This window comes from Calliphora vicina, chromosome 1 (assembly GCF_958450345.1).
Source record: "Calliphora vicina chromosome 1, idCalVici1.1, whole genome shotgun sequence".
NCBI lineage: Eukaryota > Metazoa > Arthropoda > Insecta > Diptera > Calliphoridae > Calliphora > Calliphora vicina.
In genome coordinates, this window is record NC_088780.1 from 134,150,969 (window position 1) to 134,295,147 (window position 144,179).

The window sequence follows — 144,179 nt, forward strand, 5'->3', positions numbered from 1 at the left end:
TTTTTGTTAACTTTCGGGAATTTTCGGGAATTTCTTCATAAAATTTCTTCTAAAAGTTACAATTTTCAGATTCGTTTCGATGGCCAAATTTGTTGCTAATTTAATCATTCTATTATATCCATAGATTTTTTCGGTTCTAGCAACAGATAGTCAGTTGGCAAAGAAGTATTACGGTTGAAATAACCGAATTTTTTTCACTCAACTCAAGCCACAGCAGAAAAATTTGGTTATTAAGAATGAATCTAATTTAAAGTTTATGCTCTTAAAGGAATTATTAAGATGCCTAACATTACAACTTTTAGGGATATTCAATGAATATTATTCATATTTAGAGAAAATAATAACAATAATAGTATTTCAAATTTGTTTATCTACATTCAGATATGAAAAAAATGTTCTGGTTTAATTTAGTGTTAAAAAATTCCCGGGAATTTCCGGGAATGAAACGATTTTTTAATTTCCTCCCGGGAATGAAAAAAGTCCGGGAAATTAGGAACCCTAGTCGCATTGTTAAAATTTGCCAAGTTTGTACTATATAAATGTCGAAGGATGGCAACGGTATTCTTTACATTTCATCATTTGACAGCCAATATAGTTTATAGCCACCCTTTATCTCATATTAGAAAATGATGATAAATTTTATTTGACCACGATTGCGATAATTCGGATTCGGTGATTGGTTCCTCGGCGTTAGGGATCGTTGTTAGAAACATATAACTTGGTGTTGACCTAGGAGTGGCTAAATAGTCATCCTTTGACTCTAGGGACATAAATAAACCAAACGTATTTATTGAGTTTCAACACTGAGCTTAAAATAATTCTTAAAAGTGACTTTAAGTGAAGTGATAGTATGTTCAGTAATACATTAAACTGTATTAACTATTTGTATACATTAATATGTTTATGTAAATGACATTAAAGAACTTCCCACCGTTATAAAATATTATCATTATACAAATCATAAAAACGTGCTAGTCATATAATTTAACACATGTCCCGGATATGATTTTAACAGTTCCAAATTTACGCATTTCTCTTTTCTTTCAAGAAAATTAAAAAAAAAACTAAAAAAAACTCCATAATTAATATGTATTATTGTCAGGTATTTTGTATAATGTTGTTTTTCATGTTGATTATAAAATTTACATGAGCAGCTTTCTGTAGAGAGTGAAAATATGAAAGAGTAACAAAACTTAATGAAATCCGTTATACAAATAAATAAAACGGAAACGTTAAGCTAAATAATAGAAATTCCTTTTTCGTTTACATTTCTTGGCTATTTTTAAATTGTTTTTGTTTCGTCGTTTGTTAACAGCAACCTGTTCTTTATAATCACGTTCTATTGGTATATGTATGTGACACAACCTTAAAAGCGACAGCAATACAAAACAGCGGGAAAAAATTATAGGTCTTCACTTTGTAGGCCTTATACAGACCTAATTACAGATTCTAGACCATCCAAGGGTCCTTCCAAAATAACGTTGTATCAGTCATAAATTCTTAAATAATGCAGCGATCTTATTTAAATTTTGCATATGTTAGTTCCAGATATCATACTACAAAGTATGAAGAAAATCGGTCCAAATTTGAACCTAGTCCACATATAGCTCCCTTTCTGAAAATAGTTTTATCGTTCAAAGCACATAAAAATAATAGTATCGTGATGAAATTCGACATAAACAATATTTATATAAACCCAAATCTATCTGTTAAGTTTCATAAGGCAATTATGCTCCTATCCTCCACTTAAAAAGTAAAAGCCTAAAATTAAATATGCATTGCAATTTATTGTAAACTAGTTGAACGCCCCGCCCCGGCTTCGCCCTGTAGCTATTTACTAATTTTAGTTCATCAAGTTTCTCCAACCCACATACACCTGCCTGTTCTTATTTATTTGCAAATAAAATATACACATCTGCTCAAAATAATAGATACACCTAATTGGAAAAAATTTAAATGGCGGTAACATTGAAAATTTCCTCGCAAGCGTTAAGAATACATCATATTATTAAAATTTCTATCTGGCAATGTCATGTCAGTCAAAAATCTGGCAACTATTTGCTTTCATGTTGATTTTTAAAAACGAATTTATTTGAATTACAAAAAATTATTTGCTCATAAAAATAAATACACATCAGTAATTTGTAATTTGTTTATATACAATTTTTTTTTGTGCAATTTTTTGTTCCTATTTACGTGAAACAGTAAGTATAATTTAAATTTTAGCAACAATTTTATAAAAAATAGGACTCTTTTGAAGAAAATGGGACGAAATCATCATTGTACCGAAGATGAGAAAAAAATTTTTCAAACGATGAGAAATCAAGGAAAATCATTACGGGAAATAGCAAAGAGCATAGGAAGATCTTTACATTTTATCCAAAATGCTTTATCTAAAAAACAAAAAAGAGAAACTCGCGGTAGACCAAAGAAAACCAGTCCAGAAACAGATAGGCGGATCGTCCTTATGGTTAAAAAAGACCCTTTCATATCATCGAAAGCTATTTCTGCGGAGCTATGTAACGAAATCAGTCCACAAACAGTTCGTCGTCGTCTTTTACAAGCTAAATTGCCGGGAAGAATTGCCAGAAAAGTGCCACTAATGCGCCAAAAAAATATCAAGACAAGATTAGAATTTGCTAAAGAGCACTTACAATGGTCCGGGTGTGAAGGCGAAAAAAAATGGAGAAATATTTTATGGAGCGACGAAACAAAAATAAATTTGTTTGGAAACGACTGCCAAAGAAATGTACGCCGACCAAAAGGAAAAGAATTCCACGTTAAATTTACAAAAAAGACGGTAAAACATGGCGGGGGAAACATAATGGTTTGGGGTTGCTTTTCATGGAATGGTGTTGGTCCGATATTCCGAATAGAAGATACCATGAATGCTAGTGGGTATAGAGACATATTGGAAAACGTAATGCTTCCATATGCATCGGAAAATATGCCATTAATATGGACATTCCAGCAGGACAACGACCCAAAACATAGTTCGAGATTAGTTAAAAACTGGTTCTGGCTGGCCCAGCCAAACCCCTGATTTAAACCCAATAGAAAACTTGTGGAGTGAATTAAAGATAAGGCTTTCGAAGGAAGTTTTCAAAAATAAAGACGATTTATGGGAGAAAACGCAAAAAATATGGTACGAGATTCCATTGGAGAAGTGTCAGAACTTGATATCCAGTATGCCCAGAAGAGTGGAGAAAGTTTTACAAAACAAAGGTGGATATACTGGATACTAGCTTTACTTTAATAATAAACTAATTTTTTTAAGATAAAATTTATTAGCTTTTGTTTAATAAGAATTTTTAAAAATGTATCTATTATTATGAGCACCAAATTTTTCGAAATTTAATTTACTTTATAATATTTATTATTAATTATGAAATATTTTGTTTTTGTTTTTACTCTCCTTTTAACTATAAATAAAAATCGGCTGAATTTTTTTTATAATTTTACAATATACCATTATTTTTTTTCGTTTTTAAAAAATAAATTTTGGTGTATCTATTATTTTGAGCAGATGTGTATAAATTTGTACAGCATACTGTAGGCTGCTTTTTTCAATTAAAGTTGACTGGACTCACAAAAAAAAATTTCCGAGTTTTAGCCGGAATTTTTTAATTTTTTTTTCTTTACAAACCATCTCCTGAAAATTTCGAATCGAATAAAAAAAATCAGTCAAATCGCTCCAGCCGTTCTCACGTTATGCCATTACATACATGGACCATTTCATTTTTATATATGGGGGATTTCATGTCAAGTGAACCAACTTTTGAAATCGATGTCTTCCGATCGGGATGAAATTTGCACCAAGGTTAGCTCTATTGGATAGTAACTCAGACACAATTTTTCAACAACATCGGGTTTTTTCTTATCCATGTAACTTATTACCTATTGTTCTTAGCAAAATGTGTTCCAAATAGTATAGATAGCTATTTCTTCGATCTTTCGAAAAAAAATATTTAAAAAAAAAAATAAAAAATTTTTAATATTTTTTTTCCGAAATCAAAAACTTTTTTGACTTTTTTTTAAAATACGCTATTTTTTTTTATTTTTTTTTTTTCTTAAAATAAAGTTTAGATATTTTCCTTGAACACCTACTTGGTCGCTTAGTGGGATGCGAGTGGGATATCTATCAAAATAAATATTTTGTAACTCAAAACATAAAATTTTTGACTTTTTTTGCAAAATCAAAAACTTTGTTGACTTTTTTTTTCAAAATGGACCCTTTTTTAATCTTTTTTTTTAGGTCAAACAAAAGCTTAGATATTATCCTTGAAGACCCTTTTGGTCGCTTAGTGGGATGCGAGTGGGATATCTATCAAAATAAATATTTTTTAACTCAAGACTTACAATTTTTGACTTTTTTTTTTGCAAATACGATTTTTTTTTCCAAATGGGCCCTTTTTTTAAAATTTTTTTTGTAGTCAAAAGAAAGCTTAGGTCCATTCCTTTAAGATATTTTTAGTCCCTTAGTGGGATGCGAGTAGGATATCTATCAAAATAAATATTTTGTAACGCAAGACATACAATTTTTTAATTTTTTTTTGCAAAATCAAAATTTTTTTCCAATATGGGCCCTTTTTAATTTTTTTTTTTTTGCTCAAAAGAAAGCCTAGGTCCATTCCTTTAAGATATTTTTAGTCCCTTAGTGGGATGCGAGTGGGATATCTATCAAAATAAATATTTTGTAACGCAAGACATACAATTTTTTAATTTTTTTTTTGCAAAATCGAAATTTTTTTCCAATATGGGACTTTTTTTTAAAAAATTTTTTTGCTCAAAAGAAAGCTTAGGTCTTTTCCTTTAAGACCTATTTTGTCACTTAGGAAGATGTGAGTAGGATATCTATTAAAATAAAAATGTTGTAACTCAAGACATTCAATTATTGACTTTTTTTTGCAAATTCGAATTTTTTTTCAAAATGGGCCCTTTTTTAAAAATTTTTTTTTAGTCAAAAGAAAGCTTAGGTCCATTCCTTTAAGATATTTTAGGTCCCTTAGTGGGATACGAGTGGGATATCTATCAAAATAAATATTTTGTAACTCAAGATATACAATTTTTGATTTTTTGGCAAAATCAAAAACTTTTTTGACTTTTTTTTAAAATGGGCCCTTTTTGTAATTTTTTTTTTTGCTATAAAGAAAGCTTAGGCCTATTCCTTTAAGATGGTTTTGATCGCTTAGTGGGATGCGAGTGGGATATATATCAAAATAAATGTTTTGTAACTCAAGACATACAATTTTTGTGTTAAAACATTTATTTTGATAGATATCCCACTCGCATCCCACTAAGGGACTAAAAATATCTTAAAGGAATGGACCTAGGCTTTCTTTTGAGCAAAAAAAAAAATTAAAAAAGGGCCCATATTGGAAAAAAATTTTGATTTTGCAAAAAAAAATTAAAAAATTGTATGTCTTGCGTTACAAAATATTTATTTTGATAGATATCCTACTCGCATCCCACTAAGGGACTAAAAATATCTTAAAGGAATGGACCTAAGCTTTCTTTTGACTACAAAAAAAATTTTAAAAAAAGGGCCCATTTGGAAAAAAAAATCGTATTTGCAAAAAAAAAAGTCAAAAATTGTAAGTCTTGTGTTAAAAAATATTTATTTTGATAGATATCCCACTCGCATCCCACTAAGCGACCAAAAGGGTCTTCAAGGATAATATCTAAGCTTTTGTTTGACCTAAAAAAAAAGATTAAAAAAGAGTCCATTTTGAAAAAAAAAGTCAACAAAGTTTTTGATTTTGCAAAAAAAGTCAAAAATTTTATGTTTTGAGTTACAAAATATTTATTTTGATAGATATCCCACTCGCATCCCACTAAGCGACCAAGTAGGTGTTCAAGGAAAATATCTAAACTTTATTTTAAGAAAAAAAAAAAAATAAAAAAAAATAGCGTATTTTAAAAAAAAGTCAAAAAAGTTTTTGATTTCGGAAAAAAAATATTAAAAATTTTTTATTTTTTTTTTTAAATATTTTTTTTCGAAATATCGAAGAAATAGCTATCTATACTATTTGGAACACATTTTGCTAAGAACAATAGGTAATAAGTTACATGGATAAGAAAAAACCCCTGTTTGACCAAATTGTCAAAATTTTACCCCCTATAACTCAGAGAGTTCTCGACCGATGTTGTTGAAAAATTGTGTCTGAGTTACTATCCAATAGAGCTAACCTTGGTGCAAATTTCATCCCGATCGGAAGACATCGATTTCAAAAGTTGGTTCACTTGACATGAAATCCCCCATATATAGATTAAGATGGCCCTAACTAAAGTTTTATATTTATATTTTAAGATAAAATTTCCAAATAGGTTTGTCCTATGAAGGCCCTCACTGAGCTGCCCTTAGCATATAGTTTGTTCATTCATATTTTTTTGGTCCGTCTAAAATACAAACAATATTATGGGGTTATGTAGTCTTAACACACATTCTAATTTAGTTTATTGTTCAGTTTTTTAGTTGTGGCTTAGTCGTATACTGCAAATAAAGAGTTAAAAACAAATAACAACTAAAACCTCCCAGCAGTTTTACTAGTAGTCAATGTATCCATTATAAACAGTAATTTTCACTAATGTCTGATCACTTGCCTGACTCCAATGTACATATATATTTTTGCAGAGAGAAGTCAATTACTTACTTAATATATACCAGGTAAAATAGCGTGATGTCAATTGTCACTTTAATGTCTCTAGGTAATCTAGAGTGTAGTCAGTACACTATAGATTACTTAACGTTTATTTTTTACTCCACTTTAGCAAGTAGTTTTTTTACCCACCAGAAGTATTCTACTGGAGAGAAGTCGGAGGATGGTTTTTTTACAAGCAATCGGTTATTGGACTGTCTATGAGATGAGTTTTTAACTCACTATTTGAGGTCAATTAGCTTCCGTACATATTAAAATAACTAGTTATGTAGGTAATCAAGTAACTCGCTAGTAAGTTAACTGACTATATGTAAACGGTTTGTGAATCCAATGCGTTTACTACTTATATCTATATAGTGTAAATTGACCCCCACATGCTAACATATCTGTCACTTGTTCGGGACAGTCACCCAGAACTGCTGGACCATTACACATCCAATACATGCACGCACACAAACATAAAAGTAAATAACGTACATATGTGAACAGCTACATGGATTTAAAAATCCTTGGCCTAAGATGGCAAACGTCTGGAGAAATGTAAGACTTGCCTAATGCTCCGATGCCCGATTTGGCATCCTCATTCGTGTAAAACTTCACTCAGTGGATTCAAGAATTTACGATCCAGAAAAATTGGAACGATGCCTTATTATAATTACAAATCGATAAATATAAAATGTCCAAGCGCTTATTTAAAACTTTTGAAATCGATGTCTTCCGGGCACCAAGGTTAGTTCTATTGGATAGTAATTCAGACACAATTTTTCAACAAGATTGGTCAAGAACTCTCTGAGTTAGATGGGGTTGACATTTTGGTCAAGCAAGTGTTTTTTCTCATCCATGTAACTTATTACCTATTGTTCTTAGCAAAATGTGTCCCAAATAGTTTCTGATAGTTATTTCTTCAATCTTTCGAGAAAAAATTTTTTTTAAAAAAAATGCAAAACTTTTGAAATTTTTTTTCAGAAATCAAAAACTTTAAGAGATTTTTGGTCGCTTAGTGGGATATATGTATGTATTAGGGTGATCAGTTTTTAATAAACGGTTATAACCGGTCGGTTTCGGTTTTTTTTGTTGACATTTGAAATTAAATTAAATTCATAAAATATCAACCACTCATTTTTAGAGAAAAATGCAATTTTAATTTTAAAGACCTTATGAAGGATAAGAACATTAGTAAGTATGATGAAAAGAGACAGATAGCTCTGAAAAAATGTAACTTAATTGTGCGTAACAAAATACCTTAAGTCCAAACAAGTTTATAGATAGATATTTTTTTGCCAATTTGTTTTTCTAAAAACCTAACGTAGTTGTTGACTTTTGAAATTAAATAAAATTCATTAAATATCAAAAATATCAACCACTCACTTTTAGAAAAAATTAAATATTAATTTGAAAATGGTTAAAATTTGACCTGAAGACCTTGTGAAGGATAAAATAAGTAATCAAAATTGTTTTAATCACTATTATTTTAATAAATAAAACATGTTTTCTTCTTATTTCTAGGCGTTTTAATATTTTTCCAAAAAACCGGTTAACCGGTTATTATAAAAAAACCGAAACCGGTTTATATTAAATTGCAATTTTTCGAAGAAACCGAAAACCGGTTTCTAAAAAATGTCGAAAAATCTATCATCCTAGTATGTACAGCGAGTGTCACTCAAAATCGTACAACATATTTTTTTTTTAAATATTATGAAATTATACAGGCAATAATAGGTGATTATATAAAAAATTAAAAGTCATTTTATTAATTGGAACAAAAAATATGTATTTCAACAAAAAAGTTAACAAAACCTCAATTCGTTAAAAAAATATTGATGCAAATTAAAGAACATCACAAAATTCATATTTCACTTAAATTCGTACAATTATATTAAATTATAATTAAAACTTTAAAAATTAAAAAAAATGTTAATATTAAATAATCCTAATACTTTGTAGGGTATCATTTGCTATTTTTTAGTGCCTTTACGATTTTAAATGAAGCGTTGATATTCTGGGCACTGACAGTCTTAACCAATTTTTTTATTTGTGGATAAGTGCAATTAAAATTATACCCAATTTTCTGATAGGTAATAGCACACACAATATAAAAATAGCATTTTAAAATATTTCCAAAACATCAACTTTCTAAAACTAATGAATAAAATTTGACTACGATGGTGTACAATTTTGTAACTCAAGACATAAAATTGTTGTGTTAAATCATTTATTTTAGATAGATATCCCACTAAGCGACCAAAAACCTCTAAATGGAATGCACCTAAGCTTTACTTTGAGCAAAAAAATTATAAAAAGGTCCCATTTTGGAAAAAAGTTAGATTTTGCAAAAAAAAAATCAAAAATTGTATATCTTGAGTTACAAAATATTTATTTTGATAGATATGTAAACTAAACGACCAAAAAGGTATTCAAGGAAAAGACCTAAGCTTTCTTTTGAGAACAAAAAAATATTAAACAAAGTTTTTGGAAAAAGCTTTGTTTTCATAAAGGGCCCATTTTGAAAAAAAAGTCCAAAAAATTTTTGATTTCGGAAAAAAAAAATTCATTTATTTTTTTAATTTTTTTATTTTTTCAAAAGAGAAAGACTAATTATCTAAGTTGCTTATAACAATAGGTAATAAGTTACATGGATGAGAAAAAACACCTGCTTGGCCAAATTTCAAATTTTTAACCCCTTTAACTCACCGAGTTCTCAACCGGTCTTGTTGAAAAATTGTGCCTGAATTACTATCCAACTAACCTTGCGATCGGAAGATATCGATTTCAAAAGTTAGTTCACTTGACATGAAATCCCCCATTTATTAATATTTTGATATCCTAGAAGTTCTCCATCTTTGATAGTAGTGTCATCAATTCAAAGGTCCATTACATATTCCTTTCAAATATCATGTTTATTTAAAATAGAAGAATTTTTATGTTGCAAGTAGAGTGTCCAAAAAACCGGTTTCCGGTTTAACCGAAAAAGTGTGTTTTTGAAAAAACCGGTTTCGATTTTTGTCTTTTATAAAAACCGGTTAAGCGGTTTCGGCTTTTGTCTTCAAAAAACCCAGTCAACCGGTTTATATTAAATTTTTATTTAATGGAAATTTAGCTTTTTTGAATTCTTTATGCAATTATTTTATATCTTTTACGAAATGTTGTCAAATGCTACAATTTTCTATAAAATAAATCAATATTTTTAAAAATGGTATCAAAGTTTTTCATAAATATGTTTGAATGAGCTTTAGAAAATATATTTCATTAAAACCGGTTAACCGTCAAACAAAAACCGGTTTGTCAAAAAACCGCAACCGGTGGAGTTTACAAAGAAGAAAAAACCGGTTGACCGGTTTTCGGTTTTGGATACTCTAGTTGCAAGGTCATGAAATGTTTATTCGAGACTATTATTAGTGCCCAAAGACTTTTCAAAGCATGTTAGTTTTTACCATACACATAATATGCTAGTATGTATGTATAACAGTACAGGTAGTAGATCTTATGATTTGTTGTTTGGGAAAAGAAAAAAATAAAAACACAACAAATAAAAAAGTATCATACACGTGTGGGTACGTGACAAATGTCTCAAACTTGTTGTTGCTGTTGGCAGTTGTTCGTTCGCTCGTACACAACCCCACTTAAAAATCACGTTTCATTTCTGTTTGCCTTGCCCCACTTCAAACAAAGTTTTTATAGTTTGTTTTTTCTTTTTTGTTTTATATTTTCTGTTTCTTCTTTGAAAATGTTTTTGTTGGTTTTTAATAGAATAATAACACAACCAACCATAAACATCATCGACATCGTCACAGTCAAAAAAAGCAATATGACCAACTTCATATAGTCGGTCAGGTCACATTTCGATTCTGTATGTATCAGCTCTCATAAATACCAGCATGGCTATATATTATCAGGCCTGTCACAGAATTCCATCCCGATCGAAAGTGGAATTAATTCCGTATTTTGCTTCTTAAGAAAAAGTAAAACGCAAAATTACTTTCGGAATGAAACCACTTTCAGTTTTCAAAGTGGAATAGATATTTGATTGTAATTATTTGGTTTTCTAAAATATTTTTTATCAATTTCTGTACCAAAACCTTCACATTTGTTTTAATATGAAATACGCTGTTAAATTAAAATCAGAAATACAGAATTATGAAATATTTTTGGAATTAATGAATCGAATCGAAATCGATCGGAATAAAAACTACGGAATTGAAAACATTCCGGACAAAATGTGTGACAGGTAGAGATGCCAAACAGGGAATCCCGTTCCCGAAAATCCTGGGGTTTTCGCGATTTCTTAAACCCCGAAGCTCGGGTTTTTTTATTTTAAATCACGGGATTTTTGGGATTTTCCAAATCCCGTTATTTATAAATAAATAAGGGAAATTGTCATTTTTGTGTGCCTTTTTTATGCATTTTCTACATGCCCGAATATCGCAAAGTGATGTTCAGCAAAGTGGTTAAGCTCAACTCCTGCTACAACATATTTAATAAAGGAAAGCGGTATTTTTGGATTTCCTAGAGTGGGGCTCTGGAAAATCAATTCTTCACATTTTTTTGTAAGTTATCTAACAAAACTCAATTTAAATCCTCTTCAAACGAAATTGATTTTATCTCAGATGAGGAGCTCAAACAAAATGAAAATATTTCGATTGCTCAAAGGCTAAAAGATATCTATATATATAAAAATTAAATGGTCCATGTATGTAATGTCATCACGTGAGAACGGCTGGAGCGATTTGGCTGATTTTTTTTTATTCGATTCGAAATTTTCAGGAGATTGTTTGTAAAGAAAAAAAAATTCAAAAATTCCGGGTAAAACTCGGAAATTCTTTTTTTTTTTGAGTCCAGTCAACTGTAATAAAAAAGCTCCCTAAAGTATGCAGTACAAATTTAGATATTTTATTTGCAAATAAATAAGAACAGGCTGGTGTGCGTGGTTTGGAGAAACTTGAAGAACTAACATTAGTAAATGCTACCGGGCGAAGCCGGGGCGAAACCAAGTTATAATGTAGATTTGCAATTTGTAAAAGAAAAAGATCACTTTATTTCTGAAGGAACAAGAGGAAAATACTTGCAGATTTGTTATAAGTATTTGCAAACGGTTTTGCCAATATGAAAGATGTTTTTCGGCAGCAGCATATTTCGTTCCAGAATGGCAGACGAAACCAAGTTATAATGTAGATTTGCAATTTGTAAAAGAAAAAGATCACTTTATTTCAGAAGGAACAAGAGGAAAATACTTGCAGATTTGTTATAAGTATTTGCAAACGGTTTTGCCAATATGAAAGATGTTTTTCGGCAGCAGCATATTTCGTTCCAGAATGGCAGACGAAACCATAGATGCAAGAGTATGCTTTTCAGTGTCTAATAAAAATTAATTGCTAAATAAAAAATTTACTTTCAATTGTAAAGACATAATTATGTACGTTTCTTTCTTATAATTTTCGGGATTTTAGATTTCCCGAAAATCCCGAAACCCCGGGTCGGGATTTCTTTATCATTCTTTATCAAATCCCGATCCCCGGGATTTCCAAAAATCAGTCCCGATTAGCATCTCTAGTGACAGGCCTGTATGGTGATTGTCATATAGACAATATTTGATAGAATCAAATTTTTGTTCATTAAAATAAAAAATTATTCGATCAATAATTGTCGATTAATCGAATACTCGAGTAAATAAACAAAAATATTTCGAAGAAACAAAACCAATAGTTTATAATGTTATTCCAAGTTGGTTGTATTGGAAATTTTATTCGAAACGACCAAGATCAGAACATTATGAAACTTAACTTAAAAACGAAAACTGCAGAATTACACCTTCACTCGGAGGCCTATGGGATCCATTGTGATACCTTTAAGACATAGATAAGGTTTAACCCTTAAATGCATGATTTTTACTTTAATTTTTCTATAAAATATCAAATATTTAGTTGATTTTTATTTATTATATTTCCTTTAGCTTTAGTTTGATTTAGAATTTATTTAGCTGAAACATTTCGTACTCAATTTGATTTTACTGAAGGAGAATCTTAATTAGTATCAAGCTTCTGTTCGTCTAAAATTAAGTGGAACTGGAATGTAGACAATTGACAACAGTATGCATTAAAGGGTTAATTATCTGCTATAGAGTTATAACGATGTTCTAATATCGAGGAACTAAATTCAGAAATCTCTATCTTAGAAAACACAAGTTGACAGGAGAGCAAAAAAAAACTGTTTATTTCGAATATAATTTTTTTTTAAAATTTAGCATTATTGACAATAGTATTAAAGATAGAGGGTTTTTTTTACACAAAAGTACATTTTAAATAAATAAAATTTTAAGAAATATATTTCTAGAATTATCGTGTAATTCCAAAATATTCGAACTTTTATAAATTTCTAGTTTTTCCCTGATTTTGCCACGGAAGACAAAAATCGCCCAGACCAGACAAAAACTATTTTAAGGCCAAGAATTGGAGGCATTGCTTCATGAAGATTGTAAAACTGATCAAGAGCTTGCAAAATCATTGGGAGCTACTCAAGCAGCAATTATATCAAAAAGCTCACAAATTGTTTACCATTCGAATTAAAGGCGAGAGCCCTTGAAAGACGATTTTGCATGTCCGAAACTAGGTTTAAAAAAACCCGCATTTTTAAGTCATACACCCAAGAATTAATTAAAATATTTAGTTTAAATTAGAACTAATTATTTTAATATAAACGCAACGAAACGGGTTGTTCCGTTTTTCGAAATTCAATATTTTTCAAAGCATATCGAAATATTGATTGTAGAACCAAAAACCTTATATGTTCTGGGTCCTTATAAAATCTTAAGACGATCTACTTATGTCCGTCCTACTGTTGCCCGTCTGTCTGTTGTTTTATTTTGAGCACAAACAAAAAATAAACAAAAAGGGTAAAATACCTTGGTCCGCTTTTTTAAAAATATGGGGCGTTCTTTTGGACCGAATTGACTCGAATTTATTTTGTTAGTTAGATAACTAAATTGTCAATAATATATAAAAGATTTCAGGTCTATATCAATTATGGTTCCAAAAATAAACGAATTTAAGTATAAAAATTTAAAAAAATAGTAGATGCTGTTTTTATGCCGACTTATCTCTTTTTTTTTATTGAAAAACAACTTTCTTTAAGAACATATGTATAAAAATTTTATGGTTTTCTGTGAGGTATCTTTACGGGTTGTAAAGTATGTAGCTAATTGTAATATATGTAGCCAATAACAAATTATATTACAAGTATTCTTATTATCTACTAATTGATCGCCCCGGCTTCGCCCGGTAGCATTTACTAATGTTAGTTCTTCAAGTTTCTCCAACCCACGCACACCAGCCTGTTCTTATTTATTTGCATATAAAATATCTAAATTTGTACTGCATACTTTAGGGAGATTTTTTATTACAGTTGACTGACTCACAAAAAAAGAATTTCCGAGTTTTACCCGGAATTTTTTTTCTTTACAAACCATCTTCTGAAAATTTCGAATCGAATAAAAAACAAGTAAGAGTGCTATAATCGGCTGTGCCGAATCTTATATACCCTTCACCAAATTATACTTCAAAATTTTAAATATTTTTAAGTAAACAAAATTTAATTTTTTTTCCAGTTGTTTTTTTAATTTTTTGGAAAAAAAATTTTTTCGATTGTTATTTAAATTTTTTTTTTTTTTTTGTGAAAAAAAAATTCGGGTTAAAATATTTTTTTTCCGATTTTCGTCTGTGCCGAATCTTATTTTAAATATTTTTATGTAAACAAAATTTATTTTTTTTCCAAAGTTTTTAATTTAATTTTTTGGAAAAAAAAAATTTCGAATTAATTTAAATTTTTTAAATTTTAAAATCATTTTTTTTGTTTTTTAAATTTTTTTTGGTGAAAAAAAAAAATCGGGTTAAAAAATATTTTTTTCCGATTTTGACCCATTGTTGGTCCAACTTACTATGGTCTTATATACGTCGTTGCAAAGGTCTTTGAAATATCTATCATTAGATATCCATATTGTCTATATTAATGACTTAGTAATCCAGATATAGATCAAAAATAGGTAAAAAATCGAGGTTGTCTTGGTTTTTTCCTCATATCTCAGCCATTTGTGGACCGATTTTGCTGATTTTAAATAGCAAAATTCTCGAAAGCATGTCTGACAGAATTATTGAAGATTTGGATCCCGAAGATATCTGGGGTCTTCAGAAAATTGATTTCAACAGACAGACAGACGGACATGGCTTAATCGACTCCGCTATCTATAAGGATCCAGAATATATATACTTTATAGGGTCGGAAATGAAAAATGTAGAAATTACAAACGGAATGACAAACTTATATATACCCTTCTCACGATGGTGAAGGGTATAAAAATCAGCCAAATCGCTCCAGCCGTTCTCACGTGATGACATTACATACATGGACCATTTCATTTTTATATACAGTTTGTCAAAAAATTCTTTGCCCATAGAGAAAAAATAATAAAATTTCAAAGAAAACATTGATTACTAATATAAACAATCAACTTCTTTATTATTTTCAACACACTTTTTATAAACATATGTTTATTAATATAATATATAACAAAAAAAATCAATTTCAATAAAACCATTCATATTTATAATAAAAAAGGACAAAAAAATAAATTTTTATACTGTCAAATAAATGTTTGCACATTCGATAAAATATTAAGTTTGTGATACATTTCCAGGGTTTTAGCTGCTAATATATTGTGTGTCCAACTTGAGCATCAATTACGGCTGCCCATTGAGTTAATTAGCTTAGGGATATCATATTCCAAGGGTATTTTGTCCCACTCTTCTTTAATTTATTCGTTTTGATTCTTTGGCGATATTTTTCCCACTTTTTTCTTTAAATGTACCCACAAATTTTCGATATGGTTAATATCAGGACTTCGTGCAGGGGTATCAATAACTTTTGTACAGTTATATAGTAACCACGACCAAATAAATAAGAGTTATGTTTGGGATCATTGTCTAGTAATATTTGTATTAAAACTTGTTTGAATTTACCGGGTCAACAAAACCGAATTTCAGAATGATAGCGGTTAAATCAGTTTTTAAAACATCAAGATAAACTTATTTCGTCAATATTTTATCCAAAATCCTGATTACCCCTACTCCCTTACTGGATATACAACCCCATACCATACCTGAAAGCTTTCCAAACTTAACTGTAGGAATTAAATTTTTGTTTTCTAGAGCTGTCAGAGGTTTTCGCCAAACTTTTTGGATTCCATCATGACAGTACAACATTATTTTTGTCTCATCAGAAAAAATTTAGTCGTCCCAGCATTCTGGAGGGAGTGAAATGTGCTCTATAGAAAATCTTCATCGTTTCTCAATATTTTTGATTTAGAGCAGGGGTTTTTTCCTAGCCATTCCTGAAGAATATTTGTGTTTTAGTAGCACATTTCGGAGTGTTTCATGTGATACTATTAGCCCATAATCATTTTCCACTTGCAGATTTTCCTTTATAATAATTAAACAAGTAAGAAAGTATGGTCGGTCAAGCCCGACCATATAATACCCTACACTAAGTAAAAGAGCAAAAAAAATTTGTCTTTTAAAATTTCAATAATTTATATTTTTGAGTGATTTTCGGAAGTGGGGTTATATGGGGGCTATGACCAATTATGGACCGATCACCATGAAATTAGGTCGTGTGATTTATGTCTATATTAAAGTTAACTATGTTGAATTTTGTGTGTTTACCAACATTTTTAAGCGATTTATGCACGTTAAAGTGATTTTCGGAAGCGGGTCTATATGGGAGCTATGACTAATTATGGACCGATCGTAACAAAATTTGGTGACATGAGTTTTGTGTATATAAAACTTATTTGGAGCGGAATTTGTGGAGATACATATATAAATTAAACATTTATGACCGATAAAGTCCAATTTCGGGAGGACATTTGTATGGGGGCTAGGTGAAATAGTGGACCGATTTCAGCCAGTTTCAATAGGCTTGGTCCTTGGGCCGAAGAAATAATATGTACCAAATTTGATCGAAATATCTTCAAAATTGCGACCTGTACTCTGCGCACAAGGTTTACATGGACAGCCAGCCAGCCAGCCAGCCGACCAGACGGACGGACGGACGGACATCGCTTAATCGACTCAGAAAGTGATTCTAAGTCGATCGGTATACTTTAAGGTTAGACTAATATTTTTAGGCGTTACAAACATCTGCACAAACGCATAATACCCTCCCCACTATGGTGGTGTAGGGTATAAATACAAAAAGTATAATCTTTTTCGAAATGCGATTTCCTGCCATTATTTTTATTTAAATATAAAGTCACTTGTAGAACTTAAAAAAAATATTTTTTAACTAAACGCTATGCAACCAACCTCTTTCAAATGCGATAACATTCATAAAAAGGCCTATTTGCACAAAATTCGACCAATTCAACCAATTTTTTGTTTTCTTTACTCAGTAAGCAAAGATTTTTTTGACACCATTCATATTGAAAAAACATATATTTTTGTTGTTGGTGTTGTAACGCGTTTGTCAATTTTAAATATGTTGGTGGAGTCAGATAGTCGTAAGAGGTCCAATAACGGAATGTGTGAAAAAAAAACAAAAATGTAATGAATTTATTCTTGGAATTCTTAAATGAAAATAAAATTTTAAAAATTTGTTTACTGTGCAAAGATATTTTTGACAAACTGTATATAGATGAGAACATCCATACATCCTGACGACTCCTACAAATATATGTTCAATTAAAAAAATGAGATACAATTTTATTAAACCTAATTATCAGTATAAAGTCAAATATCATTCAAATTAAAAAAAACCAAAAAGTTTACGCTTAAAAGTTACAACTGCCATTGTGACATATATTTTTTAACAAAATTCAAAATTTCAACATTGGGCCACATGTTCTAAAATCTCAAAGCTGGGATCAGAAAACAGAAAGCTGCTTTGGAAACCTTGATCTGTTTCCTATTTATCCCTAAAGTATTTTCCCAGCCCCAATAGAAATGTGTACCCTATGTACAAAATTTTAAAAAATGCCATTTTTGGGATTTTCGCTCCAAGTTTTAGGAATTGTGAGATTCCCTTTGACTTTTTGACAATTTTTTCAAAATTTTTTTTTATTAAGAATGACAAATTTAAAAAAACCTAGAAAATTTAGTTTTTTTTATAAATAAAGATTTTATTATTATTATTTATTTAGAATGTCTCGAAATTTCGTATCAGTTCACTCTTAAACCAAACAAACTTTCCTTTAAAAACATTTCAACATCAACCAAATAAACATAAAAACAAAATTTAATTGACTTTTATATCGTCGCCTCAATAAAACAATGGTGTATAAGCATATACACCATTAATTTGTACTTCCACAAAGTGGGTCAAAAGATCAATTGAAATATTGCTTTTGTTCTAGATGTCTACTAACACAAAAATTTTAAACTCAATTATTTCGAAATGGCAAACAAATTATTAAAATTATACACTATTGTTTTATTAAGGGGACGATATGTAGTATGTTAATAAAAAAAATATATACAAAAAATTTTATTAATTGTCTCACGGATGACTTCATACACTGAGGAAAAGATGATGCATATGCATACATACAAATGTTAAATAAAAAAATAGAGCGCCATAGAAAAAATTAGTAAGAAAATAAGAGTGTATGTTCATATTTTACAGACATGGCGAATTCGTAAAGAGTTCGTTCGTTCATAATTGCAGTGAGCGACAGCGAATGCGAGTGTCAGTGCATGTTTACGAATTTGTATGCCGAAGGTGTTAATAACAAATGTCAATTAAATATTGAACTCGATAATATTTGAATTAAAAATTGGGTATTTTTGAAATGAAAACTAATTTGCTTTTTTATTTATGATTAATACTTTGCTTATCAAATTGCCACACAAAATATCATAAAAATGCTAATGAAATTGCAAACAGTAACCCTTAATAAATAACGTATGTATTTATTTAAAAAAAAACATACACGTTTTCACTTTAAATTCCACATACATACATATGTATGTAGTATATTTTTTATATTTTTTCGAAAAACAAAAAAAAATATAAAAACGTTTTGTTTATTTTTTATTTTTTTTTGTTTTGTTTCAAGTGAAACATGATTTTGGCTCATTCTTTTGATTTTATTTATTCATTTAGTTATTCGTCCAATACATTACAAATTTATTTTATTCATACTCACTCACACATCATACACATATCCACAGAGAGATTCATTTAATTTTTACGAACTTCGCCTAGCAAAATTCCAGACAGAAGCAGTTTTTTTGTATTTTTTTTATATCAAATGTTGTTGCTATTTCAGTGAGACATAACAACGTGATTATATGAACCCAATATACGAGGGTTATCTGAAAAATTCTTCCAATAATCTTAGAGATCGTTAGTAAATTTTAAAAATATTTAAGAATGCTTAAACATTTTAGACAACAAATTTCTGTCTACAATATAATCTTTCCTTGGGAAAAGATTATATTGGAAAAAACCACAGTACTTGCACAATTGTTTGAACTTTCCAAAGTATGCTAAATCGAATCAGTTCCCAGCAGTTCTAGGAGACTGTCCCCAAACTAGTGATTTTACCTATGATTTAGGATGACAACTAGCTACGTTACTAGTTATTTTAACACGTATGTGTCCTAAGCAGGAGCTTTACCATGAGTCTGTCTGATAGCTGATCCAAAATAGTCTACGCATTGGATTCAAAAACAGGTTACATAGAGTTAGTTACCTTATTAGCTACTTAACTGGTTACTTGATCAGCTACATAACCAGTTATGTGCTTAAAAAAAACCTTCGTCCGGCGACTTCACGCTAGATTACATGGGATATCAGAGTATTTAGCAAAAAGTAAATAAACAATTTATTTATATAAAACCAGTTTGTACGAATTACTCACAAAAAAATCCAGTTCGAAATAAAATTTTATTTAAAGTGACTACACTCTAGATTACTTTGAGAAACAATTGACTTCATGCTAGATTACCTGGGATTTATAAAGTAACCAATTGCCTTATCTGTACACTACAAAGAGCACATACGTGTCAAAGTGATCAGACATTAGTGACAATTTCTATCTATAAGGGATACATTGACTACTTGATTAACTGCTGAGACAGAATAATTAACATATGTATTCACAAATTGTTTAAAGACTCGTTTTCAAGCTGTCCTCATACAAATTTTCAAACAAATTCCCTATGTATGTACATAAATTGTATGAATTACGTTCGCACAGTATCTATAACGTTGTCGTATTCATATTTTGTTGTTGTTTTCTTTTGTAACAAACAATTTTTTATTCACACACGAACTTGTATCAAAATAAAAAAAAAACATTTGAAAAAAAATACACAAAATTGTAAAAATCTACGAGAGCAAAAAATAAAAACAGAAACAATGGTTGGTTGGTACAAAAAAAAAGAAATAAAATAAAATTTATAAATCTGACAATATAAACAAGTGTTTGGTTCAAACGAACACGTCTAAACGTTTTTAACGAACATGGACTAATTTTCAACGAACCCAATGTGCGAACCCATTAGGAAATTAATTGGTAAATATGTATGTACAGTGGTGGCCACCAATTTAAGACAAATACTTGAATTTTTTTCATCAACTGAACTTTAAGTGCGGTAGAGCCAAAATAAAAGGACCTCTAAGGGTATGAAATTTATTAATTATGTTTCTAGTTTCTGAAAAATGTTTGGAAAAATCGGTAAAACATATATGGACAAAGATATGTGGAAATACGTTGACCCACCTCAGCGAACATCCGCTGTTAATAACATGATATGACCGAAACTAATGGAACTAAAAATACGAAATTTGGTCCGAATATTTTATAATAATAAAAATATAATGATATAAATGTGAGAAAATATGTTTATTTGAAAAAAAAAATTTTTGGTCAAGTTGTAGAAAAATTTTATGTGTTCGTGGTGAATATGTATGAATTGACACAGTCGAATAAAATACACTTGTGTGTTAAAACAGTCCTCATGCATACATATTTGTGGAAATAATTGACAATCACGTGGAATTAAGCAAACAATTTTTGTCTTAAATTCCTGGCCACCACTGTACTTCCAAACAAGGTTGACTATCGGTAACACTAATTTGGATAATGTTGGATAATTTTTTTTACAGTTGGTTAATGTTTAAATTTTAAAATGATAAAAATGTTGTAAGTTATTGTCGGATAGAATTCTTATTAATTTGTGTGGAAGATCTTAACCCTCTAGCTCCTCTCTTTAGAAGTTCGAGAAAATCAAAACAAATCCTTTCAAAAAGGACATTTAAGGATTCAAATATACCACGAAAATGTTTGTCGGAAAACTATACCAAATATACCAAAGTTGTAAGTAAAGCTCTTTACGGTTAATTAGAAAAATTACAATCGCCAAAAATCTATTTTTGCAAAAAAGTGATCATTTTCTCAGGCTCATATCTTGCAAACAGTTCAGAATTTTGATTTACACTCTGAGGCAAAGTTGTAGCCCTTCTCATTAAAAACAAAAATTGTAAACATATAAAATCAAAAAAAAACTCCATCTTCAAGATCAAAATCGCAAAAAACTTTAAAAAATTCGAAATAAATTTAGAAATAAAATTTTTTAAAGCTACCTTAAAGTATGCTTTAGTTTATAATAATTTAATAGTTTATGGCACAAAACACTTAATTCCTTTAGTTCTTATACCCTACACCACCATAGTGGGGAGTGTATAATGCGTTTGTGCAGATGTGTGTAACGCCCAAAAATATTGGTCTAACACCCACCTTAAAGTATACCGATCGACTTAGAATCACTTTCTGAGTCGATTAAACGATGTACGTCCGTCCGTCTGTGTGGCTGTCCATGTAAACCTTGTGCGCATAGTACAGGTCGCAATTTTGAAGATATTTCGATAAAATTTGGTACATATATATATTTTCGGCCCAAGGACGAAGCCTATTGAAACTGGCTGAAATCGGTCCATTATTTCACATAGCCCCCATACAAATGTCCTCTCGAAATTGGACTTTATCGGTCATAAATGTTTAATTTATATATGTATATACACAAATTTCGCTCCAAATAAGTTTTATATATACAAAATTCATGTCACCAAATTTTGTTACGATCGGTCCATAATTAGTCATAGCTCCCATATAGACCGGCTTCCGAAAATCATTTTAACGTGCTTAAATTACTTAAAAATGTTGGTATATACACAAAATTCAACATAAAAAACTTTCATATAGACATAAATCACACGACCTAATTTTATGGTGATCGGTCCATAATCCCATGTAAGGCCCACTTCCGAAAATCACTCACGAATATAAATTATTGATATTTTAAAAGAAAAATATTTTTACTCATTTACTTGGTGTAGGGTATTAGACCGACCATACTTTCTTACTTGTTTTCTTACTAACTTATATTGACCTACCTAAACGGTGTTAAGAATCTTTCCTAGGAAGTTCATGTGTTCCAGAAAATTGTTTATTGAGATCTTAGGTACATTTTTGTAATTTATTGTTTACTTGAATTTTGAACGGTGTGCTACCTAAGGACCTGTACAGGGGAAAAAAGGTAAATAAAAAATCGATTTTTTTTAAGTTTTTTGCGATTTTTATCTTGAAGATGAAGTTTTTTGCAATATACTATCCTGAGAAAATTATCAGTTTTTTGCATAAAAAAGAGTGAATGACTTTGGGCAAAACTGGGAGACACGGGTCTTTTTGTTTGGTCTTTTATCAGGTAGTGTTGTCCGTATATGGTTTCGTCGTGTTTCACTGTGTAATTCAATAATTGGATGTTAAATATGTACCTCGGAATACATCTCGATCGTCGCCTTACATGGAAAAGTCATGTAGAAGCAAAGTTGACTCAAATGAAATTGTAATCAATTCAAATTAATTTGCTCATTGGCAGATTAACTTTATAACTCGATCATAAAACCGATATGGTGTTATGGGATCCAGCTCCGTATCCAAAGACTCCAAAACAAGTTTTTAAGAATGATCACAGTTGCCCTCTGCTATATCAAAAACGCGAATATACACAAAGATTTAAATGTGCCGCTTGTAAAAACTTAGATCAAGAAACAAGCTTGAAATCCACCAAACTTATTAGATAGAGGGACACAGCAGAACTAATACAAAGGCAAAAAGGAAGAATGCCAATTTAATCTGAGTAACAATAGATAAACAATATTTTTCGTCCAGCACTGTCTGGACTAATTAAATTATAGTTATCTATCTATTTATATAAAATTCATCTATATACATTAGAGTTCGTTTGTGACCAGGTCACTTCATTTGTTTTTCGGGTATCATAATTTTTCTGAAGGTTTTTGCGTAAACAAAAATAATGGCGTCCTTTTTTTGGAAAATTTTCACTCCTTATGGTGGTTCAACGCAGCTAAAGACATGATTTTAAGCACATTATTCTGTAGTGCAAAAACGGTTGACTATATTTCAAATCTGCATCAAAAATTAATACAATTGATGTTTTTTTAATCCTTAAAATTAGTTCCAAAAACCCAATTTTTTTTTAAAAAAATAAAAAAAAATTTTAGATTTTTTAATCACAACCCGTTAATAAAGACAAGTAAGAGAGCTGTATTCGGCTGTGCAGAATCTTATATACCCTTCAACAAATTATACTTAAAAATATTTTTTTTTTAAATATTTTTATTTAAACAAAATCAAAATTTTTTTTTTAAAGTTTCAAAATTTTTTAAAAAATTTTTTTTTTAATTTTTTTAAAAAAAAATGTTTTAAAATTTTTTTTTTTAAATTTCTTTAATTAATTTTTTTGGAAAAAGAATTTATGACAAAAAAAAATTTTTGATGAAAAAAAAATTCGGGTTAAAAAATATTTTTTTCCTATTTTGACCCATTGTATGTCCAACTTACTATGGTCTTATATACGTCGTTGCAAAGGTCTTTGAAATATCTATTAGATATCCATATTGTCTATATTAATGACTTAGTAATGCAGATATGGGTCAAAAATAGGTCAAAAATCGTGGTTGTCGTATATCTCAGCCATTTGTGGACCGATTTTCTCGATTTTATATAGCGACCGAGCCGGAAGAATTTCGGAGCTATTGATGTATGAATCGTGTATGTAAGTTATTTGGGGGCTTCGGAAAGTTGATTTCAACACACAGACGGACATGGCTATATCGATTCCGCTATCTATAACGATCCAGAATATATATTCTTTATGGGGTCGCAAATGAAAAATGTGGAAATTACAAACGGAATGACAAACTTATATATACCCTTGCCACTCATGGTGAAGGGTATAATAAATGGGTTCGAGTCGTGGAATTTTCCATTTGAGGGACGATTTTCCCGAATTTAGATAGCATCCGAACCGGGACTATAACGGATATATGATGATCATGTATGTGAGTATAACGATCCAGAAGATATATCTATGATCGCATGTAGATAGGCCCTCCTAACTCAAATAATTTGAAATTTACAGGAGAAGGAAAACCCGTATTATCAACAGGTAACTTTTTGTATACAATTGCCGTTATTTTTTATACTATATATAGGTAGTATATATATGCTATAGCATTAGATGCGGTGTATTTATGTGAAATGCATTGGAATCACTAAAAAAATGTGGAAATTACAAACTTATATATGGGGGATTTCATGTCAAGTGAACCAACTTGTGAAATCGATGTCTTCCGATCGGGATGAAATTTGCACCAAGGTTAGTAATTCACACACAATTTTCCAACAAGATCAGTCAAGAATTCTGAGATTTTGCAAAAAAAAAAGTAAAAAATTGTATGTCTTGTGTTACAAAACATTTATTTTGATAGATATCCAAAAAAAAGCTGTTCAGAGAAAAGACCTAAGCTTAAATTTCAAAAATTTTTTATTTTCTTTTTTTCGAAATATTGAAGAAATGGCTGTCTTAACTATTTGGGATATATATTAAGTAATGTTTGCTCAAATTTTGACCCCCTCTAACTCAAAGAGTTCTCGACCGATCTTGTTGAAAAATTGTGTCTGAATTACTATCCCCTACTAGGACTAACCTTAGTGCAAATTTTATCCCGATATGAAATTTGGTACAAAATCTTTTTCCCAAAAGTGGTACATTATCTTAACGCACTAAATTGTTTTCATTTATGGCTGTGCCTTATTTACTACTTACTTATGAAATGGGCTGGTTTTTGAAACAGATATTGAATAAACAAAATTCACTGGAAATTGAATACATACGTAGGTATGTAGAATATATTGTAAACAAATCTTATCAATTGTTTACAATTCCTATTGGGATGGTAGAAACCAGACAGTATGAGGTTTAGGTTCGGTTTGTACATTATAGGTCTGACAACTTATCGCTATCAGCAACAACAACAACGACAGCAGCAGCAAGCAATACCAAGCACAAATAATCAACCAACCAAGCTAGCTAGCTGCACGACAACAACAGTTCGGTTTTTTTTTAATTTTTTTTCAATAGAGTATCTACAATAATGTTGTGAGCGTGTGTGTGAGAATGGATATGTGTGAGTCTCGTGTTAATTTTAGAAAATTTCCTCAAATACAATTCATTTCAATTCAGTCACTGGTGGCAAACGGGTGAAGTTATTTTTAAATAGCGCAACGTTTTTGTATAAAATTAAATTGAAATTAACAAAAAAAAAATTTAAAAAAAAGTGAATGAATTAAATTTTGTAAAACAGAAATACATAAATATTTACAGATAAATACCTATATTTTATAATAAAATTTAATTAAAAGAAAAAGGTTGTGAATTACAAAAAACGTGAAAATTCCTAAAAGAGAAAAAAATGTTTGTACGTGTTTAAAGTTTAACACAAGTCACGTTTCAGCTTAATTCTGAAAAAATACCAAATTTTACAACAAAAAAATCAAGGTTTTTTGGTAACCACACAGAAAACAGGTGTTATAAATTAATAATAAGTCTATGAAAACAAAGTTTAAGAAATCAAATATTAAGAAAACCGGGCGGTGCCTGATGCAAAGTAGTAAAATATATAAAAAAAAAATTTACAATTAATAAACCAAAACAACAATAGCAGCATTAATAAAAGAAAATCAACTCTACAAACGCAACAATAAAAAACGCATGGAAAATTCCAAAAGTTTAAACACATACATACATATTTCACAAGTAAACAAGTTTTTTTTTATTAATATTATACATAACAACACAAAAATAAATATATAAAATAAACATAAAAGTACGGTGTTAATAAAAATTTAAAGAAAGAAAAAAAAAATTAAATGCTCACGTTTTTAAAGCATTAAAAACGACGAAAAAATTTATTTTTTTGTAACAAAGGAAAAATTCACACAAAATTATTTCGAAATCAATTCGAAAAAAAGCATACAATACAGCAATAACAACAAAATCAGCACACATACACAATTACTTTCGTGTGGACTTTGGTATTTTATGTCGCTGTGTGTAGTAGAAATATCTAGTGAATAAATACGAAAAAAAATTAACAACAACCAGCCAGCGAGAGTTGCTTAACAAAAGCAACAACAAAAAGAATAGAAAAAAAAATTACACAAAACGTTTTTCTGCTTAGTATTTGTTTTCTCTCACCGCGTAAGTGTGTGCAGGTGTGTCAATCGTGTGCACAGTTATTTGCCGACATACATACATCCATGCATATGTGAGTGCTGTAAGCGATTGTACATTACGCGTGCAAGTTACAACGGAACGTGTAAATTTTTTTTTTAAAAAAAAGCTAAACAAAATTACACTTGCCTCTTATAAATAAATAATAATAGTGTTGAAATAAAAAACTACATTTATAAAATAACAAAAGGCATTTACATAAAAGAAAATTTAAATAAATTTCCCACCTCCTACCACAAAAAAAAGAAAAACATAATCAAACGTGTTCAATTTCTTAACAAACAAAAAAATACCGTAAACATTGTGTGTTGCTCTCTGTATCTCTCATTTTAACGGTTAAACTCTGTGCTATTCCTTAAAACAACAAAGCCATACATACATAAATATTGTTTGTCTCAGTTTAATTTCTTCTCTCCACAAAACAACAACCTGTTTGAGTGTGTTTCATATTCGGCTTGTGTTCAGTGTATAATAAAACATAAAAAAAATCAGCCTTTTTTAACACCTTGAAACAAAGCAAACAACAACAATTTTATAAATTTGACTAATTTCTGTGGATTTACCTAAAAAAAAAATCAACATTCCACCACAAGAGCAAATTGTTTTAAAAGCGCCTACGCTGCCACCATCAACATCCTCTTTTATAACATCGGCAACAAATTTTGCAATATATCCTGCTGTTGTTTCGGGCCATAACTTTTTTGCGTTGTCGTCGTCGTCATCAACTCCATCGTCATCGACATTAAAAATTTGTGATACTATATCGAGACACCACAGCAACAGCAACGCCATTGAGAAGCAAGCAATTGTTAGCAGGCGCCAGAAAATTAAAAACGAAATTATGGAACCGTATTGGAGCGAAGCAAACGGACATGCTCCACACTCGGTGAAGTATGAAAAGTAAGTTTTTCTTTGTTGTTCGGTTCGGTTCTGTTTTGTTATTTCATATATTTCTTTATACATATATTCCTTATATATATATAAATATGTACATATGTATGTAGTATATATCACTAGTACATAAAATGCATACATATGTATACATATACGTATTTTTTATTTATTTAGTTTTTTTTTTGTTTGTATCGTATTGTATTAAAACTCAAGGTCGTTTAAATAAGTAGGTATATAAACACAGACATTTATGTATATATGTATGTATGTATGTATGTACATACATATGTATATAGAGAATACTCCTTAATATTTAAATATATAAATGTATGTATACATACAATAGAATTATCTCGTTTTTTAAGGACCATTAGATTTTAATTATTTTTATACAAACTATTGGAAACCCGTTTTATTGAGTTAAGAATTAAATTTAAAAAAAAATCTTTTAAACCTCTACAATATTAATGGCGTATTAATCTACAATTAAAATACTTCCTACTGATCAAGGATAACTTAGGCACGTCTAAACTAACCAGTTGGTTTATTGTGTTAATTCGATTCGGAAGGAAAATCGTTCCAATTTGTATTCATTATCTAGGAATCGAGGAACACAGCAAGAATATGTTCGCAGATTAGGACACTACAAGTTAACTACAGACCTGAGTTATTAATACAGTGTAATTCCAGCTTTTCATGTCTAACAAGTACGCTAAGTAAATGAGAAAAAACATCGCCTTTTTTTGTGTATACCAACATTTTTAAGAGATTTATGTTTGTTAAAGTGATTTTCGGAAGTGGGCCTTATGTGAGAGCTATGACTAATTATGAACCGATCATAATAAAATTTGGTGAAATGAATTTTATATACATATAGTTAATTTCAAAAATAGAGTAGAGTTAATTTCAAAAATTTGATTTTCGAATATCATAATTTTTCTGAATATTTGCGCCCCCTGTTGTGGGCTTTTGGAACTATTTTGAAGGATTAAAAAAACATTAATTTTATTAATTTTTGATGCAGAATCCATAGGTGAAATCAGAAATGTCCTCAAAATCCGCGTCTTTAGGTGCGTTGAACCAACACAAGGAGTAAAAATTTTCAAAAAAAAGGACGCCATTGTTTTTATTTACGCAAAAACCTTCAGATAAATGATGATACCCACAAATCAAATTTTTGAAATTAACTCTAATGTACATACAGTATCGGACAAAACTAAAGCACGGCCATCTACTTATTAAAACATGATGCAATATCTTTGTAAAGAATAGCGGTTTCATTTAAAATTGTATTATTATTCAGAGAATGAAGGCTGTACATTTTAAAAATATAGATCAAAATTTTGTTGCTTTTAACTTCCAATTTTTTTTTATATATTTCTACAAACATGTCTAAAACTGCAGCGACAAAACTAAAGCACGTAACCTTGAATGTTTATTGTTATGTATAATTGTAAGAAATTACCAACAACAAATACCGTTATTCCTTTTTAGAGATCAGTAAGAGTGTACAGAAACAATTTCCATTGATTTACTATTTGTTTCTGTGCTTTCAAAGTCAACGTGCCTTTTTAGTGATTTAGTAAATGAAATGGCTCGTAATAAATATTCAGATCAATTAAAAGAAAAAATAATAACAGATTATAATAATGGTGAATCGGTGACGTACATTGGAAAAAAATTTGATATTCATCACAGCGTAATTTCCAGAATAATAAGTCGTTTTCGTTCTTCGGGCTCTTTGACTACTGTACATAAGGGTGGTCGCCCACGGAAAACAAGCGATCGCGACGACAAAGCAATAATACGTTTAATAAAAAAAGATCCGTTTGTGTCGTCAAAGTCCATTGCCACGCAATTATCATTAAACGTTACTCCCAGAACGATCCAAAGACGAGCTGTAGAAGGTGGGCTAAAATCTTTTAGAACTGCGAAAAAACCCTTTATTTCACGAAAAAATAGACAGGCTAGGATTGATTTTGCAAAGCAACACATTAACTGGACTACCACACAATGGAAAACTGTACTTTTCTCCGATGAATCCAAATTTAATTTAAAAGGTTCTGATGGAATTCGGTTAGTTCGGAGACCAAAAGGTCAACGCCTAAATCCACGTTATAGTAAAGGAACAGTGAAACACGGAGGAGGTAACGTTATGGTCTGGGGATGTTTTTCTGGATATGGCATCGGTCCAATTCATAAAATAAATTTAATAATGGATCGATTCATGTACAGAGACATCCTGAAAAACATAATGCTTCCACATGCAGAGGAGGAAATGCCGCTTAAATGGAGATACCAACATGATAATGACCCCAAACACACCTCGAAATGTGTGAAAGAGTGGTTTGTTACCAATAAAATTGAAGTTTTGAAGTGGCCAGCACAATCGCCTGATCTCAATCCCATAGAAAATCTATGGGAAATTGTAGATCGAAAAATATTACGCGATAACTGCAAAAACGCTGACGAGCTCTTCCAGCGTGTCCAAGATGCGTGGAATAAAATTTCTCCAGAAGTAATTACAAATTTAATTGCCTCCATGCCACGTAGATGCGCAGCAGTTTTAAAAAATAATGGATACGCAACTAAATATTAATTTAATTAATATGTATTTATTTATTATTGAACATGTGCTTTAGTTTTGTCACCTTAAAATAATGTATTTTTCGTTTTTATATGATTTTGATAGTTTTAATTGAAGAATTTTTGTTGTTTTTGTTATATTTTAAGAAAAGTAATTCATATTCTTAATAAATAAATAAACATCAATGTAATACAAAACAATTTCCAATAGTTATTTAACTAAGTTTTACCAAGAAGAATTTCGTGCTTTAGTTTTGTCCGATACTGTATGTATATAACTTATTTGGAGCAAATTTTGTGAAGATACCTATACAAATTAAACATTTATGAGCGATAAAGTTCAATTTCGGGTGGACATTTATATGAGGGCTAGGTGAAATAATGGACCGATTTCTGAAAAAATTATATGTACCAAATTTTACCAAAATATATTCAAAATTGCGACCTGTACTTTGCGCACAAGGTTTACATGGACAGACAGACGGACGGACATCGTTTAATCGACTTTGAAAGTGATTCTGAGTCGATCGGTACACTTTAAGGTGGGTGTTACACTAATATTTTTGAGTGTTAAAAAAACATCTGCACAAATCCAATATACCCTCCCCACTATGGTGATGAATAAACTAAAATAATATTTTTTAAATGAGTTAGGGCTTTTTTATAATTACTGTAAATCTGTTATTCGTCAACATAGGAAACTGAATTTTTTAAGGGAGGTCAATTTGAGTTTTGTCTACCAGAATATTTAAAAAACCCGATTTTGAAAAAAAACGAGATACGACCTTTTAAGGCATCGATATGTACTTTTTTACATCTTTAACCCATATTGACCAGAAGTTCATATATCAAGAGGAAGGATTGTCTATTTAAAAAATTATCGTTAATTAGCCATAACATCGTCAAAACATGCACTCGGGATCATGGCTAAGAAACTATTCTTAATGAAATATTAAAATTTTCTATTCTACCTAAAACCTCGACTACAAAACAATCACATTTGATTCAATTACTCTCTAAATAAAATTTAATTTTTGTACTCAGTATTTATTTTATTAAACATTAATCAAATCTATTGAAATATGTAAAAAATATACGTTTTTCAATAATATCCCATCAAAAATAACAATTCAAACAACCATAAATAGCTGTAAAATAAAATAAAAATACATACATATACACACTCGTGCTAAGTATTAAATCGAATTAATTTTATATAAAAATAGCTACAACTGATGAATTAAATAAAAAACGATAACAAATCAGTGAAATTTGAACATGGGTCACTGATGACCTTTTAAAGGACACTTTTCTTTCCCCTTACACGTGAACAACAAACAACCAGCTACAATAACAAATACACAACAAAACGACAAGCAATCAGCCAAACCGAGCCCTCCTAAATGTTATTTTAAGAATAAACCTACATACTTACATACATACATATATGTACATATGTATGTATTTTTATATACACAGATTAATGACCACAACAAATAAATTGAAAACAAAATAACACAAAAATACAAATTTTATTGAAATCAAAAATATTAAATAAGTTTGTACTTTAATCAAATTATTATATTTAAATGACACAGTTACAAAATGTAAGGAAATCAAACTAAAAGAGAGAGAGACAAACCATGTAATTAGTGAGGTAGGGGAGAGTAGTGAAGCTTGTTTGTTTGTAAATAATAGAAAAAATTCCCCACAGTTGTAAAAAAGCGTAATAATGTTTAAAATTTATTCATTTTAATAACCTAAAATAACAATTTATTTTAAAACAAGGTTATATGTATTACACATAAAATGGCTGGCTGGCTGGTTTATGTGTGTGTTGTTGTTGTTTTTTCTATCATTCTTTAATTTAAATATCACGTTTATTCTATCGTGCGTTTTATTATACAACAATATCAGCGATAAAATGAATAATGTATTATAATTCAAAAATAGATTTTGTTTTTGGGTGTTCTAATGATGCCCACGTTTCTGTTATTCTGTTGGTTGTTTTTTTTTTTATTCTTCTACCATTAACAATTTATTTAAAATTTATTTATAAATGCAAATAAATAGAAATTTTTATGTCTTGAATAATAGTGTGTGTATTTGTTTGTTTATTTTCATTTCATTATTAAAATATTCGCTTTGTTTTTATACAATTTTTCAATTCATAGCTCAAGTGTTATTTTTAGAAATATCTATACAATAAAGCTGAAAAGCAAAACAACAACGACAACATTTAACAATTTTATAGTTGGTTGGCAAAGAGAAAAATTAACAAAACGTTATGGTAAATTAATATATTTTTGCATAAATTGCTCACGTTTATATGACAGACCGAACGAAAAGTCTTTCATAATTAATAAATTATGGATATTATTGTTAGTTCTCTCTAGATTAAATCGTATATGGTCAAAAGTGATCATATAATAATAAAATAAACATTCTTACAGGTTTTTCCTAGAAAATTATCAAAGCAGTATAATTAAAAATGGCCTGCATATATTTCAGTTAAAAAATGTTTTTATTTTCTTAAACTTATTTACTTAGAATTAAATTCCTTACTGTTTTTTGTACCTTATCAACATACTTTTTTCACTCACTGTAAATAAATTGCTTGTGTTTTTTTTATATTGACATGGCAACAATAATTTTATTAGTTATCTTGTTTATGTTAAATAGTTGTTTGTTTGTCTATATTTTTATTCAAATTTATGTTTGAAATTTATCGTAACACTCAGAACGGGTAAACAACACATTTATTTAGCAAAAATGCTGTGTGTTCAAAAATGTCGACGGAAAAGTAAAACGTGATTTTTAATAATCAGGGCTACCAAATATATGCAATATCATATTTTTTGCTGTGCGTTGCATAAACTTATGCATTAGTTATTTGTCCGTTTCAGACAATTTTAAGAATTTTGACATGGATTTGTTAGTGCATATTTCTCTCTTTACAGCATATTTTTGCATAATTGGAATTTTATAGCTTATTTGTGGATATTTAACTCATAACTGCATATTTTTGTTGCATACTTTCGTTTTTAAAATAATTTTTTTCTATCGCTTAGTTCGATAGATTTTTACAAATTGTTTAGAGAACATTTAGAAATAATCAAAATAAAATATACATTAATATCTATAAACGAAACAATGGTTGGGAAATGATGTAACATAGGAAATATCATGATAGTTTGAGTTCTAACGAAAAAACTGTAACAAAAGCATTTTTTAACGCTACAGTCGAATTTATATAACAGTGAATGCAGCGAAAGCCATTGCAATATTTTACCAAACAATGACTCGCATTCCATCTAGTTTGTGAAACTATAAGGGACAACAATATTTCAACTTTAAAATAAGTTGTTTTTAAAGCTCCGTGTGGAGTAAATACGTTTAGAGCAATTTTTCCGCAACTTTCTGTCCCTCCTGATCCTATACACATTGGAATACATGGTCTGAGAAAGTAAAATAATAGTATGCCAATAATTACTAAAAAGTATTAGGTATTTTTTTCTCAATGTATCGACAAACTGCCTGTTACTAAATGTCGACATAAATTTATTAGGCCGATAAACTGCCCGTTAACAATTTTGTTTTTCTCAATATGCCGACAAAAAAGATTATTTTCAGTTGGCAATACCTCTCAAAATAGATGTGAAAGTTGGGAACCCTGCCTTCAATTGACAACATGTTTACATAAATCAGCTGTTTAACGTGGCCATCGACAGCCGGAATCTTTTGAAATATTCATTATCCTCCATGTCTGCCAGGTAGTTAGGCCTGGCATGATAAAATTTTTCAGCATTCACTTGGAACTCATGTTCTACGTGTTCATCCTCCATCAAATTAATGTTAATTCCTCTATTAAACTTTTTTTTTATAAAATCTATTTAATTTCGTTTACAAAAACACAAACACATACATACTATAAACAGCAGTCAGCTGATTGAATTTATCTGTACGATAAATAAATAATTGGCAGATGAGGTCGGGTTAGCTTTGCGACAGAATAGAAGCAAATGAGACATTGAGAAAACCAAATTTCTTTAATTTGCAGTTTTTCGTTGGGAAAAAAAGATAATCACCTAATGAGAAAACGGCCCTGAGAGTTATAAAGGAAAAGTTATAAATTTTTAAATGCATATTCATATTTTTGGTTTTTAACTGCATTTTTATGAGCATAAAACATTTTTATGGCATATTTTTGGTTGCCCTGGTTATAATAGATTGAAATATACATTTATTTGTATTTAGGGTTTTTTTTGCAATAAAATTAAATATATTGTTATTAAATTTTAAAGGAATGCCAACAAAAAAAATACTTTTTAACAGGAAATTTTAATTAATTTAAAAAATAAAGAAAATTGTTCCATTACGTACGTATGTATGTATTATAATTTGTATATTAAATTGTGTTTCTTAATAATTCTATTAAATTGAAATCGCATGACTCAAAAATATAACTTTTTGATAAAAATATTTTTATTTCAATTTTTGATGATTTTTTGCTCAACACGATGACTAAATTATAATAATATTTTGATTTTAAATTTTTTTTTTTTTTGTGTTTTGTTGCAGAAAAATATTTAAATGTTTTAAATATTTCGATAAATTTTGAAATTTTGCTATTGTTATAATTTATAATAATGACGCATTGAAAAATACAAACATATATTGTATATGTGTTTATGCATATCTGTTGTTGACATTAAGAACAAACAAACAAGTTTTAATATCAAAAGAAAAAACTGATATCATTTGTTATCAAAAAAGCAATAAACGTTTTTTTTTCATACACACGTACATATAAATCTAACAGATATTATATACTTACGTCAATGGTGATACAAACATACTATATATTTATGTATGGTGTATATTGAGGTATAAAAAATATAAAAAAAACTTGTGAATATATATTTAAACATATTTATGGTAGCAAGTCATGCGACTCTGCAAACAAATAAAAAATACCAATGAAAAACATCAAAATATAGAAATTAACTATATGTACAACAATATTATATTAAAAAAAACAAAGAAAAACTCGTTTTAAAAAGCGTGACGTGCATACTAACAAGAAAAAGTGCTAAATATCCTATAAATACAACACTGTTTAATTAATAAACATCAACAAAAATACAACACTACATTAATGACAAGTGAAATAAATGAAAATAATAAAAACATACTATAACGGTAAATCATAAACGTAAACAAAGTGTCTAAACTACAAAAACAAAACAAACAAACATTAATAAAACAGTGATGCATATATAAATAAAAACTAAAAGACCATTAAAGGTTATGAATTTGTTATTTAATTATTTTAATCTGTTCAACTAACAACAAAAGTTTGGTTTTTTACTATCAACTAAGATCTCGGGTTTGTTGGGCGATGAGCCAGCTGTTTTTTTTTAAATGATAATCTTCTTGTTCTAACTTTACTCTCTGGGTTTAGTTTTAAAAATGTATTATCATTTTTTTGATATTAAAATACTCAACTGGCTTTCGTTGTTTTCGATTTCGGGATCTTCTTATCAACAACAAACACACTATACAAAATGGCTGTTAAGGAAAGTGTAACAACAACAGGAAATTGAAATTTTATTTAATGTGCAGTTTATAAATAGTATAAGAGTACAGAAATACTTACTTATGTTATTATGTACTTGTATAAGTAATTAAAATCACAAAAATAATATTAATGTTTTATTTTCGTTAAAACAAATAAAGATAACAGCAAAAGCTTTAATAAAAATGTGTTTAACAGATAAGAACTGTATGGAAAACACAACACTTGGTGATAATTTTCCTTTTTTTTGGTTAATCATCATCATTAAAACATACTACAAAATAAATTAAATATTATTAAAAAATTAAAATTAAAAAGCCTGCTCAAATAGACAAACATGAGACATAACAAATTAATTATTATACCAAAATTCAACTTTTTTTATGATGTCATTTATTTCAAATGAAATGTGTGTTTGTTTTTTGTTACATTTGTTTAATATTTTCTAAAAAAAAATTGTTAGAAATATTTCTTCCTGAAAGAAATATATTTCAATTAGATCTAGAAAATATTGCAATTTTATATGGCAAATGTTCAATAAGACAACACGTTTAAAAAGCAACACAGAAATAAAAAATCATTTAAAATGAATATGTATGGTGAAAATAAATTGAGAATAGTGATAAATAATAAAGTGAAAATAATGAACAAAAAAATGTAATTTAACACATTGACTGCCAAGGCACTTTCACCAAATAAGATGCTGGGGGCCACAGCATTTTCTTTGCGTAATCTCTTCGAAAACGTCAATATTGGAATTTAGGCTACTGTCAGTAATATTTACTGCTTAGAAACCGATTTTTTTATAAATAAGAGGAAATGGCGAAAAGGATTTTTTTATGGGATACTGAGTTAGAAAAAATACTCAGTACAAGTTCAGAAAGTGATGAAGAATGTGAAGATTACAGTTTTGATGAGGAACTTCCAGACAACATCTAAAAAATTCTTAAAATCCAGCACTATTGTCTGGTATGGCTAGAGAGAATAAAAGTCGTGTCAGACATATGTGTCCGACGTGGCGTAAACCGCATAGTGCAGTGTCACACATATGTGTCCGACGTGGCAGTCAATGTGTTAAGTGAAAATTGTAAGTCATTATATGTATATAGTAGCTTCAAGATATGAACAAAATCACACAGTATATAGATTTTTTACAACCCCAATATATCTTTAATTAGGTATTTTACATACAATTTTATATTAATACGATTTCTCAAAACCGTTAAAATATCGATAGGTTTTAGAGATGAAAACACAAGGCTCTAAATCTGATGATTACGAGGATCTAAGGGAGGATCTCGTTTTTATTATTTGACGAAATCCATTGTAATCTACATTTTTAAACATTTACAAATTCTACATTGTTTGCCATCGCAGTGTGAATATTTTTTACGTTTAAAAGCTAAAAATAAAAGTCCAAAATTAAATGTACTCATTTTATATTGACCGCCATTGGCATTACTAATTCTGACACGTAAACACTCATCAGAGATGGAAAATTAAAATTTCGGTTTAATACGCAACAGAAAGTTAAATAATATTACTGTTTTTTTTTAATAAATTTCTAACTAAATTTGTATAAAACTTTCTCTATGTCAAAATAAAAGTAAATTGAAATAAATTGTACAGAAATCATTAAACAAGATTTTTAAAACAGATTGTTTTTCATACAAAATTGAGTTTCCTTTTAATCTTAAGAAATTTCAATATTTTGTAAATTCATATTTTTCTATATTTCGGTAGCTTAGTGTACAAACGTTCTATGTCCCTTTTCACAAAGACTCAAAAAACGATCTAAAATCCTTAGTTTGAAATACATATATTTGAAATCTGTTAAAGCAGTTATATTACTCAGTATGTTTTCTTAAAACATTTTTTTTTTTTAATTTTTATCGTTTTAACTCTGTTATTTAATTTAAAGTCTTTATTAACTTTAAAGACGATTTCAAAAGCCAATTGAGCAACGTTTTTTATATAGCAGTAGTCGGGAAGCTAATAAATTTTGAAATTATACACTATTTCCTTAAAAAAATTATGATTTACAATTAAATGAATAAACTAATAATCAGGACTGAGAATTCCAAGAGAATTGATAAATATGTTCAAAAATATGCACTCCAAACAGAAATAAATGCACTGTAATATATAAAATATTCCAAAAAATATCCATTAATAGAATTAAGCTCTGGAAAAAAAAACTAAATATTTAAATGTTGGTACAAGTTTAAGAAAGTAAGAAAACATTAAAAATTTTGAAAACATCGAAATATATAGATTTTAAATTAAATATTTATTTGTATTCCTTTTTCTTATTTTCAAATACAAAGAAGTTTTAATTAAAATAAAAAAAATTTAAAATATGCAATAAAAATGCAAAAAAAGTGTATTTTTACTTATTCTAACATTTTGTATTAAAATTTAAATGCACTTAGCTCGTTTTCTTACTATGATAACAATTTTTTTTAATAAAAATTAACTGAATTTGTATTCTAAAACATGTTTTTATAAGACAATATTAAAAATATTGAAAAGTATTGAATACCTCACACTTACATACGCAAATTATCAACCTATCAACCTATAAGCTGTCTGTAGCACTATGACAAATAAAACTTTAGCACTAAAATGTTAAAGAATTTATATCACATCAAAATAATGTCAGCCTAAACATAGGCACATGCATGCATAGAGAGAAGAGCGAGAGAGATACATTAAAATAACCACAATGTAAATACAAAAAAAAAAAAATACAAAAGCAAATTAAGAAATTAACAAATTGTTGTTGGGTTGTTATTGTTTCTCTTCTGTAATACTACTACGCAGTGAAAGAAAAAATGTGTATAAAACGTGATCAGTTTTAAAAATGTCATCAATTAAAATGAATAAACAAAACGTTGTTTAAAAGCAGTTTCGAAATTATGACCTTATTAGCTGTTTTATTTAACAAAATAAGTAATTAATAGGAGGGGAACATGGCAGTCAATTGTTTTGTTGGTATTCAATTTGCATATTTTCTCAAAAAGTAATCAATCGCAAAAAACATACTACCAAATTTTTTTAATATTGTTTGGTTACCAACTAGAATAACATTAATGAAGGAAATATGTATGAATTGAATGTTTTTATTTTAGTTTTTTTCGTTTCAATTATGTACTCAGTTAATAGTGCTGGAAATAACAAAATTTTTGATTAACAAAATTATTTTTTTTGTTATGTCAATGACTAATTAAATAATCTATGTAAAAATAAAGTAGGTACTTTTTAATTTAATAAAAAAAAAAATACACTTAACAATAATTAAAAGAAAACAATATAAAAACGACTTAACAAAATAATAAAATATACATAAATAAAATAAACGAAAACGTGCAATGGAATTTTTTTTTAATTTTAAAACAAGATTTGCTTTTCAGACTGAAATGCTTTAAAAAAAGTTACATTTTTAGGTATATACTTATAGTATAACAATACTTTAATCAGATACATACATACGTAAGTAAGTATGTACATATACTATGTATTTAAACGCACCTGTTGGACCTCACGAGTTTTAAAAATAAATAACTGAAAACACGCCGAAAAAAAAATAAATTTTATTTACTAACACGTATACGTGCTGTAGTCATCAGCTCATGCATACTCACGTTCATAAATACATACTTACTTACGTTGGTAACACTGCTCAATATGTAAACCTCATAAGCAATAAATATCACTCATACTCCTAGAGAACTATAGTGCATATGTATGTATGTATTTTCTCTACAAGAGATGTTAATTTTTAACATACACATGAAAACGCTTGAAATTCATCAAACATAAAAAAATTTGCTACATTGTAACGGAAAAACCTAAAAATTTACAACACTGTTTTGTAAGAGAGCTAGAGAGAGAGAGAGACATTGATTTGTATAACGTTTTTGTTATACACAAATGAAAAGACACACACGACCATACGTACACGAATTTATAAACTAAGTATAATACCGCTAAGAGCTTGCCGTTTGTTTTGGTAAAACCACCATTTGTAATAGTGTTGTCAAGTGCTAAAATTTCACGATTACGACACGTGCACACGTTTTTTTTGTCTTGTTTCTTCTTCTTATATTTTTCTCCCGACTGTTTTAATAACAACTAAAATGAAAACATTAATTTTGTTTCTCATCGTCGCCATAGGAAATTATGCAGTCTCAGCTAAAATAATAAATACATACATATCTTATATTTTATTACTTTAAGTACACTTGACTTGTAAACCTTTAATATACAGTTGTTTGTTATTGTTATATGAGTAAAGCAACATTTAATTTAGCTGCTTTTTTAATAATTAGATTTTTATTTTGTATTTAGTGATAATGAGGTGCTAACAATACAAGGTGTTTTTATTATAATGTCTATTTACAACTTAATTTATGACTGTGTTAAAAACGTTGGCCTTTTTTTGTATTGTGAATTATATTTCATTTTTGGAATTATTTAGAAATACAAATTTGTTGAATGGAAAATTTTGGATTAAATTTCAATTGCTTGTAAAATATTTTGGATTAAATTTCAATTGCTTCTAAAATATATATGTATGTATCTCGATTGCAGTTTAGAGACAATATTAAAGTGTGTTTTAAATTGAACCGACTTTAACTGGGTGCCACCTCAAATGTAGAAAATGTTTTCATACAGTATACAAAAAATATAGTCAAGTGGCACCTCTGAACAGCGGACATAGAAAATTTAAAAATAAAAAAAAAAAAAAAAAGTTACAAAAAAAATAACAGCTAAAGAAAAAAAGCAAATTGTGGTGGAAAAAATAAGATTAATATCATAATTAGGATATTTTGGTTCTAATTTTATTGATAACTGTTCAATAATTGTAAAATCTCTGCCAATATCTTGTAACATACATATACATTTTTGTTTTTTGTCGAACTTTTATACTTGGTGAAGAACAGCTGATGCTGTTGTTAAGTCCCCTTTTACAATGCAGAAATTGAAAGGCAGACATTTTTCTCATACTCTTTTGAACTAACCTAAACCTGTGTAAAACACACTCTACACAGATAAAACAGATTCGTGATAGCAACCGAATTTGTTGCCAATCGAATGATTCGGTTGCAAACATAGAATTTTTCAGTTCTAACAACAGAAAGTCAGTTGATAAAGAAGAATTTCAGTTGAGGCAACCAAACTTTAGTTACCCCTTCCAAAATATTGTAGCCACAACTGTAAAATTCGGTCACTAAGATAGAATCATTCGATTGGCAACAAATTCGCTTGCTATCACGAATCTGTTTTCTCTGTGTACCTCTTCAACCCCTCGCCCACAAACTTCGTCAAAAGTATATTTTAATTTATATTTTAACGTCAAAAGTATATTTTATCTTGTCTATGGTAGACCTAAAGTCCACTCTTAAGTAAAGACGACTTTATTTCTCCTAAATTATACTTTATTTCTAACTATGATTATGGGCCACTGCCTTTTGATATGTTAATACTTTTATAAAGAAAAGTTTTATAATTTCATTTAATTTTCAAGAAATTAATTAACATTACATAACTTTAATTAATATTGTAGATTTTAATAACAAAATATTAAAATCAAAAGTTTTTGTTTTGTATCCCATCAATATATTTTGTTTTAATTGAAATGATTTTCGAAAATTGTACATACATATGTATGAAGCAAAATCGGACAAAACAGATTTGTATTAGAAACGAATTTGTGGCTGCTAAATTCTAGAAGGGGCAACAAAGGTTTGGTAGCTTCAACCGAAATTATTAGCTGATATTCAGTTGCTAGAACCGAACAATTCTATGCATCAGCTGTTTAAAATAATTTAATAAAATAATATCTCACGTTTTTTAATATACATACATTTATGACAATTTGATATTTTGAAAAATCCAATAAAGAAACAATATAACTAAGTAATCAGTTGCAAATTTTCAATTGTAAAAATAAAAAAACAAGATATTTAAGTACTAATCTAAATAATGTATAATTTCTATATACCTAGATTATAACAACAACAAAAAAACAACAATAAGCTATTAAAAACTTTGATAATTCATGTATTCAATGCCTTACTATTAAATTTTAATATATAATATATACTTACTATATTACAAAATGTTTCCCTGTCTGTGCTATATATAAAACATTTTCTTATTATTAATAATTCAACAGGAAACCTTATTGGGACACCTTTTTCGTCTTAAATAAAGAAACAAACAGAAAAAAACACGTGCACTTGATAAATAAATCTTATTATACAAAATCATTGACGTCAAGGCTTTTTGTGTACAAATTTATTTTCCAATATACATACATATGTCGTTATCACCTGTTAAAACGTTTCATATTCGTAGTAAAATCGTATTTATTTAACTGAGTGTGTGCTTTTAAGCAATTAACACTGAATTACTTTGTGTTATTATAACGTTTATTTATATATAGAGTTTATTTTTTAAAAACCATTTTAAACCAGTTTAGTTTTGTTTCTTTCAGATAACTTTGAAATGTAGAAATATTCCATTGACTGGTATAATATAATTTATTTTATGGCTTAGTTTTACATACTACTTTTAGTAATACTTACATACCTTCTTTGAACAACTCTATGTTATTGCCACTGTAAATACAACCCTACAACTCCAAAAATGTAATTACAACACCACAAACATCAAGGTTAGATTTAATGCTAAACAAATGTACACATAAAGAAATTAGTTTAATGCATGAAAAGGATAACATTTTGTTGTTGATTTTCTGTTCTGTTCATATAAAAAAGGAAAAAAAATTTAAGCCTCCAAATGCAGGCTTAAATTTGTTTATCACTAAAAACGATTTGTTTTCTGGAAAATGCATTGTTTTCGTTTAGTTTTTCAAAAATCCAATTCACAGAAGTTTTATGCGTCCAAAGCGTTTCATGGTTAAAATTTTCCAAGTTTGTATTAAATAAATGACAGCTCAATTCTTGACATTTCATAACCTCCACTTTATCCACCCTTTATGACAGTCTGAAAGTAAATGAGGGATATGTACTTAAATCCATAATGGAGAAAAACTTCTACGGTGATCTCATTTCTAAGATTAAGTTCTTTGAAAACTGTTTACAGTTTTTAAGATTTCTATTATAAAAATGTTTACTCTATCATACATGTATATGCTGTTTTTATAATACAAGCGTGTACTTTGAGTGGAAATTTTACATGTGTTTTGTTATTGTAACAAAGTACTCGCTTGTATTATAAAAAACAGCACATTAGACACTTAAGATTATTATTAATTTAATTTATTTCTTATTTACTTATTATTAACAAGTAAACAAGTACTTTTTTTCAGTCCAAACACTTGGTATTTCCCTATTTGACTATGTACAAAATATATACATATATTATACATATGTAATAACCTTAATAAATTTCACATCAACTTTTTCTTTGTGTGTACTTATTGACGTGTTATCTTAAAAATGTATTGTTATTTATCATTTGCATGAGTGATATTACGGTGAGAATATTATTACGGATATTTTAACTGTATGAGTGAATATGCATGTGACATGAGTTAGTGTATTTGACAGCTCACATTAAATACTTGAAAAATTTCACAATATCAACAACAACTCATTGAGAGATTGACGAAAACTGAATAAAAATAAAAACAACATTAAATAAATTTAATCAGTGATCACGTGTCTGAATGATTATTTAGCCGTTTTTATTTATATTGTCATTTTCTATGAATTTACTAATAATTTAATTTGTTTATTTGCTATAAACAAATAACAAAATCGTGTAATCAAGTGAAAAACACAACAACTTAAACGTATGATGTTAAAATTTCAACACTTTTCTAAAGCTAATGTGTTTGGCTGTCATATCAGTTTCAGTTGACATTTATTTACTTTAATAAATAATTTCATTATCATTTATTTAGCTTTAGATAATTATAAAAAATATATCACGTTTTTTAATGTATTTGATGGAAATACTGTAAATTTGAATTATATATATTAATAGGACATATTTGTCTACTGACCAATTTGTATTAAATGATTTAGTGTTGTCCTAGTACGGGAGGAGGTAGTATGAAAATGTTTAAGTTTTGTTTCTGGAACTGTACGAAATACAATTAACATTGGAACTTAAACAAATTCTGTAAAAATGTTTACCAGTTTACATTAGAAACGAATAGTTTTTTCCCAGTATTGCTTTTAACTCAAAGTACAAGTATTTCAATGTTACGTGCTCAAAACATTATACAAATAAACAAAAAGAAAAGATAAGAATGCAATTAAAACAGCTTTGATTTGCTGGCTTCGAATAAAAGTGGTAATTAAAACAAACTTGTTTTCTTTAAAAGATAATAATTAAAATAATTTTAAAGACACTAGAAAATGCTATAGATCTTAATTCAAGATCAATTCAATACCAATCAAATTATATAATACACATACAAAAATAATAGAAATTTCTATACATTTTTTCAAAATTCCAATCTTTTGCATTAATTTAACAAAATATTTGCTTAATGTACAATTATGTGTTAAATATTTCATCTATTCATCCACAAAATGTGTTTTTATAATAAAAATTTAACACGTTTTCATAAATTTACTAATATCACGTGAACACCATGAAAATTATGAGTGTTAATCCCCTGATCAAATCTTTTGATCAAATTTAAATCTTATACGTAAATGAAATTAAAAAAAAAGAAAATACAAATTAACACTCGAAATAAATATAATCAAAACGAAATGTATACGTCAATTTAAAAAAAGTCAGCTCTCAACATGTGCATGTGAATATTCAACGTCAAACAAGCTAAATTTCTAAAATAGAACATACGAGCTGAATCCCCATTGTATATTAAGTAAAATCAAATCGAATAAAAATATAATATAAAAGTACAATTGTATATATATAAGAACCCATACAATAAATACAAAAAATATTTACGTTAAAAAGGTATCACTCGTTTAATTCATGAAAATTTACGTTACTCCTCTCAATAGTAGAGGCAAATATCTAAATCACAAGTGTATGTACTATATGTAGATATAAGCTAAGTTGATCAAACATCATCAGCATTATCATCATTATCTTCATGACTATATACCGAAAATAACCCAAACATTTCGACACTTGTTTTAAGATTAAATAATTCATTTATTTCTTATTTTAAAAGATGATTTACATTTGAATATATGTATATACATACATTCCTACTATATTTTAAATATTTTCAAATTTATTTAAATAAGACCATAAAAAAGGGGGCGTACGACCCATTCGATTACGTAGCTGCTAAAATCACAGTGTATTGGCTGGCAACGTAGATAAATACTGTCATATGTACGAGTGTGATGACGTTAATTAATGATCATTCGTATAATGTCTGCTAAATGCATGCATTTTAATCGTGTTTCATTCAGGTTGATGCAGCTTCTGTTTTTAGGGGCCGGGTAGTTGGTATGGGTGGCATTAGAAGTCAAATATAACTACATGAATACCACACCCGTCAAATCGTTGTTCGTTTAGTTTTAGCTCTTTTGCAGTTCTTTCGTTTTGTTTGGCATTTTTTCAAAATAGTTTTGCACCAGATTTTACCGGGTTTTTGGGAGGAATGAAAAATAATTGTATGTAATTATAATATACATTTCATTTAAAAATATAAGTATAAAGATATCCCCCATATGCATAAATATTTATAAATATACATATGTATGTAATTATTTTAAGAACTTCTAAAATTTTGTACAACAATAATTTTCTTTGAAATACATATAAAAAAATGTTGCCAATAATATTTCTGTTGTGCAAATTAAGGCTCAATCCTCCGTTTCATAGGAATTTCCTAAACTAATATTTAAATATCGTTTAAAAAGAATTTTAAATTATTTATGTGTATTTTTTTCAAATCTGTTGATTTTTTATATTTCGCAAATTTAAGATCAAATCTTAAATTTATCGACAAATTTTGTACGAAAATTTAGTTTTGGGGGTACTTAACATATAAGAAAAAGAGGGCAGAAAAATGTGAAAATTTTTTGCCAGAATTACTATTTTCTTTATTTTTACACCCTTCACCATGAGTGGCAAGAGTATATATAAGTTTTCATTCCGTTTGTAAGACCTACATTTTTCATTTGCGATTCCATAAAACTATTAAAAATATTTTTTTATGCCCAAACTAATTTTTTTTAACAAAATTTTTTTTTCAACTCTTCATTATAATTGTACTTGAATACTTATATATAGCGGAGCCGATATAGCGATGTCATTCTGCCTGTTGAAGCATGATTGGTGCATCAATATATAAGGTATGGGGTTCTGGTTCGGTTCCTATTGAAACTCAACCCACAAATGGTTGAGATATAGCTAAAAACCACGACTACCTCGATTTTTTGACCATATTTGTGACTATATCTCGCTGATAATCGAGACAATATGAATATCAAATGAAAGTCATTTCAAAAAACTTTCCAACGAACATGGCCCGACAATGGGTCAATTTCTAAAAAAAATCATTTTAACCCGTGTACATAGATAATATGTATATAAAATGAAAGACCTCTCCACTATATATTTCACGAGTTAAAAATTTCGATTTACAATGGTCCAATTTCAGGAAAATTTTTCAAAATTTGTTTTACCAAAATTATTATTTGAAAGTAAATTTTGAATATGGCGCTCAAGTTCATTTATTATGATTACTCTGTAATTATATTATTATTTTAGATTAGTTCGGGCCCTATCCATACGACGTTTTAGACGTTTTAGGTTTATCTATATATAAATGCACTTTGTAAATTAATTAGTTAACATTCTTAATTTTTTTTCGATTTATCAACCTTATTGATGAGATAATTATTCAATGACATTATTTAAATTTCTTGGCAACCCTATCTACATTACAAACAATTACATTAGATCAAATAGTTGGCAAATCATTGACCTCATTCTCTGAATTAAGGTTGAAAGTTCGAGCCTCTTAAATTTTACAACAGTTTTCAACCCTCTACTGAATTAATGATTAGATCTAAACAAACATTAATTAATTAATTAATTATTACACATACATATCTACATTCTTACAATCATACACAAAGTATCAATAAATTATGATGGCATCAAAATAACATAGAAATAATTAAACTTTTTCAAGGTTATAAACACAAAATATAACGAACGTAACAGAATCAAAATTTATTACCCAGTAACTCGATATATAGTAATTATTTTGATACAAAATTATTTATAGGAGTTTAGCGAACTAAAATTATACTGCATATACAAATTCAAGTCACTGACATTATTTAAACATCATTTATAGGCTTCAAGGAGAATTACATACAAACATAAATGACAACAAAAAAAAATAATAATAAATAAAGCTGCTCTCTCGTATACAAAATTTTATGAACAATAACAAAAATTGGATAAAAAGTGGTAACAAATTGTAATTGAGTCATAAATAAAAAATGATGGCGAGACAAGTAAATAAGCACGTTTTGAAATGCACACGATAATACACAGTATGTAATAGATGTACATATTTAAGTACATACATACATATATGACAATATAATAAGTATACATACAAAATTAAATTGCAAATATGTAAATAATAAGTAGAAAAACCTAACAATAGCAATAAAATCGCTGTTACATACAATTATTATTGTTGAATTATTTTTGTTTTTAAAAACATAATTGAGAGACATTTTAATTAACAAATAACAAAACAAAGGAATATACAAATGAATTAACAGCCATCTATACCTACATATATACACAAAAACAAATACATACATATACAAATTTCTGCTTTTGTTATCTATAATGGAGGGCAAAATAACGGTTCCACCTTTTTGTGATGCCCTGAAATACAACTCTGTTAGTTAATACATATGTATGTGTTAGGGTATTCAATTAATCGGGTTTCTGGTTTAATAGGTTAACCGAGAAAATAATTAATCGGGGTTTAGATTTAATCGGTTAATAATCGGTTAATTTAAAATTATTCGATTAACCGAATAATATCTATTTTAATTTTAAATTGAAAATACAACCACGAACTTTGTTTACAAAAACATAAAAAAACAAACAAAACATAACAATTCAACCAAAAAATAATAGCAAATATGGTATTTGAGATCCTTTTTGTATACACATTTGAGTTTTTTTAGGATTTTAGTGAGATCTTCTGAAATAAGCTTTTATAAAAAGATAATTTATTTTTTTTTCCATTTACACGATATTTTTCATTATATTTAATAAAACTTGACTTGGAAAAAAACTCTCTCGCTGATTGTAGATGTTGAAGAAATCGAAAGCATGATGAAGAATATTCAATATCTGTCCTTTTTGGAATGATATTGAATACTTTTGATAGTTTCGTTAAGTTCTGTACATGTAAATGCAAACAAAGTTTTAAATACATGTAAATTAAATATGTCAGTTGTTATTTCACTAAACATTTTTCTTGAATGTTTGAAAAAATATATAATTTTAATTTGAAATTTGTAATTCAATTACAAATTGGAAAAATAATTACAAAAAAATATGTTAAAGTGCAAAAAAAAAGGAATTTCGGTTAATCGAAACAAATTAATCGGTTTATTTGTTATTTGAAAATCGTCAATTTTAAATTATTCGAACAGTTAACCGTCCAAAATTAATCAGTTAACCGATTAACGGTTAATCGATTGAATACCCTAGTATGTATGCAAAGAGTTGTTTTCATAACAGTAATATTAATCATACGTCACATGTGACACATGTTTACATGTAACAAATTAAAATATTTGTAATAAACCATAAAATAAGGTCATAGCTAATTAAATTTATAAAAAATTTATCATAATTAATGTTTGTTTAATATGATTAATAGATTAATGTGTAAATTTTATATTTTTTAGCGCTATACACTTTCTCATTGTAAAAAGTTTTCAACTTGATTGTCTCTGTTTACTAAATGGCATTTTTCTGTTTAAATAACAATCTAATGTGAGAGATGTTTGTGTGTTCCGTGGACCCACCTCTATATCCGTTTTAGAAAATTGTTTAGGTTAGTAGTCAGCAAAATAACATCATAATTATACTGTTAGCGCCATTTCGAACGAACCCTCCTAAAAATGTGTTCAGTATGGTTTTTTTATTGTTTTTTGTTATGGTATTAAATTGGTCACCACTATGCGCTAGGCTGAAGTGTTGCCATAGGTTTTCAGTAATATATTGTAGCTTTTCCCTCGTATATTATGTTATAAAAAATAAATCACTCAAAATAACAGTTATAAAAGGATTTTCATTTTACCTTTATCAGTTTTTGTTCTTTTTAATGCTTTGATGAGAGACAAACAATTTCAATTGTAATTGATCTTAATAACTGTTACCATTCATTCTCTTTTATCTACATAAAATAACAATATTTTTAACATAATATTGAAAGAATATGATGAATATGAAGTAATTCAATCAAAAAAAGTAACAGAAATTCAAAATTTGTTGTTGAAATTAATTGTGGCATTAACTATTTGTAATTTTTTTTTTTTTTGAAAAATTGGTGAATTTTTAAAATTTTATTTTTTATAGATTTTTGGAAAAAATTCTTTTTTTTTAAAAAAATTTACGACTTTAAAAAACATTTTTTTTTTTAATAATTTTTCTCATTACAAAGCAACACATTCGATAAATAGAAATAAACTAAGTTTTAATTAAAGTCTCAATTTTTAAGACACATTTCTATTTAGAAAAAAGTTAATTATTATTTGATTGTAAATAAATAAAAGCAAACATTTGTACCTGCTTTTAAAACATAAAAAATACCAGAACTAGTCATGTTCGTTTGCATTTGTACCTGAATTTAAAATAACTTAGTAATTAACAAATACATAATAAAATATATAGTAATGTTTAAGTTTTGTGTAAATAAAAAAGATGTTATACATTAATATTTAGTCTTTTCTATTTTAATGTTAACGTTTAGCGTTTTGCTTCAAAATAGTTGACAGCTCTACCTAAAGTGTTCTCTATAGATCGCTCTATCAGTGATAAACACAAAAACGGCCTATAATTTTAATTGTAAATACATGAAAATCATTTTATTTTCTACATTTGCGACCCCATAAACTATATATGTATATATTCTGCATTCGTATTGGTATGGGAGAGTCGAAAATAAAGAAAATTTGCTGAGATATAAGCAAAATAACAAGATTTTTTGAACTGGTTTTGCTTATATCTCGAATACTAAGTGATGTAGATAGACAATATGGACATCTTAGAAATTCGGATCTAATATCTATTTCGGGAAAATATTTTTCCCAAAATTAAATTTTTTTTTCCATCAAACATGTTTTTTTCGCTCCGAGCTTGGGTAAAAAATTCGACATCTACAGCAACTCTGCACCACAAAGTGACTAGAATTGCCTGCAAAACAAACTCATCACTGTGCCAAAAATGAACAACTACATTTTCTTTGAACTCACACCCAACATTAAGTACAAGGAATTAGTAGTATTTAAAATATACAAAATTTCAGGCAAACAAATTTGCCATATTATAAGAAAAAAAAAACAGATAAAACACACACCAACACAACAAAATGAATGAATACATAAACTAAAATTGTTGCTCTAAATTTCATTTGCACAGTGTTTTATTGAAAATAAAAAGAAACCAATAATAACAGAAATGTTTATTAAACTAAAACAACAACAAACAACTTTTAAAATAATTTATTATAAAAAAAAATTTAATCATTCATTTCATTAATTTAAAATGAAAAATTTCCATTGATTCGTATAAGTATTTTTATTTTTCTTTCTTGCTCTCTCAAACTTTTGACACATGATTTATTATAAATTCATTGTTGTTACTATAGTTATAGGAATGAGTAAGAGTGTATGTGTAGGGGCAAGTTTAAAAATAAATTGTTTACACTGTCAACCTCCCCCCCCTGCATCAATGTTCATACATACATATGTACTATGTAGTTTATCTGTATATATGTGAATAAGTGTATAGTATGTATGTTGTTTATATTTAAACAATAACAAAAATATTCATGCCAAGTTATAACTTATAAGTATTATTGTACAGAATTGTATTATTTAAGAGGAAGGAAGGCAAAGGCAAATAAAAAAAACAACAGCTAAATAAAACGTGTTTATTTTGAAATTTGGACAACTCATGTGAGAGTAAAAACGTGTTTATACAATAAATGAAATACACTTAAAGTTTTTTTGCGATTTTTTTAAAAATCATTTAGTTGAGTCAGAAAATTATTACTACACACATCAAGTATTTCAAATAAAATTATTATTTTTAATAAGGAAATGCTTACAAATTTTCATAAAAAAAATTAGTTCAGTTTTATATTCTATTTTTAAATTAGATATTTAGCAGTATTAAACACAAACGAAAAAAATTTATGTTACAATTTATATCTAAAATAGGCATTAATACAGACTAAGCTGATTTGCTTAGTCCATAACCAAGGATTGGAAAATGAAAAATTTTAATTTATTTCTGTGTTTTTTTATATGTACATATATATTTTTTCAGTTCTTTTTTATATTGTTTTTGAACTGAAAAGAAAAATATATAGTTTTTATGTGTTTTTTATTTCTTCGATGAAAACTTAAAATTTCATGTTTTCGGTTCTTAATTTCTGATCTCAGTCCATAACTAATTACAAATTTATTATTTAAATATTATTTCAACTTTCAACTAGGTATGTAACAAAATTATATTTAACTGGTCCTTAAAACGAGCTTCTATTTGTATATTATTCTGCCATTATATATTCTTAAAATGTTATTATTTTTTTTTTGAAGTGTACAAAATTATTTCAGTTTTTAAAATATCAACGGGTATGTTTTAATTTAATTTTGAATATTCACATTTTATTTGATTAGTACTTCATACTCTAAGAGAACAATTTACTTACCTGCAGCGTTTTCTAATAAAATTCAATACGCCCAGGATATTTAATTTGTTCTCTTGAAAATGTTGACACTCTGTTGAAGTGTATACAAATTATTACATATATATTTTTTGCTTTGTAAACTTTTTTCGAATTTTTTTTTCTTTATTTCTCGTGTTAATAAAGACTAACACACCTTGAGCAGGATTATGGTCCTAAACGATATTAAAAGAAATAAACTTGAACCCAACGGGTTAACCTGATAACCCTAAATGGTGCTCTCTGATGTCAGTTATACTCGTACACAAACATATAGTGAGGCATGAGGCCCTGGTGCTTAAGCTGAGCCAATGAATGATTACAAAAATATTGAAAATTTCTGTGTCTGTACAGTGTGTGTATGTGTGTGTGTTGTGTCACCGGAGCGCCTTCCCCCCTCTAAAGCCTTGCCATTTTATACTGTATACAATATGTCAAAATTTATTTAGCTTTATTTAGTTTTAGTTTTATAATTTAAACTACATATTTAATTCAAAATATTAATAAACTTGTTTGAAAAACAATTTAAACTAAAGTATTTTTGTTCTTCCTTTATTTCTCTTTTTCCATAAACAACCAATAAAAAAAACCAAAACCACTTCTTTAACTTCAAATCCAAATCAAAATACAAACAAAAAATAAAAATTCCAAACAAAAAATCCATTTAATACAAACAGTGAGGCAGCAGTATCCAGTTTTCCTTATTGTACAGAATCTAGTTTAAATTTTTCAACAAATGCCACCGCCTACAGTGAGGATGATGCAGAATATGCCACCGGAAGACGTAATAAAACCTCGAGGGTAAATATTTTTTATATAAACACAAAACGAAACACAAACAAATTCTATAATATTTAAGTTTGATACATAAATATTTAATACACGTTAAGGATTTCGGCATTTAAGCACAAATCAATTTAACCGAATATTTATACATCGCCTACAAAACTGCAACAGCATCATCACCCACCCACCGCCTACACAGGATTGTTGTTGCCAGAGCAACTGCTTTTTGGAAAAGGAATTAAATGTTCTGCATCATCGCACCTTCAAAATTATATACCTACATTTATTATAATAAATATACAGACATACATATAAGAATGTTTAAACAATTATTTTTAAACTAATATTTTATGACATTAACATAGACTGAAAAGACCTGATGGACATAGCCAATTACCAATTACCAATTTTCGTTTTTGTTGGCGAACTTTTCTAGTTGTGTCAGCAAAATTTTAGATGCGATGACAAAACTTTTGTTTTTTCAATCGTTATTCATCTCTATCATATATGTATACAATAGAATCATATTGGCAATAAATGCGGGTGCCAAAACGAATTTCTCTGTGTAGGCATCTTAAATGGAGTATTTTTATTATTTTTTTTATACTTACCATTTTACTAAGAAGTTTTAACGTTACCCACCGTTTGACAAGACATCAATTTGTTCACACAGCGAATTTGCCTCCTGTGGAAAACTCTTATCGATGTTATATTCTTGTTCGAACAACGTTGACAGAGCAATTGTTCGCACAACTACATATGTATGTATGTCTGACATCAAATGTCATTTTCACACAAAAATAGCGCCATTTTAAAAAAATTATAAAGAAAACCCGAAAATGAACAGGTTTTTTTAATATTTTGGGAATAGATGAAATTAGAAATCCTATTGTGCGCACAAAACGTTGGTCTCTCAAGACGTCGGGTTATAGTTTATATCATAGAGAAATCATGAAAGATTTGGGGTTATAGTTTCTATCACAGAAAAATCTTAAAATAATCACACATAGATTTTTTTACTAATACATTATCACCACTTAGATTTTTGACAGCTGAGTTAGGCCGTTGACACGAGAGTTTCCGATCTATGTTATCTATGGTTTCTATTTCCTATTGTTAAGAAAATATCAGTAATGCCAACACCTTGAGAACTACTCTCATTTTTTAAATTTTATATAGTCCTAGAAACCTATACGCAAAATTATACAACATTTTAAAAACGAATTCAAATGACCCATGATAATTTTAACGAAAACAGGGAAAGTAATGCAATTTAAAATTGTTAGAAATATCTACAACAAACGGACCTAATAACTAAACGCACTTACGCTGGACAGTACCAACTATGTATTTATAATAACTAATAAATTAGTTTAAGAGGTAACTGGTACTTTAATAATTTATAACATGTATTTTAAGTTCTAACCATAATAGAGTTAAAAATTTCTTTGGCCCTCAATTAATTTTGTGTTATTTTTTTCTTTTCTTTCCATTTTTTCCCTTTCTTTCGTCCACACTATCACTTTCATTTTGATTATTAGCAAGATCCATTGTCACATCGTATTATTGAGAAGAGACGACGAGATCGGATGAATTCATGTTTGGCCGATTTGTCACGCCTAATCCCACCGCAATATCAACGTAAAGGGCGTGGTCGTATTGAAAAAACAGAAATCATTGAAATGGCCATACGCCACCTAAAACATTTACAAAGTGAATGTCTGCAAAAAGATAATGAATATCGCACGGGCTATACGGATTGTATGAAAGAGGCGGCAAAATTCCTATACGATAGTCAAATGCAAGAATTTTGCTATCGTCTATTGGCCCGCCTGCAAGAGCACTGTGATGAGATCATGAAAAGTAAGTTTTTAATCGAAAAATCCTTTAGTAGAAAACTGTTGTTCTTATTATATATATTTAAAAATTTTTAGATGATTGTTTCCGTAATCGTAGCGGTTGTCATGCCTCGGATAATGTTAGTGCTTCTAGTGGTAGTCCACATCAAACGTTTCATCCGGTGCCACCATTATGCCAATTACGCGATATGTTGGGCACTTCCGATATTGAGCACAGCAATGATCACAATGATGTTAAAGATCTCAGTTTCCGCAATCACATTAATCAATTGCAACGCAATGTTAATGTCAATCAAATGGATAGCAATGCCAATGATGGTCATGGTATCGCCGGTGTGACTAATAATAGCAACAATAACATTACTAGTAATTCAACTACAACGGCTTCTGTGTCGGGAGTAACTTCAAATAATAATAATCCAACAAGTTCAACAACAACGGCTGGTAATTTGGGTCTGGCGGGCAGTGGTAGTTCAACAGCTCATCAACAAAACCAACAACAACCCCATCAAGCTCCAGTTATCACCTCAACTGCGCCTGCTTCCCTGCATCATCATACAGATTCCAGTAATCATGATTTTGATTCATCCCGAGAGCCGCTTCTACACACCGACACTTCAAATATGCACTCACCACCTCCACGCGATACTCTACTCTCAAATCATCATCATCATCACCATCATCTCAACAATACACATGCGCATCTGGGCCATCATCAGGACAGCATGCTGCAGGGACGTTTGCGCAATTACTCCGAGTCATCGCATGATATTGAGCACAACAATAACTACAAGTACAAAAATCACATCAAAGAACGTTTCAATCACGAACTGCACGACGAGGAGACATCCAGTGAACATGGTCCTGCCCCGCCTTTGTTACAAAGTGAAAATTCACATGCCCATTCCGAACATTCGAAGGACGGCACTGAGCCCGAGATTGCACCAATCATCGCCAAGAAACGTAAATTAGCAGAAGCTGCTAGTAGCCACAATGACAGCACTACCGATGACACTGATGTCCGTATGGCTCCAACATCAAGAACCAACAATACCAACCTGTTGAATTCAGTGGCTAGAGATGAGAAGCCATTTGGTCCATTTAGTGACATTAAAACAGAAGCTTCCACGGGACCTCTCATACACAATAAAACCCACTTAAGTGCTCCCACCAGTACCACCGCCCCACTGCCGGCTCGTAGCTTTGCTGTGCCCATCTTTGCTTTGCACAGCCAAGGCACCTACTATGTACCCCTCAATGTGGACTACAATGTGCTGATACCCTTCCTCAATGGTGTCGATCTATTGGAAAAGAATTTCACCTCAATGCCTGTCGTGCATCCCATAAACATTAATGTCAATTTTATGCCCACCTCATCTGCATCCCTCTTGGCCGTTGCCGCAGCAGCAGTGGCTGCTGGTAAACAGCAACAACAACAAACGTCAACGGTACTAAATGGTTCCGTTGCCACGGCAGCCGCCAATGCAGTGGCTGCGGTGGCTAAAGCCAAATTTGAAGCCATCACAAATGTGGCGAATGGTTGGTGAATAAAATATTTGAAGGCATTATTTACTCTAATTGAGAAAATAAAAACATTATAAATCAACAAATTGAATACGAATTTCAATTCAATTCTATATCATTTCGTCCAAAGGAGCCAGTCGTCCATCAACTGCCCAACTTTTCAAATTCGAAATGGAAATTGAATTTAAATTTTGTACATAAAAAAATCAACTACAACAACAAATACTAATAGAAAACCTAAATAGAAGAAAAAAAAACAAGAAAATGAAATGGAACAACTACCTCAGAATTCTGTGAAAATAATCATATAATGGTTTTTATAGCTAGAATCTAAAAGGTACATATTGTATGTATTTGATACACAAAAACACTAAAAATATGAAAGGATATACACTACAATAAGCATAAATGCCATTGCAAAACAATTTGGTATGCCATATTTTGCAAATGTAGCTATGCCTGCTGTAGCGCAATAGAAAACTCTTTTAATTTATTTAAAAACGGCTACAAAGCTATTTTTTCCATCTTTTTGATGTGGGACAATGCAGAATACATAGATTCGATACCAAAAAATTCAATTCATATTGCGAGTTATCGATAAAACTAAAATTTTTCGATTTGAAAAAAAACCTCAGAAATTGTTTTTTTTACGTTCTATAATGCGCTAAAATGGTATGTTGGCATCACTGCGAACAATATAGAACCGTTATTTTCTGTTGTTTGTTTATAAACATTGTTGCTGGCAGTTTGATTTCGTAAAATCAACAATATTTAAGCTGTCACATGTCACATGTTTCTTACGAAATGTAAGTCAAGAGATTTAGAAATAAATAATTAATGTTCAATGTGTTGAGTTTTAAATGACTTAAATGTTAGAAGCATAGATTTATACACATAGATCGGAAACTCTGCTGTCAAAGACCTAACTCAGTTGGTGAGAATGTATTATAGAAGAAAAATGTGTGAAAACAATGTGTGATTATTTTGAGTAATTTTTTTGTTTCACATTTTTTTATAGTTTCCACCCTATGTGTATTTTTCAATGGTCAGAAGTACAATCTAAGAATATGTATGTACTTCAATAGTGCCAGTAGCAAAAGTTTAAACATAAAGGCGATTCAATTCACAGCTTTTTGCAAGCGGTGCTAAAGCTAAAACACAAGCGTAGGCCGGTTCTACTAAGTGCAAGTTTTTTGAAAATTTTTTTTAAAATTTTGTTTAGATTTTCTAAGAAAACGACTGAAATTAACTTTAAGCTTGAAAAATTACAAAAACTATAACAGCGTTTATACAAATACAAATATATATTCTAAATAAAAAGTTTCAATAAAACCACCGATTTTTTTTTTTTGTTTTTTGATTTATTAACAAAACCTCATAGGAAAATAAATAACAAAACTGAAGATTTGGCATTTAGTGTAAACGCTGTAATAAACGTTAATTTTCAAAATATGGCAAATAGTTAAATAATGAATTCTGTAAAAATTTCTATTTTAAGAAGAATATTGTTTAACTTGTTTAATAAAGTCTACAATGATTAGTTCGGCTGGGCCGAATCTAATATACCCTCTACCTTATTACGATAAAAAATTATTTTTTCATTCAAAATTTATAATTTAACTTGGCTATCACAAAATCTCTTATTCTTGACAATTTAAAAACTAAAAACTTTTCTCCATGTTTTGTGCAATTGATTTAGAGTGTTGGTCCAAAATCTTTCCGAAATTTGTGGACCGAGCAAGACTGATTAAAAAAAATAGAAATTGACAAATGGAAAAAGTTCTTGTGGGCAGGGGGTATACAAAAGAAATTAAAGAGGAAACATATTAAAAGATTTAAAGTAACAACTGATTGAAATTTTAATAAAATTCAATATTAATTACACATATTCTATAAGTTTCTTTGTTACAAAAATGTTCAATATATTAGTTTATGCTTTGTACCTGTTGAAAAAGTACTATTTTAAATAATACTTTTTGTTGTAATTTATATAAAATAAAAAAATATAATAAAACAATTAAAATTAATTGGTGTTATTAAAATTTATTTAAATTATGCATTCCTTAAAAGCATATAAAATATTTAAATATGGCCAAAAATACATATGTATGTATGTTTATATAAATAAATATGTATGTAATTAAAAAAAAATATTAATTATAAAATTTAAAATTAAATGCACAAAAAATGTTTGAGTTTTATTTTTATTTTCTTTTGAATTTTTTGTATCTACTTTTAAATATTGAATATTATTAAAATTTCATTAAAAAAATATAAAATTTTTATATAAAAAAATGTAAATAATTTTGTTACAAAATTACAACAAAAAACAAAAAAAAAACATAAACTATACATTGATGTTATTAAATGTTGTAATTGTTAAAGAAAAAAAATAAAACAAAAATATCAAGCAGTTTTATTAGTGTCTACAAAATAAACAAAAGAAAAATCTTTCTAAAAGATACAAAATTAAAAAAAATAAATACATAAATATATAAATGAAAAACTTAAGAAAATTACTAGTCATAAACTGCGTTAATACCTAAATTGTGAGTAATATTTTTCGTATTTAGTTTAGTATTTTGTAATGTTTTAAATTTTATTAAAACTAAAAATTAAAAATCTAAAAAAAAAACTATGTATAAACAACTACTAGTTAAAGAAAATATATCTATGTAAATTTAACAAATTCTTTAATTTCATCGTTAAGTTTGTCTTATTTTGTATGCTATAAATTAAATTACTTATTCTTAAAATTGTTTAATCAAATAATATTATACTTTAACTACTACTACTATTTCGTTAAATTAATATTACTTATATTTTCTATTCTACTATTATTATTATTATTCTCATAAGATGTTTTGTAAGTAATACTTTTTTTTAATTTTAGTTACTATAAATACTTTTAGTTTAGTTAGTTTATCTAAAGAGAAGAATATTATTTTTTAACAAAAGCTGTATTGTATTTTAATAATAGTTAAATAACTAAAAAATCAACAAACAAACAAATAAAAATAAAAAAAACTTTATATTGAATGTTAAACAAAAACAATTGTGGGTTTTCTTTACAATCAATACAAGCTAATGTAGTGGCGCACAGTGGAAATATTTGAATAAAACTTCGCATGGCTATAGAAGAGCTACAGTTGTAAACGGTATTATATGGGTAAATCCTGCGTGACGAACGCTTCATTCATACGCGTTTTCGGATTAAAATATAAACATTTGTTGGTCTTTCAAAAGAGATATACATAACTTCAACCTATACATATGGTCAATTCACAAGGTCTCTTATCAGTCATATTGTCATAATGTCCTAATACAGTGACGGACATTACAATAGAATCACTACCAATATTTCATTTAAAACCAGGAGCAATCATAAGGATTGGTGTGGGCCAGAAAATATAAAAAAGTGGCAAAATGTGTTGTGGACGGACGAATCGACCATTAATTTAATTGGTAGTGATGATAAGACATTATATGGGGATGCTTTTCTTGGTATTGCGTTGGTCCAATTTATTGGATTAAAGAAAATATGGATAAACACTTGTATGTAAATATTTTGGAGAATGTTATAAAGCCACATGCAGAATGGAATATGCCCTAGTGGAAACTAGTTTTTCTTATCAAGTTGCTAATTTACTGACATCAATTAAAGAATCATTATCTAATAATGATGTTTTATAATGTAATATGTTTGAGTTTAAGTTTTGACTTTGTTCAATTTTATTTATAATCATAGATAGTTATATAGTTTCCTTATAATATTTATTTAATTTATATCATAATTATTTAATTTATTTTATATTTAAATTTTTTAATGTAAACTATTTTTTTAAGTAGAAATTTATAACCGATTATGGCCAATAGGCTAGGTTGTTGAAAATAAATAATAATAAAAAAAAAAAAAAAAAATGACTCTTCCAGCAAGATAATGACCCAAAGCACACGTCAGGTCTTGCCAAAAAATGGTTTTTATATAACAAAATTCATTTTATGGAATGGCCGTCTCAATAACCAGACTTAAATCCTATGGAAAATAGTAAAATACAAACTCGGACCTGAAAAATTGAAAAACAAGGAAGAACTTTGGCAGAAAATTCAGGAAATATGGTATGCAATTTCCCGATCTACATGCGAAAGTTTGTTAAATTCAATCCCCAAAAGATTTGATGCTGTTATTAGAAATAATTGATATGCAACAAAATATTAAGAAAACAACGAATTCTTATGATGATTTTTTATTTTTAATCATTTTAAGACTGATTGATTCTATTTGAATGTCGCATATTTTATTTAGTCTTTTAGATTAGACATCGTTTTTAACATAAGAATGTGTTATTTTTTTATTTTACTTTTTTCTATTTATTGTTTACGTTATGAGCATTAATATATAATGAACAAATGAAATGAAATCAATTTTTGTAGTTTTACCGCTTTAATCGAATTCATATGTAGTGATTCTATTGTATTGTCCGTCACTGTATATCAGGACTCGGCGGCACGGCTTAACCGACTCTTAGGCATTCGGCGCAGGTCTCAGCTGTTTGGTTACGATAACACAATAAACATAGCATACAGAGTAATATTATTTTAAGACATTTTTTGCTTGAAAAGCAATAAAAAAAACATTGTGAAATATTAGGACATTATGAAATGATAAGAGACCTTTCGAATGGAATAAAACAATTTTTAAAAGGAATTTGTTGCGAAATAATTGATCACAAAGTTTTATGACGCACGCTACAAAAACCGGAAGTAGCTTGGATATTTGAAGTTTGTTTTCATAACTTTTAGCGAATTTGAAAATGAATATAAGAGAATTCTAAAATAACATATTTGCAGCCAAAAAAATTTCGTCGTTTTTATATTACGCCTGAACCCTTTGTGACGCACGCATATACGAGTAAATAAACAGAATTGTATTTAACGATCGCCAATCTTAACCAACAAAGTATTCAAAAGTTTTGTTGCTTTGCTCATTGGTATTTCACCTATACCAATAACCCAACAAATCAAAACTATTTAGAAATCACTTGTAACAAGCTTACCAACATAAGCCTTCAGCTTAGAAAAGTGTTGTGGTTACTATTGTAAAAGTATTATTAGAAATTATTTAATAATAAAAACTGATCCCTTGCGATCATATTACTTGTCTGTAGTATAATAAGCATACATTCGTAATATTTTTGTAAGGTTAGGAGTGAATATAACCAAATAATATTTGCACACGTTTTCATAAGAATTTAATTTTTCTGAAATTTATTTATAAATTATTATTATGTTTTATTATTTTAATAATTACTTTTTTAAAAGTTTTCAAACTTTTTAAAACACTTCAATCTTTGAACAAAACATTAAGGCTAAAAACTTCAACAAATAATATGAAATTGAGGCACGCGTCAAATAATGGGACATCATTCTCAAGAACACTTACAAAACTATTATGAGCATAAGTCATTTGCAATCATATTTGTTAATAAGTATGCTTATAATAAGTATGCTTATAAAAAGTTGTAGGAAATCTCTTACGATAAGCTTTTTCTACAATTTAGTTATATTTTGCTTATGAAATGGTCTGTTGGGAAGTGATAACAAGTGAAGATATGAAAAAACCAAATAGCAATTACAAAGGTTTTTAATGTAATTTTTTGGAGAACTCAAATCGTGACGCACGCTACAGATATAATATGCAACATTTATTTACTTTATTGATTTAAAATTTTTGACGACTTGAAAAAGAATTTCATTCTACTCTCAATATAAAAAACCTTATTTTTCGAGAAGCACGCTACATAGCACGGAAATGACATGTCATACCTAATTTCAATCATTACTAAAATAGAAGAGAATTCAATAAATAACAAGTAAGAAAGTATGGTCGGATAATACCCTCTACTGAGTAAATGAGCAATAATATTTTTATAATTTCAATAATTTATTTTCGTGAATGATTATCGGAAGTTGGCCTTATATGGTAGCTATGACTAATTGTGGACCGATCTCCATTAAATTAAGTTCTATGTCGTTAAAGTAACACTAAAGTAATGATAGAACACCTAACAAATTATAGTTTGGTCATCAAAATACATTTTTTTTATATTTATAACATTATACATTAAGGTGGAGCGATAATGTATGAAATTTTTTTTTGATTTTTGTTTTCAATGGAATAGCGATATAAAGTTGCCTTTTAATGTGTAAGTTAAACGTACAAAAGATTACTTACCTATTTTTATGTTTTGAGGTGCCCCAACACAATTTAAAATCCAAAAATTGCCTATTTTTCATATGGTCATTAAACAACCTTATACTTTATAAACTGTAATTTATGTTGAATATAAATATTTTATGTATTGTTAGGTCAAAATAATTACATCCAATAATTTAAAAAAAAAACACATTTTTACTTGAAAAACTAAACGTATTTTATACGTTTTACAACCCACATATGCCAAAGTGGTTATTTTTATACCCAATCCACAAAATCGTACTTGTAACTTAGGAAAGTGGGCCAAATCACTTATTTTTTTTTACTGATAGAGGACATCCAAGACTACTAGACATAAGGAGGGCATTGGCAACTTTCACTCCCCCCGTTTTCTAGAGCTATTTATTTTTGGATTATTATAATGATGTGAAATTTTTTGTGTATATTTAGGAGTTAAAAAAGCAACTTTAAACAGGTATTCCAAAGCGATTACGAAAAAAAATAAAAATCGCTCCACCCTATTATACATACATATATGTATCTAGTCTAATATTCCATTAAAAAATATGGTTGGTGGAGTGTTTTTGGGAAAGTCTTGGAAAATTTTTAAAAGTATCAATAATTAACAAATTCGTGGAAGAATTTTTGCCAAAACAAGGCAAACATTTTTCAGTTGAGTTTCGATAAAATATTTATTTAAATATGTTTTTAAATTAGTTTAAAATGCTATAAGATTTGTTAATGATTTGTTAAAAAATTATTAAAATTATTAAATTTTTCTCTTGTTCGAATAAAACGAATAATTCGAATAAGTGATTTTAACTTGTTCGAATAATTCGATTACACGTAAAATATTAAAACATTCGATAACAAAGTCCATCATTAAATTTTCATCAGAAATATTCTGATTAGATTCCCTCTCGAACTACTTTAAAAAATTTGAGCTAGTTCGACATGATCCTGAATTCAAGTACAATATATACGTATTAATAACTTTTTTATGTCGTTCATTAATTCGGTTTTTAAAATGAGTAACTATGTAATTCTTTAGTAAATGAATTATTCACTATTCTAAATTATGTATAACAAATTGTATTATACCATCAAGCTCTATCTATGTTGCCGAATCTTTGCTTAATCAAGTGATCTTGGGGAATTACACAAATCTGCCAAAGTTTTATATCATTGTCAGAGCTAATTTGAAGTCAGACAGTGCATGATTGTCGCATTTACAAATACGCAAACAGTTTATTACCATGTTAGACAAAGATGTCCAACGATGTTTAACATCATGTATAAGACGAACTCCATGTTTTTCTTGCAACAAAACGTAAGTTTGCAATGTTTTGTGTTTATCATTAGATTTATTTTGCAACACTTACGTACGCGGTTAACATTACTTATATATATTTTGAGATCATGGCCTTCGTCTATTTCAACGTAATCATTATAAATGTCATCCTCAATATCACTTTCGACGACCGTTTCAAAATCACATTCGCTATCACCACTTTAATCTAAGTTAATATTTTCATTATTAATTGCGATTCTGCTAATATTTCTGTTTCGAAATCAAGTCTAAAATCATTCAGCATTTTTTTACTAAATAACAAATATTTTATTTTGTACCTTTTATTTTCATTGGTTCAAGTCCTAAATTAAACATTTTGAATGACTTGTTTTTAGAATTGTAACTTCTTGTAGTAATATTTATATATAGATGGTGCTATCGGACCACTCATCTACTGTGATCGAAAGACTCCCCTTATCTTTAGTTATTTGTCGAATTTAAGAAACAATAACATTTTTGTAAGTCATTATTACTTATTTAAATTTGGAATTATGAAACATTTTAAGCAATTTAATAAATTTAAATATTGTGTGTACATTTATTCGTTTTATTCGATTATTCTACATAAAACTGTTATTCGAAAATGGTAATTTTGGTAAATGGCATATTGGTAAATACAAAACAGTCTTTAATGTTTTTATTCCAGCTTAACTATTAATCTGCTGCAGTGAAGCTTTACTACTGTCGCAACTAAATACTATATATAACTATTCGAAGGATATAAACCCAGCAAAAACTCTATTTTCCTAGTTAGCCAGCAAGTAATATTGGAGCTAAGTGATAACTATTTATTATTTGACGGAAACACTAGTTATTTTCGTTCACGATTTGAAAAAAAATCAAGTGTCTCACTTACACATGTACATCGAACCGGCATGCTGATTGTTTTTTTGGTGTTTGAAAATCTCGCTGCATACTTACGAGTTAGTTTATCGTAAGTTAACAATGGTTTTAACATAAACATATAAATTAATATATTAATTGTTTCTACTGGTGTTGATTCACTAACGTCTTGTTTTTCAGTCAAACACACTAGAAAGCTGTGCTAAATGCTAAAATTCATTACCAACTTATTTTTATACAGAATAAGTACTTAGTAAATGAAATAATGTGCTGGGTAACGACTGGGTAACTAGTTGCCATTAACAAATTTCACATCATTTTTGCTGGGAAACTTGGGTAAAATTGTTAAAAAATTAAGAAAACGCATTTTTGTATACATCAAAAAATTAACTTCATTAAGAATATTTTCTTGATTTTATTGATAAGAGTTAAATTTATTACATTTAAATGTAATATTTTTTTTAATAGTATGTATTTGAGTTTAATTAGGTTTTATTTTTTTGTGTTTTTTATTATTTTTTTTAGGGTTTTTGCTTCTTTAATTGAAGTTGCAAAGTATTTGGTAAAAATTACTATAATATTAAATACTAATTTAGTGAATACAAACAATAATTGTATTTAAACAAAGTATTAAAATATCTATATTAATCATAATCACATGACAATGATAAAACAAAATATAAACAATTGTAATAAAAGGAGTAAAATTAAATGTTTAATTATAAAAATAATGTATGTATATAAAGGAAGTGGTAGAAAATATCAACAAAACAAAAAGAAATTCGATAATGTGTTCTAAAGAGTTAAAAGTAAACGAGTTAAATAAAAATGTACAAAAAATAGGGGTAATAAGAAACAGCAGTAAATTAAATTTAAGATATATAGTACAATAACATTTTTGGACTGGCCTCAATATGTTGTATACATATCTTTATTTGCCAATTTCAGAATTGGAGAGGAACCTTTTTAAGATTTCAACTGGTTTTTTATGTTAATACAAAACACTTGAGGAAGTAGTCCATAGTAATTTTGATACTATTTATAAATCCAGTCTGGGAAAAAATAAAATAAAGAATAGTGAGGCGTGAGATTAGATAAAAAAGAAAAGAAAAAATAAAAAAAAATATTATTATAATGTATAAATTAATTGCGACGATTACGTCTGCGGCTAGAACCGGCATAAGCAGATGTATTCTGTTGCTGCTGCTGCTGGGGATGCTGGCCACTATATAAATTATCAAGGAACTCATGTAACGACGCTTCACTAAACGGATAAATAGAAGAGGAAAGAGTTAACAGTGAACATAGGATTGGAAAGAATTATAAATTTACCTGGGTGGTATATTATCATGTTTAAATTTACCACCTAAACCTCCTGCGCCGGGATATTGAGATCCTGCATGCTGTTGTTGATTATGCTGTTGTTGTTGTTGCTGGGCCTGCTGTTTTTGTTGCTGCTGCTGCTGTTGTTGCTGCTGCTGAGCACCTCGAACAATGCGATACTGTACCATGTGCGAATTGGGTTCTAAATGCGCCAAAGCTCCCTTTTGACAATTGGCCCATTCGGTGATGTCATAGACTTTACCCTCCATTAAAGCCAAATATTTCCAACGTAAACCCAACATACTCGTTTCAGCCCAAATGTCACCCTACAAAACGATAAAACTTAATGTAAACATTTTATACAATTGGTACAAAACAAGTATCATTTGACACTGATAGATTTTTTTCTTTCTAGATGTTGACAATCAGTCAGTATCATACCTCCGGGGGTCAAAATAAGTCGATTTAAGCTCGAAAAGCTTTGGGAAATATTGAAAACTTATTTCCAAAGTGTGTACCGTTTTGCCCAAATTATGCGTTTGTTGAAAATAAGTTTTGGTGCTTCATTTCGGCTAAAAGTTATTTTCAACAAACGCACAATTATTTCCCAACGTTATTCAAGCGACTCATTTTGGACCATGCCGCTAAGATATTTGTATTTTGACCAACTTTTACATTCCAAATAGAGATATTACGAATGAAACTTACTTCTCTGGCAGAGTGACGTATTTTACAGGACGCACATTCACGAGCAGCATAGTGTGGACGATCTGTTATTTTACGTGGATGACGTAAACCACAAGTACTACATCTATAATGTGGTTGGGGTGAAAAAAGAGAGTAACGAAACACAAACTAGTTAATATAAATGTTTAAGGGATGACATATTTATTGTATATTGTGTTGTCATGGCCATGTGGAAGGAAACTACATAGTGAAATTTAGATTTTTTCATTATACCATTCATATTTTATTCCTTAGTGTTATAAATGAAAAAAGTTTGGCAGATTTTGACTGTGGTATTGTCAATTTTTATACAAAGGATAATATGGTGCAAACATCTGATTATTAGGAAGTTTGACAAGATAAATAACTAACTTCAAATCACGATTTCACGAAAACGATAATTTCACAAAAACTCAGTCTTACAAAAAAAGCTAGATTCACAGAAAACTCAGTTTAACCAAAAAAAAAAAATTGATTATATGACAATAAAAGCACTTTTTCTCAAATAAAAACGCTTAAAAAAATGTTCTTTATACGTTTTCTTCCTAAAGATACTTTATTATTTCTACACAGACAAAACAGATTCGTTGTGAGATCTCTGTGGAACAAAAACAGAAAAACAATTTATTTAAACCTGTAAAATTAACTATTCCATTAGGTCGACAAATTGATATTTTAAAGGAATTATTGAAATGCTTAACCACAGATAAATCAGCCGGTTCCAGTAATATGGCAATAGAAAACAAACAGAAGAAAATTTCAAAATGGTTGTGGTTTGGAAAGAAGGACAAATATATATCACACTCGTTGCCTATTGAAAACTGTATTTTTCTCTCGCTCTGCAAACCACAACCATAGAAAAGTTGTTGTATAACGTCAAAATTACAATACGGTTCGATATTACTTTTTTGAAAACTGTATTTTGTTTCATATCTGTAATAATCTGTGTGCTTAACATTAAAATCTTCAGAATAACAGTATTTTTTATAGAAAATCGTCAGAATAATAGTAGTAACAATAGAAAATTTTCCAAATACAAGTACTTTTTATAGAAAATCTTCAATCTTTTTGTCTAAAAAATACCGCGCTAATATGAAAATAAATTTTAGTACTTACCTAATGGTGTTGGCAGCTTCAGTAATCTTAGTTTGTAGCTGTGATAACAAATCATGTAGTTCGGTCCAAGCTTTTTCAGCATGTAAAGCCTCCGCCAAACTCTGATCATAGGCCAGGCGATTTTCCTTAAAAAAAAAATAAATATTTAAAAACAAACCACCTCATAGTTTTATAATATCAATTACCGGTTCTCCAACCAATTCAAAAGCCCTTTGTAAAACTTTGAAAGCTTCTTCAGAACCAGCCTGTTTATTCTTATCGGGATGTACTAATACAGCAATTTTTTTATAATGTTTACGTATCTGCTCCTGTGAACTATTGGGTGGAACGCCCAAAATACTAAAAAAAAATATGAATAAAAAAAATGAGATGTAATCATCTTATTTTCAGACCTACAATACACCACTTACCTATAAGCATCCTTTCCTTTGCAATTTAATAGCTGATACATGGCTTCCTCACCAGTTGCCGGCAGACGTCCCGTTTTGATCGCTTCACTGGTGGCTTCCGGCGGTTTCTTCTTATAAAATTTTCTCCAAAATGCCCATTTCGATGTTTTTGTAAACTTTGCATCAAATTTTCGACAATAGTTTTTGAACCAAATGCCCGGTTTATTCGAATTTTGCTTTAGATCTTTATGCAATTGTTTCGCGTAGATTTTGCCACATTCATAAGCATACATCAGACGTTCATAGAGTATACTACAACCGAGTACAACGATATCATAGACCAAATAGAATAGCCAAGTCAATATCTTAAGAGTGTATGTATACCAGGCTTGGAGAAATCGTTTTGCCAATTCATAGTTACGATTATTACCAGCTCCATTAGCATACGATGCATTATTTAAGGATGAGGAAGTTCCATATGAACTATTGTTACGACTACGTTTCGTAGATGAATAGGAATACGATGCATTTGAATTGCTTTGATAACGAGACCTTTGTTGACCTGTTGCCGATGATGAGTTGCCAGAATTTGAGGATTTTGTAGGTTTACGAGCGTAAGTGTTATTTGTGGAATTGTAAGCACTTGTAGATTGTGTTGAGTTGTTAGGAGCATTGTTGACATTGATATTTTTAGAAGTGCCACGTTGTTCATTGTTGTAGTTTTTAACTGAAATGGAAATAGAAAAATAATTTGTGGAGAAAACAAATTTTTGGTATATTGAGTGATTCATTTCATTAATCGCTCAGCCGAAACTGATTAGGACTTCCGATTAGATTTAGTAGAAGGGATAATTTCTAAACTAATTAAGATAAATATAAATTTAAAAAGGCATATTTTTTATTTAAAAAAGAACTGACTTTTGTGAAATTCGAACGTTTAAGACATTTTGATGGCATGGTGTAGGTTCCCCTATAAAAATCAATGGCAAAATGTATAAGTTATATTTTGAAAAACCATATGGAGCCATATCCTTCGATTCCATGTCAATTAAGTGAGAATTCGTCTAAACTAGTAAAAAATTGGAGAAGATCTAAGTTTTGGATTGGCCAGTCCAGAGCCTTGATTATAGAGAACCTTAAATAATGAAGTCAAGGTTGATATAGCAAAAAAAAACAGAAAGCTTGGTATGCCATACCCAACACAAAATGGCAAAAACTAGTGGAAAATATGGGTAGCAGGTGCAAAGGCATCACTAAATATTAATAGTAAAATATTTGTTCATACCAAAAAACCAAGAAATTATCTTTTTTTCTCTTTTTTAAAGATTGTGCCATTTATGTGTCCAGCTGATTTCCGTTGTGTTCTTAATGATATTTTTTTTATATTAAATACAAGTAATAAACTTTTGGAAAAAAGCAAACACTTTTTGTTTGTTAATAGTATTTTTGATATTGTAGCATAAGAAAAAACTTTTGGTAAAATGTACCATAGTAATAATATGTTCCATAGCTGTACATATAAAAAATTTAAATATGAATATCCTTAGAAGTTTTAATGTTAATAATCATAGTAATTAATTTAAGAACTAATAATTTCAATTTGTATTAAGTCGAAAAGTAAATTATTGTTTTAAATAAACATGTTTGTGTTTTTGTTACAGAGCGAAAATACTGATAAATAATTCCGTATAAATGTCTGATTTTCTGTTGCTAGCATATAATACTGTAACGTTAAGAAAAAATTTCGAAATATTCCCGAATATTAGTTTGTATAACATAGTTTTTACTTCAAGGTGCATAAAAATATAAAAATTAGTATTACTGGGGTTGAAAAATGTTTGGTACTTTTTAAAATCTCGATTTTTCTTCGTCGAATGAACATTGATTCCAGAAAAATTTCAAAAATCTACCACATATTTTTAAAATTTAGCATATTGTTAATTTCACAATTAAAATTGAAAAAAAAAAATTCCATCCCATACCCATTTCGGCACTGCATTACTTTTTATTCATTCTATAAATAGTTAAAAATTAAAAGTAAATAAAAGAGAAATAATGGTAACAACCACTTGGTCTCACTAACTATAAAAGAAAAATTATTTTTTTCCGTACATGTTTGACGATTATTCAAACAAGACAATAAGTCTGTAAAGTTTATACCAAAAGTATAACGTTTATACAAACAATTTAAATCAATCAATGATTTCAAGATTACAAGAGTCAACTCATTATTTCACTTCTGTAATTTATTTCGAATACCTATAATGGTCCCGGTAACATTTGAAACAAAATAATGTATTAAACCATTTTCATAATATAAAACTTTCTTTTAGGAAATAGAAAATGAAAAAAGCAGAAAATGCTGAATTAGAGGAAACGCTTTTTTACACATGGTTTTTGCAACAAAGAAACAAATATATCCCGATTTCATCCGACATTTTAAAATCAAATGCCAAATTCTTTTATGTAATGTTGAGGGAGAAGGACTTTTCTGCTTTATTTCATTTAAATATGGATTCTTTAAGATATTATTTTTGTTTTTGAATAAATATATCTGCAAAAAAAAAAATCATGTTTACATTCACTTAGATTATTTCAAGAATTTTCACTACTATGGTCCGGACAACTCGATAATTCTACAGAGAGTTGCACTGTATTCTTCTTTTACTTAAAAACTAATGCTAGTACTATCTTTTATTTTAATAAAAAATATAATTATTAAAGTAATTATATCTAAAAATGGTTGTTAAAAAATATTACCCATTCTCCATACATATTTATATATAATAATAACTCCTTAAATATTCAAAGTTTGTCACTTTGCTGGCTCGGTGTTAACCATATTTACAAAAACAAGTTACGTCTCCTGTTACTTTGAAGTGTGTTCTATTATACTGCATCACTAAAAATAAGAATTCGAACATCGAGTTTTGGCCAAAAAAAAAATAAATGGTATGTGAAAAGCATGTTAACCAAATCATTTTAAAGGGAGACTTCCGAACTTTGACACTTGAAGCATCGGTCAAATTGGTGGCAATTTATTGAGTTTGTTTTGCCAAATCACTTTGGACGGATATAGCATTCGATAACAGCTTCAAATTGTTTCATCAAAATGGGTGTTCTGTTTCAGCGCTATAGGTCGATGATTACCAACGGCATTTGGTTTTACAAGGACGATGCTACGTGCCACACAGCTCACGTCACATTGGACGATTTGAGGTCATGATCATCTCACGTGGATGTGATGCGAACTGGTCACCGAGATCGTCCAATTTGACACCGCTAGACTTTTTTCTTGTGGGGTTCTCTTATATCGCAGGTCTATGCAAATAAGCCACAAACCGGCCCTCGAAGTCAACATAACCCATGTCACCGGTCAAATTCATGTGCCAGAGTCATGTAAATTTGGACATTTCGGAAGAGCGATACCCAGTGATGCCGCAACGGACATTTGTACGATGTTATATTCCATACATAATGGCAACGAATAAAAAATGTCGATGATATCTCACACTTACTTTGTTTTATTTAAATTTAAAGATAGAAATCACTTAATGAATGAAGGACCCTTTATAAATGTTGTATTGTTGAGGGATTTATTTTGTATAAGAAAATATAAATCACAATTTGGGAATTTTGATTATAGGGAAGAGTTATTTTCGATTTCTGATTTAAAAACATGAATTTGGGCATTCAAGAGGAATTTTAATACACATAATTGTACATTTGTCCATTTCATGTTGGTGTATACGTTATGTGTTATACGAGTAAATATAAAAAAAGGCCTTACCTCCATTATTTTGAATATCAGAACTTTTATTCGAACGTTGTTTTTTCGCCTGCTGATTATCATTGTTAATGTTGTTGTTACCGTTGACATTGCCATTATTATTAATATTAAAAGTATTGTTTTTGGAATTATTAATTAAATTCTTTTGTATGGTTGTCGCTGATTTATTTGATGATGAACCAATGTTATTGTTGTTGGTGTTCAAAGTAGTATTAGTATTGTTGTTGTTGGTATTTATAACTGTGGCCGTAGAACGTTTTTGATTATTATTGTTTAATTTATTATTATTTATCATTTGTTGTTGTTGCTGCTGTTGATTTTCTTTATTTTCGTGTGTTGGCGATTTTTTAGATGATGAACGTATGACTGTTGTATCGTCACCCATACGGCGTAAATTAATCGAGGAATTATTTGCATTATTGGAATCGTTTTTCAAAGATTTTTGTTGACTACGTTGATTGGCTGAAATTGCTGCTGATGGTGTGGTAGTTGTGGTCATTGGGAACTGATTGAGATTATTTTGTTGCGAATTTTGTGTCTGATTATTAAATTTACTTAAAACATCAGAGTATGTCATGCGCATGGGTTTTACTTCGGCCACAATACGTTTTTTAGGTGCATCCTGACGTGGTATTTCAGTTTTTATGTTTGCCGATGGAAGTAGAGTTGCAGCTGTAGCAGATGACGTTAGTGTTTGTTTTATGTTCTCATTGGATATGGAGGGATTTTGTTGTAATTGTGGCTGCTGATGTTGTGGTTGTATGGCAATATGGGCATTAAAATTGGTTTCTAAAGTTGCATCGCTGCTGCTGTTATTGTTAATTACTGCCATTTCTGTGTTTGCTAAAGTTTGATTAAGAACCTCAAGTTGTTCTTGATTACTTTGACATTTTTCAAATTGTGCATATAAAGGAGCTGCTGCTGGATTGCCACCTGACCAATTGTTATTATTATTGGGCATATTGTGTATAATCAAATTTGTGGTTTCATTATTGGTTGCTTGATTCGTTTCAACATTTTTCATATCCTCGGTTGCGGTCATTGTCGTCGGTTTAGCATTGGGACCCAGTAAAAGCAAGGGTGGCATTTCAGCTGTTGGCAGTTGGGTAAATGTATTGCTTGAAAATAGCTCATAACTATTAAAAACTTGAGGACTTGTTGAGTTAGCAGAGCCAGTTATTTGACATTGAGATTGCTGCTGTTGTTGTTGTTGCAAGGAAAGCGGACCTGCTGCTCCTCCTTGTGGATTAACTTGATGAAAAGTAGCTGTTTGACCCTGGTTATATTGCGGCATATGGGTAAAAGAAGTTTCACCTGGCAAAGGACCCATAGCGTTTTCTGGACAATGATAAATTTTTAAAAAGTTTCCATTTCCAACACGTAAAACCGAGTACGTTTCCTGTTGGCTAGCCACAGAGGGTACCTGTGTGGGCGGCACTGTAGCAGCTGCTGCAGCGTATGCTGCTTGAGCTTGTATATTAAAGAGAAAATCGTTGAATTGTTGCTGTTGCGGAGCAGCTGCTGACGATTGTTGGGGTTGTGGTTGGATGAACGGTGCACCACCCATTAACGGATTTGACCAGTGCACAAATTGTGTTGGAGGTGGTGGTGCAGGTATAGCTGTTGTCGCGGCTGTTGGATTTTGTGTCGCTGCTGGAATATTTAGTGCTGCTTGCTGTTGTATTACGGCAGTCTGCTGCTGCAATGCTATATTGCTGTTAGTGTTAACAAACGATTGTTGCTGCAAAGGCAGATGATGTTGTTGCTGCAACTGTGTAGGGGAAGCTAAATTTGGATTTAACCCATGTCTAAAAAATTCAGCTCTTCCAGTTTGGCCATCATTGTGTGATGATGGCGTTGACATTACAAGTTTCGTTTACGTGGTGAACTGATTTTGATGGCCAAATACAATTAATATACTTTTTATAGCTTTTTCTCTTCGCATGTATTCTTCTTAATACACAAGTTTTTTTTGCTTGATAAAATTTCTTAATTGTATTTTTTTTAATCTAATAGCATTATTGCAATCACTTTTTTTAACAACATTACATTGATATTTCACACCATTATCAATGGATTTATTGTTTTTTACAAATATTTTTTAATTTAATAATTAAATTTAATGAATTATTGAAGAAAAAAATATTTTTGCTTGAAAAAACGCCACTTGGTACGAAAATTAATAATAACGAGAAAATGTCAAATAATTCAAACTGAAGTTGGCTGCAGTTGGTTTTTATTTCATAATTATTATATTTATACAGTACACTTACAGCTGTTTGTTATACAGTACTTTAATCAAAACAAAAGCCAGCTGTAGTTTTTTTGATTTGTTTTTATTTAAAATTGCTTAAAAATTATTATAAGTATGACAAAATTAAAGCCTTTAGTCTCGGTTATAAGACCTGGTTTAATTTCCTATCAAAATGGTTTGCAGTTACAACATAAATTGACCCAACAACCAAATGAACCTTTTAAGGAATTTCGTAATTTTCTGGTGCTGCAAGAATTTCATCCCGTATACACCATAGGAATACGTACCAAAAGCTATAGCGAGCAAGATGAACTAAAGTTACGTGAACTGGGTGCAGAATTTTATCGCACCAATCGTGGTGGCCTGATTACTTTTCACGGTCCCGGTCAGTTGGTGGCCTATCCGCTGTTGCATTTAAAACAATTCAAACCCAGTATGCGTTGGTATGTTTCCAGCTTGGAACAAATGATTATAGAGTGTTGCAAAAACATGGGTATCAATAATGCCACTACAACGCAGGACACGGGGATATGGATAAACGATCGTAAAATTTGTGCCATAGGAGTACATGGTTCTCGTTATGTTACTACACATGGCATAGGCTTTAACTGTTGTACCGATTTGTCTTGGTTTGAACATATAGTGCCGTGTGGCATAGAGGGCAAAGGTGTAACATCATTGACACAAGAGCTTCAGCGACATATAACGACCACAGAAGCAGCGAATGTTTTGCTCAAAACATTTTCAAAAGTTTTTAATTGTGATATTGAGCAATTTAGTGAACAAGAAAGTAATGATTTAATTAAAAAATCTTTGAAAACTTCGCTTTAATATTACGAACTATATACTTATTTTAAGACCAAAGACAGTGTCCTTGTACCAATATAAATACACTTTTTTAAAAATTTGCTAATTATCTTTATTTAAAAATCTAGCTTTGTTCAAATAGCACTTTTGTTCTCGGCCATCTGATACGATTTTACCCCTTTTTAATGCTTCTAATCGACCCTGTTCCCTTTGCTCAGCTTTACGCAAACGTCTTTCAGTGCGCGTTTCAAAACCATTGTCGAAATAACGTTCCCTGAAATCCAATGTTAGAGCACCCTCATTAATTACCACTTCTTCTACAGAAAGACCTGAACATTCAGATATTTTTTCATAAGTAAGTAAACGCCTGGCAGTTTGCCCAGTCAAAGGCTGTTCTGAATTTGAGATCAATGTTAGATTCTTATGCAGGGGTATCATTTCGTCCGAGTAATCCTCTCTGAAATAAACGTAAGTCATAAGCTTTATTATCATGAACAATAGTATTATATTTACCTATGATAGGGCAACCAACAAACTAATCTGCCACTAATTTTCAAGTGACGTGCAGCAAATATTAGCAAATCTTTGTACAAATGTTGCAAAGCGTAACGTGAGGTAGATGGGTAATGGGGCATATCAGGGCTGCGGATATTATCTTTAGTTACTGCTTTGTTTTCTACCTTTTCCGTAGATTCTCTGATGCCATAAGGCGCTAAAAGGCATACAATATGATGATGCACAAAGAATTATTACTCTTATTATACACTTACGATCCGTAATTATGCTGTCAAATTTAATTCGTTCACTCCAGAGGGGATTTGAAAAGTCTGCCACCACCACATCCATATAACGATCAGCACAATTGTATTGTTTTAAATTTGCCCTTATACTCTCATCTTTTTCACGTACTTTTTGTGTTATACGACTAGGTCTTGCACGAGCATGTAGCATCATGTAATCAATATCAGCCCCTAAAACATAGCCACCAAATTTGGCTGCACTAACCAGCAACGAACCAGTACCCACAAAGGGATCAAATACTAAATCACCAGTTTGAATTAAAGCCTGATTTGCCATAAGCAAACTCAATTGAGTGTCCATGCTGGTGTTGCCAATAAATTTGCGAGTTTTTAAAGACATGTCCTTAATTAAATGCCTTTGCCCGTTTGCCAACTATGTAAGGAGAGAACAAATTAATAATTTTAACATTAAATCTAGTACAAGCAAAAAAAAAACATACCCACTTTCCAAACAATACATCTTCTGGTTGTTCAGGTACTTGTGTTGGATCTAAGCCCCAAAATTCAATATACCACCATTCTATTTGGGGAGTTTTTAAATCCACATTACCCTCTAAGGGTAAATAGTCCATACTTTCAATTTTCTCGATTTTTTCCTTTTGTGTAAAATGTTTGTTGTACGTTTCCACTGTAATTTTAAAAGAACAGTCCTTTTGGAAATATGGTTTTATACATTCCTCATTGTGCGCTACATAGTCTTTCAAATTATTATGGTATTGCTTAAAATCGAAGCCATGACTCCATAGTTCAAAAATAGCTTTTAAGCCTATAGATCTTGAAGCAAATTTTAAAGCTGTCTCATCATTTGGAAATTCCACGATCCAAAATGGTTTCTGTTTTAAAAAGATCAGCAATTAATAATAACTTCAGATTGTCTCTTAAATGTAAAACGAAACATACCAATGATTCCGGACTAATTTTGCGATATTCCAAATTAAAAATTTTTACCAAAGAGTTAAATTCCTATAAAATAAATATATTAATACATAATATGGACATTTTAAAATTTGATAATATAGCTTACGGCTGAGCGGAAATCTACATGTTCTTGGGCAAACCATAATATATATTTTTTCCAATTTTTTGTCATTTTAATAAGCATTTAATATGTTTTTATATTAAAATTATTTGGCTTAATTACACGCGTGCTTTTGTTTACATTATTGAGAGTGTTGAGTGATGAACGATTATTTTTTTAAATGTCATAAATTATTCGTAAGAGCAAATAAACAGCATAGTTGCAAAAATGTGTAGAAATATTTTACAAACAAATTTAGTTGGTTGATATACAAAATAAATTGAATAAAATTGACAAAATATATTTAGAATACTATCATGTAAATAAAATGTATTTCTCAAAATGATTTCTTAACAAATAGGATTTAATAAGATTTTACATATGAAAAGTATTAATACACATTCAATGTAATAATTTCCAAAATCTACTTTCCCTTTTTATGTATCTGGCAACGTTTTATTATATTATAAAAAGAAAATATCAAACAAATGCTATTAGAGTATTTGTATTTGGGTATCATGACTAATAGTTAAACTGAATAATGTAAATTTATGTTTTTGAAGTTTGCTGTAAATTTGATTTTTTTTATTAAATAATTTAAAAATCATTACATTTTTAACCACATAAGCATTTTCTCCCTTTTTTTGTGCCCAAAAAATACAACACTGTCAAATTGTGTCGTGTCGTCAAAAGAAATGACAATCGGCCATTTTGCATAAATTTCGACGGCAGACACAATTTCGCCGAAGATTTTTATAAATTTTCCGCATAAAAACGCAATAAAATTGTGAAAATTTTGTGTTAAACTCAAGTTAAAGTGTTACTGTGTGAAAATTATATGAATTAATAATGGCACGTTATACCCAACGACCGGAAAATGCTTTGAAAAGAGCGAATGGTAAGTGCAATGATGATGAACAATTTTTTCGCATGAAAAATTCCATGCGGACATACACACACATCCATACCAATAAATGTATGTATATGATGACGGGTGGATGAAGGTGTAACTGTAGTGGTAGTAGTTAATTTTAAAAAAAAATCACGAAGAAAAATGTCAAATGAACAAGAGAAAAAAGAACAACAATGATGTAAATAAATATGTATAGTAGAGTGTGTATTTATAAATATGTGATGGCAATCCCTAAAGAGGTTAATAATTGGGGGACTTTTGCTTTTGTACAATTTCAGAATTTATTGAAGTGGGCAAACCATTGCGTGCCTTGGATACTTTGCAGGAAGTGTTTCGTAACAAGCGCTGGAATTATGCCTACTCCGAAACAATCATTGAGCCCCTCATGTACAAGTACTTGTACTTGTGTGTGGAACTTAAAAAGTCTCACATTGCCAAGGAGGGTTTGTTCCAATACCGTAACATGTTCCAGTTGGTGAATGTGAATTCTTTGGAAAATGTTATTCGTGCTTACTTGCGTATGGCTGAGGAACATACCGAGGCTGCCCAAGCTCAATCATCTGCAGCTGTGGCCGTTTTGGAGTTGGATGATTTAGATAATATTGCCACCCCTGAAAGCATTTTAATGAGTGCAGTATGCGGTGAAGATGCTCAAGATCGTTCGGATCGTACCATTTTGTTGCCATGGGTAAAATTCTTGTGGGAATCTTATTGCCAGTGTCTGGAGTTATTGCGTATCAATACTCACTGTGAAGCTTTGTATCATGATATTGCACGCATGGCTTTCAACTTCTGTTTGAAATACAACCGTAAAAGTGAATTCCGTCGTTTGTGCGATAAGTTGCGTAAGCATTTGGAGGATATTTGCAAGAGCACCAATCAAAATACTGGTGTGTCAATTACCAAGTTGGAAACTCAACAATTGTGCCTTGAAACTAGGCTATTTCAATTGGATTGTGCCATTCAAATGGAGTTGTGGCAGGAAGCCTACAAAGCTATTGAGGATATTCATGGTTTGATGGCTTTGTCGAAGAAAACTCCGGTTCCTAAAACCATGGCCAATTACTACCAAAAATTAGCAATGGTTTTCTCCAAGGCTGGTAATCAGTTGTTCCATGCCGCTGCATTACTTAAACTTTTCCAATTGACTCGTGAATTGAAGAAGAATTTGACTAAAGATGATATGCAACGCATGGCTTCTCACGTATTAATCGCCACCCTATCCATTCCTTTGCCCTCGGCGCATCCTGAATTTGATCGTTTCATTGAAGCCGATAAGAGCCCCTTGGAGAAGGCTCAAAAGTTGGCTGTTCTATTGGGTTTGCAACAACCTCCCACTAGAGTCTCCTTGTTGAAGGAAGTGGTAAGTGATATTAAAATTGAATTGAAATTGCTCAACTAGAATCTATTTGTCATTACATAACAAACATTTTACATTGTAGGTGCGTCTTAATGTACCTCAATTGGCTTCTGAGGAATATCGCAACTTGTACAATTGGTTGGAAATTGACTTCAACCCTTTGAACTTGTGCAAACGTGTACAAACTGTTGTGGATGCCATAGAAGTAAATGCTGGTGAAAACAATCCTCTGGCACCCTACATCCGTCCTTTGAAGGACGTTACTATCATGCGTTTGATACGTCAAATCTCTCAAGTATACGAGAGTATTGAATTTGATCGTCTCCTTAACATGGCTTCTTTTAGCACCATTTTTGAATTGGAAAAATTGTTGGTGGATTCTGTACGTCACAATGACATGCAAATCCGCATTGACCATCAAAAACGTTGCATTTACTTTGGTACCGATCTTACCGAAAGTCAGCGAGAGGACCATCCCGATGGACCGAATTTACAATCTATGCCCTCGGAACAAATCCGTTCCCAGTTGGTCAATATGTCATCGGTGTTGCATCGCGCAGTTTCGGTTGTTTATCCCAATCGTGAACGCGACCAACGTGCCAAATTGCGCACTCAAATGGTGCAACACTATCATGAAATCAAGAACCGTGAGCATCAACGCATTCTTCAGCGTCAAAAGATCATCGAAGATCGTAAAGAATTCATTGAGAAACAAAATAACGCCCGTGAGGAAGAGGAGGCGCGCCGCTTAGAAGAAGAGGCACGCAAAGCCAAGTTGGCCGAGCAAAAACGTCTCGAGCAAGAGAACGAGGAGCGGGAGCGCAAACGTCATCAAAACGAAATTCAAGCTATCAAGGAGAAGAGCTTAAAGGAGAAGGTCCAACAAATTTCTCAAACCGCCCATGGCAAGAAAATGTTGGAAAAACTCGATCCTGAGAGCATTAAGAAATTGGATGCTGAACAAATCGCCGCCAAGGAATCAGAAGAATTGCAACGCGAACGTAAGGAGTTGCAGAACAAACTTAAATCTCAAGAAAAGAAAATCGATTACTTCGAACGTTGCAAACGCATGAAGGAAATTCCTCTATTCGAGAAATATTTGAGTGAGAAGATGGTCAAGGACAAGGAGTTCTGGGAAGCCCAAGAGGCCACACGCATAGAAAATGCCATAGCTGAGCGCAAAGATGCCGTTATTCAACAAGAACGTCTTAAGCGTATGCAATCAGATCGTGACACTTTCTTGGACACTTTGAAAACCGAGCGTGCCTCTGTGTACGCCGAGAAAGTCCAGCAATTCGAAATTGCCTTGGCGGAAGAGCGTAAGAAGCGTTTGGCTAGACGTGTTGAGTTGCGTCGTGAGCAACGTCGCCAACAATGGTTGCGTGAAAAGGAAGAGGAGCGTATGCGTAAGGAAGATGAAATCCGTCGTGCTAAGGAGGAAGAAGAACGCATTATTGCCGAGGCTCGTCGTAAGGAACGTGAAGCTGAGGAAGAGAAGCGTCGCATTCAATATGAAAAACAACGTGCCAAGGAAGAGGAGGCCGAACGTAGAATCCAAGAAGAAAGAGAACGTTTGTCTCGTGAAGTTGCTGCAGAACGCGAACGTGAGAAGCCCACTGACAAAGTTTGGCGTGTACATGGTGGTGAACGTGAGCGCGATAGTGGACGCGGTGAACGCGCTGAGCGTGGTGAACGTGCCGAAAGAGGTGGCGAAAATAACGATTGGCGTCGTGGTGCTCAACCTGAGCGTGAACGTCCCGCTCCACGTAAGGAAGCTGGCGAGGGTGGAGCTGATGGCGGCTCATGGCGTGTGCGCCGTGAACAACAGGAATCTGCCCGTGCTGCAGCTGGAGCTGCTGGAGCTGGTGCCGGAACCGGTACCGGAGCACGTGATGACAAATGGCGTCGTGGGGGTGCTGGTGCCGGTGCCGATGAGGAACGCAGTGGTCGCGGTGGAGATTTCCGTCCACGAGGTGATCGCGAAGAACGTCCAAGAGGTGGTGACCGCGAAGAACGTCCAAGAGCTGGTGATCGCGAAGAACGTCCACGTGGTGGTGAATTCCGTCGTGGTGGTGGTGAACGCGAAGACCGCCGTGATGTCCGTCGCGATGAGCAATCTACTGCTGGTAACTGGCGTGATGCTCCTCGTGCCGCTGACCGTGACAATCGCCGCCCTGCTGGCGATCGTCGTGATCGTGGTGCTGCTGCACCCGTTGCTGGCGGTAAGGATTCCGGAAATTGGCGCACTGAACGTCCTCCCGCACGTGAAGAAAAAGAGAAACCTAAAAGAGAACCCCAGCAAGATAAAGGTATGTACATTAAACGAAAATAAATAATTTCTAATTTCAACTTTTTCCATGCAGAAAACAAAGGCGGTGATGATGATGATTGGGTTAGTGTAAGACGTCGTTAAACGAGCCCCCGACTAACATTTTATATATTCAACATTATTATAACTCGAGCAAAACTATATGCCTCCCTCCTGCATTTTTTTCTAAACACAAATTTTTTATATACATGCCCTCTTTTTTAAACTGTATTTTATTCTTTTAATTTTAAGCGTTATATTGTCTCAAGTGTGACAAAGTTTATGTGGAGATGGATGCAACGCAAAAGAGAAGATAATTATGATAAAGACTTTAAAAGAGTTTGCCATTTATATTTGCTCCTTAAAAATATATACTTATAAAAGCCAATTAACACTATTATATACAAAGTTGTATTCGATATTCTAAAAATTTTTATTTTTCCAATATAGAATATACTCCATATAACAACAACGTCAAGGAAATATAAAAACAAATTACATCAAACATATTATATACATTATTCTAACAAAAGAAATGAAAAGACGTTACATAAATGCATATACGTCTTTTAAAATTTATCTATCTACATTTAAATAAATTTAATTACAATATAATATGAAAATAATGCTCGGAGGAGAAATATGTGTTTTAGTTTTTTTTTTAAAAAAAATTTTTATTGCGGTAGTAGTCGGTTTTTTTAAATTCATCATTTTAGAAGTGTGAAAACGATCAAACGGGAAACCATCCGCATGCGACATGCAGTTGACAGTGTGAAAAACATTCATTCTCTAGATTCAAGCCACATACACTCAATGATTGGCCTTGTGATTTATTGATTGTCGTTTTATTGATGCGAATGTGAGATGAAGGGCCTTTTCGCTGTATCTGATGCGCAGTACGTTCTAAAATGCAAAAGTTGGCAACACTGCAAATGTCTTGAGTTCTAAAAAGCAACAGAGAAACAGATGATGCGCAAAAAACCATCAAACAAGCATAACAAAAATGGCTGATGCATTGTCTGCGCAACAGCATCGCAAACTAATCACAGATGCGCATCAAATGCAGTGCAGTGATGCATTTCCGAATTGGATTCGATTAAACTCAAATGGCATATCGGTTGGGTTCATTGGAATTCTCGGAATGAGAACTTCCTCACCTTTGAACTTTCATTTAAGCCAAGGCGTATTAACAAGGTGAGTGCATAAAATCAGCTGTTTCTTAATTCGCTGTGGTTTTATGTACACTATATGTCACATTTGTTATTGTAAATAACATAGTAATATTTTAATTCGCCTTGATTTTGACATTTACCATCCATTTTAACAAAAACAAATTGCCTGTTGTTTTTGCATTGTTGTATTTGTTGCCGGGACGCACTCACCTTGTTAATACGCCTTGCTTTAAGCATTCTTGCGTTAAGCTGGCCACACACGGATGATTTGTTAGTCCGATTTGTTCGTGTTCGACTAGTTAATGGGGCTGTGCGCGAACAAAATCACAAGTAATTGAAAATTTTCAATCACAAATCAGGCGAACAAATCATTCCGTGTGTGGCCAGCTTTAATCACATTGCGCATGAGTTTTGTGATCGCTAAACGCGTTCCGTTGCATGATGAAAACTGGACCAACCTTTATTTGTAAATTGTGCGCTAGCAAGCTAGGCACATCCAATGGATTTAAATCAGTGATGTTCAAAAATAAAAATGAAGATGTATTGGTGAGAGAGCTACCCAGCAAACATAATGTCAAACACTTAAAATAAGAACAAAATAAAGAATGGTTAGATTTAGAATTTTTCCCAGATATAACCAATTTATTAAATGAATGTAATATAAATTTTAAGGAAATGAAAGAATATACATTATACGACCTAAATTCTCTCAAATTGTTTATTTATTTTTGACTTTGTCTTTTTTGTGTTCAATCGTAATTGAAACGCGTGTGTTTGCTATGCTTCATCCAAAAACCAACCAACAACAATGCTCAATGAATTTCTTTAAAAAAGAGGCATTTGTTACGCTCTTTAAAAGAGCACAACAAATGTGTGTACATTTTTTAAACAATTGTTGTATGGGGTGAACATCACTGATTTAAATACTCAGTTGGATAGTTGCTCGCAAAGTAAATTAATAAAGTAGACTAAGTAGAACAGCTGACTATTTTTTACTTTGGTCCGAATTGTCAATTCACTTGTGGTTGTTGTGGCGAAAAATACAACAAGCCCAAAAGCAAAAACAACAACAGGCAACTTTGACAGCTCAGACCTTAAACCAAAAACAAAATTGCTTGTGGTTTTTGTAAATGTTGTATTTGTTGTAGTACTGTCGCTACTTTATTAATTTACTTTGGTTGCTCGTTTGTTACACAGTCGATCGACTTGAACAAGGCGTATTTAACAAGGTGACAGCAGTGGCGAATTGAAATAAATACAGGCGAATTCACTTATTTTTTATATATAGAGTTTGACTGGCGAATATTTTTTATATATGTAGTTTGACATTTGTGCGTACTATTTCTATAATCAGCTGTGCTGCCGATGGCACCTTATTAAATGCACCTTGCAGTGAACCAATGATTTGATTTTGAATTGTGCAATTTAAGTGATTCACATGTTTGTTCTTTGGCACTAAAATAGTTCTTTCACTCAACCAATCGTAGTTTTTGTCGTTAGCAATGATGCATTAAACACATTCAAGACAGCAGGCTACCAACTTCAATCTGTCAAAAATAAAATACACACATTTATATGAAGACGATTATTTTGACGACAGCATAGCTACACGGCCACACGACTACTCAAGCCGATGTAGCCGAATTAGACTACATTCTATTTTTGTCAACTACAAAACAGAAATATAATAAAACATGTATGTAAATCAAATTAGTGCTTAAAAAAATATATTTTTTTACTTAATAAGAGAAGTTTCTGATAACCATATTGATATAAACTAATAACAGGTACATAATTAATTTTTACTCAAAATAATTGTTTAAATCTTTATTACTTTGGAATTTTGTACTGTTATTGTTTATTAAAGTGGCACCACTGAATTATAAATTAGCTGTTTACTGTGTAGCTGTCGTCTTTAAAATAATTCAGTAGCTGCCACACGACTACAACTGAAGCCAGCAGAATTTGTGTTCGTATAGTCGCGTAGCCTATTGTCTTGAATGTGTTTAATGCATGATGTTCGGAAACACTTTGTTGATGAGCTCCCCTTTCATTTAGACGAAATTGAAAAAATTCGGCGGGAACGAATCAATCCTTTCGATAATTATTAAATTTGTTTAGAAAATTAAATACGCTTAAAAACAACTTCGCCGAACATTTTTTTTTTACTTTTTTGACATTCGGCTTGCCATTTTTTTTCTTCTCACTGAACATACTTCTCAGTAAACATACTTGCGACAAGGGTTGCATTTCGAATTTTACGCAATTAGTGATACAATTAAGTATTAATTGTGTAAATGTTCCTAATTGCGCAATTAAGGTGCATGTCTGAACATGGTATTAGGGTTTTGACAATTACGCCTGTATGTCCCCTTTTACAAAGCAGTAATTGAAAGACAGCCATTTATCTCATTCTCTTTTGAACTAACCTAAACCAATGTACTACACACTCTACCTCTTCAACCCCTCGTTAACAAATTTTGTCTGTCTGCCTTTCAATTTCTGCGTTGTAAATAGAGAATAGACATAGAGCGGAAACTCTCCTGTAAAAGTCCTAACTCAATTGTCAGAAACCTAAGTGGTGAGAATGTATTAGTAGAAAAAACTATGTGAAAACAAAAACAACTATCGTATGTGTGATTATTTTGAGTAATTTTTTTGTTTTAGTTTCCGATCTATGTTACCCTAGCGTCAAGAAAAAGAGACAGGCCAATTAACAATAAAAATTCCCCTAGTTTTTTTTTCATTTTTCCTACTCAAATTCAATGTTAATTGGTTTCAAATCGCAAATAGACTTCAATATAACAAATGCTGATATATAAAAGGTTTATTTATGAAATTAGCTGTAATTTTCTTATGTTTGTGGAATTTTGAAGACATCATTCTCCTTCGCTAACATTTACAAAATTTAGTATTTAGCACTTTATATGATATCCCTTGGCTTTTAAACAGCTTTAAGCCTCCTTGGCATTGATTTTGGACCACTCTTCCTGCTGGAGTCTTTGCTGGTATTATATCTTTTTCTGATCTGTCTGCCCAAATGCTCCCAGAGATGTTCAATGGGATTGTGGTCCGGTATCTGTGGGGGTGGTGCAGTTGTTTCGGTGTACAATACAACAACCATTCTTTAACAAGTTTAGAAGTATGCTTCGAATCTTTATCCTGTTGTAAGATCCAGGATCGGTCTAGATTCAATTTTCTGGTTTCCAAATTTTCTTTTAGAATGTTTAGGTAATCAGTTTCGTTCATCAAACATTTCCCACGACACTTGCCGACATACACCCCCACACCGAACTATTGATTTTTGCTTTTCCAAAAATCGAATTCTCGACGAAGTTATTTTTAAAAAATCGTTAATTTCTAACATAATTGAACAAAATTTGTGATAAATTATTCGTTGATATAAGTAAGAAAAATATATACATATGTATGTATATAAATAAGAAATACATAAATCTTTACTGTTTGATTAATCGTACAATAGCCATTTAAAAGGTTTCATAAAGAATATTAATGTCCGTTACATCGAATATGAATAAATACATAACATTCTTTACTCACAAAAATGTGCACTTGACTAGACGGCATCTCTGTAATAAAAAAATTCCACGTGCTAAATTATTTTTGACATTTCTATTCTACACGAAAATACGCAAATTCGCCGCATGTCTACAACATATTTGTGTGTGTGTGTACCCAACAGTTCCTGGTGACTGTCCCGAACTAATGATTTTACCTATAATTTAGGGTGACAACTAGTTACATAAGTAGTTACCTGATTAGTTATTTCAACACATAGATTTCCTAAACAGGAATTACAATGAGAATGTCTTGTAGCTGGTCCAACGTAGTCAACGCATTGAATTCTCATACTGGTTAAATGGAGTCAGTCATGTAGCTATTCAACTGTTTACTTGAATAGCTACATAACTAGTTATTTTAAAGTATTCAGGTGCTAGTTGACCGCAATAATCGACTGCATGTAAACAAACATTACATTGACAAACTCTCCAATATATTACTTCTGGTGGGTAAAATAACTACATTTCAAAGTGCAGTACAAAAAAAGTTTAAAGTGATTACACACATATATTATAGTGACAATTGACATCGCTCTAGGTGACATGGGATGTCAATATACTGGACCAAAAAATAATAAACAGTATAATAATTATATCAACACAATTTGCATAAAACCAGTTTGTACGAATTATTCACAAACAAGTGTAGTGCAAAATAAACGTTTAAATGACTACACTCTATGTTACTTAGAGACACTTAAGTGACAGTTGTCTTCACACTATATTACGTGCTATGTATAAAGTATTGACATCTCTCTGCACTACAAAGAGCACATACGTGTCAAATGACCCAAAATATATAAATTGTAGACAGTGATCAGACATTATTGACAATTACTGTTTATAAGAGATACATTGACTACTTGCTTAACTGCTGGGTATTTAAGTGATGTAGAAAAGCCGCATAAACGAATAACGTAACAAAAAAGGAATGTCAAAACATTCTAATTCACAGCAGCAGGCAAGGCGAATTCAAAATAAGATGACAGCGATTCTACACATTTACAAATACCACATGCAACTTGTTTTTGTTTAAGTTGGCTGGAGCTGTCAAAGTCTGCCTGTTTTGGTTGTTGTTCTTATGTTTGTGTAGTATTCGCAACAACAAACACTAGTGAATTTGAAAGCTTAAACCTCCAAATAAGTGAAGATAAAAAATCACCACCTCAAAATGAATACGCTTTGCTAGTAAGCATTCGTTCGTTTGTCTTGCGGTCCACGTGAAAAATTCCAATTCAGAAAATCTAACAAAAATACAAGTGTAGTGTTTAACTAAACAAAAATTCAATAATAAATAAAAAGGTAAAAAATTTACCAAGTTTAATGCATTCTTAAATGTTAGAAAAGTTTGTGTCAAAGTTATCAAAATAAGAAAGAGTTATAAAGTTATAATACAAGTTAGAAGTTGTGGTAGTCACCAACATTAATTAAATGGTGGGCAACATGTGAGGTTAAAATAGACAAGAAGCCAACAATCAAAGCAAAATAGAAATTTATAGAAATACAAAAAGAAGCAGAAAGGAAAAAAATATAAAAGATAATAAGCAAAAAACAACCACAACACACGACAGACACAGAAAGTGAACACGTTTTTTTGTGTGGTGTGTTAAAGAAAACAAATTTTTCAAATAATTTCCCAGGAAATTCATTAAAAATAAATTAAATTAAAGTGAATTTAAGAAAATATTGCTAAAAACTCAAAATATATAAAATTGCAATCGAATTTGTTGGATTTAACAGGTAATTTAAAAATATGTCTGTTATACATATTGCCTCATCTAGATATCAAGAGATATGGCAAATGGAGCTTCTTACTAATTTGTTGGTATTTATTTCGTTATGGGAAGTGGGTGTTGTTTATTTTTAAAAATACAATTGCTATACAATTTATTATTAATTTTTTTTGAATCAATTCTATTTTAAAAGCTCAGTAACCGTTAAGCTATTGTTATTGTTAATTCAATGGTGTATTCGCATGTAAAAAGGTCATTGCTCTAATTAACGGTAAAAATGTTGTTGAAAACAAACTACAGTTATTAATATATTTTATTATTAAAAAAACCGAAATCCTAAAATAAACAAAAAGTATTAAAAAAACTACATGCATACATAGTAAAAAAAGGTACAACAAACGAAATGCAACGTGTCAGTAGTAGTTAAATACTTTTAAATTCAAGTGGAGTGTCTGAAATTTGGTTTATCAATTCCCTAAAAATACAGAGCAAACGTGCACATACTAGTAATATAAAATGAATCAATTATTCCAAAAAGACATTTTCTTTACAATCTTATAAAATGTATCTTTATTTAAAATATTTTTTAACAAAATATCTTCATTCTCTTTCGCTATTTATTTAGAGAAGTAGCAAAGGCATAAAAAAGCACATGGTATTATTATTTATTTTTCTGTTTTTGTTGTTTTATTTGGTTTATTTTTTGTATTGTATTCAGTGTTGCCAGAAAATGTATTTCAAAATATGCTAAAACGTGTAAAACAAAATGCTAAAATGTTCAACAGAAGAAAATAAAAAGTGCTAATTTGACAACAAACTTACGATTTTTTAATTTGCTAGCATTTTTTTAAATTTGTTATTTTTCAATTGTGATGTTTTTTGTTTGAGAAATATACATACATTCATATAAAGGAAGCATTTAGCAAAGAGTATCATCTATTCCTAGATGTCCGTGCCAGGTGGAATTGCATGAATGGATGATTCAGTAATTTCTTAAACTAAAAAACGCAATAGAAAAGAGCTGATGTGGAGCATATTCCACATATAGAAATATATTTTAAACCTTATTAAGGATACAGTAGAAGCATTACACGAACGCATAAACCACTCATTAATAGGAGATGCAATAATGACAACTTTTTATGAACAGCTATTCACCCTTATCGTGGTTGTCGTAAACGTCTTACGCCTACGACTGTTTCGTACTAGATTAAAGATAAAATGCAAACTGTTTCTTTAATCTAGTACGAAACTGTCGAAGGCGTATGACGTTTACGCCAACCACGATAAGGGTGATTATCTATAAATTCTACGTTTTCCCAAATAATGCTCATAATTTCAACAAATAAATAACTATGGTTATCTATACCCAGCTGATAGATTTACCTAAGAGGTAACTTGACATTAATTTCAAATGCATATCTACGGATCAAAATTACTAAATATTTTTACTCCATAAGTAATTAAGCACTGATAGATATCTATTTGTAGAAATTGCGGGCATAAATTGATCATCCAATAATATGTAAAGTTAATGAAAGAAAAATTACCTAATAACTTTACGACATAATAAGATAAATTTGTATATCTTTTCAAACTGGAGCTAGCTTTATTTGGCGCAAGTACAAATTGGACAAACAATGTAGACTGTCTTTATAATGCTTTGCTGGTGATAAAGCTAAGATCTGTTGAAAACAAAAGTTTATGAATCTAGGAACCAATTAAATGAAAATCAATAAAAATGTATGGAAAATCGTGCTTTGTTTTGCGTCGCTTGGGTTTGCGACGTGTTTCTCCAGGCCCAATTAGCGACGCAAAACGGGGTATTAGTGTAATTTAAAAATTTGTAGGGTATTCCATTTTAACCAAAACTATTTTTTTCAATAATAAACATTTTTTTTCGATATGTAAAGTATGTTGGCGGAGTATAACGACTCACAAAGTGCCAGGTAATTCCATGTCGATTCAACTAAGTCCCTAGTCGACTTATATCTTCATATATGATGCTGGAACTCTTAAACCTTGTCATTAAAATCAAGTGTGATAATGGTACTCCACCAGTTCATACGTCGAGTTATAAATGTTACTGCACCAGTATCGATGAGTTTTTATGGTATCCACCAGAACCACACGGTTAGTGTAAACGACGTAGAACAGGAACATTTTCGAAGGCCAAAAAAGGAAAACGAGCTTGAGCACATTTTTTAAAAACTTCAATGCTTTTTCACTAAACAAATTGCTAAATATAGCGCTGAAAATGCAAAAATGGCAACACTGATTGCATATCTTTTTTTTATTGTTGTTGTATTCATATTCATTTTGTTCGCCCAACACAACCATAATTTGAAATACACATGTTGGCCATAATATTTGTTGTACCTAGTGTAGCCAGTGTTACCCAGTAATCTCACTTTAAAAATGCAGTTTTAGTGGAATTTTTATGGGAATAATCTTTTCTTTGGTTTCATAGAAGAATAGAAGGGTTCAGATGAAATCAAGACATTGATGTTTCTTGGTGCTGTCTTAATTTGAAAAGCTTATTTATACGTATGGCGTATATGCAAATATTTTTTTTTTATTTATTTCATTAGTAATACATGTGGCCTATTGGCCAATAAAAATAATATTACCAGTATTTATATATACTGTGAGGCAAATGAAAAACTTAAAATATTTGTTTACATAACAAAGATGATCTCTCTTTGTATATAACATCTAAAACATTTTATTGCGTAACAAATTTTTTTTTGAAAAATTTTTAGGTACATATTGGTTACTTTTTTTGTGTGATATGATTAAATTTGTAGTTTCACAAACTTTATCTCACTCACATTAATTGAAATTGAAAAAGACTATCGAAGTTGTTCCCTTATTTCGTTAAAGTTTTCTATTGACACCTATTCAAAATAACCCGAATACTGTCTCAATACTTCGACAACAAAGTAATTAATGATAATATTGCAAATTATAAAATTCATGAGAATCTTTTCATTTATATAGGTATTATTTTATGACCTACATACTATTTTAATTTCTTCATAAATTTGTTCCCTGTGCTATAATCTTGGTTTTTCGAATATATATTTTAGTATTTAACCTAAAATTAATAAATAAAATCTTATATATAAATAGGCCACACGTTTTTTTGTAATAAACTCTTAAGTATGTTATTGTCCACCAATATTGATGAAACATATATGGTTTAAAAGGTTTTTTTTTCTAGATGTGCACAGTATAAAAAAATATTTAAATATAAAATTTCGGCCACCAGGCGATCCTAGTAAAAATAAATACAAGAACAATATGAAACCTAACTTTAAATGAATAAACTAAATTTTGTTTAAAATTAATTTTTTGGATTGTTTGAATTTAAACAATATTTGTTTTTAAAATTCGCCTTGGTCTCGTCTTTATGTATAATTTTTCATATATTGGGGTATAGAAATACAGCCCATTTTCTCAATCTCTGGTAATTTTTTATCGTGAATATATACTGGAAGTTCTCATACAAAAAATGTATTAATTGGAGGTATATCGTTACGAAAAACAATAAACAGAGATTGAGGAAATGCGGCTTAGAGTTTTTTCGATAGATAAATAAATGGAAAAGATTAAAACTGCATTGCAAACTTCTATGCGTATTGTGGGTGCACTTTTTAACAACCACAAAAATAATAATTTTTTAAACTTACATATGTATATAGTATCAAACAAATCTTATATTGAACAGGTTTTGGAATGCTTGTACCAAGTTAAAATAATATATTAATACATTAAATTTATATTTCGTTAGACCGCTTTCACACTAGGCAATTTAGTTGCGCAAGTCTCTTGTGTTTGTAGATGACAGAGGTAATGTCGGGTTAAGGAGAAGAAAATTTTACATGCTGTTTTGTTGTTGGGCAGCAGACTTGCGCAACTAAATTGCCTAGTGTGAAAGGGGTCTTATTCTCTTAATATTTAAATTTGTTTGCTATAATTTTTAAACATACACACATATTCAACAATGTATGTTGCTGAAATTTACTAAGTACCCAACAAAATAATTAGCTTAAGAATGGTTTTTAGCCCTAGAAATCCCTTTCTTATATTTTCAATATAAATATGAAAAATTTAACTAATTATAACTTTCAATTTATTCTACATTAGATTACTGTGAATAACACTATGCTACACCAAAAATATGCAGTGGTTTTCATATAGCAAATGCACTTTTTCCAACAAATTTTTATCTTCTTCAGGTTCTATGTTGAATGTGAGACAGCAAAATATTTTTTTTATCTATGTGAAAACTAAGTATTACCTAACTTTTTGGATTCTAATAAAAGAGATGTACAAAATTGAAAATCCCTGCATAAATTTTATGTTCAATTTTGTATCACAGTGTAATCATTCATTTCTAAAATTGACATTTAAAATATGTTGTTTAAATTTTGCTAATTCAATATAACCTTTATAATAAGAATTTTAAATTAATTTTGAATGTGAATACAAATTATCCACCAAAGCTGTATTAATTAACAAATTCTGGTAACCCTGATTGGTTTGATGTTGCTGCTTCTTTCAATTTAGGCGTTTTTTCTATCGAGCAATTTCTTCTCATACCGCCACCTCATACTTGCAATCTCATGCACATTTTTTGACGTTTTGGTTTGAAACAATCATAAAGCACATGCTTTCTTTTAAACTATGAGTTGTTTAAAAAAGTAACGATATTTTAAAATATAATATTAGGTTTATAAAAGTGGACTAATTTAAAAGAATTCCAAAGAAACGACCTTGATTCAATGAAAAAATATACATACATACATATGTATATAATAATACATACATATGTATGTATGTATATAAATGTGTTAGCAGTACAATACATATCTTGATTTGTTTGTTTTTACATATTGTTTCTCAATTCTTAAATTTTATAAATTTTTTTCTTTTATTTATATATTTAATGCTCGAAATATGTTTATTAGATAATGGCTGATTATATGTACATAAATATTTATATTGTATTAAATATGTTTTAATTTCTAGTTAATTTCCTTGTTCTTCGAGATATATTTATTATTTATTAACTAACTAATATTATGATGACTCATTTTTTAAATCCACATTTTTCACTTTGCTTAAAGGCGTTGTAGGTACCATATTTATTTCAATTAGTGGTTTAGTTTTTTAACACGTGTATTTTTATTTTTTGTTAAATTTACTGATTACAGCAAAATCAATATTTCGTTAATTCCTTGTATGTATTTATTATGTAGGTATTATGTACATACATATGTACATATTTAAATCTATGTACTGATACAAAATATAGTTTAAAAATACTTTTACAGTGGGAAACAAATTATAGTAAATTTCAAATACAAATTTAATAAATAGATATATGTTCTTCAGGGTGACCAGAAGGAAACGTCTAAAATGAGAGCTTAATTCATTTTATTAAAACATTTATAAAATTTTATACAGCTAGATTAACTGTTTTTAAGTTTGTGAAATTTGTTCATATTTTTATTAAAGACATCACGGAACTCATTTAATTTATTCAATAATTGACCTCAATATTGTCATAAAGTGTCACTACCTTACATCAATAGTTGTTTTAAAAACAAGTTGTAAAAACTGAAATAGAATTAATAAAATAATTTGGTAAATTTATAAGAAACATTTCTTCTTGTAATGACATTTTCAAATTTATATATATATATTTTTTATAAATGAACATTATTCTATTACCCCCTGTCTATACTAGACAAATATTCATCATAACAATAAATGACATTTGGTGTCAAGACAAAGTATTCTGAGCAAAAGCACTAACAATTTTGTCATAACGAAGCAATAATACTAATAAATGGTGACTATACCTGATAATTTTGTATCTTGACAACCATTTTGACGTTTATCATGATACAAATATATCAGGTATATACTCAGTTTCGTACTAGATTAATGAAACGGGCTGAATAATTTCTTTAATCTAGTACGAAACTGTCGTTGTAAAAAGACTACGCTTTACATGATAAGGCTGATTATTGGAAGGAACTTGCCAGTTCCAAATTTGTTAAAACTTGGTAGTACTCAGGTTCTTTATGGTCATACAGAATTTAAAGTTGCCCAACAGTTTTTAAATCGTTTGGTTTGCTTTTTATCGTGTTTCAAAGTTCAAATTTTATATAAGAATTGCGAAAAATCGTTGATTTTATATTGTATATACATTTTTAACAGCTTATCCAATTTTTACAATTTTTTACATTATGACAATATGACTGATAAGAGACCTTGTGAATTGACCAAATATGTTTATATTGATAAAACCAAAAACCATTTAAACTTTATCCTTTGAGTAAGGATATTTAAAAAAAAACATCGCTAAAATTTTTCTAAATTCGTTTTTTAATAATGAAGATAATGAAGAATGATGAAGATAAATATGACATATGTATGTTAAAGTATTTGCAGACGTCAATACTCAAGTATCATATGTAATACAATTTCATCGTCTAAACAAAAATTGTATTAAGCTTAGTCTAGACCAGTGCCAACACATCGTGTAGACACAAAATTTTTCAACAAACGTATGCTTAATCACATATGATGGGCATTTGTAGATACAATTACGAACGTATATACATACGAATACGTAGATACATTTTTTTTCCAAATATTTCCATATATTCTAATTATCTCGAGAACTCCCCATGGTCCCATTCTGAATTTTATATATATTTTTAATTGTACAATGGAACATAACTTTTTGGATATATCCTTTGTCACAAAGTATACAGAGGTGTCACGAGACAGAAGATAAATAGGTTTTATATATGTATGTATCTCTCACTTTCAGAACTGCCTTTTGTTTATAATTTTGCTGCACGTTACATACACTGATTTAGTCAAGGTGCATTTACGCCTTGGATTTAGTTCTACACACAATAAATTAGGTATCAAAATTATTATATCTCTCTCCTTCCATGAGAGTTGCATTAGGAAACTGCATCGGTTCCAGGACAATTTTCATAGCTATATGCTGTTTTGATGAGAAATTATCATCTAGAAGAAAACTTTAAAATCTAAGATTCATTATGAGATCAGAAATGATAAAATCTGACTAATAGTTCTAAAGTTATTAACAGTTTTACTTTAGGTATTTTGCGTTAGGTTTAAAAACATGATTTTTAAACCTATATAAACACCAAACTAAAGCGAATTTCGAAGTTCTGGAAAGCTTTACAACGAAAAACACTAAACTAATTTTAAAGCGACATTTCTATAGACTTTTTAAAATATGAACTGCCACCTTGTTTCGAATAACTTTTTTCTTTGTCTTTACACATATGAAAACTTAATGGAGATATCTCTGGCATGGATTTATTCAGAATTTTTTAAAACGACTTTGTTACATATTAACCAACTATACATATTAACCAATTTCGATGTTTTTCAGGTGTTCACTTTCTGCAAATTGGTGTTAGAAAACCGTTATGGATTCTAGGCTGATGAATGTGGTCTACGATGATCCGTTCGACGGCAACTATGTAAAATATGATAATGACTCAGAATTTTGGTCCAGTGGCAGCGAGTAAGTTAACAAAATTAATATATTTGAAAATTATAAAGTTATTAATAAATTGAATAAATTTACTCTTTTTGAAAAGAACCATGGGTATGCAACTAACAGAAACATTGAATGGCATATTGCCCATATCGGCCACAGATGATTTTCACAAGGATGAACATACAAACGCCATAAATATACAAAGTAGTAAAAATGCGGTAGGTTTCCAAAAACAAAGAACGAGATACAAATTAAAGGAAACTTTTGAAACAGCATTTAATTCTATCTTTCTTTCTTCATATAAAAAATATATATACTTTTTATAGTTTAATTATGAAGACTTTGCTGGTCAACATTTGGCAACTGGTGGAGCCATAGAACTTGTAACAGTAGATCCAAATGCTGATGGCTATGATACCGACAGCGAAGATGAGGAAGATAGTGATGATGATGATGACGACGATGATGATGATGATGAAGACGACGACGATGATGATGATGACAATGTTTTGTTAGATTTTGAGCATCGCAGTCAGTGCAGCAATGCCACATTTCGCTCCAGAACAGATAGTTCTTCCATAGGAGACTATGAATCACACACAAGTGATTATGATGATGACGACGATGACGATGATGATGATGTTGGGAATAATCTGCTTAATAATACTAGTTTAATACAAAATGCCCTCTCTCAAATGGCCAACAATGCCAATAACTCTATAATAGATTTACATTCAAATTTGGTAGCTCCTGATGATTTACTTTTAGGAAATTCATTTCATAAAAGTCGTACGCTCAGCACGAATACCCTAAATTCTGATGTCGATGGTTTGGGCATGCAAATCGATGCAAATAATTTCGATTTGGCAGAATTCATAACAAAAGATGATTTTCAATTAAACAATACTTCAATAGAGTCCAATCAATCGCATGCAGCGCCTATAGCAAATGTTTTACCTAAAAATGATTTTGCCACGACTATGGCACAAAGTCCTTCAGTTATGCATGTTATATCGTCGAAACATGATGATTCAGATTCTGACTCTGATGTCATTGTTGATGTTGAAACTGTAGAAATGGACGAGGATGAAGCCAGTTCGTTAAGAAAGGCTTCGGAAATTCTAAAACCTTCTCCTCCGGCTGCAGAGCAACAACAAATTGAGGAAGATGCTACTATTGTGGACAATGTTAAGACCGATCCTTCTTGGAAACCTACACAGACTGTGAAAAAAGCTGAAAATCATAAAGTTGAGGTAAGTTTCTGTTTATTTTTTGTTAAAAACCATATTATTTATTGCAAAATATCAAAAATTTCTTTTCAGGAAAAATCCACTGTGCAAAAAACTAATTTTACACGCAGTTTTCCCTTGGTGCCCAATAAAAAGCAATGTGATTTGCTAAAGGGTAAATTTGCCAAAGGCAAAGGAAAAGCCTCACAAAAACCTACAAAAACGCCAGCGGCTAAAAATATTAAAATGGAAATTTCACCTGTTAAAGAAACTCCAGCTACTAACACCTCGACAAAGACTACAATAAAACCTGAAACAACTATAAGGAAGATAGGCATTGGTATGGGAGGTAAAAATTTAGCTTTACTCAAACATGAACGTGTCAGTATATCGGAACAAAGTTCCGAGGAGAATAACACACCCATAAAATGTGAAATTGTGCAACCCATCATCAGTACACCCCAGCAAAAGCCAGTAATTGTAAAACAAGAAGTACAAGTAACAACCCCTGCACAAAAGGCTCAAGCTGTAAAAAGAAAACTAAATTTGGAAGAATATAAAAAGAGACGTGGTGGAGAACCTGTTGTAGCTGCAACCGCAGCACCAACAAATGCACCTAAATTCTTTTCCTATAAAATACCAAAACTAGAGAATAAAGCACCAAGTTCCCAGGCTATAGGCGATAAAAAACCAGCTGCGAATACTACTACACCTACAAAACACAGTGACGTCGTTACCACAATAGTAAAATCACTTAAGGAACAACAAAGTGTGGCTCAAAGAAGCGATCCCATAACCGAGGCTAAAAATAAAGTTTTACGCATGCAAGAACTGAAAAAGGCTCAACAAATGCGCATCATAGATTCGGCAATCTCCGCCAAGGTGCCCAGAGTTACTAAACTGTTGCCCTTGAGGGAAATTGTCAAAGACACTCCCTATCTAAACGAAGAAGAAAAGAAATCTTTAAGCACTCAAACATTCAAGTCGGACTATGAGGAAATAATTATAGTATCATCCAGTTGCAATACGGATATTTCCATGCCACCCATACCTAATCAGTCCATACAGCCTGTGAACAATGCCTCGAGATCTTTATTAAAATCTTCCGCTTTATTGTCTACTATTACAAATAGCTTTGAAAAGGTCAAAGCTAACGATAATACAAAAATGTCTACGAGTTCTCTGATAGCCAGCATACAGGATGTTGTCGTAAACAAAACTTTACCAGTAGAGGAAACCACGCATGACAGAGGCGATATTAAAGATAACAAGAAACCAGAACATCACGGTGAAAATAAAATCATTATGCATTTGCGCAAAGACAGAATACGTAAGCGCATGTGTACGATTGGCATACAAACGGAGTTACAGCCTGAATTTCCACCCTTACCTTTGCCCAAATCAAGCTTACAACACAAATCCCGTGAACGCTCACGTAGAAATCGTAAGCGTCATTACCGTAAGCACAACGAACAGTCCTCATCCTCTTCGTCAGAATACTCTTCAGATGATCAGTCAGATAATAGTAATTCATCTACCATTTCGCGTTCTCGCGACAACAGTTGTTCCTCCTCTTTAGAACGTTTGCGTACGTATGACAGTGCCATTGGAACGGGTGGTTATTCATCGAGAAGTAGTCGTAAACATCGTAGTTCCATTTCATCATCCTATTCCGAATCTGCCGATCGTATTGCACGCGGTCGTCGTCAACGCCGCACTAGCTACACAAAACGTTCTGCAGCACGGAAACGTTCAAGGTCGCCATTCACCTCATCGTCATACACCTCCGATTCGGATCGTTCTCGCAGTCCACACTATAGACGTTCGCGCAGTCGTTCAAACTCCCGTACACGTTCTCGCTCGAGACGTTCCAGTTATCGTCAGGGACAAAATAACAGCAATAGCTTTGTGGATCGTAATGTTTCGCAGCCAGCTGTCGAGGAGCGTCGTATTGTGTATGTGGGTCGCATTGAGCAGGAGACAACCAAAGATATGTTGAGAAGAAAATTTTTGCAATATGGTACTATTAAGCAGATTAGCATACATTATAAAGATACAGGGTAAGTGCGCCAAAGTTTCAATAAAGAACTATTTTTCATAAAGCAAATAAGAGTGCTCGATATTCGGCACCAAATTGCATTTTAAGATAAATCTTAAAAAAAATTAGTTGAAGAAATTTTTGGAGAAAAAAATTGTTTATGGTAAATAGAACCAGAGATAGATCAAAAATAGGTAAAAAATCGTTGTGTTTTTTTTTGTCATTTGTGGGCCGAATTTCTCGAATTAAAATAGAAACCGAATCAGGGTTACGCTGGACATATTGACGTATTAATTATGTACGTAAGTAATTTGTGGGCTTCGGAAACTTGATTTCAACAGACAGTCGGACTTGGCTATATCGACTTTGATATCTAAAAGGATCCAGAATATATGGTAAAAATGTATTATTTTTGTTAATGGCTTCTCCTAGTCATAAAAACCTATTCACAACCATATCATATTCGTTCGCGTTAAAGACATTCACGGAATCATGTAAAAAATCTGGCGGTTTATTTAATATTTTGCTTAAATAATTTTACAAAAATTATTTAAGAGTCATAACAATTTTACTTAAAGGCAACTTTCTTTCTATTTTAGCATGAAATATGGTTTTGTTACCTTTGAACGATCCCAAGATGCCTTTACAGCCATTGACACCAGTACACGTGACCCACAAATAAGCATGTATGATGTCAGTTTTGGTGGCCGACGTGCATTCTGTCGGGCCTCTTATGCCGATTTAGGTAAGTTTTCAGTTTCTATAATAACAAAATGATTTTACAGAACATACAAATATTAAGTTAGCAATTATTAATAAAAAATATTATTTTGTCTTAATAATTTAGATAATGCTGGCATAAATACCTATCAGTCGTATGTGTTTCCACAGCCGGCACCCCAGCCGAAAGAAGATGATTCTTTTGAGGCTTTACTCTTGAAAATGAAAGCAAAATTAAATGCAAATAAAACAAATACCACAACAGTAAATGGGGCAGCTGGTACTAGCACAGCTGGTGCTGCAGCTGCAACAGACACAGTTGCTACAAATGGTCAAAATGCTGCAAATAATAAAATTTGACGAATACGCTTGAGTAGCACCATCAAAACTCTAAGTTATAGCGCTAAAAGAAATTTCTTGAGATTTTCTTTAACTCCTCATAATTTGAAAATTTTAGTTTTTAACAAAATTTTAATCTAATTTATATAAATGCCTTATTAGTTTTTTTTTTTAACTAGAAACTAGTTTTTTGTAATTTAAATTTAATTTAAATATAATTTTCTACTTGCTATTAATTACCAACCGCAATTAAACTTAAATATTAATTTACCAAAAAACAAAACTTAAACAATTAATGCTACTACTACATGTTCTCCAACTAAAGTCTGTTGCTAAATATACAAATTAAGTTAAATTTTCTTTTTTATATACATACATATAAATATTTGTTTAATTGTTTGTTTAAAATTTTTCTTTATTTCTTTTAAGTTTTATTTAATTTAAGTTTTTTTTTTTTAACAAATAACAAAAAAATCTTTAAACTAAACCCAGGGGCAAAGTTAGTGAATAAATTGTAAATTATTAAAATTTAAGACGAAAATTTAAAAGAAAAAAGAAAAATGTTGAAGATTTAAAGGGTAGATTTTTTATAAAGTAGTATTTAGACCACCCCGCCCTCTTGTAAAAATGTTAAAGATTTTTTTCTTATTATTTGGTTTATGATACAAAATGTGATATTACATAAAAACGATTGAAAAAATACAACAAAAACAAGTCATTTATTAAGAATAAGTTTTAAGACTTAAAAGAATACAAAGAGAAATAATTTAAACTATGACTAATTAACCAACCACCCAACCAACCACTTATTAAGACTTACACCCTGCATTCAGCGCATCCCGCATTCTGCATCCCACAATAGAATATTTTGTTTAATTTTTTTAAAAAATAAAACAACAAGTAGAAAAATTATTTTAAATTATTCTAATTTATTTAAATCTAAGTTTAACAACCCAAAAAGCAACCACTTAAATGTAAAAAAAAACACGTTGACATTTATTTTTAAAGAATTCTGCCGCCTAAAAGTAGAATTCTTTAGAGAAATGTGTGTTAAATGTTCAACGTAAATGTTCAATGCTTAAAATTAACACTGCTTTGGCTAATGAACTAAGTCAAGTTTAATCTTAAAACTTAGTTTGTTACACAACCATCTCAAGTAAAAACATTTTTTTAAACATCCTCTAAAATGTCTAGTTATGGCAAAAAAGCAAACAAATCTTTCAATTTGAAACCATAAAGCAAAACAAACACACATTACAACTTGATTCTAATAACTTGAATTTTGTTGTTCTCTTTCTTGAAGGGTAATCTTTTTTGAATAGATTTCCCTACAGTTAGGGCAACATGAATTAAACTGTTGATAATAAAACTTTGATATTAGTTTGTAATTTATTAAAAAAAAAGAAACACAAAAAAAATACAGATGTTTATGTTTTTTTTTTATTATTATTATTATAATTTTAAAAATCGTATTACAACCAAACAAACCACTTGATGCTTGAGTATAGATAAAACACTGCAACAAACCTTAATTTTATAATTTTGGTCAACTTTAACTTTACTTTTTTTTCCCCCTTAAATAAACACTTTAGTTTTGTACACTACAATAATTATTTTTTTCTTTCTTTTATATACAAACAAATAATACAATTGTAATCACTGCTAAAGTCTATGCCTATTTTCTTATCTACTTAGTTTAAAATACCACATGTGTGAAATGCTTTACAGTGCAAGCAAAAAAAAAAATAAAAAAATAGAAAACTACTACATACTTTACAAAGTTAGAAATCTTTGAAAAAAAAGAAAAATGTTATCTTTTATTACTTATTATGTTTTATTCTCTTTTTATATATACATATATATCGTCAAATTTGTATGATTTCTTTATAAAAATAAAAACAAAAAATGCATATGATTTAAAAATAAATGTTTTATTTACATGATGTAGGTATGTATATTGTTTAAAGTAGACACTTTGAAACGAGAGTTACAATAACAAAATACATACATGCAATATATTTTCGTCTCTATTAAACTCTATTATACTGTCAATATGACTATGACTGTACTGTTACTGTCACAGTAATACTGTGACAGTGTTACATTCATATTATCATACATTTCTTTATGTAGAGGTGACGTATACTAAATATATGATTAATTAATATCAATCATACGTATACAGGTATGTTCTGCAAATCACATTTTATAAAAGTGGTTTGAAATCACATAAAAGGTGTTCTGAGCACATAATTTTGTGATTTTAAAACGTTCAACAAAGTCACTAATGTTTTCAAATCACTTGGTTATTTCTGCGGCTATTGAGTGGAAAATATTAAAATAAATTATTTAAATAAATTAAACAATATGTCCTTTATTAATTTTCTTATAGAATTACTTGTTTTATTAAAAAAAAACACCTAAAATTTAATAAAAATCTAGAGACACCTTTTCTGCTGTAAAAAGTTTATTTGCTTTTGTGTTTTCTTTTGTGGTTTCAGGTTTGTTTTCAGTTGTCAGCTGTTTATGATTTTCGAAAATACATGGAAGCTTGCCGGATTAAAATTTTTTTAATGTTTGTCTAAAATATGTTCAATATTTTTAAATTAATTACAGAATTCGTCGTTAAGTTTTTTGCGCTAATTGGAAAAAATGCAACAAAGTTGAAGCAAGTGGTAACCAAAAGCAATTGTGTACTGTGGCAGCTTTGCTGTTTTGTTTTCTTTTTGACATAGTGGTTGAGCTTGCGCCATAGTTTTTGCAAAATTTTTATAAAATGTAGTCCATTCTTTTTAATTCCATTAAAGATATAACAGAAGCTCCAGGAATTTTTTTTATTTTCACTTTAATATTTCTACAAAATTATTAGCAAAAGAAAACATTTAAAATAAACGAATCAGCTGTTTTCTTGTGCTTTCGAAAATTTAAAATCACACCGAAAAATACAATAACCGTGTGATATACAGAACAGGCACAAATCACAAGTGTGATTTTAAAACGGTATGTGATTTGAAATCACGTGGATTACAGAACATACCTGAATATGTCCTTTATTAATTTTCTTATAGAATTACTTGTTTTATTAAAAAAACACCTAAAATTTAATAAAAATCTAGAGACAACTTTTCTTCTGTAAAAAGTTTATTTGCTTTTGTGTTTTCTTTTGTGGTTTCAGGTTTGTTTTCAGTTGTCAGCTGTTTATGATTTTCGAAAATACATGGAAGCTTGCCGGATTAAAATTTTTTTAATGTTTCTCTAAAATATGTTCAATATTTTTAAATTAATTACAGAATTCGTCATAAAATTTATAATATTTGTTAGATTATATTATAAGTTATCAATATGCGTTAAGTTTTTTGCGCTAATTGGAAAAAATGCAACAAAGTTGAAGCAAGTGGTAACCAAAAGCAATTGTGTACTGTGGCAGCTTTGCTGTTTTGTTTTCTTTTTGACATAGTGGTTGAGCTTGCGCCATAGTTTTTGCAAAATTTTTATAAAATGTAGTCCATTCTTTTTAATTCCATTAAAGATATAACAGAAGCTCCAGGAATTTTTTTTATTTTCACTTTAATATTTCTACAAAATTATTAGCAAAACAAAACATTTAAAATAAACGAATCAGCTGTTTTCTTGTGCTTTCGAAAATTTAAAATCACACCGAAAAATGTAATAACAGCGTGATGTACAGAACAGGCACAAATCACACGTGTGATTTTAAAACGGTATGTGATTTGAAATCACGTGGATTACAGAACATACCTGATAGTAGCCGACTTAATAATCTTTATTTTTAATATTGAATTTGAATAGGAAAACTGTGAAATGCGGAATTTTTATCCATTGCAGTGAATATGAAAAAAAGTGTTAATAAATCTGAATCTTCTAAACTATAGGTCCGATTACAAAATGATATATGAACGAATTGGAGAGGAGGACATACAGCTGCGGTCAAAATAATAGCACCACGACATTCATATTGTTATATAATAATATTAAGTAAAAACTGTCAAATTGATTTTTGTTGTTTTTTCAAACATTAAACATTAAAACAAATTTTGAAAATTAGATGCAAATTTTAAAGAAAAACTACTATATAAATACGTAAGAAATTCGTCAGTCAAAAAAATAGCACTAAGATAGAAATCGATTAAAAAATAAACAAAAATTAACCCGGACAAAATTAAATTTAGTAACAATTATTATGATTTGTATGTAGCGTTCTTAACACGTTGGCTGACTTCCAAAATGTATCAATTTAAATTATGTACATATTTAAACTTCCTAAACAATGCAACTATGTACTTTGTTTACATTTACGATATGAAATGAACATAATGCAAAACAACGCAGCTGAAGAAAACAAACAGACCGAGCTGAAGAAAACAAACTTTTTAACAAACTTTTTTCATTTTTAGCAAACTTTTTTCAGAGTTGTATAAAAAGGTAGTATTTTGTATATATGGGTGAGCACGTGTCATTAAAATGTAAATAAAAGCATGGCAAAAATATTGCTTTATTTGTGGACTCATCATAGAGTTATTTTAAACGATATTTTAAAATAAAAAACGGAAATGAATAACTGCAAATCTATAGAATCAGATTTCACGATTGTCACTTGCGCCATTTCATTCGACAGCATATTATTCAAATTTAAATTTAATCATCTACATTGTTGCTTCGTAGCAGACTTTTGCTCCTCAAAACGAAAATATTCGTTGAGCACCAATATGGAAATAATTTCTGAATAGAGGACGAAAATACCTATTTACTGGTGTATCAATCATTTTTCCAAGTGCTTTCACTCAGAAGTGATAGGTCTTTTGAAAAATAAAAAAATAAGTAAATTTTGTTTTTTTCCCTAAAAATTAAAATATTCGTTGAGCACCATTATGGAAATGAGTTCCGAATAGGGGATAGAAATACCTATTTATTGATGTATTGAACACTTTTCCAAGTACTTTCAGTCAGAAGTTATAGGTCAGCAAACTTTTGAAAAGTAGAAAAATAAGTAAAAAGTTTTTTCGTTCTAAAAAATAAAATATTCGTTGAGCACGAATATGGAAATGAGTTCTGCATAGGGGACAAAAATACCTATTTATTGAGGTATTGAACATTTTTCTAAGTACTCTCATTCAAAAGTAATATGACAGGAAACTTTTGAAAAGTATAAAAATTAATAAATTTTTATTTTTTTCCCTAAAAATTAAAATATTCGTTGAGCACCAATATATAATAATGAGTTTCGAATAGGCGACACAAATACCTATTTATTGATGTATTGAAAATTTGTCCAAGTACTTTCAGTCAGAAGTTATAGGTCCTCAAACTTTTTAAAAGTAGAAAAGTAAGTAAAAAGTTTTTTTGTTCTAAAAATTAAAATATTCGTTGAGCACCAATATAGAAATGAGTTCTAAATAGGGGACAAAAATACCTATTTATTGATTGAATATTTTTCTAATTACTTTCAATCAGAAGTTAGCTGAAGAAAACAAACAGGCCTATTTGGCAAACTTTTTTTACAGAGTTGCAAAAAAAGTACTATTTATAAACGTAAGAAAAAATGTAAACAAAAGCATGACAAAAATATTGCTATATTAGTGGAATCTTTAGCTGGTCATTTTAAAAGATATTTTAATTTTAAAAACTGGAATAAATTACTGAATGACCGTAGAATCAGATTTCGTGGTTGTCACTTGCGCCATTTTAGTACACCACGTGTTATTCAAATTTCAATTTAATCATCTACATTGGTGTTTCGTAGCAGACTTTTGCTCCTAAAAACGAAAATATTCGTTAAGCACCAATATGGAAAAAAGTTCTGAATAGAGGACCAAAATATCTATTAAATGATGTATCGATCATTATCCTAAGTGCTTTCATTCAGATGTAATATGACAGCAAACTTTTGAAAAGTAGAAAAATAAGTAAATTTTGATTTTTTTTTCCCTAAAAATTAAAATATTCGTTGAGCACCATTATGGAAATGAGTTCCGAATAGGGGACAGAAATACCTATTTATTGATGTATTGAACACTTTTCCAAGTACTTTCAGTCAGAAGTTATAGGTCAGCAAACTTTTGAAAAGTAGAAAAATAAGTAAAAAGTAAGTTTTTTCGTTCTAAAAAATAAAATATTCGTTGAGCACGAATATGGAAATGAGTTCTGCATAGGGGACAAAAATACCTATTTATTGAGGTATTGAACATTTTTCTAAGTACTTTCAATCAGAAGTTATCACTTTCTAAACATTGAAAAAATCTAATGTGATTATGTGTGTGCACACATGTGTAAGCATAGCGGCAAACCGTATATAAAAAATGTAAACAAAAAATTAACAAAATGTAGCATTATTCATTTAATCACCAACAGGTCGTTCTAGGAGCTATTTTAATTTTAAAAACAGGAATTAATTACTGGATGATCCTAGTATCAGATTTCGTGGTTGTCACTTGCGCCATTTTAGTACACCACGTGTTATTCAAATTTCAATTTAATCATCTACATTGTTGCTTCGTAGCCGACTTTTGCTCCTAAAAACGAAAATATTCGTTGAGCACCAATATGGAAATAATTTCTGAATAGAATTCCGGCCATCAACCACATCAGATTCCTATAACAAAACAAAAAGATATTTTTAAATGACATTAAAATGTTGCCACTTTTGTTTCTGAAATGAATTAATTCATGATTAATATGAACGCTATTATCGACCTATTAAAAAAATTTTATTAATAAAAATAACATTTTGTTTGTAAATAATTTAGTGTATATATATAAGAATAAATTAATATATACATATATATATTTAAATATTTTATATACGGTTGCCGCTATGCTTAGTCACATTGAGATAAGACGTATATTTAATTCGATTTTTTCAAAGATTAGAAAGTGATAACTTCTGATTGAAAGTAATTAGAAAAATATTCAATCAATAAATAGGTATTTTTGTCCCCTATTTAGAACTCATTTCTATATTGGTGCTCAACGAATATTTTAATTTTTAGAACAAAAAAACTTTTTACTTACTTTTCTACTTTTAAAAAGTTTGAGGACCTATAACTTCTGACTGAAAGTACTTGGACAAATTTTCAATACATCAATAAATAGGTATTTGTGTCGCCTATTCGGAACTCATTATTATATATTGGTGCTCAACGAATATTTTAATTTTTAGGGAAAAAAATAAAAATTTATTAATTTTTATACTTTTCAAAAGTTTCCTGTCATATTACTTTTGAATGAGAGTACTTAGAAAAATGTTCAATACCTCAATAAATAGGTATTTTTATCCCCTATGCAGAACTCATTTCCATATTCGTGCTCAACGAATATTTTATTTTTTAGAACGAAAAAACTTTTTACTTATTTTTCTACTTTTCAAAAGTTTGCTGACCTATAACTTCTGACTGAAAGTACTTGGAAAAGTGTTCAATACATCAATAAATAGGTATTTCTATCCCCTATTCGGAACTCATTTCCATAATGGTGCTCAACGAATATTTTAATTTTTAGGAAAAAAAAACAAAATTTACTTATTTTTTTATTTTTCAAAAGACCTATCACTTCTGAGTGAAAGCACTTGGAAAAATGATTGATACACCAGTAAATAGGTATTTTCGTCCTCTATTCAGAAATTATTTCCATATTGGTGCTCAACGAATATTTTCGTTTTGAGGAGCAAAAGTCTGCTACGAAGCAACAATGTAGATGATTAAATTTAAATTTGAATAATATGTTGTCGAATGAAATGGCGCAAGTGACAACCATGAAATCTGATTCTATAGATTTGCAGTTATTCATTTCCGTTTTTTATTTTAAAATATCGTTTAAAATAACTCTATGATGAGTCCACAAATAAAGCAATATTTTTGCCATGCTTTTATTTACATTTTAATGACACGTGCTCACCCATATATACAAAATACTACCTTTTTATACAACTCTGAAAAAAGTTTGCTAAAAATGAAAAAAGTTTGTTAAAAAGTTTGTTTTCTTCAGCTCGGTAAAAAGTTTGTTTTCTTCAGCTCGGTTAAAAAGTTTGTTTTCTTCAGCTCGGTTGCAAAACATAATCAGCCCAATTATGAATAAAAATTCCCCGGGAGTTTTTCCCCTTTTCTCATTTTTCCTATTCAAATTCAATGGGAAAAAACTCCCGCGGATTGTGAACAAAGTGCATGAACGAAAAATGGGAAAAGGGAACATATTTCATGTGAAATATTGACTCCCGATAGGGGTGATTGTAAAATATTTAAAAATATTTATTTTGTGTTTATATTAAGTTTTTTATAAAAAAAAATAAAATTACTTCCATTTGTGAGTCGGCCATTCTCTTTTGTTAAGCTGAATTCACCCATGAGTTTCTGAAACATTTTTTGTTCGGAACATTTTTTTTTATATGTTTGACGTTCTATTTTTGAGAGAGACTTCAAACTACATATAAAAAAAAAATTGTTCCGAACAAAAAATGTTTCAGAAACTCATGGGTGAATTCAGCATTATTCTTTTGTTTTTTAATTTGTGCGTGTAAACAATTGTCAAAGAAAGCATCAACTATAAAACCGATGCCTGATTGCTTTTTTACTTCGTTTAAAATACTCATTGGCGGTGTTTTTTAATTTTAAATACTCATATTAAAGTTAACACCTGAGAACTTCAGAAGCCAAAATTTCAGGTCTCTATGTGTAAACATTTTCCCTATAAGCAGGGTGCACCTTTTTATTATCTGACTGAAAAGTAGGATTTTGTAATAAATTTTTCAAATTCAATCGCTTATTTTTATTTACAAAAGGGATTTTTATGAAATTAAAATGATTCATAGCATTAATTTCAATGTAGATATATGTTTCCACCACTTTGGAAATCGCTTAGCCACTTTTACGCCCGCTTTTGTCGATTTATCTAAAATTGGAAAACGGCTACATCGATTTGGGTAATTTTTTGTAAAAACTCAAAATATCTAAATTCGCTAATAACTTGGCCAATAAACGTTTAATCAAGAAAAGTAGCTCGATCTGTGATCACTCATATTTCTGACCAAAAATCGATTTTTTATATAAAAACTCAAAATATCTAAATTCGGTAATAACTTGGCCAATAAGCGTTAAATCAAGAAAAGTAGCTCGATCTGTGATCACTCATATTTCTGACCAAAAATCGATTTTTTATATAAAAACTCAAAATATCTAAATTCGGTAATAACTTGGCCAATAAGCGTTTAATCAAGAAAAGCAGCTCCATCTGTGATCACTCATATTTCTGACCAAAAATCGATTTTTATATAAAAACTCAAAATATCTAAATTCGCTAATAACATGGCCAATAAGCGTTTAATCAAGAAAAGCAGCTCGATCTGTGATCACTCATATTTCTGACCAAAAATATCTAAATTCGCTAATAACATGGCCAATAAGCGCTTAATCAAGAAAAGGAGCTCGATCACTCATATTTCTGACCAAAAATCGATTTTTTATATAAAAACTCAAAATATCTAAATTCGCTAATAACTTGGCCAATAAGCGTTTAATCAAGAAAAGGAGCTCCATCTGTGATCACTTATATTTCTGACCAAAAATCGATTTGTTATATAAAAACTCAAAATATCTAAATTCGCTAATAACTTGGCCAATAAGCGTTTAATCAAGAAAAGCAGCTCGATCTGTGATCACTCATATTTCTGACCAACAAGTGTATGTTTGTGACAACCACTTATATGATGAATAATTTTATCATAATATGTTGTTCTCAGATTATGATATCCATAAGCCGAGAGCACATACATAATATGGTACTTCATCATATGAATGGTTGTCACAAACATATACTTGTTTACTGTAACCATATATATGGTTGATACAATCATGTGAATTGCAAATTAACCATATTATGGTTACCACAACCATGTAAATAGTTACTGTGACTATAATATTGTTAAAAAACTTGTAACAATATTGAAATGGTTACAGTAACCATGGACAACAATATTTTCTGCGTGCACATATTCAATATATTCTTCGAATGTTATACATACATATATAGTAGGAAAACCACGATCACTATAATTTTAAAATCGGTGTGTTTTATTCATTGGATTCAGCGGACATTCTATAGAAGTCTGATATCAAACAATATAATTTTTTTTAATTATTTGACCAAAACGTGTAATGCGACTTTGGAAATTTTAACTTTAATAGAGGATGTTATATTGTAATTGGTGAAACTTTTGTAGGATTTAAATAAGGGGGATTTCACGTCAAGTGAACCAACTTTTAAAATCGATGTCTTCCGATAGGGATGACATTAGACATTTTCGCATCCCACTACGAGACCAAAAAGCTCTTAAAGGAATAGACCTAAGCTTTCTTTTGAGCAAAAAAAAGAAGTTACAAAACATTTATTTTGCTATATATCCCACTCGCATCCCACTAAGCCACCAAATAGGTCTGAAAGGAAAATATCCAAGCTTTCTTTTGAGAAAAAAAAATTTAAAAAGGGTCCATTTGAAAAAAAAAGTCAACAAAGTTTTTGATTTTGCAAGAAAAGTCAAAAATTGCATGTTTTGAGTTACAAAACATTTTTTTTTATAGATATCAAACTCGCATCCCACTAAGCGACCAAATAGGTCTTCAAGGAAAATATCTAAGCTTTATTTTAAGAAAAAAGGGCCCATTTTGAAAAAAAAGTTATAAAAGTTTTTGATTTCGGAAAAAAATATTAAAAATTTTTTATTTTTTTTTTTAAATATTTTTTTTTTCGAAAGATTGAAGAAATATCTATCTAACTATTTGGAACAAATTTTGCTAAGAACAATAGGTAATAAGTTACATGGATTAGAAAAATCACATGTTTGGCCAAAATGTCAAATTTTGACCCCCTCTAACTCAGAGAGTTCTGGAACGATCTTGTTGAAAAATTGTGTCTGAATTACTATCCAATAGGTCTAACCTTCATTCCGATCGGAAGACATCGATTTTAAAAGTTGGTTCACTTGACGTGAAATCCCCCATAATTTAAATTTTGTTCTCGTAACTGCAACAATAGTCGTCAATTTTGACCACCTTAGAGAACATAAAAGCCTGCGGGCAAATTCTCGCACTCGTAATCGAAATATATTTCGAACGCTTATTAGCGTGTTCGACTGAGGTAATTAGACCCCTGAATTTCGAAACGGTGGCCCAAAAGTTTATGATTAAAAGCGATAAGCGGTTTCGCAATCTAAAATTTATATTTTTCACCATAATTTCTACATTTTTCATTTGAGACCCCACAAAGTATATATATTCTGGATCGTTACAGATAGCGAAGTCGATATAGCCATGATGGTTTCATTTATGGCCCCATATTATCGGCGTTTTTCGGCCACTGCTTGATACAAACGAATCAGTTGCGTTCGGTACAGGCTCCCTGTGATGGTCTGGCCAGATTTCAGGAGCTCATTTTGGTCCACCAAATGCTGAGCATTACCTTAGCGCCAAGGATATTTGGATTTGGTGTCGATTCGACTGCTTGGCCGTGCTTCACATACGATCTCTTACTATTCGGGTTTCCGTATTGCATTCATTTTTCATCGCAAGTAATGATTTTCATCCATTCGGACATGCAAAATCATTTTTCAAGGTCTCTCATATATTCTGTGACCAGAATATATGTATATTGTTTTACTATAAGAGAAAAATCTGTCAGGTACGGTAATACTTTTAAGCGTATACGTAATATTCATTAATTGTATATTAATCATATGTACTTAATCATTCGTACCATGTCATACGTACCTTAGCACACATAAATTAATACAAAATTTATCTTGATATTTTCTAGCATTAATTTCATTAATGCAGATTTAAACTAAAATAAATTATTGTTGGTCACCACAAACAAACAAAGAACAAAACAAAACCATCGCACAAAAACCTACAATGAATCAAAAAGTCAGTGTCATTTATAAATTGAATACTCTCATCCAAAGGACACCACTCTCAATCCTTAATGAAATTCAATACTCTATGTTTATATATTCAGTTATTGTCAGTGTTTCTCGAATGTGGATGTGGATATTGGTCGTTACATTTGAGTGTGTAATTTGAATACTTGAGTCATAGAGAAACATAGAACGGAAAATTGAAAAAAACTCAAATAAAAAAATTACTCTAAATATTCAGGCATTCGAGTGTTGTTTTTGTTTTCACATAGTTTTTTCTACTAATACATTCTCAACACTTAGGTTTCTGACAATTGAGTTAGGTCTTTGACATGAGAGTTTCCGCTCTATGTCTATTCTCTATGACTTGAGTCTCTGTTGCGTAAGTACTGTATCGGTCAAAACTAGAGTTTCATGTTCGGTTTTAACCGAAACCGAAACCTCGGTTTTTCAAGGCCTAAAACCGAAACCGACAATTATTCTTCGGTGTTAACTGTTAATCTATTTTCAGTAGAAAAATTCAAAATTTAGAAATGGAAAACTCATATTTCTGGACAAAAATCGATTTTTTATATAAAAACTCAAAATATCTAAATTCGCTAATAACTTGGCCAATAAGCGTTTAATCAAGAAAAGGAGCTCCATCTGTGATCACTCATATTTCTGACCAAAAATCGATTTTTTATATAAAAACTCAAAATATATAAATTCGCTAATAACTTGGCCAATAAGCGTTTAATCAAGAAAAGGAGATCGATCTGTGTTCACTCATATTTCAACACAAAAATCGTTATTTTATATAAAAACTCAAAATATCTAAAATTGCTAACAACGTGGCCAATAACCGTTTAATCAAGTAAAGGATCTCGATTTGTTCACTCATATTTCTGACTAAAATTCGATTTTTATATAAAAACTCAAATTATATAAATTCGCTAATAACTTGGCCAATAAGCGTTTAATCAAGAAAAGGAGCTCGATCTGTGATCACTCATATTTCTGACCAAAATTAAATTTTTTATATAAAAACTCAAAATATATAAATTCGCTAATAACTTGGCCAATAAGCGTTGAATCAAGAAAAGGACCTCGATCTGTGATCACTAATATTTTTTTTTATATAAAAACTCAAAATACTTAAATTCGCTAATAACTTGGCCAATAAGTGTTTAATCAAGAAAAGGAGCTCGATCTGTGATCACTCATATTTCTGACCAAAAATCGATTTTTTATATAAAAACTCGCAATAAATTCGCTAATAACGTATTTTTATATAAAAACTCAAAATATCTAAATTTGCTAACACTAGCATTTTATCAAGAAAAGGACCTCGATCTGTGTTCTCTCATATTTCAGTACAAAAATCATTTTTTTTATATAAAAACTAAAAAAATATCTAAATTTGCCAATAACTTGGCCAATAAGTGTTTAATCAAGAAAAGGAGCTCGATCTGTGATCATTTTTAGTTTTTTGACAACAGACTTATGTTCTTTGTCTCTCAGTAACGCTTCAATGTATATTTTATTCTATTTATGAACATAAGATTCATTGTACATATTTTAAAATCAAACGTAAATCAAACATAACCCAAACCTATATGAATAAAAATTATCATTCAACAATATGTTTTTCTTTCTTTTTAACTATTTGTATCCACTTCAAAACGAACTCAAGCATTATTTTAATTTGGTCAGGACAACGTTTGTCGGGTCAGCTAGTAATAAAAAATTGTATATCGAACGTGACATACCGTACGTGACAGATTTGTTTCTTATAGTAAAACAATACATACATACATACATACACAAGGCGTATCTAATACGGTGACGTCGAAAAGCCAACTGACTATTTTTTGCTCGATTTGTTTTTTCACTTCTAGCTGTCAAAGTTTGTTTACATTTCTTTATTAATTTAAATTAACGTTTTTGTTTTTTTTTAATAAAAAATATTAAATAGTAGAAAAGTGAATGATAATATAAAAGTGAATGGAGTACTTATTGAAAGTAAATTTCACGTATTCATTTATTTTCACCCCTGTTTTTGATTTTGAAGTCTGCTGTTGTTTATCTGTTTGACAGCTAGCAAATAATTTTACAAATACAAAGTACATGTTGTTTTTGGTAAAGTTGTATTTGTTGTAGAATTGGGTATACCTGTAAATAAATTTGCCTTGTACATACATATGTATTCAAAAAACTAAAAAATAAATAACAAAATATATGTATGTTCGGTTTCAATAAACAATTTGATAATAGCAGAAAAACAATCAGAGTCAAATTCATTTCATACTCCATGCTAATTGGGAGCTTAGCTTTCGCTGCAATTTGAGCTTAAAACATACCAATTAAATTAATTTTTGCCCTTAAAATGTTGTAATAAGCTCTAAATACCTTCACATAAGTAGTAACATTTCAGTGTTCTCTCCTAGATAATTTGCCTCTTGAAAAAAAGTTTCAAGGGTTTTTGTTTTTTCAGTCGTGTTTGTCATTCTCGTGGAATTGTGAATTCATTTTTGATGAGTTTCATCTTCAAGATGATACGTTATTAGGGTTATTTTTATATTAATTTTATTTATAATTTTTTTTATTTTTTAGTTAAATTAGGGTTGAAACTTTTAATTTTTGTTTTGAAAAAACAAGCAAATTTGTCTTCACTATAGAAATATTGTAGTATAGAAGCAATTCTTGTCCAACCTGTTTTGACCGTCAGTGTACATGTTTGAGTATTCTATTTTAAAAGATTTGTATGTATGCATGTATTTTGACTGATGATAATTTTGTAAATGTCTATGTCTGAATTTGTTTAGCATTGTGGACGTACAATATATTGGGGGATTTCATGTCAAAGTTAGTTCTATTGGATAGTAATTCAGACACATTTTTTCAACAAGATTGGTTGAGAACTCTCTGAGTTTTTAGGTGGTAAAAATTTGACATTTACAAAGTTACAAAATATTTATTTTGATGCATATCCCACACGCATCCCACTAAGCCACCAAAAAACCTCATCAAGGAATGGAGCTAAGCTTTCTTTTGAGCAAAAAAAAATTTAAAACCGGTCCATTTTGAAAAAAAGTTAGATTTTGCAAAAAAAAAGTAAACAATTTTATGTCTTGGGTTACAAAATATTTATTTTTATAGATATCCCACTCGCATCCCACTAAGCGATCAAAAAGGTCGTCAAGGAAAATAACTAAGCTTTCTTTTGAGTAAAAAAAAAAATAAAAAAGGGTTCATTTTGAAAAAAAAGTGAACAAAGTTTTTGATTTTGCAAAAAAAAAAGTTAAAAATTGTATGTTTTGAGTTACAAAACATTTATTTTGATAGATATCCAACTCGCATCCCACTAAGCGACCAAATAGGTCTTCAAGGAAAATATCTAAGCATTCTTTTGAGAAAAAAGGGATCATTTTGAAAAAAAGGAAAAAAATGTCACAATTTTTTTTCGAAAGATTGAAGAAATTGCTATCTGAACTATTTGGGACACATTTTGCTAAGAACAATTGGTAATAAGTTACATGGATGAGAAAAACACCTGCTTGGCCTAAATGTCAAATTTCAGAGAGTTCTTGGCCGATGAAAAATTGTGACTGAATTACTATCCAATAGAACTAACATTGGTGCAAATTTCATCCCGATCGATTTCAAAAGTTGGTTCACTTGATATGAAATGCCCCATATGTATATACAATATATAGCACACCCAGTTCAAAAGTGACACAACTCAAAATTTATTTTTCTGGTTTATATGCTTTCCATACAAAATTTGTTTTATAAACCTTTGATAAATTTATAAACTGTTTATGAATATGGGGGTTAAACTATGCGCAATACACTTGTTTATCTATAAAAAAATATCGGTTAATTTTGTTGTTAAAAAAAACAGTTTGTCTTTCATTATGTTTCAATTGGTATATAATTTTATGCGATTTCTGAAAAATTAAAATTTTGAGTTGTGTCACTTTTAAACTGAGTGTGCGATATATTGTATATTATACATATACATATATCTGTGAAATGTATAGATGTATAATATAAATACAAAACACTCAGAATAATACAATAGTTTTCATTAATTACACAGCAGAAGAAAATGTTGATGCCTGACATTTCAACTACACGCAGAGAAAATATATAGTTGTACATGTTTACCATGACAATTTTAAAATTTTTACAAGTTTTTTTTTAAATATTATGGTTACTGTAATCTATCTATATAAATAAAAATCAAATGTCGTTTGTTGGTAATTGCATCAGTAGAGAACGGCCGGACAAATTTAGATACATTTTTTTTAAAATGTTGGTCATAGCCCAACTTTGGTTTTTACGGAATGAAAATTTTACCAAGCCCACTTTTTTCGATTTATCTAAAATTGGAAAACGGCTACATCGATTTGACTAATTTTTTGTTTAAATGATCATAGTTAAAACCTCAGGACGCCTGGACCGATTTAACTAATTTTTTTTAATGTTTGAAATATATAGTCCGCAAAAGTTTTTACATAAATAAAAATTGTCCACGTCCACTAATGAGCCCACTTATTACATACATCTGCAAAATACATAGATCTGTGATCAATCATATTTCAAACCAAAATTCGATTACTTATATAAAAACTCAAAATATCTAAATTCTCTAATAACTTGGCCAATAAGCGTTTAATCAAGAAAAGGAGCTCGATCTGTGATCACTCATATTTCTGACCAAAATTCGATTTTTTTTATAAAAACTCAAAATTTCAAAATTCGCTAATAACTTGGCCAATAAGCGATGAATCAAGAAAAGGACCTCGATCTGTGATCACAATATTTCTTAACAAAAATCGATTTTTTATATAAAAACTCAAAATATCTAAATTCGCTAATAACTTGGACAATAAGCGTTGAATCAGGAAAAGGACCTCGATCTGTGATCACTCATATTTCTGACCAAAAATCGATTTTTTATATAAAAATTCAAAATATCTAAATTCGCTAATAACTTGGCCAATAAGCGTTTAATCAAGAAAAGCAGCTCGATCTGTGATCACTCATATTTCTGACCAAAATTCGATTTTTTATATAAAAACTCAAAATATTTAAATTCGCCAATAACTTGGACAAAAAGCATTGAATCAAGAAAAGGACCTCGATCTGTGATCACTCATATTTCTGACCAAAATTCGATTTTTTATACAAAAACTCAAAATATCTAAATTCGCTAATAACTTGGCCAATATGCGTTTAATCAAGAAGAGGAGCTCGATGTGTGATCACTCATATTTCTTATCAAAAATCGATTTTTTATATAAAAACCCAAAATATCTAAATTCGCTAATAACTTGGCCAATAAGCGTTGAATCAAGAAAAGGAGTTTCATCTGTGAACACTCATATTTCTGACCAAAAATCGATTTTGTATATAAAAACCCCAAATTTCTAAATTCGCTAATAACTTGACCAATATGCGTTTAATCAAGAAAAGGAGCTCGATCTGTGATCACTCATATTTCTGACCAAAAATCGATTTTTTATATAAAAACCCAAAATATCTAAATTCGCTAATAACTTGGCCAATAAGCGTTTAATCAAGAAAAGCAGCTCGATCTGTGATCACTCATATTTCTGACCAAAATTCGATTTTTTATATAAAAACTCAAAATATCTAAATTCGGTAATAACTTGGACAATAAGCGTTGAATCAAGAAAAGGACCTCGATCTGTGATCACTCATATTTCTGACCAAAAATCGATTTTTTATATAAAAACTCAAAATATCTAAATTCGCTAATAACTTGGCCAATAAGCGTTTAAACAAGAAAAGGAATTCGATCTGTGATCACTCATATTTCTGACCAAAAATCGATTTTTTATATAAAAACTCAAAATATCTAAATTCGCTAATAACTTGGCCAATAAGCGTTTAATCAAGAAAAGGAGCTCCATCTGTGATCACTCATATTTCTGACCAAAAATCGATTTTTTATATAAAAACTCAAAATATAAGAAAAGGAGCTCGATCTGTGATCACTCATATTTCTGACCAAAAATATATAAATTCGCTTATAACATGGCCAATAAGCGTTTAATCAAGAAGGAGCTCGATCACTCATATTTCTGACCAAAAATCGATTTTTTATATAAAAACTTAAAATATCTAAATTCGCTAATAACTTGGCCAATAAGCGTTTAATCAAGAAAAGCAGCTCCATCTGTGATCACTCATATCTCTTAACAAAAATCGATTTTTTATATAAAAACTCAAAATATCTAAATTCGCTAATAACTTGGCCAATAAGCGTTTAATCAAGAAAAGCAGCTCGATCTGTGATCACTCATATTTCTGACCAAAATTCGATTATTTATATAAAAACTCAAAATATCTAAATTCGCTAATAACTTGGCCAATAAGCGTTTAATCAAGAAAAGAAGCTCGTTTTTTTTAAAACAAAAAAATTTGCTTATTTTACATAAAAAATATATTTTTTTTGCTTGAATTTGTTATTATAACTCCGAAACTACTGAGCCGATTGAAACGCAATATATATGTGAAAATTTGTACATAGCATGGTGAAAATGTTTTCAATATTCAATCAATCGATGGAAGAACATTAACTACTCTATTTGAATGAATGAGTGAATTCACTTAATTGTGAATAAATTCGATATCTCATTTTGTTGCTATTATATGCGGATTTGTGGCAAAGTGATAAACCTGAACAAGTTCTGTCGTTTTCGATTTTTTATGAGTTTTTTAAAACACAGAAATTTGCTTTTTTCACGTAAAAAATATATTTTTTGCTCAAATTTGGTATTATAACTCCGAAAGTACGGAGCCAATTAAAATGCAATATATTAAAAGATTAAGGGCTATCTAAATTTGAACTTTTCAAAGGTTACTTCAATAATATCGGTCTAACCCTTTTTGAGTTATCATAAATTATGTAGAGAAAAATCTAACAAAATTCACAATTTAAGAAAAAAAAAAATTTTAAAAAAATCTATACATAGAATTAAAAATTTTTACCATTTTCGTACTTAGGTAACCATGATGCATGAAATCTATATAGGGGTTCGTGAAGCCTTTTTTGCTGTTGACCTGTGTAATTAATATGGTGATGAAATTGGACATAACCAAGTTTTATTTGAACATAAATCTTTACACCAACTTCACTCTACCCCATATAACCAATATAACAGAAAAATATTTCATTGTCACATATTGATTGTGGGTATTTAAAATATCCCTCATGTGTATATTTTAGATTTTGGTTTCTAGTAAAACAGTTATACATTTTTTCCAGTGTATAACAAGAAATTTATGTATGTAGGCATTTGACGAATGAATGAATCTGTATCTAGTGGATTCTTTATGTGCTTGCTTTCGGCGTGTGTGTGTATTTTGTTATCGATGAAATTAATGTTTACCGTCCATCTTATGCGTGAGTGTTTCTGTTTCTGTTTATGCATGTGTATTAGGGTTCCTAAATTGCTGGACTTTTTCCCTTCCCGAGAGGAAATTAAAAAATCGTTTCATTAGGGGCAATTTTTTTTAATAATAATTTAATAATTCTTAGATTTTTACTATCTTTATTAGAGAAGCCTCGATTGTTCTTAACGGACAAAACTAGAATTTTCGAATTCTAGAGCTTTCAATGTTAATGTTAGTTTTGTCCGTTATGAAAAATTTAGATGTCACTCTGTATAAATAGTGACTGCGGTTGCATGGGTAAGTGAATTTATTATAATAATAGCTGTGTTTTGTTGCTGCCGTCAAGTGTTAACGTTGATAGTTACTAAAAAACGATATTTACTAGACTTGGTATCAATTCACATTGAAAAAGAAATTGTCGATTGAAATTTTGAAAATTTTCTGTATAAAATAACAATTTGAATTTAAAAGACTTTTTACATGTTCACTCTTAAGGTATATAAACTGGAAATTTGTATGAATCTGCCTATGAACGTTAGTTAGTTAATAGTTATTATGTAATATCTGGTGAACTATAATTCGATACAATTATTCGTTGCTTGACGGAAAATGCGCATGATTGCATAAATGGGCGTTGTACCACCCATACAATGTAAATAGTCATTTTCAAATATCTGCAGAACCAGTTTTAAAATTTTATACGAATCGGGATTGGATTAGTTTAACTCTTATAGAAAATAATTTCGAATATCTAGAGAACTGTAATTATAAAGTATTGTTAAGAATTTGCAATAGCGATTTGAATTTAACGGTCTGTAACGACTGCCTGCAACATTCATCATGTTTATAAACATGTCCATCAGTAGAAGGTTCTACTTATCAAAAATGTTGATAGCATGCAGTTATGCAGCCTACATTAACATCGAAAGCTAAGAGTCTAATTTGAAACATCGTTAAGTAAAGACATAAACTGCATTACCAATGTATACTTGTACATTACAAAGTTTGTGTATTTTTGCGAATAATAAAGAGTTGTTAAAAATTTTAAACTACTAAATTGCTTTTATTTGCAATCAGAAGTATCCGGTTTATTTAAAGCAAATAAACCACAGTTTTTAAAAGGTAAAAACGTAACAGTATTTAAAGTTTGTATGAATCAATCAGGAACAGAACAGTGTAGGACCTCATTATGGTGTAGGACCTCATTACTAATCATTAGCTTTAAATTCTTGAATTATACGGAATTTCAATAATAACACTATACAACAAAATCAAATTTTTTTTCAAAATTACAAGGTCCGACCAAAAAATATTGATGAGGAGACAAAAAAAAAGACACGTGTATCGGCGTTTTGAAAGTTTACATCTGAATTTCATTTGACGGGGGGTTAGAGTTTCCCAACTCTGGCACATTCTTATTGTTAATTGGCATAAGAAACCATGTGATCCTTACATTTTAGATATAAAATGTGTTCCGCAAAGTTATGTAAAGTATTACGGAGAACATTTTTGTAGAATATATTAACCCTCTAAATCCTCAAAGCATGGGTCTTTTTTGTCCTTCTTTCAAAAAAGAGCAAAAAACACCATTCATGGTCCTATACTATTTAGAATTATTCCCGAGAATTCCCGGGAAAATTTTCCCGCACAAGAACCCTAATGTGTATATGTGTCAGAGATTAGTTAAAATTCATTTCCACAAGAAGCAAACACTACAATGCCAAAGAAGGGATGAATAACTACTTATTTATAGTCCACATGTATGTATGTATGCCTGAAAAAAAAAAATTACTAAATAAAGCGTCGAATTTTCTCATTTCAATTTCATCTGTAATGACTTCTTATTCAAATAAATATCAAATTTATGCTTGAGTAGTGTTAATGTACTCACTCACTCGTTGATAATGACGGCTAGTGTTTATATTACAATTGAGTCTCGTCGCATCATATGTTAAAAGTCAATATGTATATTTTTTTTTTGGTTTTGTTTGGGATATTAATATCTGGCTATGGAAATGTTGGGTATTTGTTATGTTTAAATACAATTTTTAAAAAATAAATAAATATGTTGCTAGGGAGTTGTAGAAATTATATGAAAAGATTATTTTATTTCATCAAATAATTGAAATATTTTGTTGCGATTTAAAAGTAAAGTTTCTTGCTTCTGTGTTTAATTAACATGTTGTATGTAATTATAAGGTTTTCTTTGAATTTTTAATATGAAATACATACAAGTTTTAGAACTAGTAAATTCCCAGCAGTTAAGCAAGTGGTCAATGTATCTCTTAAAGGCAGTAATTGTCACAAATGTCTTATCATTTGGCTGACTCTAATTTATATATTTTGGTCATTTGATACGTTTGTGATTTTTGTAGTGCATAATCATTGGTTACTTTATACACTTTGGTGTCTCTTAGTAATCTATAGTGAAGTCACTTTAAACGTTTATGTTGTACTGCACTTTAGAAAGCAATCCATTGGAGAATTGTCGGAGGAAGGTTTGCTTACAAACAATCCCTTATTAGACTGTCTATGATATGTGTTTTTAGTTGACTATTTGTGGTCAATTAGCATTCGTACATTTTAAAATAACTAGTTATGTAGCTCATCATGTAACCAGTTTGGTAGCTAGTAAGGTAACTGACGCTATTTAACCAGTATGTGAATCCAATGCGTTTACTACATTAGACAGTCTCATTGTAATCAAAAAGGGTCAACAATTGACACCCTGCTTAGGACTTGAATGTGTTGAATGTGTTAAACTAATCACTAGTTCGGGACTGTCTCCTAGAGCTGTTGGGTTTATTTATGGGTATTTGGGTGGCCCTTAATTTGCACTTTAGCGATTTTCGATGTTCCAAAGGTCTAAAGTTGTTCTTCATTATATGAAAATCAAATGCTGACAATTTGAAAAAAATTTAAAACAAAAAAAAAAATTTAAAATTTAAAAAAAACAATTCGAAATTTTTTTTTTCAAAAAATTAAAAACCTGCAAAAAAAAAAAATGTTTACCTAAACAATTTAATTTTGAAGTATAATTTGGTGAAGGGTATATAAGATTTGGCACAGCCGAAAATAGCTCTCTTACTTGTTTGAAGTAATATTTTACAAAAAATTAAGGCCCTAATTTTGTAAATCACTTCACAAAGTGATATTTATATGGAAAGCAAAAACAAAATTTAAAAAATTTTAAAAATTTGTTTTTGTTTTATATACAAATTCTTAACAGAACAAACGCACCAAAATTCAAATGTTGATTTGCCTTTCATAATTTGAAAATTTTGTATATAAAACAAAAACAATTTTTTAAAATTTTTGAAATTTTGTTTTTGCTTTCCATATAAATATCACTTTGGTGACGTGATTTACAAAATTTGGGCCTAAATGTTAAAAAAATTCCAATTATGCTGTGTTCAGACATGCGTTCTTAATTGTCTCAATTAACCTGCTTTTAATTATTATGCAACTATAGTCAAAATTAAAGTATGTTTTAAATTGAACCGACTTTAACTGGGTGCCACCGCAAATGTAGAAAATGTTTTCATACAATATACAACAAAATACAGAAAATACAGACGCTGAACAGCTGACATAAAAATTAAAAAAAAAAAAACAAAAAAGGTAAACAATAAAAGTAACAGGGACAACTAAAGAAAAAAAGTTGTTTGTTGTGGAAAAATGAAATATATAAGATGAATATCATAATTAGAATATTTTGGTACTAATTTTATTGATAACTCTTCAATAATTGCAAAATCTCTACCAATATCTTGTAACTTAAACATTTTTTACTTTCTGTCGAACTTTTTTACTTGGTGAAGAACAGCTGATGCTGTTGTTAAACGAGTAATAACAGCTTCAGTTAGTTTTATATTTAAAGTCGACTTCAACGTCAGAAGTATACTTTAACTTGTCTATGATAGACCTAAAGTCCACTCTTGAGTAAAGTCGAGTTTAATTCTCTTAAAGTATTCTTTATTTCTGACTATGATTATGGGCCATTGTTTTTATTTCATAAATTAAATATAAATTTGATACCAAAAAAATAATAAAATTTTATGCATATGTACAATGTACATTGTACATACATATGTACGTATGTATTTTTATAAAGTGATATTTGCGATTTGAGATTTGAATGAAATTTTATGATTTTTTTGATCAATATAAAGAAACGAAATTGTACTTGAATTCAAATATAACGATTTTAAGGGCTGATTTAAAAGTAGCATAATGCTTTCAAATAACAGTGCTGTAATAGCAAACTGTAACATATCTGTGGGCATTATTAAATAAAAGCTTTCAGTTGATTTGATCGTAAGTTGGCAACGCTGTATTCGAATTCGAATATTCAGTTAAAGAACATTGTAGAAAGTACACCACAGATGGCGTATGTATTAGTAAGATCTAGAATATTCGAATTTTGACAGTTAAAGAACAATCTAGAGTGCAGATGGCAGTGTTATAAATAGTGGCAGAGGTTGCAGTCGTGAGTCAGTTTATCAGAGACGCTTTTCGAATAAACATCAACTGAGTGCCTTAAAGTGTGTTGTGTTTTTCAAGTAAACTCGTGTACATTATAAATTGTGTCTGTATTTCTGAGAAGTTATAAACGTGTATAAAAAAAACATTGAGTGACTATTTAATTCTGTCAATTTCAAACTTTATTTGCAATCAAAAGTATCCGGTTTATTTAAAGGAAATAAACCAAACGTTTTGAAAAGGTTAAAACGTAACAGTATTTTAATAAGTGATATTTAGGCCCTCATTTTGTAAATCATGTCACCAAAGTGATATTTATGTGGAAAGCAAAAACAAAATTTAAAAAAATTGTTTTTGTTTTATATACATATAAATTGTGAACAGAACAAACACACCAAAAGTCAGGCATTTTTTGCCTTTCATAATTTGAAAATTTTGAATTTAAAAAAAACTAATGTTTAAAAGTTTTGAAATTTTGTTTTAAACATAACAAAAAAATAATCAATTAGGTGACATGATTTACTAAATTGGGGCCATAGACAACAACTAGATAGGTAACTGAGAGCCAAAAACCTAAGTCTGTTGTCAAAAACCTAATTCATGAGAATGCATTGCATTCAAATAACGTTATTCGATTTTGCTAAAATTGTCGGCATTTTGTTCATAAAACAATTTTAGAAAAAGGGCCATCCTAATGTGTATATTTAATGAGAGATTTTATATAATTACAATATAAACACAAGGCCAATTTATGACAGTTAATTCATGTTCACCTTCTGCAGACATCTATAAAAAAAATATTCAAAACAAACACATGACTCTCATTACACGGGAAGTTAAGCAGAATTTTGATGTATAATGTTGTAAAGAGGTTGAGTTTGGACATATGTAGGTATAAAATAAGGTATATTCGGATAGAACAGGAAAGTTGCCCAAGAGCTGTAGAGTAGATATGTCAAGTTGCTCTTTTGTATTGTAATTATTTTGAGTTTAATTATTTCTTTTTTCATTTTATTAGTAAATTTATGTTGTCTAAATAAATGTAAATATCTTTTTTTAAGAGAATAGTTCGAAATACATTAAAAATTACCCGTTCAGCTCAACTAACGTTACCGCTTAGCTAAAGCTATCGAAATTACCGTTAAATTATAGTTACAGTTGCGATATAATCGTAAATATTATGAAAATACAAATTTTTGATTTCAATAATTGACTGTATTGAAATATACAGAATTTGAAATGTAATATAACACTGTACTACAAAAACAGAAAAAACCGTTAGACACGAACCGGATGATATACGTAAACTATAAACTATAAATTAAATGGAGAAAAACTGCATTTTGAGTTTTTCATTTCGTGATCATCTGTCCTTTTTTAAGGACTTCAAAGTTTCAAAGAAGTACATTTTTCAAAAAATATTTCAAAATACTCCTATTGCTCCAACAATGACAAATTTTATGTTAAATGAACAAGGAGAGTTTTAAAATAGTTTGCATTATCTATATTTTATCGTGTAAGGGTCAAAAATGTCCTTTAAAATGATTATCCTTTAAGATTGCCAATAAATTCCTTTTAAAAAAATAGTGCGTTAAAGACCCAAATATTCTATACTAAATGTCAAAATTTCATCCTTTATATATATATAAAGTTCAAATTAAAATATAAAAAAAAAATTTATTAGTATACAAAAAAGTTTTATTAAAAAAAGTGCATGTTTATAAACTACAACACCATATGTGGGGGGGGGGGTGTGTATAATGGGTTAGGGCTGATGTTTTCAACATACAAAATGATTGTCCTAACACCCACCTAATAACATACCAAACTGCTAGGATCACTTTCAAAGTCGAATAAGCGATGTCCGTCCGTCTGTCCGTCAGTCCATGTAAACCTTGTAATCAAACTACAGGTCGCAAGTTTAAAGATAATTCGACAAAATTTGGCACAAATCTTTACATTGCTCTAAAGACAAAGTCTATTGAATTTGGTTAGAATCGGTACATTATTTCTCCTAGCCCCCATACGATTGCCCTATTTGAAAATAGTTAAGCTCCCATAAATATCTTAATCATAAACATATTCAAACCAAATTCAGAACATTAAGATTAATATATGTAAGCCGAACTCTCACGATCGGTAAATAATGCAAATTTAAAATATTATTTAACACTTAAGTAGTGAAAATAGAAGGATTACATTTTGGCATGTGGTATTCCATATTTGGATCTTTAACTCACTATTTTTTTGAAATAAAAAATATTGGAAATCTAAAAGGATATCCAAGGATAAAAATTTTAAAGGACATTTTTGACATCTTTTGATTCTGAAAGGATAAAATAAAAATAACACGAAATATTCTACAACTCCTCTTGATCATTTAACACCAAATTTGGCATAGTAGGATGATCAGAAGTATTTTAAAAACATTTTTTTAAAAATGTACTTTTCTGCAAATTTGAAGTCCTTTTAAAAGGAAACAGGATCACGAAATTAAAACGCCGTTTTTCTGTATTTAATTTATAGTTTCAGACGTGTATCATCCGGTTCATGTCTAATATTGAGTGTCGTACGGTGTAATATCTCCTACATCAGCTTATTGAAATTTTACAAATTAGCGTTACCTTTTTAATCGTCATGAATAGGTAGTCAATCTTGATTATACCCTTAAAATCTCGCAAAGAATGTACCTAACACTGTTATTTTTATTCATAAAAACTTTATTAGGTTGGCCAACATAAATTTTATGAATTTCTTTGTTATGAATTTTTTTATTTATGAACTAGCTGTCCCGACAGACGTTGTCCTGTCCAAATTAAAAAAAGCTTGTGCTCGATTTGTGAATTTGTGAGAAGCGGTTTGAAATGTGTAAAAATAGTTAAAAAGAAAACAAAAACATATTGCTGGGTTATGTTTGATTTACATTTGATTTTCAAATATGTACAATAGGGCTGGTCGATTTTTTTCACAAGAAATCGTATAACAGAAATGCATTCTACGGAAAATTCTAAGACATTTTCCCCAAGAAACCATAGGTCTAAAATCAAATCCTATCTTGCGCATTTCGTCTTTTATCCAATGATATTTCTTTTATTGGTTAAAAGACGAAATGCGCAAGATAGGATTTGATTTTAGACCAATGGTTTCTTGGGGAAACTTTCTTAGAATTTTCCGTAGATTGCGTTTCTGCTATACGATTTATTACTTTTTGATCGTCCATACAATTCGACCCGGCCTAATGTACAATGAATCTTATGGTCATATGGACATAGAAGCTTTACTGAGAGACAAAGAACCTAATTCTGTTGTTAGAAAACTAAAAATGATCAAATGATTGGCCAAGTTATTAGCGTAGTTTGATATTTCGAGTTTTTATATAAAAAATTGATTTTTGGTTAGAAATATGAGTGATCACAGATCGAGCTCCTTTTTTTTGGATTAAACGCTTATTCATCAAGTTATTAACGAATTTAGATATTTTGAGTTTTAAATAACGATTTTTGTTCTGAAATATGAGTGAACACAGATTGATCTCCTTTTCTTGATTAAATGCTTATTGGCCAAGTTATTAGCGAATTTAGATATTTTGAGTTTTTATATAAAAAATCGAATTTTGGTCAGAAATATGGGTGATCACAGATCGAGCTCCTTTTCTTGATTAAACGCTTATTGGCCAAGTTATTAACGAATTTAGATATTTTGAGTTTTTATATAAAAAAACGATTTTTGTTCTGAAATATGAGTGAACACAGATCGAGCTCTTCTTATTGATTAAACGCTTTTCTTGATTAAACGCTTATTGGCCAAGTTATTAGCGAATTTATTTATTGTGAGTTTTTATATAAAAAATATGAGTGATCACAGATTAAGCTCCTTTTCTGGATTAAACGCTTATTGGCCAAGTTATTAACCAATTTCGATATTGTGAGGTTTTATATAAAAATATCGATTTTTGTTCAGAGTGATCACAGATCAAGCTCCTTTTCATGATTAAACGCTTATTGGCCAAGTTATTAGCGAATTTAGAATGTAGACAACACTGAAATACACACTTTAAATTAGATTTTTAAAGTTTAGGGAATTCCCTAATATAAAAGATGTTTTTGCATTCTCTAAATTATATTTTTTGTATGACATTGAATGAATAATTTTATTTGTTATGTAATTTTATTTCAATGGATATTTTCTCGTGATCTCGTTTTCGAATTTTAATTAATAACACTCTGCTACAAAATAAAACTTTTTGTCAGAGCTTGAAAAGCAACCTAATGGGGCCTTAGTAAGGGCATACTAAAACCATTTTCAAAGATTTTGAAACACCCTCAAAATTTTGAGTTATTATGAAAAAACTGCTTTAGGGTAGGTCATAGTACTTTAGTACCTCTAACTCATACATTTTTATATCGATTTAAAAATTGTAAACAATTATGGATAGGCAAAGAATAAAGCAAAAAATTGTTTAAGTTTTTATAAAAAGTTTCGCTTGATTTTTCTAACAAATTTTATTACGAAAATTTGAAAACAAATTAGCCAAATAGGTGCAGCTGTTTTCTGATTGTAGATAAATCGAAAAAAGTGGGCGTGAATGCGGGCGTGGTAAATTTTTCCCTCAGTAAAAACTTAAATTGGATAACTACGAAAAAAATTAGCCAAACCGGTGAAGCCGTTTTTCGATTTTAGATAAATCGGAAAAAGTGGGCGTGGTCAATTTTTTATTTCGTAAAAACCTAAGTTGGACTATGACCAACGTTTAAAAAAATAAAAAAAGTTTCTAAATCGGTCTGATGCAATTACCAACGAACGACATTTGATTTTTATTTATATAGATAGAAGATAGATATAGGCGTGTCCGGCTGTTTGTTGAAATCAACTTAGCGAAGCACCCAAATAACTTTCAAACTTGATTGATACATCAATATATCCGATATAGCCCTGGCTAGTCCACTAGTTCCAGAGATATAAGCTTTTTATCTACATTTATCAGGATTACTATGTCATTAACATAAAAGTTATGGATATCAAATGAAAGGAAGTCGACTTTTCTTTAGCAAACATTTCACTATATATTTTTTGGAATAACATTTTTTTTATAAAGTATACTATCGGCTGTGCCGAATCTTACACTCTTACTTGTTATTATTTATTCTTGTTTTTGTATGTTTATGTATCGCAGCATTTATTTGAATAAAATTAGATACCTAAAGTAAATAGATGTATCGATAGATTCGCTTCGCTTCTGGTATGACAACAAGACAGCGTCATAAAATTAAAACACTGTGTCTATGAAAGTGCACTTAAAACTATTTTTATACCAATTACATAATAGAATTCTTAATGCTTATACATTTAGTTCCTCTCGTTGATAATTTAAATACTTTAAATATTGATTTATATAAAATCCTTAAAAAATTCAGTATAACCAAAACTATTTTTATAATTTTAAATCTCATTTCAATTAAATATTATTTACAGTGTATTAATTATATCAAATATAGACTGGTATATGTTATCTATGTGTCTTGTCTATTACACCCAAGTCACGAACTATTGAACAAGAATACGTTAAGAAAAACTTATTGATGAAGTTAATTCAATTAATTATGGGTAGAAGTCGCCATTCATGCAGGTGAGTAAGTGTCTGGTAATTATTTAATGTTGTCTACATACGTGAAACAAAAAAGCGACACAGTTACTTAATGAATTAAATAAAACAAACACTCACACTTGGTGGCAAAAACAGTAGAACTTCTATGAAGCAAAAGAAATTTAGTTATAATTGAATTAATTTTCCTAAAATAAACAATAAATGAAACAGAATTTATGCAGAACATGTGCTACTGATTCATTTAACATTCAATGGACTGCAGGAAATATGTTAACAATTGCGTTAGTATTTTGGTTGGATGATGGTTTTTGTTCGAAATTCAGTTGGAATAGTGTTGTAATAAGATTGGTTTTAAATATCTTTTGTATATAAAGATGCGGGAATTTTTATTGAGTATATTACACGATGCGTATGAGATATTTAATTTTCACACTCACAATAATCATACGTCGTGGAGGATTCAACTAAAACATAAATTAGTTTACAAGTATTTATTGGGGTATTCAAATTATTCGATTTTTCTCTTGTTCGAATAAAACGAACAATTCGAATAAGAGATTTTAACTTGTTCGAAGAATTCGATCACACGTTTAATATTAATCAAATTAATGGAATATTTTAAATATTTTTTAAACCTGTAAATAATGAAGTTTTGATGTAGATTTTTTAATATTTTATTGTTAAATAAAAACAAAAATCTTAAAAAACATTCGATAAATTTTCATCAGAAATATTCTGATCAGATTCCCTTCCGAACAATCTACAAAATAATTGACTAGCAAACACTTTAGTTTCTGTTTTGGAGCTATGCACAGTGGGTCAGAATCAATATTTTTTGGAAATAAATCTGGCATTTCAAAACGGCTGGTCCGATCGGGATAAAATGTGGGCGTAGACAAGGAGTATTCGTGTTTAAGTTATTAAAATGATCCCAACAAATGATACAGGGGCAGTACTACGGGGGCTCAAAGTAGGGTACCTTCGACGTGTAAAATTTTAAAACACGTGCCATTTTTTTGTTTCCCATCCGATTTCGAAGATTTTTATATTTTTGGAAAGCGCATGGTGTGTGCTATTTATCTCTTATAAGCTATAGGCATTTCAAAATTGAAATTTTAAAATAAAATTCTTAATAAATGCGAAATTAACCCTAAGCTCTCCTTTGTTGTGTCTTATTTCTGACATTCTGGTTGAATAATCCGTTTTGGTGTATTCAGGGACTTATAGTAAAATTTCACGGATAATATTTTTGCGGATCATTTTAACCCCTTAAATCCCTGTTTTAATGGAGTTTGTTTTTTTTTTTAAAGAAGGACAAAAAAGACCCATGCCTTGACGATTTAGAGGGTTAACATATTCTACAAAAATGTTCTCCGTAACATTTTGCATAAATTTGCTGAATACATTTTATACCTAAAATGTTCTTTAAAATAAAATTCTTAATAAATACGAAATTAACCAACCCTCGGCTCTCTTTTGTTATGTCTTATTTCTGACTTTCTGGTTGAATTTTCCATTTTGGTGTATCCAGGAACTTATAGCAAAATTTAACGGATAATATTTTTGCGGAACATTTTAACCCCTTAAATCCCTGTTTTAATGGTGTTTTTTGCTCATTTTTAAAAGAAGGACAAAAAAAACCCATGCCTTGAGGATTTAGAGGGTTAATATATTCTACAAAAATATTCTCGGTAACATTTTATATAACTTTGCTGAATACATTTTATACCTAAAATGTAGGGATCATATGGTTTCTTATGACGATTAACAATAAGAATGTTCCAGAGTTGGGAAACTTTAACGCCCCCTCAAATGAAATTCAGATGTAAACTTTCAAAACGCCGATTCACGTGTCTTTTTTTTAGTCTCTTCTATCAAAATTTATTGGTCCTACCTCGTAATTTTTTTTGGTATTGTACGGTGTAATTTGAGAAATGAATATAGAAGTTTTTGAAACCAATTTTATCGAAATATCTTCGAAATTGCGACCCGTAATTGGCGCACAAGCTTTACATGAACAACTAGCCATCCAGGCGGACGGTTATCGTTTAATCGTCTCAGAAAGTGGTTCTAAGTCAATAGACTAAAGGTAGGGTCACACACTAAATAAAACACATTTGAATTCTTTTATTTATTTTAAAAACTTATTTTTTAAATACGGGCTTGACCGACCATACTTTCTTACTTGTTTTTTATTAAAAATAAACTTTCTTGAACAACATATAACAATTTTATATTTTACTATAAGGTATCTTTATGAAAAACATGTCCTATTTTTCGAGTGACCCATTTTTTTTATCAAAATTTCGGGAATGAAAAAACGGGAAGCAGCTTTGGAAATCTTGATATGTTCCCTATTTATCCCAAAAGCATTTTCCCAGCCACGAAGGAAATGTGGATGGTACGAAGGAAATGTGGATGGCAAAATTGTAAAAAATACCATTTTTTGGATTTTCGCTTAAATTTTTAGGAATTGAGGGATTCCCTTTGACCTTTTGACAAGTTTTTTTACATTTTGTTATTTATAATGACAATTTTAAAAAGCATTGAAAATTTCATTGAGTTCTGTTAATAAATAAAGATTTTATTACATATTCATTGAGATGCTGAAACTAAAATTTGTATAAAAATTTGAATAGGATTGCAAATATATTTTTTTGTTTAGATAAGTTAATTTTTGGTCTTACAAAGCCGAGCGCTTTCCAAAAATCGGAATGGAAAATCGGATGGAAAACAAAAAATTGCTCGTGTTTAAAAATTTTACATGTCGAAGGTACCCTACTTTGAACCCTCATAGTGCTGCCCCTGGATCATTTGTAGGGCACATTTTAATAACTTAAACTCGAATACCCCTTGGCTACGCTCACGTCAAATTTTATCCTGATCGGCCAGCCGTTTAGAAATGACAGATTTATTTCCAAAAAATTTTGATTCTGCCCCACTGTATAAAAATACATCTTCAATTTCATGTTTAAAAGCCTTTTTAATGTTTTCTTTCTTGAAATATGCCAACAAAAAAATGTAGTTTTATCATACAGTTTATGATAAAGGGTTGTTTAAAATTAAACAAAAAATTATGATAAAAGTTAAATTTATTTGTCTGCTTTAATTTACATAAATTATTGATTTATTTTTTTTGTTTCCAAATTAAAGATCCCTTTGAAGATAATAATAATGTGTTTGAACATCAAATTTGATGTTTATTAAAGAATCCTTTCATGTCATTATTAATGTATGGTTGTGTGTGTTTTATGTATTTGCTTGGTGTTTGTGGATGTTTAATTATTGTATATAATTACGACATATTAGAACGTAATGCATTAAATTACTTGTGTTTGTGTCAATGTAAGTCTATGTTTGTTTAAAACCATCATACCATGGATGTTCATAGATCCAGCAAATGACAATTAGTTACAACATGTGTAGGAAGAAGCATTTACATACATACATATGTACACGATTGTCTGTCAGTATCTTACAATGTAATTGTAATGTGTAAGATTGTGTGTTAAAGTTTATTTGGAAACAAAAGGAAAATCTTTTATGTTCACCCAAGTACAATATTTAGATAAAGTATTCATGATACAGAAACCAACCAACAGTGGTTCAGATTAGAAATTAATCGTACCATGATACTTTTGAACTACATAACTAGGAGAGTTATGTAGCACAAAAAGAGTTTTTGGAATATTATTTGCATAAACGGAATGTACAGTAGCTAAGAGTGTTAAAATTGTTTGTAAATGATTTAAATCCATTTTAGAAGTTCTATTTGTAATACTTTTTGTTTTCGAATTGATACCACTGTGCAACATTACCATAAACTTTTGATATTCATAATATATGTATGTACATTAGACTGTCTCTTATTTTGCACAAATATCCATTTTGTCTATTTTAATAACGTATTAATTAAACATAGGTGAAACAATCGAAATAGTCGTGGTTATTTGTTTATAACTCAGCCATTTATGGGACGATTTAGAACTTAAAAACGGATATATCACGTATATTTGCGATCCTATTAAAATTTTGATACAAATTTTAGTTTTAGAAACTCAATAAATATGTAAAGGGTAATAAAATCTTTAATTATTAACAAAACTCAATAAAGTTTTCAACGTTTTTTTTAAATTTGTCATTCTAAATAACAAAGTGTAAAAAAGCTTGTCAAAAGGGAATCCTGAAATTCCTAAAAATTAAAGCGAAAATCCCAAAAATGGTATTTTTTTACAATTTTGCCCTATTTTGGGGATAAATAGGGAACATATCATAAAGCTGCTTTCCGTTTTCTGATCTCAGCTTTAGAATAGATCAAATTCTGAAGGGAGTATATGTTCTTAAAGGAATTTTTTATTTTTTTTTATAAAAAATCCACTAGTTGTTTAATTTTTAAATTGAAAATCGTTTATTTTTGAATCCATAATTGATATTGCTCTGAAATCTTTTGTATATTAATGGAAATTAATTCGAGTTCATTCGGTCCAAAAGTACGCCCTATATTTTTCAAAAAGTAGACCAAGGTATGGCAAAATTTTTAAATTTAAATTTTCAAAGTCTTACAAATTCAAATTTGTAAGACGCAAGTCTTAGCCGAGCGCTTTTCAAAAATATAAAAATCTTTGAAATCGGATGGGAAACAGAAAAATTGCAAACAGTGTTTGAAATGTTACATGTTGAAGGTATCCTACTTTGAGCTCCTGTAGCGCCGCCCCTGGAGCATTTTAGGGTCCATTTTAATAACTTAAACACGAATACTGCTACGTAATAAAATTTTATCCCGTCCGGACCAGCCGTTTAGAAATGACAGATTTATTTCGAACAAATTTTGATTCTGTTTTGATGACTGTGCACTGTCTTAATTGTTCCCTATACACTTTTAACACAATGTTTGAAACCCACGGCTTATTCAGGGCCTTAATCTCCAAAAGCATTTTCAAAATTTTGTTTTTAGATGACGAAGAGCAAGTTTAAGCCTTTGAAACATCGAAAATCCAAAAAAGTGCAAAATAAGGGCCACCCAAATGTACATACAGATATGTAGGCTGGGTGATTGTGACAGAAGAAAAGAAAATATGAAGAAGACTAAAGAGAAAAAAAAAACGTATTTTCATTATAATCAAATTTGTGTTGATAATTTTCACATGAAAGGAACATTCGCAAACAAACAGACACCCGTCAATACCAAATAATTGCTCTGAGGCTATATTAGTGTGACAATAATGATAATAAATGAAAATTATTACAAATGTGTTATAATAAACGAACTGCAATAACAAAATTAATGCTCTTATTAAGATTTTAATCCCCTATCATCTATATAACTTTCCAAAGCCATAATGAAACTAGAATAAAGTTCAAAAGTCCTTGACACAGGATGTAAATGAGACAGAGATATAGCCTGTGAGTTAGAGTGTGAGTTAGAATGTAAGCACAAGATAATTGTACTACAAAATTTACTAATAATTTAAGCCAATTTCAAACGTGTCACTTTGAATCTATCTATGTTTTATTTATTTTATTTGTTTGCTGAAATTCTCAGAAATTTTACAAATTGCTAAATTAGTTTACACCTTTTGGTAAATGGGGTGTTACTTCGGTGTGGTTGTGTGAAGAAACTTAGATCAATATTTAAGCTTGTTAACATGTAAAAGGGCTTAGCAGGTGTTTACATTTTAAAACGCGAGTCTGCTATTGAAAGTATTTGAAATGTGTAGGGTATAAATATTTAATTTATCAATCTGTTTTTAATTGAAGCTGCAGTTTGTGGCAAATCTTTTAACTATTTTAATTATATAATTATAAAACGCAGGATCGCCTGGTGGTCGAAATTCGACCACTTTTAAAACGCTTTTTACCACTTTTATTGAAAGAATTTTTAAATATTTTTTATATTGTGCATATCTACAGAAAAAAACCTTTTAAACCATATATGTTTCATCAATATTTGTGGACAATAACATAACAAAGTGTACCACAAAAAGACGTTAAAAAATATTTCCACTAAGCATCCCACTAAGCGACCAAAAGGGTTTTCTAGGATAATATCTAAGCTTTTGTTTGAGCTAAGAAAAAAATTAAAAAAGGGTCCATTTTGAAAAAAAAAGTCAACAAATTTTTTGATTTTGCAAAAAAAGTCAAAAATTTTATGTTTTGAGTTACAAAATATTTATTTTGATAGATATCCCACTCGCATCCCACTAAGCGACCAAATAGGTGTTCAAGGAAAATATCTAAGTTTTATTTTAAGAAAAAAAATATAAAAAAAGCCCATTTTAAAAAAAAGTCAAAAAAGTTTTTGATTTCGGAAAAAAAATATTAAAAATTTTTTTTATTTTTTTTTTTTAATATTTTTTTTCGAAAGATTGAAGAAAGAGCTATTTAAACTATTTGGGACACATTTTGTCTGAGTTACTATCCAATAGAACTAACCTTGGTGCAAATTTCATCCCGATCGGAAGACATCGATTTCAAAAGTTGGTTCACTTGACATGAAATGCCCCATATACGATATATTATTATAAATAAAGAATTGAATTGAAAAAAACTGCATAATTTGAAATTCGTTCCTGAAGCATTGCACCACGTAACCATTGTTTTATTCTACGCATAGCTGAGAAACTTCTTTCGCAACTAAGTTTAGCCTGTCGGATAAACAATGAACCAAAATGGCTTGCGGATTTGACTCCTTTATTTTAGCTTGTAAAAACCAAACATTACATGTGCTCCGTTGTACGATTGGCATTGGAATATTTTTTAACTTTTTGGGTTCCAAAAACCCCATGATTAATGTTCTAGGGCACAGGAATCATTTAACGGAACAATCTACAAATCCAAAAAAATCCTTCTGCGACTTTCCAAATTTTTATCTGGGGTGGGCAGATGCGATTCTGGGGTGGTTTTGCCCACCCCAGCACCCCCTATCTACGCCAAGGTAGGTAGCAAACTGCTTAAAATTCAAGGAAACAATCAACTACAAAAATGTACCTAAGATTTCAAAAAACTACTTTCTAGAACATATGAACTTCCTAGGAACCGTTTAGTTAGTAAGAAAAAACTAAAGGATTTAAGTGTTTTAGGCCATAGACTATTAAATTATTATAAACTAAAGCATACTGTTAGGCAGCTTTAAAAAATTGTATTTTATGCAGACCGAAAATAACGGGTTCACTTTCATTTCAATGGTAAATTCTCATTCGCTGCCATTTAAAAATAATTTTTTGTGATATGTCACTGAGAGAGTGATTTATTCGAGAACATTTTAGGTTTGGGGTTAAAAGAAACAGAAAAGAAACAAACACAAATAATCTGGATGAGTGATTTATAATTTATTTTTTTTTCGTAAACGTCAGCTTGTGACTTTTATTTGCGAACATGAAAAATAAATCGCAAAAATGCATTTGATGCAAATCAACGCTTGAATATATACAATTTATCAAAATATTAATAAAAAATTCTCATTTCTGTTACTCAGACTTCATACTTATCATATTATATCCATAATTTGTTAAAAATTACTAATAATATGTTATTGTATGTAAATAAAAGAGAAAGTAACAGTTTTTAAGAACAAGATCAAATGAATTGTTTATCTCACACCAAACCATTAAAAAACAATAAAAACGAATAAAGGTCCATACCAAACCATTTAAATGAAAATCATTTTATAACTGATATTTTCAGTGATTTATTTTTATCACAAAAATATAAATCACAATTTGAGTTTTTTGGTATATGGACGAGTCATTTTCGATCTTTGGTTTTATGCGATTTTGATCTTGAAGATGATTTTTTTTGGATTTTATATATTCACAATTTTTGTTCTTTATGAAATAGGCTACAACTTTGCCTCAGAGAGTAAATCATGAGCTTGAGAAAATGATCACTGTTTTTGCAAAAATGACACCGAGGCCCCATATCATTGGGGGCCCATAAAAAAGTGCATGACTTTGGGCAAAACTGGGAGACACGGTTCCGTATATAGTTATATTTCCATGACTGTAATTGACCTTCTTTTATTATATTTGTTTCAAGTTCAGTTTAATTTAATATTTCTCTAGTTTCCATTTATGTAGTTTTTTTTATAAAGTTTCTTAAACTAAAAAGTACTTGGAAACAAGTAGATTTTATTATGTCAAGTAGTTTTGTTTTAAACTAAAAATTAAGTAACAAAAGTTCTATAGCTGTTGTATACCACATGCAAAAAACAAAAACTACAAACGTTACAAATACAGGCGAAAATTATTTTTTTCAATTTTGACAGTGACAATGAATCCTTAATGATAATTAGTTATGAAATATTGTCAAATGCAGCTTTAATGCCCCTAAGTTATCTGTTTAACAAAGGTTTGGTTTGCAGATACTCAAGGCCCCAAAGACGGTTATATGAAAAATGATGCCAAATATCCCGAAAAATTTACAGTTTGGTGTGGATTTTGGGCTGGCTTCGGAACGAGGTTGGCCAAGTCATCACCGTCAACGTCGAGCGCTATAGGTCGATGACCACCAACTATATGTGGTTTCAACCGGACTGGGCTACGCGACACATAGCTAATATCACATTGTACATTTTGCACGAGCGATTAGAGAGCATGTAAATTGGTAACCGAGATCGTGCGATTTGACCCCGTTAGACGTTTTCTGGTTCATGACACATTCTTAACGATCGCTGGAATATTACAGTTTCATACTTGGTCGCATATTCTGGTCGTTTTTTGGCCAAAGCTCGCTTCAAATGAAACAGTTGCGTTCGATACAGCTTCCCTGTGATGATCTTTATTTCGGTCCTACCAAATACAGAGCATTGTCATAGTTATAGTTGGCCGGGCTTCACATACGATCTTTTACACTTCGGCTTATCGTAATGGATCCATTTTTCATCGCATTTTTTATAGCGTTCAAGCAGCATTTCAGACATACAAAATCGTATTTCAAGGTCTCTCAGCTTTAATTCGTATGGTAGGCAATTTCCCTGCTTTTGGATGAATCCTGCTACTTGGAAACGTATTGAATTGAACTGCTGATTGAGTAGCTCCCAATGATTTTGCAAGCTCTTGTTGAGTTTGACAATAATCTTCATGGAGTAATGCTTCCAATTCATGGTCTTCCAACATTATTGCCTGGCCTAGGCGATCGATCTTTGCCTTCCATGCCAATATCACCACTTCTGAACTGCACAAAACATCTCTCGCACGTTGAAAGCGATGGAACACATTCACCATAAGCTTCGGTGTGCTTCAGAGTATTTTTTTTCTAATTTAGGAAGTAAAGCAAAACTTCCCGCATATGACGCTTTGTTGGCACAAAATTCAACATTTTCGAAGCAAAAAAAATCCTTGATGTTTACATAGTGTTCAACAACTAAATGAGAATAAATGACAGATATTTAACCTTCCAAATGACACATTTCTAAGTCATATACTAGATAATAATCTATTGATGTAGCTGAATAATTGCCATGCATTTACCTATGTAGAGTAACTTCCAGACTGTCCCTTTGTAATATCTGGTATGTGCTGGTTTATTTGGTGAAAAAATATGGTTGAACAAATTTGATGGTAAAAAAATTTGTGAAATGAAAAACTAAATTGCTTGCAGCCCATCATAAGTAGGCATTCTCTCTGTTCTCTAACAGCAGCGAGTGTGCAAGGCATAGGCTCGCAATGACACGCCGCACAGTGTTGCTAATTTTGAAATAGCGGCCAAAAGTCTTTTTTTATTTTGCCGCCAATTTTTAATTTTAAATACTCATATTAAAGTTAACACATGAGAACCACAGAAGCCAAAATTTCAGGTCTCTATGAAAACATTTTCCCTATAAACAGTGTGATTCAATATGCACCATTTTATTATCTGACTGAAAAGTAGGATTTTGTAACAAATTTCGAAAATTCAAACGCTTATAACTTGTTATTTTCAAAAGGGATTTTTATGAAATAAACGGGTTTTGTTAAAATGGTTTCATAGCTTTAGTTATAAAGTTATATGTTTCCACCGCTTTTGAAATCGCTTTCATATTATTTTTAAAACTGTATTAAATTTTACATAAATTGAAGGTTTGATGGAATAGGACCTTAGGGAATTCCTAATATTTCGTAAAAAACCTAGTACCATTTTAAAGTACGTACTCTCTTCTGTATTTACATAGCCATTTCGTTTTGCGCTCTTCCGAAAATCACTTTAATAATCATAAATCTCTTAAAAAAGTTGGTAGCTACACCAACATAAATAACTCTCATATAGACAAAAATTAGACGACCTAATTTCATGGTGATCGATCCATAATTAGTCATAGCTCACATATAAGGTCCTCTTTCGAAAATAACGAGCATAAATCTCTTAAAAATGGTAGTATACACAAAAAATTTAACACTAATAACTTTCATATAGGCATAAATCACGTGACCTAATTTCATGGCGATCGGTCTATAATAAGTCATAGCTGCCATATAAGGCCCTCTTCCGGAAATCATTCACGAAAAAAAATTATTGAAATTTTAAAGAAAAAATATTTTGCTCATTTTCTTAGTGTAGGGTATTATATGGTCGGGCTTGACCGACTATACTTTAGTACTTGTTATTATTATAACTCTTTACTACTATTATCATTATTTATTATTTTATTATTATTTATTTTATTGGAAAATAAAATATTTCTAAATATAAAATTTTCTTAAAAATTCTACTTTTTATTAAATTTTTTTTTTATTATTCGACAAAAAGATTTACTCAGAAATACAATATAATAAATACATACTCAATTTTTGGTTATAAATATCTTATGCAAATTGCAAAAACAAAATGTTCTTACTTAAATTATGGCTAATAATTCTTAAGAAAATAACTATAAATTTTCTAGATATCATATTTACATTTCGCCACAACCTAATAAACAAATTAATATACCAAAATAAGGGTAAAAAAGTCAAACAAAAAAAAACCGCATTAAAAAATTCCAAAAGTTACAGAATTTTGGACGCACTGTGCGCCTTGTAAAATTTAAATGATTTTGCAATGCGGCTAGAAGTCCTTGTGCCTGCAAAATGATGTCTTTAGGAATGCCTTTCTACTGCATTCTTTTCCCGCTGGGTATTTTTTCATGGGCCTTAATTAATTAATACCTTATATGTATAATGTGTGTTTGCAAAAGGAAATATTAAAAAAGTAATAAAAATATCAATCAAATTCATACAAATAGTTAGTTGCACTTATAGATGTATAAATCAAATAATTATTTCCTTTTGAACCATAAAATATGAATGCATGAATGAATATACAAATAAATACATATTTCATTAAATGTCGACTGCTAAAATTACAAGAAATGTGATATTAAAATAAAAGAAATAAATTAATACCACAATTTAAGATACAGATTTGTATATCGATGGCTTAATATAGAAAGGTCGTATCTCAACTTTTAGTTACTTTACAGGAGAAGGAAAAAACTCAATAATATCAGAAAGTGAAATTGAAAAAAAAAAACAAGTAAGAGAGCTATATTCGGCTGTGCCGAATCTTATATACCCTTCACCAAATTATTCTTCAAAATAAAAATTTTAAATATTTTTAAGTAAACAAAATTCTTTTTTTTTCAGTTTTTTAATTTTTTGTAAAAAAAAATTTTCGAATTGCTTTTTTTAAATTTTAATTTTTTTTAATACTTAGCGAAAAAACTTTTGGTGAAAAAAAAATCGGGTTAAAAAATATTTTTCCGATTTTGACCCATTGTAGGTCCAATTTATTATGGTTTTATATACGTCATTGCAAAGGTCTTTGAAATATCTATCATTAGATATCCATATTGTCTATATTTATGACTTAGTAATCTAGATATAGGTCAAAAATCGAGGTTGTCCTGGTTCTTTCCTCATATCTTTGTGGACCGATTTTGTTGATTTTAACCCTCCGTTACTCGCAACTGATCTAGTTGATACAGGCAACATTTTTTTTATTGTAAATTTTTTTAAACACCCTAAGTTTTAAGCTATTTTTTGATAAAAATATAAATTTACTGCAATTTTATTTTTATTATTCTTTTAAATCCTTTGAATTTAATATTATTTTTATGTTTTTGAAATAAAAAGTGAAGAGATTATTTTCAAATGCGTCTTTCTTTTATTTATATCAATTTGATACATTGCGACTAGTCTCGCTTGAAAATGATTGCGACTAACGGAGGGTAAAATAGCAAACTTCTCGAAAGCATGTCAGACAGAATTATTGAAGATTTGGATGCCGAAGATATCTGGGGTCTTCAGAAAATTGATTTCAACAGACGGACACGAATCTCACATTAACGAAAATCCGATTTAACGCACGGTTAAATTCGTAACATTGACTACCTTATATAACGAACGTTTCAAAAATTGTATGCTCGATATAACGAATGGTGAGAAAAAACAAACAAAATCAAACAAACAACCAAATTTTTAACATTGATAACCTTATATAGCGAACTTTCCGAATATTGAGCGTACATATAACGAACAGAAAGTATAAAAAACAAAAGTATAAAGAATGTAAAAATAAGAAAATAAGTCGTTACAGTACCGTTTTCAATGGTTACTCTCTTTAAAAATAGGTGCTGTAAAACGGATTTGTTCACATAAACATGAAGGTAGGGAATCAAAAATCAGATTTCTTTCGCTTAGAATGCGAACGAAATCTTTCATTCAATATTGTGAAACAGGCAATAATTGTGCAAGTGTTCATGTGAATTAAATATGGGAAACCTTAGAAGAATTTCATTGAAAGAAAAAGTAAAAAATTTAAATGAATGATTGAAATATGGAATAACAAAGCTCTCAACATTTTGAAGAAAATAAAACAAAAATTTTATCGTGACTAAGTGTTTCCTGTAAATAATCTTCACACAAATTAAGACGATTATTCAAAATTTGTTTTTTTTTTTAAATGTTTATCACTCAGTTTAATTTTCAACAGGTTGAATCATTTTCAGAATCGAAATCCCTTACAATGAAGGCTTTATTAATCTTGGATAATGCACCAAGCCATTATCCACGATTAATACAATATTCATTCCTCGATTTGGACGATATTCATTCCTCCTAATGTCACACACGCCATACGTTTAGTTAAATTCCAATACAGAAAAAGTTGTCCAAAATTAAAAAAAAACACCTCGATATTACGAATTTTTCAATTTAACGAATGGGCCTGACAACATATCGTTCGTTATACCGGGATTTGCCTGTATTTCAAAAAATGTTTCTAGAAAGTTGTTTGTTTTAATATAAACCAAAAAGATATGCATTCTACTTTAAATGAGTTAGGGGTGTTTCTTTCAACCGATTTTTTAAATGTGTTAGGGCTTTTTTATAATTACTGTAAATCTGTTATTCGACAACATAGGAAACTGAATTTTTTAAGAGAGGTCTATTTGAGTTTTGTCTACCAGAATATGTAAAAAACCCGATTTTGAAAAAAAAACGAGATACGACCTTTCTATATTAAGCCAGCGATATTTATGTATTTATAGATATTCATTATTTGCTTAGATAAATATCAAGTGTATTAGGATAATGTAAAGGCAATACATTTATATGTATTTCAATAAACGAATACCATCCTACCCCCTACAGTGGTGTAGGGTAGAATTAATATTTTAATATTTAATTCCCAAGGCATGGAATATTTGCAAATTGATGTGTCTATACGACCCTAATGTTTAGTTAGTATATATGTATGTATGTAAGTGTACAAATACAAATCATATTACCGATTTATACACACAAACATATAATATGTATGTATATCAAGCTGGGTCGATTTTTTTTCACGAAAAATCGTATAGCAGAAACGCATTCTACGGAATATTCTAAGAAAGTTTCTTCAAAAAACCATAGGTCTAAAATCAAATCCAATCTTGCGCATTTCGTCTTTTATCCTATGATATTTCAGTATATATTTTTTTTATTGGATAAAACACGAAATGCGCAAGATAGGATTTGATTTTAGATCCTGGATTCTTGAAGAAACTTTCTTAGAATTTTCCGTAGATTGCGTTTCTGCTATACGATTTTTAACTTTTTTATCGTCCATACAAATCTACCCAGCCTAATGTATATACATATGTATAGTGAATTAAGGATTTTTTCTTGTTAAGTTATAATATAAAAAATGTCACGTTTTATTTGTCTAGAAACAACATATGGATGAGTATCAAGCTCATTTCTGTTATTAAAACTCTATAAATATATGTTAGCTATAAATGTATATAAATATCGATGTATATGTCTAATACCCAACAGTTCTCGGGAGACTCTACCGAACTAGTGAATTTATCTATCCTTTAGGGTGGCTACTATTTACATAACTAGCTAAGTGGCTAGTTATTTTAACACGTCCATGACCCTTTTGGATTACAATGATACTGTCCGATAGCTTGTCCAAAGTAGTCCATACATTGGATTCACATACACTGAGGGAAAAACTACGTTGCAAAATCGACAACGGTTGGTGTCATTTTTGTTGATACTGTACGTTTACAATTTGTAAACAAACAGGTACGAATCGAAGCAATGTTGTTAAATTATTCGCTGACTCTCTCAACGTGAGTTGCTCTGCTCTGTTTTTATAAGTGAGTTTTAAATTTATTTACATTAAAAAATTTTAGTAAATATAATGAATAAAAGTGAAGTAAATAAATGGTTTAAAAACCAAAATATAAAAGAAAACGTTATTGTGTTTAATAGCGAATTTGTGTTGATGCAGATGAAGATCCAGTGACGACATATAACTCCAAAAATTCCTGGAAACAATAAATAGGCCTTCAGTTTTTGTACATTTAAAAGGTAAGTAGAGCTATATGTATATTAGAGTGTCCCTTAGAATTAAATTTTTTGAAATGTTGATACGGTACCCGCTGAAAACTTTCGTAATGACCTAAAATAGCACCAAACAAATTTAGCTTTTTGCCATTAAATAATTACTTTTAATTACAATTTAATTTAAAAGAATCGAAATCTGTACGTAATTGTCGTTCTAATAAGATATAAAAGACAAAAATTGGTTAAATAATGTTAAAGTTATTAAAAAATCGCCAGGCCATTAACGTGTCTCAGGCCACTAGAACAAGAAATCTAGGAACAAAATTAGCATATTTTGAGAAATATTAAAACAAAAGTTTATTCTTACTTAAAATATATCCATATTTACTTGTATATGAGTTTGTATCTTCATAGGATACAGTTAACCTATTCGCAGGTATAACCAAAAACGGCAGATTCAAATCTCCAATTTCAATTTTTTAAAAATTTTGTTAAACAAATTTCAGAATTTCTTGATCATCACATGGGGATTTATTTACAACATAATAGCAAATAAAAATGTGAAAAAATTATGTCAATACCTCCTATAGTTTTCCGTACCTGCGATTTAAATTTGGAAATCTAATTATTTAGACATATTTTGGCGAATGAGCCCAATTTCCTTACTGTTATTTATTTTATGTAAAATCTATTCTGAATATTATAGTCCAGGTAATTCTAAATACAGTCCGAAAGTTTACCTAAAATCGGAAAACGTTAACCCTTAAATCGTGAAGGTCAAAAGTAAAATTTTTCAATATTTGGAATTTTTAATGGAAAGATAACGAAATGTTATATATTTTTGGGCCAATTTTTATGAATCTTAAGAAAAGTATAACAT

General features: G+C 29.7%; 6 protein-coding genes across 7 annotated transcripts; 4 read left to right on the plus strand and 2 right to left on the minus strand.

The window, feature by feature from the left end:
• Positions 1-26,868: 26,868 nt before the first annotated feature.
• Positions 26,869-57,511, plus strand: cwo (transcription factor cwo). Of its 2 annotated transcripts, XM_065515900.1 has the most exons (4): positions 26,869-27,205; positions 52,014-52,137; positions 53,664-53,985; positions 54,057-57,511. In XM_065515900.1, exons 1-4 carry the CDS (start codon positions 27,147-27,149, stop codon positions 55,526-55,528), a joined length of 1,977 nt encoding a protein of 658 aa, XP_065371972.1. In that variant the 5' UTR covers positions 26,869-27,146; the 3' UTR covers positions 55,529-57,511. The 2 variants fall into 2 exon arrangements, with proteins under 2 accessions (XP_065371972.1, XP_065371971.1); XM_065515899.1 differs by lacking the exon at positions 52,014-52,137 and having other exon boundaries at positions 27,065-27,205.
• Positions 57,512-64,371: 6,860 nt separating this feature from the next.
• Positions 64,372-73,337, minus strand: LOC135963899 (GATA zinc finger domain-containing protein 14). The gene is made up of 7 exons (XM_065515901.1): positions 71,261-73,337; positions 67,492-68,197; positions 67,267-67,420; positions 67,082-67,206; positions 65,948-66,050; positions 65,249-65,565; positions 64,372-65,180 (listed from the first exon to the last, which is right to left on the minus strand). The coding sequence occupies exons 1-7, from the start codon at positions 73,122-73,124 to the stop codon at positions 65,060-65,062; spliced, it is 3,390 nt and encodes a 1,129-aa protein (XP_065371973.1). The 5' UTR covers positions 73,125-73,337; the 3' UTR covers positions 64,372-65,059.
• Positions 73,338-73,589: 252 nt separating this feature from the next.
• Positions 73,590-74,383, plus strand: Lipt2 (Lipoyl(octanoyl) transferase 2). The gene has a single exon (XM_065515904.1). It carries the CDS (start codon positions 73,629-73,631, stop codon positions 74,343-74,345), a length of 717 nt encoding a protein of 238 aa, XP_065371976.1. The 5' UTR covers positions 73,590-73,628; the 3' UTR covers positions 74,346-74,383.
• A 25-nt stretch (positions 74,384-74,408) lies between these two features.
• LOC135963900 (tRNA (guanine(10)-N2)-methyltransferase homolog) lies at positions 74,409-76,313 on the minus strand. Its single transcript, XM_065515902.1, has 6 exons — positions 76,146-76,313; positions 76,022-76,084; positions 75,562-75,954; positions 75,092-75,494; positions 74,835-75,033; positions 74,409-74,778 (listed from the first exon to the last, which is right to left on the minus strand). Exons 1-6 carry the CDS (start codon positions 76,221-76,223, stop codon positions 74,424-74,426), a joined length of 1,491 nt encoding a protein of 496 aa, XP_065371974.1. The 5' UTR covers positions 76,224-76,313; the 3' UTR covers positions 74,409-74,423.
• A 529-nt stretch (positions 76,314-76,842) lies between these two features.
• eIF3a (eukaryotic translation initiation factor 3 subunit a) lies at positions 76,843-81,361 on the plus strand. Its single transcript, XM_065515906.1, has 4 exons — positions 76,843-77,037; positions 77,331-78,415; positions 78,495-80,721; positions 80,776-81,361. The coding sequence occupies exons 1-4, from the start codon at positions 76,989-76,991 to the stop codon at positions 80,823-80,825; spliced, it is 3,411 nt and encodes a 1,136-aa protein (XP_065371978.1). The 5' UTR covers positions 76,843-76,988; the 3' UTR covers positions 80,826-81,361.
• Positions 81,362-86,831: 5,470 nt separating this feature from the next.
• Positions 86,832-100,756, plus strand: srl (spargel). The gene is made up of 7 exons (XM_065515905.1): positions 86,832-87,213; positions 94,657-94,791; positions 94,868-94,985; positions 95,094-96,020; positions 96,090-98,056; positions 98,634-98,779; positions 98,882-100,756. The coding sequence occupies exons 2-7, from the start codon at positions 94,694-94,696 to the stop codon at positions 99,112-99,114; spliced, it is 3,489 nt and encodes a 1,162-aa protein (XP_065371977.1). The 5' UTR covers positions 86,832-87,213; positions 94,657-94,693; the 3' UTR covers positions 99,115-100,756.
• Positions 100,757-144,179: the final 43,423 nt, after the last annotated feature.

Excerpts from the sequence above, each read along its gene's own strand:
- cwo (XM_065515900.1), top strand. The coding sequence starts at position 27,147 with ATGGAACCGTATTGGAGCGAAGCAAACGGACATGCTCCACACTCGGTG. Across the intron at positions 27,206-52,013 it reads CACTCGGTGAAGTATGAAAA|TGAGGCAGCAGTATCCAGTT; the intron begins GTAAGTTTTTCT and ends TAATACAAACAG. Across the intron at positions 52,138-53,663 it reads GACGTAATAAAACCTCGAGG|CAAGATCCATTGTCACATCG; the intron begins GTAAATATTTTT and ends TTTGATTATTAG.
- LOC135963899 (XM_065515901.1), bottom strand. The coding sequence starts at position 73,124 with ATGTCAACGCCATCATCACACAATGATGGCCAAACTGGAAGAGCTGAA. Across the intron at positions 67,421-67,491 it reads AAAGGAAAGGATGCTTATAG|TATTTTGGGCGTTCCACCCA; the intron begins GTAAGTGGTGTA and ends ATTTTTTTTTAG. Across the intron at positions 65,566-65,947 it reads TACGTCACTCTGCCAGAGAA|GGTGACATTTGGGCTGAAAC; the intron begins GTAAGTTTCATT and ends ATCGTTTTGTAG.
- Lipt2 (XM_065515904.1), top strand. The coding sequence starts at position 73,629 with ATGACAAAATTAAAGCCTTTAGTCTCGGTTATAAGACCTGGTTTAATT.
- LOC135963900 (XM_065515902.1), bottom strand. The coding sequence starts at position 76,223 with ATGCTTATTAAAATGACAAAAAATTGGAAAAAATATATATTATGGTTT. Across the intron at positions 76,085-76,145 it reads ATGTAGATTTCCGCTCAGCC|GAATTTAACTCTTTGGTAAA; the intron begins GTAAGCTATATT and ends TTTATTTTATAG. Across the intron at positions 75,034-75,091 it reads TGACAGCATAATTACGGATC|CGCCTTATGGCATCAGAGAA; the intron begins GTAAGTGTATAA and ends TATGCCTTTTAG.
- eIF3a (XM_065515906.1), top strand. The coding sequence starts at position 76,989 with ATGGCACGTTATACCCAACGACCGGAAAATGCTTTGAAAAGAGCGAAT. Across the intron at positions 78,416-78,494 it reads TCTCCTTGTTGAAGGAAGTG|GTGCGTCTTAATGTACCTCA; the intron begins GTAAGTGATATT and ends TTTACATTGTAG. Across the intron at positions 80,722-80,775 it reads AGAACCCCAGCAAGATAAAG|AAAACAAAGGCGGTGATGAT; the intron begins GTATGTACATTA and ends TTTTCCATGCAG.
- srl (XM_065515905.1), top strand. The coding sequence starts at position 94,694 with ATGGATTCTAGGCTGATGAATGTGGTCTACGATGATCCGTTCGACGGC. Across the intron at positions 96,021-96,089 it reads CTGAAAATCATAAAGTTGAG|GAAAAATCCACTGTGCAAAA; the intron begins GTAAGTTTCTGT and ends ATTTCTTTTCAG. Across the intron at positions 98,780-98,881 it reads GGCCTCTTATGCCGATTTAG|ATAATGCTGGCATAAATACC; the intron begins GTAAGTTTTCAG and ends TTAATAATTTAG.